We start from the raw sequence: 116,602 nt of genomic DNA on the forward strand, positions 1-116,602 counted from the left end.
AAGACAGACAAGGTCTCTGTCCTTATAGAACTTCATCTTTAGAAGAAGACATAAAAGAATCACCTTATCAGTTAAGAATATTTTGAGCTGCAAGAACTGGAAACCCCACTAGGTGTGGCTTAAACGCTTCTCACATGACAGGAAGTCCAAAGATAGGCAGTTGCTGGCATCAGTTGCCGCTAAGAAACCAAGCTCTTTCTAGTTTTCTGTGCTGGCATCTTTAGCATGTTGACTTTTTGCCACCATGCTTGTCACTCGTAGTCACAAGAGGCCACGGCAGCTCCAGGATTCCACTTTCAAGGTAGAAAGAAGAAAGAAACAACAGAACAACAGCGTCTACCTCTCTTGTGAGGAAAACAAACGCCTTCCCCCAAACACTGCTAGGAAAGAGACGGGAAAATGGGCCTCTGACATTCCCGCATCTGCCTGGAAGCAGCAAGTAAGAAGGAGGCTGAGAGCGGCTGTGGGTCAGCCCAGGAATGGTGTTGCCCAAAACACATAACTGAACAAATAAATACAACTTAAAAAATAACAAGAGCATGACTCCCCACTCCTTAGGTGTGAGCTGTGCGTGCTGACTTCCTTCCATTCCTATCAAAACGAGGGGAAACAAGTAATTTTATAGAGAATCTGACAAGCACTACCTCAGCCTGGTGATCAAGGCCAACATCAATATTCATAAATCAAACCAGATCATAAATCATAATGTGATGAAAATGGCACTTACCTCCGTGGTCTTTCTCCCCAAAATCCAGAACCCCAGAACGGTCATGAGAAAAACATCAGACAAGTCTCAGCTGAGGAACATTCTGCATAATACCTGATGTGTACTCCTCAAAACCATCAAGGTTAAAAAAAAAAAAAGGGACTGTCAAGGTCATCAAAAGCATTATCACAGCCAAGAAGAGAACTACATGTCCTGTGGTATCCTGGATTGGATCCTGGAACAGAAAGAGGATATTAGGTTAAGATGTATCAATACTGGTCCATTTATCATGACAAATGTTCCACACATAAGATGTTAATAATACAGGAAATTGGGAACTGGAGCGGCAGTAGGTGGGAACTCTTTGTACTATCTTTGGAATTTTTCTGTAAATCTACAACTATCCTAAAAAAATGAAGTTTTCTTTTAAAGTAATAAAGGCTATGAAGTAAATAAAATAGGGCAATGGGAGAGAGAAGGGTAGAGAGGATGACTTTTGAAAGATGGTCAGAGAAAATCTCTGAGGAGGAGGTAACATTCATGCCAAAACCCAAATCCTTCAAATAGGCTGGCTGTGTGAAGAGTTGGGGGAAGGGCATTTCAGGCAGAAGGAATGGCAAACCAAAAGCCTGAGAGTTGAAGGAAGAGAGAATACCCATGAAGCCAAAGCAAAGGACGCGAAAGGGCAAGGGCAGGTGATGAGGCTGGGCGGACAGAAAAGACTGATGGAGATTGTAACCTCCTCAGGTCAAGTTTTGGAATGGACAGCATACAAACATTAAATAATAATAATAACTATTGGTCTCCTATTGCTGCTATAACAAATTACCACATAAGTCAAATTAGTGGTTTAAAACAACCCAGATTTATTCTCTTACATTTCTGTAGGTCAGAAATCAGACACGGGTCTCACTGGACTAAAGTCACGTTGTCATGGGGCTACATGGCCTCTGGAGGCTCCAGGGGAGTATCTGCTGCCTGTCCTTTTCCAGCTTCTAGAGGTCGCCTGCATTCCCTGGCTCACGGCCCCTTTCTCTACCTTCAAAGCCAGCAACCCCAGCATCCCAACCTCTGTTTCCATCATCACATCTGCCTCGGCCTCAGCCTCCCCTGTCTCCCTCTTTCACTTATAAGAACTCAAGTGATAACATTGAGCCAAACCAGATAGCCCAGGAAAACCTTCCCATCGCAAGAGCCTTAACTTTACCACAGCTGCAAAATCCCTTTTGCCACGTAGCACTCCCATGTTCCAAGAATTCAGGTGCAACATATTTGGGGGGGAGGGGGGGATTGCTCAACCCATAATAATAATATTGATGATAATAATGGCACAATCAACCCATAACATTGCTTTTACAGCTTAGGAAGGAGCTGTATGGTAACCGTATCATCACACAATTAACTATGGATCTCCATTTGTGGTAAATGCTCTAACAGTAACAAGAACAACAAGAAGAAATTCCAACAGGAGAAGCTGAGCTAAGGTTGAAGGAGGCGGTTAGGAAGCGTGTCTGAGGCACGGACACTTCAACGGAGACCTGAAAATCCTCCAGGCTGGAGCGCTCCCAGGCAGGGGAATGACAGATAGGGAGCTCCTGGCTGAGGAGAAACTCGACAAGAGGCACATAAAAGTCCCTCCGCAAAGGCTGGCTAGAGAAAACCTGAGAAGAAACCGTCTCTCGTGTCCCTTCAGTAATCCGAATCGTGCTGAGTAGGAAATTCGGTTACTCCGTGGAGCCTCTGAAAGAAGGAAGGTCTGCCTTATCATCAGGTTCTGCTATTTAAGTGGTTGTATTGTGTAGTCTTTTCAAGGACCATGTTGAGTGAGTCAAATTTCATTCACACTCTTCTCCCTTTGGGATCTGGCTGAAGCTGCCAGGTGTTGTGTCTGACCAGGCAGATGTGATAGAGTCACTTCCAGTTTGAAACATTTGAGAAAAACATGTTGTATTGACGAGATTTCTGGATTAGTGGAAATCCATGCGCGTGTAGGATGTCAGTCGGTGCTGCTGGACTCGCTGTGAGTTTTCAGCACGACGCTGTTTCGGGAGCAACCCTCTGAAAGTATGCTTTTATGCTTTCCACCTACTCACCCCCCAAAGTCTCCAACACTCAGCTACCCTAAAGGGAGTTAGGACTTCCTGAAGCAGTAGACAAAGCACTGAGTGTGAGTCGCTCGGCCAGGTTCGGATTACCTCCGACGGCAACCGGGCCACCGTCTGTGGCCTGTATTTTCAGAGCTACGTGGAGAGGAGGCACGGCCGTTGGCCCTGGAAAGGCTGTGCTGGGCCTGGGTGTGGTGGGACGTCACCCTCCCTTCTTTGGGGACAAAGTGTCCCCACCCTAAGCCGGATGGTGGCATATCGTAGCTCGGCCTCCCAGTGTCACCCACTGGCCTCCATTTCCCACATCATCTGAGGTCAGAGAGACCCAAGCCAACAGACATGACTGCACAGCCCCGCAGGAAGTGAAAGCTGTGAGAATAAGGCTGGGCCACCCCCGCGCCCGGCTCGGAGGAGCTGTCTGTGCACCGGGCCAGGGCTGCTTCCGGACCCGCGTCCAGGTCTGCCCCTGAGGCCCAGGTGGCGTTGGAGTTGGCCCACCACCCCTCCTCCATCACACTTTCCAGGAAGGGGTGGGTGGGGATGGGTGGTAGGTGGGGGCATGGTCGGCAATCAATGTTGGTGTTTTATTTTTGAGCCGGGGCCAAAGCATGGTGTGTTTCAGGGGGTCTGGCCGACTGCCTCCACCAGGGAGACATCCATGACAAGACCGCAGCCCCAGCCTGGAGCAGATTTGTTTGAACTTCGCAGGGAGAATGGGCATGGGTGTGAGTTCCACCAGGAGAGCCAAGTGTTTCTGTTTTTTTTTTTTTTTTTTTTTTCACTCCTTCAATCTTCAGGCAAATGAAGCACCAGGGCTGAATGGTGGGCTTGATGAAGTGGGAGGGTGCTGTTAATTACCGGTCTTGCCAGCCGTTTGCAGAGGTTAGATGTCGATAGAGATTCCTTCTCTTTCTATCGTCCAGAACCAGGGTCTAGGTCTGAGCCGAAGCAAGTGGGACTTCTAAGGCTGCAGTCAGGAGAGCATCAACCAGGCTGGGCTGAGTTCCTAACTACTTACAAGGACTTTCCACCGTGGTTAGACTTCTTCCTGACATCAGCTAGCCCTTATGGCTTAAGCATAACCTATGAGAACAAAAGCAGGAGGAGACTGTCTAAATTCAGGGTTCCCAACTTGCAGCAACTCTCCGGGAAGTTTTCCACCAGAAATGGGTCGGGCCAGCACAGAGCACGTCTTACGGAGCTGAGTTGCTGCTTCCAAGTGGGTTGCGCACGGCCCTCTTCACATTCCACCTGGTCACAACTTGTTTCCAGGTGGAAGGTTCGATGCTGCAAGCGGCTTCCACCTCATGCATATCATAAGGGTTACTGCTGCCATCAGCAGGGTAGCAACAAACAGAACCAGCCACTGTCCGTTTGTTACAAAGTTGAGGCTCGTAGGACTTGAAGCTGCATAATCATTGCGGAGCCTGAGTCCTCAGAGGGGAGAAAGCTGATGAGGGGAGTATGGGTCCCCGGAGGACACCATCCATTCTCTGAGCTAGCAGCCTGGGTCATCTGTAATCCTATCAGTCGGATTTAGCAGATATAGCAAATAAAAATGCAGACTATCCCATTAAATTTGAAATTCAAATAAATAACGAATACTTTTTTGGGTATAAATATGTCCCAGATACTGCATTGGAGATACTTACACTTAAAAAGTATTTTTTCTTGATCTGAAATTCAGATTTGACAGCTACTCTGTCTTTTCTCTGGCAACTCAAACCCAGGTGCAGGATGCCTCCAGAAGCTTCTACTGAAGACAGAAGTAGAAGGCAACCCTCTACGAATTCTGCCTTCTTTATTCAATAATTAGCCTTTAAACTCTTCTCAGACTCCAGAAGTGTTTGTTTATGGGATGAACAATTTAATATAAGGAACCCGAATGGCCAGTTGTCACCAACCCAGTCAAAGGGACACTTCACATACAAAAAAGAAATGCTGTTGTCATTCTATAATAATTAAACCTTCAGGTAGCTTATCTCAACGGTAAGCTGATGCCTTAGAGATGAAATGCCAAGCCCAGCCCAGCCCTTTCTCCTCCACGGGAACACATATGCCAGGCAGGCAGCCGGCCTTGTTTTCTCTGTTTTCCTTGCCCCCTCAGCCTCTGCCTTAGAGCCTGAGAAGGGCAAGCCCCACTTGCTCCCTCCAGGTAGCTCCCCGTTCCTCCACGTACAGTATTTCCCTGAACACGTTTGCCTGAGAATCTGAGCCAACATTTGGTGGTAAAAGCAATTTAATTTTTTATTGAGATGAAATTCACATAACATAAAAGTAGCCCTTTTAAAGTGTACAACTCAGTGGTATTTAGTATATTCACCATACCCTGCAACCGCCCCCTCTATCCAGTTCCAAAGCGTATTCATTACCACAAAAGAAAAGCCCAAACCTGTTAAACAACCTCAGCAACTTACTTTTGGTCTCTTCAAAAATGGTGCGCTTCCCACGGTGAGGCTGGCGTGAGGGGAAGGAGGGAAACGCAAGAGTCACGCACAGGACCTGCGTACAAGCCTCATCGCACGCCTTTAATTGGCTTGTGCTATGGAAGGCTTCACAATTAAAGGGCTTCAGAGAGACAGGCGTGAGGATGAATGCGTCTCCAGGTGACGGAAGACGGTGCATATTAGGCCAGGGCTCACCAGGGAGGAGGCAGGAGCTGCCAGGCTGTGAATGAATGGGGAAGGGAGTCACTGGGCACCAAAGGCTGTCTTGTGAAAGGTGTAGAGCTGCTTCTTGGGGAGAAGGGGAAGGGAAGGGTTCCCAGGAAGATGCCCAATTGGGCTTGAGCTTCTGGGTTCAGTGGGAGCAAATGAATCTCTCTGGGGAGGTGCCGGGCCTCCCCTCGGCCAGTGACTGCTTTGAGGTTCCCTGATTTACAGAGGGAGTTAGTTCCAACCCTTGACTCTCTCCTCTCTAGAGGGAATAACCCTCCTTATTGTTTAGAAAATCTGGTGCAACTGCATTTTTGGAGACAGCTGCTATTTCCTGCAGTGACTTGCAGCAGTTTTATTATCCACCTGGTTCCCGCTTCCCTTATTCTTTGGCTGCCAACAGGGGTCCCCAGCTCACCGCAAAACTACAAGTTTCCCAGCTTTGAACAGAGGTGGGAGGGTTGGCCCCTTTGTTCAAGATTTGGGGGTCAGGTGTTGAGCGAATGCCCCTTTTTTGTAAAGGGTACAGGAAAAAGAACGAACCAAGAGGCAGAGAGTCCTGAGACCATCGGAGCCACCAGGGTGGCACAGAGTTTAACAGTTACTCATTCAGCAAACGTGCATTGAGTGCATGTTTGCACGAGGCCCTAGACTAGAATGCAGGTGGTAACTGCTGAGCTTTGGGTATTGTATCCTATGTACAGCACTAATTGCCTTTTACTAACCCACTGAAGTACAACAGCCTGCGATTATTTGCGTGAAAATGGGCTTGTCTCAGGGTGGACGCGTCTACGATGTGGTCCACCCTGGGTCCAGGCCTCATCCACCACCCCAACTGAAACTGAGTCCCCCTAAAACCAAGTTCCCTCACTGAGTTTATGATTCATCTCTCTATCCCAAACTTTATTCCCTTTCTTGCCCCAGCCTGGTCCCCTCAGGATTGAGAAGTATCACAGAAAAGGGGGGTTTGGAACTCAACAGGACCCTGTGGGGCCTTCCTGAGTACAAAAGCACCTCCATGTTCCCCATTTCCTCTTTTCAGGAAAAAAAGGCTTTGGTCTCCTAAGCCTTCCCTGAGTTCCAAAGAGCAAGCTCAAGCAGCTAACGATTAGGACAACAGTCGCAGGACTCCTAGTTCCTCCTGAAGGGATATGACAATCTGACACAAATCTTTGAGTTGTTCTCAGAAAATGAAACAACCCCACCCCCACCCAGGTGAAGGATGGTGACTACATGCTGACCACAAGCCCGTAGACCCTGCACTGGTTGGAACCAGAAGGTTGATCACTGAGATTCCGGGAAACAACACCCCGTTACCTCACCACCAACCAGTCAGAAGAAGGTCCATGAGCTGATCATTCATCCTAAAACTGTCTTTAAAAACCTTTGCCTGAAAGCCATCGGGAAGTTCGAGTTTTTTAAGCGTGAACTGCCCATTCTCCCTGCTTGGCACCTTGCAAATAAATCCTTACTTTGCTGCAAGCACCTGTCAGAGTTTGGCTTTCTGCGCCTCAGACGCACAAGCCCCTGCTCAGTAACATAACCATCAAGGGAAAATTCAACTTCCTCCCTTCGCTCTCTCCCATAAGCAGTAATCACAGAACACCAAGAAGTTGTGGTCACAACAGCAGAGAAGTGGAGACATACAAACACATTTACTCCTCTGTCACGGAGCCTGCCCCACAGTAACCTTCCCTCCAAACGCCTCTCCATTACCCCCAGGGGCCACAGAGTTGGAGCATCTGCCCTGTCTGTCCAGCCTGTGGACATTTTGCTTAGGTATCAGAGAAGACACAGCATTCAAATGGACACCCTGAGCAAATGCATCTACTTTAGCCGTCAGGCAGACGTAAAGCTGAAAGACCCCAGCACAAATCACAAGGTTGCGTTTCCACAAATAAAACTGGCCCAGCCTGGAGGGTAACCATTCATCCTGGGTTTCGGGGATGAAGGATCCCACAATATAATTATACTCCTTCCTAATAAAAATAATTCGTTAAATTAACAATTAACCATTTGTAAACTTAATTTGATCTTATGCTCATGCGATTTCTCTCACCCTAACAAATCCGAAAATTAGAAAAAAGAAGTCTTTATTGTGTCCTGCAGTGAGGATCAGGAAATATAGGTACTGTGTTTTTCCTTCCACACTGTACTCAAAAAGAATTGTGTTCTCTTTAAATTGCAATCCACCGGAAATTATGTCTCACTTTTAAATGCATTCTTGAATACGGCATCCTCTCACCTTGTTTACTCTCTCAGATCAGGTTGTAGATGGGGTGCGTGTGTGTGTGTGTGTGTGTGTGTGTGTGTGTGTGTGTGTGTGTGTGTGTGTGTGTGATGGAAGTCTTTCAAGGAAAGGTTAAACAGTCATGTGCAAAGTAGCTTCCCCCCCTGCACCACCCCCAAGGCAGGCACTTAGAATTACAGAGTTTAGAAGTGGGATAAGGAGGGGGTCGCTGGTTGTGATGGTACTTCCCTGAAAAGCTTCAGGAAGGGTGAGGAGGCTAACTGGCTGGTCCGGCAAACAATTCGAGGTGAATCCGAAAGGAGGAGCCGGCAGCTGGCAGGAAGTGAATGGAACTTCACCTCAGCACTTGCCCTTCAGTGGTTGGTGCACAGATGGCGAAAAGCAGAACCCCTGGGGAGAGAACAGAGGCCTTTCTCTAAATCACCTGCCCACAGGGGAGCAAAGGGATTTGCCATTGCCTCCAGGGAACAGCCTTCACTCTCCTTCTAAGATCATCTAAGGAGTTTGCCCACCTCGCAAACCTGTTAGCAGGAGATTAGTGGCTTCAGGGAGTGTCCAGGCAGTGCACCTGAAGGGCTATGGGTGAGGCTTTCGTGCCAGCAAAGTGGAAGTAACTGGTTTTAGACACTGTGTGGGCACTCTCTAATCTGGGATGACCCAAATTCTGGTTATGCCACTTATCCGGTACATAACCCTGGGCAAGTTACTTTCAGCCCTCTGAGTTTCATTTTTCTTATCTATTAAGTGAAGCTATTAATATATCCACCTCTTAGGGTTATTTTGAGGATTAAATGAGGTATACTCCTTAGCTAAGCACCAAACACATAATTATCTCTAAATAAGTGTAAGCTGTGTTATAGCAAAAGAGCCCTGGACTGGGAGTCAGAAGTTTTTCATTCAACAAACATTTGTTGAGCATATACTATGTGCCAAGCTCGGTTCTAGATACCGGGCATTCTGGAGAGTCAGACAACTAAGATGTACACTCTGTCCTTAAAGGGACACATTCAATATCTAGTGGTGTGGTGCTGGGGTGGGGGAGGAGAGTGGGAAGATGCACATAACCTGGGCACAGGTCCTGGCTTAAGTCTACAGTTTTCTTTTCAGCTTTTGGATCGATGCCTGGCACATAGTAGATGCTCAACAAAAGATTTGTTGAATGAATATCTGTATACAGTGAGAATAAAAATTCTGACTCACAAAAATATTTTTTTTTTTTTTTTCTTGGCTTACGGGCTTAGTTACTCCGTGGCATGTGGGATCTTCCTGGAGCAGGGCTTGAACCCGTGTCTCCTGCATCGGGAGGCGGATTCTTAACCACTGCGCCACCTAGGAAGCCCTCACAAAAATATTTTGAACTACAAAATTCCATGTAAATGTCAGTGAAGTCAGGAACATTGATAGTCATTTGTCATTGTCAAAATAATTGATTTATATGCAAATTAACACTATCAAAGTTTCTTCAAGTGCTTGGAAGCCATTTGACCTCTTAAATAGATTGAAATCTTATTTACATTATTTTTAGTAAACTGTTTCTTCCATGGACTGGAAAAGTAACCTTTAAACCAATTCATATCCAAATTATGGCAAGTATAATTAGGATCCAAATGAATGGGATTCTGCTATGTAATTTTTCTATGTTTTAAATTTCTGTAAAGTTATGTTAACTTCAATTTCACCTACAGAAGTAGAGTCAAATTTGTTAGAACTTGTTTTGGCTGAAGAATTGGAAGCGGAGTAATAACAAATGACAATCTAACATTCTAAAAATTATTGGTGACAAAATTGAGTCTGTTCTAATTTGCTTGTAATTATTTTATTCTGAATTTTAGTGTATATATTTTTTAGACAATCAAGCTGTTTCCACTTAACTTACCTCTAAATCTTCAAATGTAGCTGGATTTAATATAAATCAGGGGGCAACTGAAAGTTTGAGAAAAAACAGAGGCCAAAATTAATGTCATGCTGTAGGGGAGAGCTGCAGGAACTATTATCAAGTCTCATTTCTCTAAAATGTTTCATTTAAATCTGGGAAAACAAAAAAGTAAGGTGTTTGTTGAATGCCTGAGGCCAGAAGTAGAAAAGGCAAAGGTAAGCTATACAGAGAACTAAAGTTGGCAGGAAACTGCAAGATGAGATTTGGCTTGAAAATATAAGTTTATTTACCGAGAAGGAAACTATGAAAAGATCAAAGCACTCATTCCCCCTTGCACATTCTCCCAGCTGATTCTGGGTATGATTTGTGAGATTAGGGTAACCACTCCTATATTAAAACTAGAGGAACTTTACATTTTCCCCTTGCTACTTTGCCTGAAATATGGGTCCCTGCCCAGAGGCGTACAGCAGAGCTCAGTTTATAGCTTCTGCCAATTAGACGGGGTTTTGCATGCATGGATAACCGCATTTCTTTTTATACCCTATGCTCCATTTACATGTTTTTTCCATTAAAAAGATCTGTTGAAATAAGCGTAGATTGTATTCACTAAGAGCATTTTTACATATTCAAAACAAAGTAAAAGCTAGATCAAGAGTTAAAGTCACAGAAATAAGCAGGTCTAATGGAGTTCCTTCCTCATTAAGTCAACTGTTCATATTATCTGGTTTGGCCTCAGACGATGAGTTAGGAATTCACTGCGAATCTCTGGGACAGGAGTCTTTTATGAAGATTTCTTCACCGTTGGAGATCACTATACGCACCGGAAAACTGTGGAGGATTTGCCACCCACAGCCCCATCTTTGTGGCCACAGCTTCTGTTCTGCAGCCTTTTTGTGACCTTATCTCTCACGGGCCTCCAATGACACTTAGTCCTCCAGGCCTCACGGTGGTCCCAGCTTCCTGCGACCTGCGATCGTTAATCCCTTACAGCAGCCTCTTAACCCTGCCCATCCCTCCATAAAACATAATCGTCAAACTTTGGTCCCTTAAGCCCTGTATGTACGCCACGTGTTTCCAGCAGGCTCTCTGGCAACCACACTTCTTGTAGTATTTCCTATTGCATTTCTAACAAATTCCCACTCTTTGGGGTTCCTGGACTCAATTTCAATGTGCGTATCCTGGAGGGGTGGAGGTTATTCCCCCACGCCAACAGGCAATGCTCCAGACACCTTCTGGGTATCCTACAGTTCAACTCAATTTTGACCCTGTCTACCCAGAAATAGAATCAGGCCCCACAGGGTAAGGGCTCAGTTCCACAAGACTGACCACCCCTCTTCGGGTGCCAGTGGCACGCCCCGGTTATCACCTGTGCTTCCGACCCGCTGGCTACAAACTGGAGATGCCAAAGACCCCCCTCCTCGGATTTTAATTCGCTAGCAAGGCTCACAGAACTCAGGGAAACATTTTTCTTACTACATCATAGGTTTATTATAAAAAGATATAACTCAGGAACAGCTAGATGGAAGAGAGGCCCTGGGGCCAGGCATGGGAAAAGGGTGAGGAGCGTCCACACCGTCTGCAAGCACCCTCCCCGGTCTCCCACGTGTTCACCAACCTAGGAGCTCCCTGAATCCCACCCTTTGGGCTTTTTATGGAGGGTTCATCACATTGTCATGATTGATTAAGCCATTGGCCCTCGGTGACTGATTCACCCTCCAGCTCCTCTCCGCACCCAGAGGTGGGGATGGGACTGAAAGTTCCCACTCTGATCACAAGATTGGCTCCACTGGCATTTCCTCAGGTACCTTCCAAAAGACACCACTAACATAATAAAAGACATCTTTATCGCAGCACCTGGGAAATTCCTAGGGTTTGGGGAGCTGTGAGCTAGGAACTGGGGAAGAAAACCAAAAAAATATATATGTGAGAAGTATATGTTGCTGATCTGCGTGACCAAATATACATTTTTCTTCTAAATCACAATATCACAACCACAAAGTTAGTGGTGTTTATTATCTTGCAGTTCTGGAGGTCAGAAGTCCAAAATGGGTTTGACTGGGTCAAAATCAAGGTGTCAGCAGGGCTTTATTCCTCTGGAGGATCTAAGGGAAAGTCCATTTCCTTGCCTTTCCCAGCTTCCAGAGACTGCCCACATCCTTACCTCATGCCCCGTTCCTCCATTTTCAAAGTCAGCAGTGTAGCATCTTCAAATCTCTCTCCCTCTCTCCCTTGACCTCTGCTTCTGCTGTCATATTGCCTTCTTTGACTCACGATCTTTTGCTTCCCTCTTTCCCTTATAATGTTAGGTAGCTAGTCAGACAGGAGCGGGTCCCCGCCCTGTCCTGGACGGGGTCCTCTTTCCTTCTGCCACCTGGACGCTGGTGATCAGAATATGCCCAGAGATCCTCCCCCTTGTAGTCAAGGACCACCGCTAGGTTTCCAGCCATATCACGACCAAGCAAGATAAAACCACCAGCACAGGTTGGTGCAGGTGCACCAAGACCTAAGACGCAAAGTGACCCAGGGTTCATTATGCCGTAATTACAATAAATTAGCATTGCGGTTTGCCGTTACCCGCCCCCCCCCCCACTTGGGTGCTTATGGGTGAGTGCCGGTGCACCCGGAGAAAAGTCATATAACCTAAAGCTGTCAATCAGCTTGTCAGTCAAATGACAGGATATAGGGAGGAACCACCACTCTAAAAAACCCAACCCTACCCCATTGCAGGGCTGCTTCTCCTTTCCAGATGGTTCCCTCTCATCCTTTCTCAGGAGTGTACTTTCACTCTGCTTAATAAAACTCTTGCTACTTAAAACTGCTCTACGTCTCAGGCTTCTCTGGTGGCGCAGTGGTTAAGAATCCGCCTGCCAATGCAGGGGACATGGGTTCTCTCCCTGGCCCGGGAAGATCCCACATGCCTCGGAGCATCTAAGCCCGTGAGCCACAACTACTGAAGCCCACTCACCTAGAACCCGTGCTCTGCAACAAGAGAAGCCACCACAATGAGAAGCCTGTTCACCACAAAGAAGAGTAGCCCCCGCTCACAAATAGAGAAAGCCCTCGTGCAGCAACGAAGACCCAATGCAGCCAATAAAAACAAAACAAACAAAAAACTGCTCTATGTCTCTCAATTGAATTTTTTCTCTTTGAGGGGACAAGAACCAAGGAATGGCTGTTCTGCTGGTGACAACAAGGCTCTCTGAGATTAGCTTGATTTTGAGTCTGTCCAAATAATCCAGGATAATCACCCCTTCTCAAGATCCTTAATCTGCAAAGTCCCTTTTGTCATGTAAAGTAACATATTCACAGTCCGGGGATTAGGACAGGGGCATCTTTGGGGCGGGAGGCATATTATTCTATCACACCTTCCTTCAGGGCAAAGGTTCCCTCTGTGTTCTTTCCCGATACTCTTTTCCCCCACACTCTCTTTTACCTGTCTCCCTCACAGCATTCCACCAAATTTTATCTGTCCTTTATCTTACTCTATCTCAACTCGGAGAGGCCAGAAAGCCTGAGGAATTAACTAATAGCAAGGGGTCCAAAGGAGATAACAACTCTCTGTGCTGCTGCTCCCACCTTGCGTTACGTTTTAGCTAGACTGCTAACGCCTCAAAGAAGAGAACAAGAATGGGGCTTTCCGGTAGTCGGTGAGATTATACAAATGGTGCTTTACAGACCACTTGACTGTCCTTCAAAGCCCACAACAGGATTTTGTCTTCCTGAAGTTTTGCAGGAATAAGACGTCATTTTCCAGGTACTGGTTAGGAGTTTGGGTTCTGGAATCAAATCCTGCCTGAGTTTGAATCCTTTTGTTGCCATTTATTAGCTGTATGGTCTTGGGCATGTTACTTAACCTCTCCATGTTAGTTACCGTATAGGCTAAGCTGCTGTAAGGAAGACACCTCAAAATACATTGGTTCAACCAAGAGAGAAGGTTATTTCTTATTCACATAATAATCTCGAGGTAGATTTAGGGTGGGCATGTGGCTTTGTCCCACAAGCTCATCCAGGAATCAGTCTCCTTTTATGTTCTTCCCAGCCTTGCTCCCGTGGTCAAAGCTGGCTCACTACTGCCCCATCCTTGTCCTAGCCTGGGGACAAAGAAAAGAGGACGCAGAGAGCAACCAGCTTCATTTTAAGAACGGAACCCTGAACTCGCATATGTCATTTCTACTCACATCCAATTGGCCAGAATTTAGTCACATGGCCACATCAACCTGCAAGGGAGGCTGAGAAATGTGACTATTCTTGGGCAGCCCTGGATCCGGCCAAAATTCATGGGCTTCCATTATTTAAAGAAAGGAAGAGAAAATGGAAATTAGGTAACAATTAGGAGTCTCTGCCACATTCCATGCAGCTTAGTTTTCTCGTCTACAAAACGAGAGCATGGTTTTAACAATTAAATGTAATACATAGAGAGGGTCTAGAACTGTGTGTAGCACACAGTAGGTGTTTAGTAAATGCTAGTTCATATCATAATACTATATGTCTCCCCTCTTCCCCTCCATTCTTGGGTACTAATGTCTGCTCCAAGGTAAGTGTAGACCATGAATAATCCAAGGATGTTGGAGACTCATTCCATTGGGTACCCGCCTCTTGGATGTAGAAGGACTGGCTGGTTTAAAGGTGTAAGGATAGAGAGCACCATCTGGCACTCACACAGAGCCTGACTCCCCCCAGGCACTGAACAAACGTGTGGTGTGATGAATTACATCATCTCTTTATGAACAGGGAGCAGGTTCAGCCTGAAGAGGACAGTAAGGAAGGAGAGAAGCCAAAGAAAGAGAGTGATGGGGAGGAGGAAAGGAAGACAATGGAGGGAAATGAGGGAGGCCAACACTTTATGTGAATTAGAAAAAGACTCCCCTTTGTCAAGACACTTTACTGCCACCTGTCTCAGCATGGTCATAATACATGAACATATGCTGAGTGCGATATGAATGGTTTCCCCCAGAGTTGTTCAGTTTACAACCTGTACAACCAGTCCTAGAAAAGCCACACAAAGGTTGAGGGATGGGGGTGAGGATGGGAAATAAGAAATAAAAGCCACATTGGTAAAAAGTATAAGAATAGAGATGAGAAATAAACATGATGTTATAGACTGAATTGCGTCATTCCCTCCCCCCACACCCCCACCCCACTGAAAATTCATATGTTGACTGTATGTGGAGATATAGCCCTTAGGGAGGTAATTAAGGTTAAATCAGGTCATAAGGGTGGGGTCCAAATCTGATATGACTGGTGACTTTATGACAAGAGGAAGAGATACCAAAGATTTCTCTCTCTACGTGTGTACACAGAGAAGAGGCTGTCTACAAGCCAAGAGAGAGGCCCCACTGAAAACCAACCCTGTAGACACCTTGATCTTGAACTTCTAGCCTCTAGAACTATGAGAAAATAGATGTCTGTCACTTAAGCCACATGAGTCTTTCTTTATGGTAGCCCGAGTAGAGTAATACAGTGGGAAAAAGAGAAAAGTTCATCACAGTAGAGCGAGAGCAGAGACTGGAGAAAAAGGAGGGGCAGGAGAGAGAAGTCCAGTTCTTTTCTTCATACTGTGCATCAGGGACTCAGGAGGGAGTTTCTGTCCCTGGGTTTTCGTGCAAACCCCATTAGTGAGGCACTACTGCCCCCTGGTGGCAACATAATCCAGTCATTCTTTCATGCCACAAACATCAACTGCGCCTGCTCTGTGCAAGGAAGGGTGATAAGCAAAGGGCATATTAGTAAATACTGATTAACACCTACTATGTGCCAAGCTCTGTCTCATTGCTTTACATAGAAAAATGATTTAAGCTTCACCACAACCCTCTGGGTATCATTATCTCTGTTTCACAGAGGAGGAAACTGAAATACTGAGAAATTCGATAACTTGCCCAAGAGCCTACAGCTAATAAGTGAGAGAGTCATCTTGAACCAGGGAGTCTGGCTCCAGAACTCTTTACAGTCATGTTCTCTGCCCTTACAGTTTCTTCTTATTAAGAGATAAACAACCAGTTTAAAGGAGTTGTGCAAAATACTAATAATTTAAAATGTCAGCATGTTGTTTTATTCTTTATGGATTCTGTGTCTTGATTCACCATCAAGACTCTTCCTCTTCACTAAAAGAGGCCACACTCAACTGACTCACTGTGCACCCACTGGGTTAGGGCACTGGCCCAGACTGGAAGGGTTTTAAAAAATAGAAAGTCCACATTCCACAGGAGCTATTTTAGCAAGAGGGAGAGGGATGGGCCGGAAGATAAGTAGAAGGGAGAGCAGGAGAGGGGGGAGCGAGAGAAAGAAACGTGAGAGCTGAATTATCCACCAGGGCAGCCACTAGTCACTGCTTAAATTTTAACTAATTAAATTAGATTGAATTAAAAATTCAGTTCCTCGAGTGCACTAATCACATCTCACGTGCTCAATAGCCACATGTGGCTGACGCTACCATAGCGGACTGCATTAATATCGAACATTTCCATCATCACAGAGAGTTCCAGTGGACAGCTCTGCTGTAGCTCCCTTATCCTGGAGAGTGGGGTCTCTCTCCGTGGTTGATTCATGCATGGGTCACAAAGAGACCTCACAGCTGGCAATCTGCAGATGGGTGACAAAGTTGGAGAGTGGAGTGCAATAATCCCAAAGCAAAACAGACAGGGCCTCTCCCTCCTGCTGGCCTGTCCCAGGACTGGGCTGAGAGTGAAGATGCCGACTCTCAATAGGATTCGGCTCCTTTTTTAAGACGAGGGGATAGAAGAAAGAGGGGCCTTGTTCCTCCCTTCCACTGGATCCTGGAGCTGCTTGGAGGGTGTTGTTATTCACACCTTCCACAGGTCTCCTTCTTGGCTGGTGGACAGAGAAGGCAAGAGCAACCTCACCTCCCAGTCTCCATGTAGCTCAGGGCCTTTGCTTACAGCCGACGCTCCATGAAACTGTCCAGGAGCTGCCTGTCATTGCAGACTGAGCTGCGCGGGCCTCTGAGAGGCTGGCCCTGCCCTTATGAAGACTTGAAGGCGTTTGTCTAGTAGAAGCTTTTTTTGTGTGTGTGACCATCATGCTTATTTGCTCATCCACGAGCCTCTGATTCTCCAACACTAATTTTTCCACTTGTAATAAACTGGCAGAGATGGGTGATGTAGACAGGCTGGTAAAATTCCGTTTTAATTTAGGCCCGAAAAAGCTTACTAAAACAACACAGACACAAGCACATCGAATGGGGTAGCACCTAAGCTAACTATTGTTCCACTGCCTCGAGAATTCCTCATCTGCTGTCACTTCCCTTTCAACCCCACTCCATCCTGATTGAATCCTTTGATCACACCTCGCACCAAGTTCATTATCCTCCCTAAAGAGGTCCCTACTCTAAAATTACATTCAATATTTTGTAATAGCCTATAATGGAAAAGAATCTGAAAAAGAATATATACATTCGGTTACATGTATATAACTGAATCACTTTGCTGTACACCTGAAACATTGTAAATCAACTACACTTCAATTTAAAAAAAAAAAAAAAAAAAGATATCCCTGCTCTAGGCTCAGTCCCCTTCAAAACACTCCTCAACTAAATTCATTCAACAAATACTCATTGAGCATCTAGTGCCCTCAAAGGCTTATTATGGTCAAGTAGGGAGACATATTGATATAATGAATTAGATATAGACATATAGATATGTGGTGGAATATATGTGTTGGTTAGTATTCCTTTGGTTGCAAATGATAGAAAACTCCAACTGGCATAAGCTGAAAAGGGGAATTCATTGGCTCATAAAGTCCAAGAGAATAGCTTGGATTTAGGTGGGGTGTGATCCGGAGGCTCGGCAACGTCACCAGCAGACTCCTACTCTCTCATTCCTTTCTCACTCTCCTTATTTTGGCTTCATTCTCAAGCACAGAGTGATGACAAGAAGGCTGGCAGCAGCTTCACGCTTATGATGGGAACGTGGAACAGCACAAATTTGGTTTTAAAAAAATCACAGGAGAAGAACGACAAAACTTTCACCCAATCATTTATACAGGTGACATCATATATAATCCCATTCCTTCTCATATATGAATTGGCCTCTATCCAGTCACACTGTTGTCAAAGCTGTTATCCCACGGTTCTGCATTTTATAGGAAATGTAGTTTCTCTTTCCGGCTTTTGTATCCTAACGTCTAATCTTGCAGACTTATTTTAGCAAAATGTGACTCAGTTGAGCCCACCCAGCCTCATGAGACAACAAGCTGACCCAAAAAACCACAATAAAAAGAGTTTAACAAAAATGTACACACAACCTACTCTGCCTGTGCATGTTTTGTAAATGTCAGGCTCTGAAATTGGGTCAATGATCTTGCTATTTGTGGTCTCTGTGTTACATTTTCTTAATTAATAATAAATGTGCACACATTAGGGACTTTGGGCAGATGTTCCCATTATATTTCATTCTTTGGAAACCCTCTGACCTCCACCCTGAAGAAACAATGACTTTCCAAGTGGTCTAAGCAAAAGGAAATACACCTTATTCACAAGGTTTGGTGCAGTGGGGGAAAGAAAGGAAGTTAGAAAAGGGCGCATGGTGAGGCCAGAGTACAGGGTAGTGCTCAGAAAGGATGTGCTCTGGGATAACACCGCCTGGCTTTGACCCCAGCTCTGCCTGTTTTAAACTGAGTGACTTGCATAAGTTATTTATCAGAGCCTCGGTTTCCTCCTCTGTAAAATGAGGGTGATAATAGTGCCAACCCCATGGTAGCAGCCAACACCCCCCCCCCCAAGGGCCCCAACCATCCCCATGTCCTGGTATTTGTGGCTTTGTGTAGTTCCCTCCTATTGTATCAGGGGTTTTCTGTGTGACCAACAGAACACTGCAAAGGGGTGCTATGTCAAGGATGCTAGCTTAAAGCTGGAAAGATAGCTTTCCAGTACCTGCTAATTTCTCCTCTTCAAGGGGACAGGAAGCCTCAACGAATGCCTGCCCTGATCACCAGGCCAGGGTGGGCAGTCCCAGGGCACACAGTCATCTCATGTAAAATGCAGTGGAGTCACTCTTTGGAAATACATCAGGAGGTTCAAGAAGCATGAGTTATTTTTCTGAATTTGCCTTTGGTATCTGACTTTCCTCTTAACCATCAACCTCATTGGGAGTAATTTCCCTTTTAATTACCCATCCAAACTTTGCACATTCATCCAGAAAGGGTCTCCAGAGTGGGATGAACACATACACACAGCAATCATTTGGGTGTGGGCAGAAAATAGTAAATCTCTAATATTATTTATGTCTCTGCTCTGCTTCATAGGCATGACTTCTGAGATGTAATCATATGCAACTATATTCTGTTCTTCTACTGTTCCTTTAACTTCTTTTAGTGAGGAGTGTCTCCCCTGCCCCTGGTGAAAACCTCCTGCAGACTCATGACTCTTCTGGATGCTCGGGTCACTCAAAGTTCTAGGGTCACATTTCACTAATTGCAGACTCAGTGCAGAAGGTAGAATGTAGCATAAATAAGCAACAAGAAAATGACAGTACTAAAGATTCTCCTACTCCAAGATGAAGTGGGCACACTGACTTAAGGAACAAAAGAAAACAATGATGATCAAAATCAGATCTGGCAAGAAGGTATCCCCCGACCACGCCAAATCAATATTATTAAGATGGTTATTTAAAATGAATATTTGGGACTTCCCAGGTGGCGCAGTGGTTAAGAACCTGCCTGCCAATGCAGGGGACATGGGTTCAATCCCTGATCTGGGAAGATTCCATGTGCCTCAGAGCAACTGAGCCCGTGTGCCACAACTACTGAAGCCTGCGTGCCTAGAGCCCGTTGCTCCACAACAAGAGAAGCCACCACACTAAGAAGCCCGGGCACCACAACAAAGAGTAGTCCCTGCTCTCCCAACTAGAGAAAACCCACATGCAACAACAAAGATCCAATGCAGCCAAAGACATAAATAAATAAATGTATAATAAATAAATATTTATATTCACAATCATTGAGAATGAACTTCACCCTCAGTGCATTTTGTGCCTTAGATATTCATTAATTATATTAACACATGTAGAGAAGTTATAAATAAGCAAACATTTATTGAGGGTGTGCCCTGAAGTTTTACTGATATTAGTTAGCAATTAAAAAATTTAGAGACCCCCTGCCTTATGGTTCAAGGCAAGCCTCACTGCTTCCAGGAAGATGCCCACTGATCTCTCTAGTGAATCCCTACAGCACTTGCAGACTGGTCCACCTGAATGCTCTGTAACTATTCAGTCTCCCACACTGATCTATAGCAGTTTCAATTTATGGTCTCCATTTTCCCAACAGGTTCATGAACTTCCCAGGGACAAGCAGGCATCCATGCTGCTTGGTGCCCACAAAAGGTGTCTGATGCTCCTGCCAAGCTGCAGTTATGCCTGCTGTGAGTGCCTAAGTTTGGGAGTTCTGCGGTTCTCTCTCTCCGAGTGAAGACCAAAGGGGTGGGGGACAGGAGGAGGTGAGAAGAAGGAAAATCGAAAAACGCAAAAGAATCTGGAAGATTTGCTCAGTCTGATTCTTAAAGAGCAGAAATAAAGGCCAAATCGATCACAAAATATCACAATTTCCAATTTTACATTATTCTAGTTTAATGATTCTGCTCAGAAATAAAGAGGAAGCGTTTGAGAACTGAGAGATTGAGGAATGCACACCGTCTTAGACAAAGCAGTAACCTCAGCTTCCATGATTAGGGCTTTTCTTTCTGCCCTTCTGCTTCCTTTGTTCCTTCCCTCCTCCCCTCCCTTCTGTTTCTCCTTCCACATCCACTGAGGACCTACCACCTTGTTTGTACTGAGCTGGGTGCTATGAGACAGTTAAGGTAGGCTTGGAAGAAGCTTGCCACCTTAACTCCTTTGGGAAAGATGGAGAGAGGTTGAAAGAAACAAATGCAAACTAACTGAAGGACAAGAAATATATACAGTTGATTCTCCTTACTGGTAGCAATTATGTTTCATAAAGTCACAAACACTGTATTAGTGAATCCTGAACTATGTCTCCAGGGAGAGAAACAGTAGGTCCCTGAGAGCCTCTGATCACAACATTTTCATCAGCCAGTCAATACATAACCTTGTTTTATGTGTGTTTCTGTCTAAAAACACCTTATTAACTATACAGTTGATTCATTCACATTGAACACACAGCCAGCAGCACTTGAACTCACACCTGAACGAAGCGTATCTAACACACGTGTGTTCCCCGTGGGGCACATCTCAGCCCTCTTGCGCTTAGGAACACGAGACAGCACCCCAGCATGGGCGTGGAGGATATTTTAAACAGCGAAATCATCAACAAAAAGCATGAAAATGTGAAAAATGTGACACTAAATAGACCACGAAGATGACACGTGTTCACAGTATAAGAAAGCAGAAACGAGAGGGCTGGGCTCAACCTCAGCCGCGCGAGTCGCAATTTTTACAGCTCTGTGTGTGCACAGGCGACCACGAGGATCGATGTAGGGGCAGAAAATAGATTTTAGTGAGTAGACAAACTCACAAATACGAAATCCGCAACTTAGGGTTGACTCGTGTGTGTGTGTGTGTGTGTGTGTGTGTGTGTGCGAAATTTGCGTTGAGAAAATTTAAGCACCCAAAGGGAAAGGAAAATACATTGGGAAAATATTCATGGAGAAAGGGGGCGGTGACCAGAGGTGAGGTGAGAGAAGGAGGTCTTCTAGAAGGGACCTGGATGAGTGCAGCTGAGCACGGTGAGGAGTGTCTGTGAGAAAGGAAGTGCGGTCTGGCTGGAGAGGTAGCTGCGCTTGTGAGCCAAGAGGAAGCAGCTTGGAAGGGCCGTGGGAACCAGGAGGAAGTAAGTGCCTCAGCTTGAGAAATACCTGACGCGTGTCTGCAGGTGAAGGTGAAGTGTATGTCACCTACGTGAGCTTCTTACACGAGTTGCTCAACTCCAAAAACTAAGTAAGAGAGGCCTTTTGTAAGAAATGACAAACTAATAGTTTCTCAAACACAGATTTGTAGATGAGAAGAATGTTCAGGAGGAAAGCCATCAGGGGAGTCTTTGCTGAAAACATATTTCACCGGCAAGGAGTAATAACCAGTTCTGTTGGCAAAACAAGTGAAACTGGGCTCAAAGCCAACCAATATGAGACAGATACGTTCCTTTTGAAAACACAACCCTGTAGACACTTGTCAAATCCAACTCATGCTTTAGAACAAAAAGTGGAAGTACCTGTTCTGAGGAAATACCACTGGCTACTTTGTAGGAAAAATCCTAGTAGAGCTGGAATCTCTGAGACAGGAAAAAACCCGATAGAGCTAAACCTTGCAATCAGCAACACCTAGAAAAGAAACAGAAGGGACAGAGGGGAAAATAAAGTATGATCTAAACCAGAATTGGCAAAGAATTTTGTTCCTGTCACTTGAAAACAACGTCCCTCCCTGCCTGATCCACCTTCGCTTGATACAAGCTGGAGGGTTGGTGGGTTTGTGTTCGTGACTAGAGATCCTGGGCTGCCCCAATGACTGATTTTTGGCTTGGTGCAGGGGTCCCACAGGAAACTTCCTGGAAAAAAGCTGTCCAAACTTCAAAGCAGCACATCAAAACCTGGCTACAAGATGTTCATCAAAGACATGTTCTGGGATGTCCATAGCAGCGTGATTCCCAGAACTGAAAATCACTGTAATGTCCCTCCACAGTAGAATGGATAAATAAATCGTGGTCTGTCCACACACGTCATACTACGCAGCAATGAGAACACACAACCCGGAACTGCACACCACAACATGGAGTTTCCGTAAACATCTCGAGCTAAAGAAGTCAAGCACGAGAGGACCTCCTGCACGTTTCCATTCACATAAAGGAAATACAAAGAGCAGAACAGGTAGAAGTAGCATTACTTCAAGTCAGGCAGCGGTTACCCCTAGGGAGTGAGATTTATGGAGACTGGAAGGGAATTCGACAGGGCATCTGGGGTGGTGGTCACGTTCTGTGTCTAATCTGGCTGCTACTTGCACTGGTGTGTTCAGTTCATAAAGTTCAGAGAGTTATGATAGGTGCACTTTTATGAACAGATAGTTTGCCTCAAAAAAATGTTCTTGAAGTGTTTACCATTAGCAAGAGGGTCTAAGGGCATTCCCTGTTGCAAGCAGATATATTGCCTGGTGACATCAGAGGACAAGGAAGGGCTCAGAAGGCAGTTTTCTCTTTGCCCCAAAGTCAACACAGAACAGCGCACCAAGTACAAGGATGCCTGGAACCTCATGTGGAATGTAATTCGTTCATTTACACATTTGTTCATTCATACGGCAAACCTGCTCAGAGAACAGATAACATCTGGGACTTACGTAAACTGACGTTATGCACAGTGCAGTAGGTGCTGTGCTGGGGAGGACATCGAGGTGTTAAGGGAGTACTAATTTGAGGGTCCAGGGCTGTGAACTCCAGGAGAAGGAGTCCTGCCAAGTTTGATGAGCTCTGGAACTGAATTTCCTCCCACTCCCAAAGTATCCTTTGAGCCTATAAGGCAGAGGTGCACAGGAATCACCTGGGGAGCTTGTTAAAATGCACATCTGATCCCATAGGTCCGGTGTGGGGGCGGGGCTGAGATCTGCTGGTGCTAGAACCACTCTGTGTGGGTTACCAGAGACTGTCATGTGATCAGCAGTGATCCCTGGGCTCCAACCCAGGACAGCTTGACAACCTCTCTTGTTCAGGCTGGTCTCTCCTGAGGGCACAAGGCAACTGGTGAGGCTCTCCAGACCCTGCGTGCTGTCAACCACGTGAAGGAGGGAGAGAAAGGGGGTGGAAGGAGAGGGGGCAGGTGGAGGGGAGAGTGGCAGCGCTTAAGCTGTTTTACAGAATTGGAAGAACTGTGTCTCGTGTTCCTTTCATGTTTGCCTCCCCAGCTGCTGAACCTTTTCTTGACAGGAAGAACAGACTGGAGATGTGAATATAAATCTAAAATTCTTGCACAGGGCTGCACAAGCAAAACCAGATTTGACCGAAAAAGGCAGAAACGAGTCAGGGCTGCCTCAATCCTTTTAGGAGCTAAATATGAAAAAAGGTGGCTGAAATCATTTCTTCTGTTTTTTCACCCATTGGAAGGAGGATGTGAAGGGCATCGCATACACCACGTTCCATTAGGGAAAGAGATTCTACTAGACTCCCACCCAGACCCAGACTGGAGGGAAGGGAGGCAGAGTCCTGACGGGGCAGAGGAGGGCCCTGCCTTGGAGCAGTGGGGGGTGGGGTGGGGGTGGAGGCTTCCGGATCAAGGGAGAGCAGGAGAAAGCAGAAATCTTGGGTAAGCTGCATTCAGCGCGGCTGAAGCAGGGCAGGTGGAGGTGAGACGGCAGGGATCCAGTGCTAGGGAGCTTCACGTAAATGAGAAGTCACAGAAGGCTGTTTTTGGTTCTTTTGCAGGTTTTGGTTCTGATGACATTATTTTCTTAAATATCCACAAAAAACTTTTTTTGAATAGGTAATATATTCACATACATCAAAATTCAAAAGTTTAACAGGTTACTTGGCTGAAATACTATGTACCTCTCACCTCTGTTCCTTAGTCACCTCACTTCCCCTCCCTACAGGCAAACCCTACCACGAGTTTGTTGAGAATCCTTCCAGAATATTTTACGTAGATATGAGCAAATTTTTATATATATTCTCCTTCCCCCTTTTATATAAAAATAAACAGTCATCCATGATCTTATTCTGTCAGACTCCCCTACCACACACAAGCCCTTATCTTTCCAGTTATGGACTCTGATTCCAACTGTCCTTTGGGCCCCCAGGAACTCCAGTCCGCTGCCTCTTCAGGGTCTCTCACACCTCTGGTGTCTACTCCTGGACCAGTCTTCACACTCTCTTGGCTAAACCACCCCCAGGCAGCCACGTCTACCAAAAAGGTAGAGAACATCTAGTGTAGATATTGATGGGACCTTGAAGGCTTTTAAGCAGGATAGTGAGATGATTAGAAAGAATGCCCTAGCAGAAAACACAAGATACAGGGAAGAAAGCCTATCTGATAACTTTGTTCAGACTTATGCAATAGTCTACAACAAAGTGGTGACAAACAGATGGACAAGGTTAAGTACCTGGGGCAAAACTGATACACGCATCCAACTGAGGCCAGGTGTCTTGGTAAAGGCTGAGTTCCCAGGAGATGACAGAAAACCCAAGATAACTGTCTTAAACCAAGTGGAAGCTTATTTCTCTCTCAAGGAAATGAAATCCTAAAAGTCATAATTGACAATTCTGCTTACCTTCCATTGGCAAGAACTTAGCTACATGGCCATAACTTCAAAGAAGGCTGGGAAATGTAGTCTTCTGGGGGGCCATGTGTCCAGCTAAACAATGAGGGGTTTACTACTTAAAGATGAAAAGAAATATATATATTGGGGAAAAACTAATGGTCTCTACCATGTTAAATGTATAACCTGGAGAGGAAAGAAGGAAGGCAAATTGTTGAGGAGCATGTGAGGCATTGGATCAACGTGTAGGATTCTGTACGCCCAGAATCGTTCTTGCCCAAACACATCTCTGCTTCTGGCTCCATGCCTTGATTCTTGCTTCTCTTTCTATTTGGAAAGCTGCCTACCTCCCATTTCCCATGCTCAATCCTACAGCCCTTACCACTTTTCCCATTAAAGTCCTGCTCATTCTTCAAGCCTCATCTCAAATACTATACATCCTTGATGTTATTCCTGACCTTCCCTAAAGGGAGAGAACCTGTCCCTCTGTAGCTTCATTTATAGTTCTCCTTGGGCCTTGGCCTTTATCTCAACACCGTGCTATCCTCGGTCACTGGTATAGCTTATAACAGAGGGTAAATTATCCAGCAGGTAGGACAGAACCTCCTCTCACTCTACTCTAGGTAGCATAGTGTAGTAGAATGCACTTAATATCTGCAAACTGACTATTTAAAGAAGGGAGGGACCTCCCTGGTGGTGCAGTGGTTACGACCTCGTCCTCCCAATGCAGGGGACCCAGGTTTGATCCCTGGTCAGGGAACTAGATACCACATGCATGCCGCAACTAAGAGTTCACATGCCACAACTAAGGAGCCTGCAAGCTGCAACTAAGGAGCCCACCTGCTGCAATTAAGACCTGCTGTAGCCAAAGAAAGAAAGAAAGAAATTTAAAAAAACAAAGAAGGGAAAGGTCTATGTGAAGTAAGGGGGAAAAGCAATGAGCAGTCTTTACGCCCTTTTAAGGAAAATGTTAATGCAACAATTACAATTTCCTGAATCTCCTAAATGTAAATGCATTTCAAAACATATGATCATTGCTAATGTTGCAAACTCTTTTCAGAGGCCTAATTCAGTGTAATTTGCTTCTCATTTTCCAGGTCTTCCTAAGAACTCATGCTAACAAAACAAGGAAAAATAAGTATTAAAATTATCCAAAAAGACAAAATAAAATCCAGCCGAAATAATCATACTAGCTAACACGTAACAAATGATCACTGTAGGCCAAGCACAGTGCTGAGCACTTTACATACATGATCTCACTTCATCCTTTCAACAACCCCATAAGGCAGAGGTATCTCAATTATCCTGAGGGGACTGAGGTCTAGAGAGATTAAGCAACTTTTCCAGGCCAAGTCAGAGAGCAGCAGAGCTGGAATACCTCCTGTTCATACAGCTCTATAAATATATGTGCATTTCTTTTCATAAAACTTTATGTAAACCATCTTTTTCATCTTTAATAAAATCTCCTTTTGATGGGAGTTTGGGATTAGCAGAGGCAAACTATTATATAGAGAATGGATAACCAATAAGTCCTACTGTATAGCACAGGGAACTATATTCATATCCTGTGACAAACCATAATGGAAAAGAATATGAAAACAAAACCATAATGGAAAAGAAAAAAAATATATATATATATTAAAAAAACTAAGTCACTGTGGTACAGAAGAAATTAACACAATGTTGTAAATTGCCTATAGTTCAATAAAATTTAAAAATATAAAATTAAAATCTTTTGTATATACACCCTCATATTATCCTTACTTTTTAGAAGCAATGGAAAGCTTCATTTTAAAAACTCAATCTACCACTGGATATGAATAACTCTCCTATTGTTTGTGAGTTGCTAATTTTATACTCTACATTTGGGAGTCAGTATTATCTTAGAAAACAATTTCTATTGTATATCTATCTTTTGATTAATCTATTAATTTGAGCAATTCATTTGTGGTTGTCTGTGGATATCTCTCCTTGAACACAGAGGCATAAACTCTGTGGGTTCCTGGTGATCAAGAATGGAAGATGATGACATTGACATTCTTTTATTAAAAGAAACAAAGTTTCCTTTCTCCAGGAGGAAGATAATTTGATTGTGTATTCTTTTACTGAATTGATTCTACTGCATATCTTTGTCACCCTAGATTTGGTGATACCTGGAACACTTTTAGGCCTCAAAAAGTGTTTGCAAACGTCAATCATGTCATGGATTCTTAGGCCTTCGGAATTAGGATTTATGCACATGTAAGGTATTGGATTTCATAGTTTGGAATGTTTTTATTTTGTTTTCTTCTGGCTTGCAGGGGCCAAGAAAAGGATACCCAAATGTATAGCCTCTCTTTCGGTTGCTGGGGCCAAATGTAATTGTTAGATCACTCTGATACAGAATGGAGCTTTGCAGCGCTCTCTAACTGATCCATTCGTCTTCTCTAGAAATCCTTTCACCTCTAAACATGTTAAAGTTTCCCTCTCCCTAAAAACATAAAAAATGCTTTCTCAGCACCATACTCCTCCCTATTCTTGTTTTTTCTTCTCTTCTCACACTCGCCACGCATCTTGAGAGAGCAGCCTCTGCCTTATTTCCTCTCTGCTCTCTTATGGCTCAGTCGCTGCTCACCGGCGCCCACCTTCAACTAAACCACAAAAGTCAACACACTCACCATCTTCTCACCTCCATCCCATCCCCAAATCCAAGGAAGACTTTTTATTTCTTATCGTAATGGCCCTCTAGGCTGTATTTGACATTCTGGTTGTCTTTTTCTAGTTTATGTCATGAGTTCCTCTTACTCGAGCACCACCTCCCCTGTTTTAAAAAAGATTTCAGCTTTATTGAGGTATAACTGACAAATAAAATGTTGAGATACTTAAAGTGTGTGTCATGGTGATTTGGTATCTATATACATTGTGAAAGGATTCCTCCCATCCTCTAGTCCTTTTTCTTAAATTCTGGTGTTCTCCCAGCTTCCCACCTGTTTTCACTGCTCTTTTTATACACTATCCCTGGGCTGAGTTTACCCACTGTCATAGTTTCACTGACCACATTATGTGATACTCTCATATCTACCTGAAAATTTCCCCAGAGCTACTGACTTAAATACCCAAGTATCTCAAGGACATCTTCACTCCGACTTCCATACATTCTCAAATTCCATTTGTCCCAAATTAAACTTAAATCTTTCCCAGCTAAATCTGTCCTCTTCACATGGTCTCTACCTCTTGTTAATGATTACCGAGCCACTGAAGCCAAGAACCTAAGAAATCATCTTATGCTCCTTCTTAATGTGAAACCACTTATCTCTTAAGTATTCCTTCCATTCCTTCCTCTCTATCCATATTTATTACATGCCTATGTCAGACTCCCAGCATCTTCTTCCTGGACTATTTTTAACAGTAGTTTCCCAACTTTCCTGACTCTGGTTTTGATACCATTCTCTGAATACTACCAGTGTTGTTTTGATAACATGAGTCTGACCATGTCGCTCCTCTGCTTAAAATTCTTCAATAAGTCCCCCATTCATGCATTCAAGATTAAAGGTCCAGCTGTTTAAGGTCCTTTGAGACGCGCGCGTCCTTTTCCAATTTCCCAGTTTCGGCTCTGAGGTTCCATTTTTCAGGCAAGTCATCCTTCACCCCTTCCTCAATTCCAGGGTGTCCCAGCTCTGCATTCCCCTTGCGGCCACTGCACACTCATATCATAGAATTCTCTCATTAGGGTATATTGAGGTAATCTTTCTAAGTTTCTAAGATGGAAATGTGGCTTATTTCTGTTTTAGATCTCCAGGGCCTGGAAATGTACAATATGAGCACTGAAGAAATGCTTGTTGAACTGACAGAAGTGAGCTCACTTGTACTGGGTTGCCAAAATGGAAAGCAGCAACAAAACAGCTTTAAAATATAAATCTTGACGATGACTCTTTCACAGCAGCTTTTGAAATATTTGTATGAAGATTTTCGTTCTATTGGCGAGGAAAAGAAAAAAAAACAATCTCGTGCCTCCCCGTCGGGGAATCGAACCCCGGTCTCCCGCGTGACAGGCGGGGATACTCACCACTATACTAACGAGGAACTGCACAGAAGCAGGCCTTCTAACAGGCTTCTTATCCCTTTTTACCCGCCCCTCCCTTACTATCTGCAACCACCAGTAGGCCTGACATTCTTCTACTGCCATTGCAACTTCCATCGAAGTTGAATGGAACTAAAATGAAACGGCTCAGTTCGATCTCCCCGCTGTACTTATTTCCCTCGGCTCACCCTCCCTCTAACTTCCACACGCCTCCTTTTCCTCCTCGTCCCCCTCCCGGAGCCAAATCTATCCACCTCTGCGCCCCTCGACACACTCCCAGAGAGCAAAGCGCACTCCTTGTCGCGCTGCACCACGGGACTTGTAGTTCCACCCGTGCTGTACCCCACTCTTCTCTGACTTTAAGAAACTTCCTTTCCCGGCGGGCGCCGCGAATTCCTCCTCTGCTTTTCCTCCCTCCCTCCTTCTCTCGCTCTCAGTCCAGTAGTCAGGCAGCGGAGTGTTGGGGTGCCAATTGCGTGCATCGGGACTCGCCACAGCCATGCCCGAGGTAGTGGACACTTGCTCCTTGGCCTCCCCGGCGTCCGTCTGCCGGACCAAGCACCTGCACCTGCGCTGCAGCGTCGACTTTGCTCGCCGGGTGCTGACCGGGACCGCCGCGCTCACCGTCCAGTCCCAGGAGGACAATCTGCGCAGCCTGGTACGGTGGGACAGGCTCCCAGTGCCCGCCTCTCCCTGGCCACCCGCCTCCCGTCCCTCGCCCCGCTTCGGCCCCTTCCAGGCCCCACGCCCCCGCCTGCCTCGCGCATCCCTTGGTGCTCCTTCGCAGCCATCAACCCATGGTCTGCCCCTCCTCTTCAGCCCCCACTCATTTCTCAGCGTCCCCTTCTTCAGCCCCCACGCGCCGCATATCGATCCCTCCCAACCTAACTTAAGTCTCCGCATTCCTTCCTCACTCGCCACGTATACCTGCCTTCTCCTCCATCGCTTCCCCCCAAAGCTTCCTTCCCAGTCCCTGGACATATCTAGTGCCCGTTCCACGCCCCGCTCCTCACCCAGCGCTCAAGTTTCTTCTTAGCACGAATCCTTCCCCCGCTAATCCTAGTTCCCAGCGCTAATGCCCCCTGTGGTCTCCCCATTTCCTCGGCCTGCAGCCCAGAACTCCCTCCTCAGGCCTCAGATTTCTTCCAGTCCCCAGTGCACCTTATTCAGTCCACAGTCTCAGCTATGTCCCAGGCCCTACATCCTGCAGATTCTCAGCCCCACCTTTCCCTCCCAGGCCTCTTTATTTCAACCCGCAGGTCTGCAGGTTATGACAGCTCACCCTCTCTCTGCCAGTTCTCAAACCCACTAGAATTCCCAGCCCTGCTTTGATAACTTTCAATCTCCGCTTTCTGACTCCACGTGCAGCTCTCTCCGGGTTCATGGTCCTTCCTACCTTTGATTCTTATCACCCTTCTCTTCTAATTATTTAAGGACGTGTGGGACATTCAAGCTTTCTAAGGATGTCTCAATACAATTTATTAATAGCTGGTTCCCAGAAGCAAGTAACATTGCCGTTCTTAGAAAATAAGGACTTCTACAAGCTCTCTAGCCACTTGAATGATGAAAAACTTGTTTAGATTTGTGGAGTGTTATTAAATTATTTTATCTGTACAACATAACCTGTTTTCAGTGTTCTCTCTCAAGTTGTCTGTTAGTATTTGTATTGTACCTTTCACCTGAAGAATTTCATACATATGCATTTTAGAAATAAGAGGAACAAGAAAAGACCAGCCACAGTGTATTTTGCATAGAGTAGTGTGGCCATAGCTACTGAAGCCCAGCGATAAGGTATGTTGTAGGCTTGATGAAATCAGTGGGGTCATTAATTGGGTATAATAAGTTTAGATAAGAGTTGGTGGTTTTCATGACTTTTTCCTGCTTGAGTAATAGACCTGTATTTTGAGTTCATAAATATGAACTAATATAGCATGTAACTTTCTTACTTTGTCATTTAGCATTTTGCTAGACTAATTCTGATTTAAAAATAGGTAGACTCCTCTATGTATTGATATGTAGTCACCAGAAGTACTATAAGGAAATTAAATAAATAAATAAAAGCATTATATGCAAGATGATAAGTATTTCCTTATAGGCTGTACGTTGGTCTGCTTGAAGTGCCAGGATATCGTTTATTGCAGACAACTTTGCCCAGGCAGGATTGGCGGAAATGAAGTCCTGTTTCAATGCAATCTCTCTTTTTATTAAAAGACAGTGAATTTTGATAGTTTATCACTGCTTAATATGACATTGCACACTCATTTATAAAAACAAAACCTTTACCTCTGATCCATGAGTAAGCAAGAGTCAGGACACTTAAATTTTGAAGAGAATGTCCCCTCAGTGTCCCAATCTAAAAACCTGCCTGTTTTCACATTCCCCAAATCTCAAGAGAAGATTTTTAAATTATTAATTCCAACTTGTCAGCTATCCAGTTTCCTTTGTTTTTCTTTCTTATTACTATTTTTGATCAATTGCTTAATAACATTTACCAGTGAAATTTGAAGGGGAATTTCTTAAGTAATTTGGGAGTGACAGCTGAGGTTAGGACTTGAGATATACAGCTTAAACATTGCATTGTCTATTTTCTCTTGGTCCAGGACTTGCTTCAAACATTAATTGGCGCCTACTATTTTTCCAGCACTGTGTTAAACCCTGGGAATGCAAGCCTAAGTAACTTTTTCTTTTTAAGGATCCTCAGTCTAATGGAGAAATTGTTATCATGTGGTGCAGTAAGTGCTGCTGGAAACAGTTGGGCAACTGCTGTAACAAACACAAAAGATATGAAAATGGTTTCACAAAAAATAGTTACAATAGTCTTCTGATTCTGAACAGATTTGAAAAGTTTAGGCAATACAGAAAATAGAATATGTTCCACTGTGAAATGACCCAAATAATTCACCCTTATGGTTATAAGAGTAATAAAAGACATAAGTAGTTTATATACATAAGATATTCCAATCAAGTTTTTACAACAAATCAGATATTCAGAAATAGGTGCTACAATATGAGCAAAGGAGTAACTTCGTTATTCTTAAGATATAAAATCTAATATTACTGAATATGCAAGTGCAGGAAGATCAATCAGTTTAATTTAGAGAAAAGCAACAGTTGAGGGACCCCAAAAAGACCCCGAAAGAAATAATTGCCCATGGGAGGGACACAGATGATACTCATAACAAATTGGGCTGCTCTTAAAAAGAAGAAAGGGAAAGAATAATGAAACCAGGGTGGAAATTTCTTCCCAACTAAAAATTGTTGACTCTAGAGAGGTAAGAATAAAACTGTTAAATTTTCCTGAGCTTATCACTCACAGTTAACTGATACAAAGGAGAGGTGACTGGAAAGTGGCTGTTTCTTGGCATTCTAACTCCCAATGCTATTCTAGGCCAGATTTCAAGGGAAGGATGCCAGAGGTAGGAAGGTTAGAAAGTGAGCAGTTCTAATAGTGTAGGGCCTGACCTAGGGTGGTGGTAGAAGGAAAGAAAAAGTCTGAGGACAGTGTGAAAGAAAAACTTCTTCATTAGCTGTGCGGGATTGGGAAGTGGGATCCATTGTGGATTATTTTTCTGTTTTAAACCTTAGGAAAGTTGAGGCATTTCATCAACAAAATAGAGAAATCAGCAGAGAGAGCAAACTTAGGGGAGCAAACTTAATGGTGGCTTTGTTTTCAGAATTTCTGGAAGCCTGTTGAATATGAGATATTTCCCATGGAAATACCAAGCAGGCAGTTAGAGATATCTGCTGGAGGGGATGCAGCTGCATCCCCTCTAGCAGATAGATGGACAGTCATCTGCACAGAGGTTCTAGGCGAAGTTGTGGGCATGAGCAAGAACTAGGGAGGGAAGAATACAGTAAGAAAACCAAAAGAGCAAGGCTAGCGCCTAGGGACATATCCATATTTAGGAGTTAGAAAGGAGGGGGAAGAAAAAGCATTAGACAAGGAGGAGAACCACTGATGTGTGAAGTCAAAGCCGCCAAGGAGAGGGCTTCGAACAGACAGTGTGGTCCATTAGGGCCATGAGCAGCAGAGGTCAAGGTTACTGAACAGAAAAAAGACCTGGTGAGGGACTTCCCTGGCTGTACAATGGTTAGGGCTCCACTGTCCCGATGCAGGGGCCTATGGTTCAATCCCTGGTCAGGGAACTAGATCCCACATGCATGCCACAACTAAGGAGGCTGCCTGCTGCAACTAAGACCTGGTGCAAAAAAAAAAAAAAAAAAAAAAAAGACCTGTGATCAAGAGGAGCTAGAAGGCAGCCTGAGGAGGGGGAAGGGAGGAGAGATTGAATAGCCAGTGGAAATAGCAGCCACAGATCTCCCTTGGAGTTTAAGAAAGGAAGGAGAAGAATAGTTCTCAGAGCAGGCAGAGGGATGATACGGGAGGTTGATTTAGGTTGTTTGGAAACAATCTTGTGGCATAGGAAGGCTGAAGATTCTAGACCAAGAGATTAGTTGCGAGAGAATGCAAGGGTATGGTTTCTAGCGCTCAGATAGAGGATTATTGGGGTGGAAAATCCTCAGATACTTGCTGCCACTCGCTTCCTACCCAAAGAAGTTGTCTTTAATCGGCCATGGCAAGTAGGTATGCTCTCCTAATCCTCTCTAGGGTCATTTGGTCAGAGTTGGCATACCAGGTTGGGCTTTTTCTAGATACACAACAGTGGTGATGTACAGTCTGCTTATTTGCCTAACAAGTGCCAAGGTTTGTTTTAATTGAGGATATGTGAAAGTAGTACAGAGCAGTAGGACTATATGAATTCTAGGAAGAAATACATGGTAAGATATGTTGAGGAGTCATGATGAAAGAAACAAGTTATAGGTGAATTTCTTAATAGTAGAGAAATTAAGTTTTAGGAGACAGAAGAAAAGGCATTTTAATTTAGATCTTTTACTTAAAGCAGGAAATCTGTGCGACTGTCCCAGAATTACCTGACAATATATACGCACTCTGTATCTTCCTCTCCCTAAGAAACTAGTTCTACTCTGTAATCATTGTAGTTAGCCTATAGCTAATATTAGTTTTCTCTAGTGCATAAAACTATTTTCTTATCATATAAAATATTAATTTATTTCTAGATTCTGGATACAAAGGACCTTACAATAGAAAAAGTGGTCATCAATGGACAAGAAGTCAAATATGCTCTTGGAGAAAGACAAAGTTACAAAGGCTCACCAATGGAAATCTCTCTTCCTATTGCTCTGTGCAAGTATGAAAATTCTCAACTTTCTCTTTTGTAGCTAAATAAGGGGAATATGTATTTTCACTTAATTTAGATATTTTTTTCATTTCTTATCTTTAGTTGGTGTGTACGTAGTAATTGGTACACTACTCCTACCAATCTGCTGTTGCAATTGAAGCGTATAGTGAAAATTACATGTTCTTAAGATACTAAAGAAATTCATTGCATGAAATACTCAAGAAAGGGCTTTTGATAACTGTCACTTCTTCACTCATCATTTTATTAACACCTGGAGTGGTGGTGCGAGCGCACCACCTTAGGGAGGCATTTCAGGATCACCTGGGAAGCTTTACAAGCTGCACATTTTTCACCTCCTCCCCAGAGGCCAGCCACTTTTATTAATGGAATAGCAATAATGACAAACATAGAAGCATTGCTAGGTACCAGTCTTGAGATAAGTGCTGTAGATGTGTTCTTTTATCTAATCCTTCTACTAACCCTTTGTGGTATGATCTACATTTTACAGTTGAGGAAAGGGAACCTCAGAGAGATAAGACGACTTGTTTAAGAAAGTGGTAGCCAGAACTGTCATATTGGGAATATATCCCACTCCTTGCCATACTGGGGAGGGAAAAAAGGGTGGAAAGCCACTGGCCTAGAACAAGGTCGATCTACTGCAACCTTTCAGTGGCCAGTGTTTTCATGCTTTTTCTTCCCATTTCAGAGAAAGAAGGGAAACACTCACACGTAATTTGTGAGGTGTATTATTAATAATATTCTACAGATGAAGCAACTATGGTGTAGAGAGGTCAAATAATTTGCCCACATTCACAGCACTAGTCAGTGGTGGAGTCAGGATTCAAGCACAGGCATGGCCTCTGGTCTCCAGGGCTTCTGCTGTTTCCTCATTAACAGTGCTGCTCAGTCTGTCTGGGGTGAAGGACCAGTTTTTGTTTTCCAGTCTGCCACAGGCTGATACGCTTGTGAAATGCAATAAAAATTTATTCCTAGGGAGAAGAGGTTAAATATAAACACATATATTTTATTATACATTCAACAGATGTAAAAATTTACTCTCAAGTTCTTGATTTAACTTGTCCGGTAACAGTTTGCAGACTAGCACTGCCCTATGCCATGCTCTGGTACCCACCACCGTGGTAGTCAGAGTTCCAAAATTATTTCTTCTACCTTCCCGCCACTGTAAAAGGTTACATGATATCACAGAAAAAAGGTTGGGGTATTCAACTGATATTAGTTCCTGTTACATCTTTATAAGCAGTTACCATGTAGAGAAAAGGACTCACAGGCTGGCATTCAGGTAAGAATGTGCGAGACCAGCATTCCTAGACCTTACTCTCAATCAGTAATGAGACCTCATAAAATATTACTTGTTATTTGTATTATTTATGTATTATGAATTCAAATTTTAGTTAGATTGAAATGTACTCTACTAATGTATTTGTTCCTTTCATACAGAAATCAAGAAATTGTTATAGAAATTTCTTTTGAGACATCTCCAAAATCTTCTGCTCTTCAGTGGCTCACTCCTGAACAAACTTCTGGAAAGGAATACCCCTATCTCTTTAGTCAGTGCCAGGTAAAAAGAACTTGGAATGATTTATTATTCCCAGTTCATGCAGTTGAATGAAGCAAAATGGACAGTGGTCTTACGGATCTTACCTAAGAGAGCATTGTACTTTATCTTATGGAAACTATGTTTTCATTTTGTATCTGTCACTATTAACACATTCATATATTACTCTTAAAGAGAAACTTCCTTTAATTTGAAAGCATGGCTACCTAGATTGGACTATCTAGATCACATTTATATTCACATCCTCAGCACCTAGCATGGAACTTGGCATAGAATGGGCACTCAATAAATGGTCATTAAGTGAAAGGAAAACACTGTTAAACAAGATACGTACTGGTTGTGAAAACTGCTAACAATAAAGAAAGAGAAAGGGAAAGTTCAGATTTCCCATTCCTCTCCAGACACTGTTGCCCAGAGGTAACCATCGAGTTGGTGTGTAGCCTTTCCAGATTTTTCTTGTACATTGACAAGTGTACATATTATGTAAATATATTGAATGTACCTTTAAAATGATATGGTTTAGACTACATCTGTTTTCTGTTTAAAAACTAAGAATAAAGAACCACATAATTAGAGACAATCTGTCACAAGGATAATAAGAATCAAACTCTCTTCTGAAAGAAAAAAAAACGAATTCTTTTAGTAGTCAAATAGTTTACAATTAAAGGAACTCACTTCATTAAACACTGACTATATTTCCAAGCACTGTGTAAGGTACTTTGTGTATTAAATCCTTTTACTATTCTTCTGTGATAGATACTGTGGTAGGCTCACATTTGAAAACAAGTCTAAAAAGAAGCAATGTTGACACCTGATTTAGACATGTTTACTTTCTATTGCCAAATGAATTTTTTTTTGTCTAAGAAACCCATAGTTCACTGATCTGGCAGAGATATCGTGTTCTAGGCAAGAATGTACCCATTATGCACTCTCTCTTATCTGATTTTCATCAGTAATTCTTATGGAATGCCTGAAAAATAAAGTTGGCAAGAAATGCAAGATTTGTGAGTCCCAAGATTGTGAATTTTGAACACACTATTCCATTTCCTGTTGGAAACAGTTTTTGAAATAGAAGAAAGATTTCACTTCAAATAAGAAATTATTACAGTTGATAGGAAGCAGGTAGACATGATTTGTTTGATGAGTTTGCTTACGACTGTTCTTTATGCATGTTTTCCTGGGTTTGGTCTCATCCGGTGAGATACATATAAACCCCACCCCTGGCATTGCTGAGTCACATAACCAGGGACCTTTAAGGAACTGTAAAAGCATGGTCTTGGAAACTTTTTGGGAGAGAGAACGTAGTGGTTCTTCTAATTCTACTTAATCCATCTAGAGGTCATTGGGGATCCCCTGTCTTTGGAGAATCTGTTAGATCCGAAGTGAAAAGGGCTGGAGTTTGGAGGATAGAAGGAAGTTTGCAGAGGCGTGAAGTACGTCTGGGATTTATAACAAGTTCAGAGAGCGATGTTAGTATCAGTGTTCCTTGAAGCTCAGTAGACCATCTCAGTGAGGCTGGGGTTCCTTTGCTCACCAGCAGTAGATGCAGACTTATCTGTACACAGGCCAGGGTGTGAAACTGTAGGTACTCTGGTCACTCCTCTTGATGCAACTGACCTTTATGACAGATTGATGCGGAAGCAAAGAAACACTCTACATATTATGTGAGTGAGTATGTCTAGATTGTGTTGAAAGAGACTTTTCTTTCTTCCTTGTCTTCCCAGTGTTTACTTTCAAAGTTTGCTGCAAGTTCAAAATGTCACAACTCTAACCACATTTCCCAAGCTGTGTTCCTCAGAACGCTGGTGCCCCATTAGATGTTAATAATTAACCTGAGGAAGATGGGTTTCATGTTGAAATAAGTATGAGAATTCAAACAGGTTTCTTTACGTAGGTCTTTTCAGAGCCCTCAGGAGGCTAAGGTTCCTAGTGACTCCCCCAGACAGGCATGTAATATGCCATGGTTCTCAAATTTATTTCACTGAAGAGCTCTCTTTTTTTGTCAGGGTTCCTAATAGCTTCTCACTGGGCACTGCTGTTACTCAGGAATCACTGCTTAAAGTTGCTTCATGCTTCAGCTGAAATGAGGGTTGACCGTACATTAAAAGGGAAAATCAGATTTTTTATCCACGAATCTACTTTTGCTACTTTAAAAGAGCTGAAGAAATATGAGACATTTTTATTTTTAAAAGGAATGTGTCTAAGAACAATGCTGCAATTGTAATGATTTCTTAATGGCTTAATTTATGAGACAGGGAAATAGCTTCCTTTTTTTCCCTCCCCCTCCCAGGCCATCCACTGTAGAGCCATTCTGCCTTGCCAGGACACTCCTTCCGTGAAATTAACCTACAGCGCAGAGGTAAATATTACTGAAATTATTCGCCGAAATCAATGATCCACACAAGTATTTTGATAGGGATCACATTAAATCTGTAGGTTGCTTTGAGTGATACGGACATTTTAACAATATTAATTCTTCCAGTCCGTGAACACGGATGATCCACGTAAGTAAACATGGTATAAATGATAAGCAGAGATAACTGAATTTTTATAGCTAGAAATATTTTACTTGATTAAATTCCATGAAATATTTTAGAAAAGGCAGTGGATCTCATTTTGAATCTCTGTTTTAAAGGCAGTTTCAAACATACGTGTAAAAAAAGGAAATGAGTGTCATTTTGATTTTACAAGGAATTCAGAATTCTGGACCTAAAACCAAGAATTTGGGAGCAACTCTTTTTAACTTTGAAAAACTGATATTTGTAGGATTAAAGGTCCTAAAAATGCACTTTATAGCCATGTAGATATCTGTCTAGGAATCCTAATGGGCATATATTGCAGACTTACCTGTACACATTTCCAGCTTATTCTTGTCATAGGTACTGCTAATCCTTTCAGGAAAAGGTCGACTATACTTAATAAATAAATAAATACTATCCCAGAGGCTAGACTCACCTAGACCAGGCAAATAGAATTGAGGACCAACCAGCATTTACGGGACCTTCCTGATTCCCACATCATCCCACAAGCAACCACCCCTACATAGTGCTGCAGAAAACTACACTTGGAGACCAAGAATCCCAGGTTCTGGACTCTTCTCCACCAGCTAATCATTGCATGACCTTGGGCAAATCGTATGACCTCACAACCTCAGCTGTCTCATCTGTGTAGCATATCACTGCCTAAATGAAAGGAGGAAGTGGAACCAAAGTACTTCCTAGGTTTTTAGCTCTAGGATCTATGGTTGTTGCAGCACTGGTTCTGGAGCTCCTGATTCCGTGGCTGCCTCATTAATAGCTTTGAGGACTGGGCCGTGCAGGAAGAACATGAAAAGTCTCGCGTTGTCGGCATGGATGTTTGCTAGATCGTTGATACTTAGAGGATGGCCCTTTATTCTGGCGTTCATTAGAAGTGAGACTTTCAGAATCCTGGAGCTAGGGTACACACTTAAGTGACTATATGGTTTGCCCCGTAAGGATCTTTTCCATACAAAGTTCCAGAGAAAATTATTTCACATTTCTCAGCAATAAGTTTAAAAGTTTCTCACACTCATGACCCTTAAAAAGTAGAATTTGTAACTCCAAGTTTATGTTTTAAATATTAAATTTTTAGGAATTGTATTCTCTGATCTAAAGTGAGTATAGCATCCTTTTGAATTTCTTCTGAGAGTGTGGAAGGGAGCAGGGCTGGTGGCTGCCATTACCAGGCGTGGTGCTGAGCTCTTCATTTATGTTATTTATTCCTTGACACAATCTTATGAAGTATTACCCTCATTTGTTGGGAGAAACTAAGGCTTAGGGAAGTTGTTTGCCCACGTCTATGCAGTTAGTAAGTGGTGGTGGAGCTGGGATTTTAATCTAGTTTCTAACAAATGCTTTTAATATGGATGGATGAATCAACAGGTAGCTATTTCACCTTCATTTTTAAAAGAGGCAGTTTTACATATTGCTAATTCTATTTAATAAAACTGACACATACGAATGTATTGGGTTCATAGTCTATTGTATCGATAGTCAACAAGTGGGGGAAAAGGTTATTTTACATAGGACCTTTTATTTATATCTGGCAATAACGTTCCTTCTCGATTAGGTGTCTGTCCCTAAAGAACTGGTGGCACTTATGAGTGCCATTCGTGATGGAGAAGCACCTGACCCAGAAGACCTGAGCAGGAAGATATACAGATTCAGCCAAAAAGTAAGATCTTTTGGGGTCTATATTTTGTGTTTTAGTTGGTGGTGAACTACAAATAGCTTTTACCCATCCAGAGAGCAAAATGGCTTTTGAAATATTTCAGAATTTAGAAAGCAGCTTCTGCTTTTTGTTCTCTTCATTTCTTTTCCTTTTGTGCTTTTAAAATATTTGGTTCTATTTGCAGCGTTGTATTGAAGCAGGAGGGTGCTGGACAGGCATGATAGGGGGCACACCTAATCCCGTTTCTCTACATCCCACTTAGTAGCAGGTTTCCTGTTTCTTTCGTCTTTCTTTTTTTTTTTTTTTTTCATCTTTATTGGAGTATAAGTTTCCTGTTTCTGAGTTACGCTTTGACCTGCCCTGGTACCAGAGTGCGGGCGTGTGGTGGTGTAGTGTTTACAGATGGAAGAGCTGTCTTAGACCAAAAAGCACTCTGTTACAGTCCTTTAAGTTAAAATTCCTAGCTGATAGTTTGACTTGTATCTTTGACCTTTAGTGAATAGTGTGTGTGTGGGATGGGGGGCGGGGGGGGGGGGGGGGGGGCGGTGTTTCTTGATGCTTTCTAAAATCCTCCCTTAGCAGAACAGGTAAGTAAGCTGCAATGGACAATTTTACCCCCAACCCAGCTCCCAAAACCTTCAGCATCTGCTCATTGCTGGGTTATTTTATATGTCTCTCAAATGTACCAGGAGTGGTTTTAAAAAGGAATTTAAAACAAAGTTTTTCTAATTCAAGAGAAAATGACAACTTAAAAGCATAGTTGCCTTCTTATATGTTAATTTTTGTGAAATGCTTAAAACGTACCTTGTGCTTCTATATACAATCATGTTTTTCACATTTCAGAAGCTTTCCTTCGTAATGGGATAAAAGGGAAATAAGACATTTTGAAATGTTTTTACATCTCAAGTTTGAACTATTTGACCTCTCAAAAATGAGAACCATTTGGGCAGTTCAAGAGGAAAGTAGTCCACACGAATGTCTGGAGATTTGAAAGGAAATTTACTTACTTTTGAATACAAATTGTCTTATTCTGTAACATTTTAAAACACTAATTTAAGCATGTGGTGTGCGTGGGTTTTTTTTTTTTTTTTTGCCCCCTTTAGGTTCCGATTCCCTGCTACTTGATTGCTTTGGTTGTTGGAGCTTTAGAAAGCAGGTGAGCTTTTGAACAAATTTTGCAGTTTATGAAAAAATTAAACCTTAAGTGTCTCGAACCTCTGTCATGATTAATTGGTAGATCATTTTTGTATTTCACAAGATACCAAGCTGACAACTCTAGAAGCATTCAAATATAATCATGAAATGTAAGTGGCAAATTAATTTTAAATTAAAAAATCTTTACCAGTCACCCCCTTAGACTTTCCAAGTATTATAGAATGAGCATGCTCTTACCTTTATAGACCTGGAGTCTAAAAAATGTTCAAACAAGTCACATCTCATAACCTCCATTTCCTCCTCCTTGAAATTGTAATATCCCCCTTTCCTTCCTCATCAGGTGATTATGTGCAACAAATGAGATAAACTATTTGAAAGCACTTGGAAGCCTTATAAATATTACAGAAATATAAGATATTTTGTTAAAATTTTACCAGCAGCTAGAGTGCCCTTCTTTCTTAATTTATTGTTTGTTCTTATTTCTAAACAGCTGAAAATTAAGAATGGCTGTAGTAATCACATTCTTTAAATTGCCAGAAATGTGAACACGGTAGACAGATCAGGCAAACACAGATTCTGGTTCCAGCTCTAGCAGTTAACTATCCACATCCTTGGGCAGCTCACCTCTCTGAGTTTTTCTTTGCCTAAAAACTAGAAATAATCATATTGATTTCAAAGGATTTTTGTGAGGATTAACAAATGTAACATATGGAAAGCTCCTGGCCTGTAGGAGGCACTCACTAAGTGATAATTATAATAATTGTCACAGTGGCTGACAGTTATCAGGTCTCATCAGGTACCAACTCCAGTGCAGTATCCCCTTGAATCCTCACAACTCTGTGGAATGGATACAATTACTCCTTCTCATTTTACCAATAAAGAAGCTGATGTTTGGTGAGTTTAAATAACTGGCTCAGAGTCACAGAGCTAGGAAATGTCAGAGCCGGGACCCATCCTAGGCCATCTGGCTTTAGAGCCTGGCATAGAACTCTGCTGCCTGGAGCGGCAGCCACTAACCACATGTGGCTTGAGATGTGCTGAAAGTGTAAAATACGCACTGGATTTCTAAAGACTTAATATGAAAAGAAGGTATGCAAAATATTTCATTAATAATCTTTTATGCTGATTACATGTCCAAATGATAATATTTTGGATATATTGGTTTAAAAAAACAAATTGGTTTAGTAAAATTTAAAATTAATTTCATCTGCTTCATTTTGCCTTTTTTTAAAAAATGTGGCTACTAGACAATTTAAACACATGGCTCACATTTGTAGCTCTTATTTATGTTGGATAGCACTGGTTACCGTTTCTACTCACTGTGCTCTACAAACCAATAGCTTTGGCATCACCTGGGAATTGGTTAGAAATGCAAGCCCTTGGGTTCTATCCCAGACCTACTAAATCAAAATTTGTATTTGAACAAGCTCCCCAGATAATTTGCGTGCACATCGAAGTTTGAGAGGCACTGCACTAGAATCCTCTCTGGGGCAGGATATCAAGGCAAGGACTTATTGTTTGGGGTTTAGCATGGCTTAACAGTTTTAAGATGAAATTTAGATGAAAAAAGTATTTTTGAGTTGTAGTCCTATATAAGTGATATGTAGCTCTATTTCTTCTTTTTTTATTGTGGTAAAAATAAACCCCACAAAATTTATTATCTCCACCAGTTTAAATGTATAATTCAGTAGTCACTAGTGTTAAGTATATTCACATTGTGAAATATCTCCAGAACTTTTTCATCTTGGAAAACAGAACCTCTGTACCCTTTAAACAATAACTCCCATTTACACCTCCCTCCAGTCCCTGGTAATCACTGTTCTATTTTTCTGTTTCTCTGAGTTTGACTCCTTTAGATACCTCATAAGTGGAATCATAGAGTATTTGTCCTTTGGTAACTGCCCTATTTCACTTAGCATAATGTCCTTAAGTGTCTTCCATGTTACAGCATGTGACAGGATTTCCTTCTTTTTCTATTTGTCTTTTCTTATATAAAAGTGTTCAACTTTTAAGTGCATAACAGAGTTTATATCCACCCCCCCGATCTGGAATAATCTCTTTTTGAGTTGTGACTGGGTTTCTATAGTTGTAAGATTGAGGGAAGAAACTAGATGCCTAAAGGTCTTACCAGAACTAGTAAGCTAACCTTTGGGGGCACTTCATGTCTCAGTTTTCACTTGCCCAGACTGCATCCCCTTACAGACATGCAGATTTATTGCCACGTTCACAACAAGAAGTTTGTACCTCAGAGAAGCCATTTAGCCTCACCTCCTCCCCATAAGCACGTGGTAAATCACACTCCTTCTGTAAGGATTTCTGTACAACACTTTAAATCTTTCCTAGAACCAAGTGAGTAATTTGCCTTGAATTTCATTTTTATTAAGCTTTTTCATTTTGCAGGCAAATTGGCCCAAGGACGTTGGTATGGTCTGAGAAAGAGCAGGTGGAAAAGTCTGCTTACGAATTTTCTGAGGTTGGTCAATAAGTTACCCTTTTTAATAACTGTGGTAGATAGTAGATTTAAGATTCTGAGTATGAAATGTGATGCTTTTCAGTAATGTGGTAAAAGAATCAAATAGTATATCTTATTTTATGTGAGTTTGCAGTTTATGCATTTTGGGGTGTCGTTTTCATCTAAAATAAACAATCGTTAATGCATAGCCTTCATAGAAAGCAATGTACACTCTCAGGAAATTTATTCTGGCAACGATTAAGACATACAAATGTATATGCATTAATTTTCCAGACTGAATCTATGCTTAAAATTGCAGAAGATCTGGGAGGTCCATATATTTGGGGGCAGTATGACCTATTGGTCCTGCCGCCATCCTTCCCTTACGGCGGCATGGAAAATCCTTGCCTCACTTTTGTAACTCCTACTCTGCTGGTAAGTGTAAATTTTTCTTCATTTGAAGTTGAGTTTTCCTCAAACATAAACTTAGATGTGCAGAACCTTAGACTCCTAATAATATTTTTTAAAAAGTCTTTTCACTTATTTATGTAACCCTTGTTCCTTATTTTACTGCTTATTGTGTTATTATCATCACCTCAGCTTTCTAAAGAAACTAATTTGGCCACTTGGGAGAAAAGAATATAGTATTCACGGTGCTTGGGGATGCTGAGGGAGGGGGCTGTGTAACAACAGTCTATTGATGAATTATGTGTCCAGACAAAGAAACTATACCATTTACACTTGGCATATAGGTACTGGTTTAAAAAAACAAACAAAGCAAAATTCAGTTTACCATGACTAGGAAAGAACTAGCCCACAGCGTATAGCTATATTTTAGATGCCTTTGTTAGCTATTTAAAATCCTTCCTAGAACCTAGTGAGTAATGGAGTAACAACTAACTAAATAAAACACACCATAGGAGACATAGGATACTCCAGACTTTTCTTAAATATACTGCAGGTAGTAAGGAGAGAATGAAGGTACATAGGGGCAAATAAGAGCAGATATTAAACAAATGGAAGGGGAGAAATGTTTCCTGGGAGTTAGAGACAGGTATACTGGCTCTTGTAGCATTGGAAAAACTCCCAAAATTAGGGAGAGAAAGAATAATGCTATTTTGTAGTCCTGCGTTTTAAAAAAATTTCCTCAATACACATTGCTTTTGAACGCTTTGGAGTGCCACAGCAGAAATACAGTGGACCATAAACGCCAGAATACTACGTCTTGACATACGCAGCCTTTTAAATGTAGTCTGTAATTTGATTTCTGAAATACTAAGGTAACTTTCTTCTTTTTTAGGCAGGTGACAAGTCACTCTCCAATGTAAGTTAAAACTTATTAGCATGGTCTTACCCTCAAGAAATATTAAGTCAACTGATTTTTTTTTTAAGCTTTTTATTGGAAGTCAACTGATTTTAAAATATCCATTGTGTCGTTATATTGAAGACATAGTTATAAAAGATAACTTGGGGATACTTGTTGCAAGACATTACTACATTATCAATAGGATTTAACAGATTTAAGAACATTTTATGGTTTGATCTCTTCATATGTTTATAAATATTTTTTAATGGAGTGGTGTATCATTTTCTAAATAATATTTTGTTTCAAATTTTTTAAACTATGCTATACTTTTTTATCTTTAGCTAAATTGTGGGGTTTTTTTGTTTTTTGGGGGTGGTTTTTTTTTTTTTTTTTGCCAAACTGAATATTGCCTTGAATATCTCAGCTAATGTTAAAAAAAATTGAATGATGTGTAAAAAAATAAATTGAACAATGTGGACTTGGAAGAACTAGAATGCTTACATAATGAGTTATTTTAGGTTAAGATAATCAATTTTACCACTAATCACTTCCACTATTTCCTTTAGGTTATTGCACATGAAATATCTCATAGTTGGACAGGAAATCTAGTAACCAACAAAACTTGGGATCACTTTTGGTAAGATTTACTATTACTATTTCTTAATTGGTTCTTGTTATTGATTAATTTCTTTCCCTGACTTCCACCACCTTGAGTTGTTTTGTGTGTATATCTTTGTTATCATCTCTTGGTAGACAGGGATTTTTAAAAAATTCTCTAACACTTGTCATAATGTCAAGTAGAATAGATGTTTTCAGTTGATGCTATTTAGTTCCTGGTATGGTCACATTTTAATACGTGGACACATAAAACCAGAGCCATGGCTTCATTTCCCCTGCTGCCATCTTCTGGTCTGAGCTTCGCATTGTTCTGAACTGAATGCAAGGAAGCCACGCAGAGCAGTCTGCTTAGACTGGAGTATTCATGCCTTACAATTGCTTTGCTACATGGAAACACCAAAAAGAAAATATCTAGAAAATATCTTATTGATGACAGTGCCTTTTTCTCTCAGCCTTGTCAGTGTTTTTATTTTTCAATTTTTTCCAGGTTAAATGAAGGGCATACTGTGTACTTGGAACGCCACATTTGTGGACGATTGTTTGGTGAAAAGTTCAGACATTTTCATGCTCTGGGAGGATGGGGAGAACTCCAGAATTCGGTAAATGAGTCACACTTTTAAAAGCATTCATCCCAAGTTGTGTAGGTGTTGTAAAGCAGCAAGTAGCAATAAGAAAGTCATTTTTACCCATGTGGGAAATCAAACAGATGCTGGTGTGATGATGTTCTATTGTTACATGTGTCATTATCCCCTGTAAAGTCGTGTTCATGACCGTAGGACCTCACTGGGGCTTTGCGATTAATGGAGTTGGTTACTCTGAATTTCATTTGGTGTATTTTTGTCATTTTTTTAAAAAAAATTTATTTATTTTCTGTTTTATTTATTGGCTGCGTTGGGTCTTCGTTGCTGTGCACAGGCTTTCTGTAGTTGTGGAGAGCTGAGGCTACTCTTCATTGCAGTGCACAGGCTTCCTATTGCTGTGGCTTCTATTGTTGTGGAGCACGGGCTCTGGGCGCACGGGCTCAGTAGTTGTGGCTTGAGGGCTCTAGAGTGCAGGCTCAGTAGTTGTGGCACATGGGCTTAGTTGCTCCGTGGCATGTGGAATCTTCCTGAACTAGGGCTCGAACCCGTGTCCCCTGCATTGGCAGGCGGATTCTTAACCACTGCACCACCGGGGAAGCCCCTATTTTTGTCATTTTTAAATGCTCTCTCCTGAGAGCTGAATTTGCTAACCAGGCATTGAAACATATTTCTAGTCTTTTATTGGGCAAGAAATATCACGGAACCTTACGCTAGTAGCCATTCTATGAACAGACTTCCGGAAATCTGCCCTAACATATCCTACAATTTCCAGTCTCTAAGTTTAAGTTCTAGATTCCCCTAACGTTATGCCACTGAGTGTAATAACACTTCCTTACTAGCTTGTTTACATGTTGGTAACCAGACTTCATATTCGAACAGTCCTCTAATTTTGTGTCTCGCAGATAAATACTTTTGGGGAGACACATCCTTTCACCAAACTTGTGGTTGATCTGACGAATGTAGACCCTGACGTGGCGTATTCTTCAGTTCCCTATGAGAAGGGCTTTGCTTTACTCTTTTACCTTGAACAGCTTCTTGGAGGACCAGGTAAGTGGTTGGCATTTTCTGAATTTTTTGTTTTGAGGGTAACAGAAAGAATTTTTAACTGTTGTTTTTGCCCCATTTTATTCTTTCAGTTCATTTTATGTAGTTGCTGAAGAAATCAGTATCGTTTTCTAATGTTACCTTTCTACTTAAAATCTTGAATAACCTCCGAGTTCTAAATTACGCTGCTTGACTTGAAAAAAAAAAAACTTGTCAGTATTTTAAAAATTAGGAAACTAGTATGTACTCATTGAAAAAAATTTTGTGTGGTGCAGAAGTTTATAAGAGTGACAAGTGAGAGTCCCTCAGTTCGGTGTGCATGGCTCCAGAGCTTTTACTGAGTATAAGTGAATAAACAAACAAATATATGTGTGTGTATATATACGTATGTATATATATATTTACTTTTATTACAGAAAATGAATACTATATATTTGTTCTAGATTTATTTTTTAATTCGACAATATTTCACATACGTCCTTCCATGTCAGAACTTACAAATCTATCTTATGCTTTTTAATGCCATCATAGTACTTCATTATATAGGTGTGCTCTCCTTAGTGAATGGACTTTGAATGCCCTCTCTCATCTGTATCCATTCTGGATGGCCAATCTTATTTTCCTCTTTTTTTTAAAAAAATTAATGTTTTTATGACTTCACTGGGTCTTCGTTGCTGCTCACGGGCTTTTTTCTAGTTGTGTCAGCGGTGGCTACTCTGTTGCAGTGTGTGGGCTTCTCATGGCGGTGGTGTCTCTTGTTGTGGAGCACAGGCTCTAGGCACTCGAGCTTCAGTAATTGCAACACGTGGGCTCAGTGGTTGCGGTGCACGGGCCTAGTTGCTCCTCAGCATGTGGGATCTTCCCGGACCAGGGCTTGAACCCCAGTTCCTGCATTGGCAGGCGGATTCTTAACCACTGCGCCACCAGGGAAGTCCCTCTTTTCTAGTTATACAAAGATCATTGGTTTTGGAACTTGTATTATATATTCCTTTTCTGTGTCTTGTGTCATCCCCTTACCTCTAATTAGGATTTCTCTTCTCCCTTCCACCAAATTACATATGTTCTTCAAGGTACAACTTAAGTCCTACCTCTGTTTTTGAACATTCTTTTAAAGTCCTCACTAGTTTCCCTATTTTCTGACTGTTCTCCATTCTCTGTGGTTTGGTACACTGCAAGGCACCAAAAAAATGTGTTAACTAATTACTTTTCCATTAACTGACTTCTTTTTCTTTTCTTCTTTTTTAAAAACTCTTAGAGGTTTTCCTGGAATTCTTAAAGGCGTATGTTGAGAAATTTTCCTACAAGAGCATAACCACTGATGACTGGAAGGATTTCCTGTATTCCCACTTTAAAGATAAGGTTGCATTTTAAAACCTTTCTTATTTTTCATGCCCATATCTTTATTTAAAGGCTATTTGTTAGGCTGCTTTGAATTATTTAATAGTAGTATTAGTTTAGAATTTAAGGTTCAATCTTTCAGCATTTTCCTCTTTAAAATGTAATCTCAACAGTATGACCTAATGTGTAGAATTTTCCTATTTCAGAGCAATCTGCAATAATATGTTTCAGAAATTTGTGTGTGTACTTAATTTTCCTATTTTTATTATTTAAAAGAACATTACTAGTTAATATAAATTTATTTTAGAAAAGAGATTTATTCAGTGTAGACAGAATTATAGATTTGAGGACCTAAAAGTCTGTTTTAGATTTTTTTTTTTCAATAGAAAAGATTGTTCTCTAGCAAACTGGGTGTTCCTTCTGTTCTCAGGTTGATATTCTCAATCAAGTGGATTGGAACACCTGGCTGTACTCTCCTGGACTGCCCCCCGTGAAGCCCAAGTCAGTATTACCTACTCATGCTTTCCTTCTCATTCTCCTAAATCCTAGAGCTCCTCAAAATATCTGAAAGCATTTTATGCCTTCCTTAAGCTAGTTTGTGATGAGAGTTGAGTTCTTAGGAGTTAGAACCTTAACCCTGAGGTCAAAAAAGTAATTTCCATGATATTATAAATTAGTGTAATTCATTGCAGGTAATTATGGAGTCCATACCTCCTTTCTGCACAAGGATGGTGAGAGATATAGAGAAGAGTTGATATTGCCTGTTCCCTGAAAACCGTCGCAGTAAGAAAAATAACATGGAAGCATCATGTTCATCATTACAACAGTGTCCCCACTTCCAGAGGAGGCTTAGCTAGGGTAAAGTGTCTTGCTGAGAGTTGAGATTCAAACCCTGGTTGTTGTAAGCCCTCCGTTACCCTGTCTTTTAAACTAAACACCTTCCTCAAATCAGGGACCTGAACCTTGGTCTCCCAAGAGTCGTATCAGGAGATGCTAACTTCTCCATGCTGCAGCCAGGACCTTGCTGTTCCCTCCACCTTGAGTACTCTTTACCCAGTTAATTCCAATATCAACTCAAGAACCGCTTCCTCGTGGAAGCATTCCTTAACCTCTCTAGCCAGGTCAAGTCTCCCATTTCGGGTTTCTCGGTGCTGTGTATCGCCTCTTCACAGCCCACAGTCATAATCTTAGATTTATTTGTGATTGTTAAGTCTTTCTCCTTCATGACATTGAAGCACCATGGGAACGGGGCTCATACCTAATTCAATCATTACTTTTCTTAGGACCTTGTCCTAAGTAAGGGTTGCTTCCCCTCACTGGGCGAATCCTTATTTAATTTTTCATTACAACGAGAAGGAAGTTTCAGGTACCAGGAAACAGCAGCCAAAGGTTTTACTGTCCCGTTGTTCCTTATGAAATCAGTGCTAAGTTGTGTTCTAGTTGAAGGTGATTAACTGCTAAACTTTATTGGTATTAACCCCTAATTAATAGTGTCATCACTTTTTTTGGGGGGGGCTGCATTGGGTTTTTGTTGCTGCGTGTGGGCATTCTCTAGTTGCAGCAAGTAGGGGCTACTCTTCATTGTGGTGTGCTGGCTTCTCATCACAGTGGCTTCTCTTGTTGTGGAGCACAGGCTCTAGGCGGGCACGCTTCAATAGTTGTGGCACATGGGCTTCAGTAGTTGTGGCTCACGGGCTTAGTTGCTCCATGGCATGTGGGATCTTCCCGGACCAGGGCTCGAACCCTTGTCGTCTGCATTGGCAGGCGAATTCTTAACCACTGCGCCACCAGGGAAGTCTCTCCACTTGGTCTTGAGGGCAAACAAAAAGGCTTGTCTACTGTCCACAGCCTACTTCATGAAAATAAACTGGCAGCTGATACAAAGAAGGTCACTGCTTTGACCCCTTTATTATCTCTCCCAGGGCACAAACTCTCTGAAAGCAAGTTTAGTGGTCACTTCTAATCAAAACTTACCCCATTTAGGCCCTGCAGGGCAGGTACCCCTCTGTTCTCTAACAGAAACATTTCACAGCAAGCAAGCGTGAATTATGGACAAAGAGGGATGTTTTACAAGGATCTTGCACACATTACTGGTCTCTTCCATTGTTGCAAAATGTATGATTTGTTTTCCAAGTTAAGAATACATAAACCTTAGCATAAGTTGCTTTGCTTAATGGTCAGAGTTCGTCAATCCTATTTTCTTCTGAAAAGAGAGGAACAAAATCACATGATTTTGGAGTCTCCCAAGGGTGTCACCATTATTTCCCCATTGTCTAGAAAAGTGCCTGTCACATAGCAGCCGCCCGCAGTTTAGATGGTTGGAACAACGGAAAGTAAAAGCCATGAGAGCAAGGACTTTGTGGTGTTTACCACGTCGTCCTTTGTGCCTGGAACTGCTCCTGCCATCCAGGAAACGCTGAACACGCTCCGCTCAGCCCCAGCCCCTTCAGCCTACACTACTGAAGCATGTGACGGTCTCTGCTGAGATGTTTTGGCATTCTCTCCAAAGAATAATCCAGTGTTTCATTAATTTGGTATCCACTTGGATTTCCATGTTCTTAGATGATACCCGTGATATTTAAGTCAGGTAGAAGATTTCCTATTTCCATCACTCTGGAGTTATCTTTATTTTCAAAGAACTTTGAGATTTAAGTATGTTCTGTAACTTCAAAATGGCATTGATGCAAAAGCATGTGTCTTTTTATAAAATGTAATCTCTAACATTTTTAATCTTTGCAGTTACGATATGACTCTGACAAATGCTTGTATTGCCTTAAGTCAAAGATGGATTACTGTGAGTAGTAACGTATGATTTTTGACTCCTTTTTGAATTGTACAAATGCATCTCTACTCAATAAAGTGGAGGAGTGCTGCTTTACTTATGAACTCATGTATTTGGAAAGGCTATTCGTTAAGTCAAGTTTGTCCAAAATATCATACCAGCCCTCAATGTGTAAAGTTAAATTTGAGGGGGAAAACAAATGGATGTTGATAGTGTTAGTTCTGATTTTTCTTGCTCTTGAAAGGGAAAAGGGTGGGGGAATATAGGCCTCTTAGGGGAGAGTAAATGATTTTTAGGAAAGATGAATGGGCTCTTAAAAGAATAGATAGGGAGGTATGATAGTTTGCACCAAAGTTTGTCTGGGTGTGGAGAACAAGAGAGAGGAGTAGAAAGCTCCAGGTATTGGGAGAATCCAGTCAGAGCCAGAAGAAGGAAGAGAAACCAAATCAGGAGTAAGGCAAATCAGGAAAGTGGAACAAGAAACAATGGCAAAAGATACTCTTAATTTTAAATAAAATATAAACATCTTTTTGGAGATTCTCATAACATCATAACAAAGTTAGATCATTACTGGCATTTTTCACAGAACTAGAGCAAGAAATCTTACGATTTGTGTGGAAACACAAAAGACCCCGAATAGCCAAAGCAATCTTGAGAAAGAAAAATGGAGTTGGTGGAATCAGGCTTCCTGACTTCAAACTATACTACAAGGCCATAGTGATCAAGACAGTATGGTACTGGCACAAAAATAGAAAGGAAGATCAATGGAATAGAATAGAGAACTCAGAAGTAAGCCCAAACACATATGGGCACCCTATCTTTGACAAAGGAGGCAAGAATATACAATGGAAAAAAGACAGCCTCTTCAATAAGTGGTGCTGGGAAAATTGGACAGCTACATGTAAAAGAATGAAATTAGAACACTTCCTAACACCATACACAAAAATAAACTCCAAATGGATTAAAGACCTACATGTAAGGCCAGACACTGTAAAACTCCGAGAGGAAAACATAGGCAGAACACTCTGTGACATCCATCAAAGCAAGATCCTTTTTGACCCACCTCCTAGAATCATGGAAATAAAATCAAGAATAAACAAATGGGACCTCATGAAACTTAAAAGCTTTTGCACAGCGAAAGAAACCATAAACAAGACTAGAAGGCAACCCTCAGAATGGGAAAAAATAATTGCCTATGAAACAACGGACAAAGGATTAACCTCCAAAATATACAAGCAGCTCATGCAGCTGAATACCAAAAAAGCAAATAACCCAATCCACAAATGGGCAGAAGACCTAAATAGACATTTCTCCAAAGAAGACATACAAATGGCCAACAAACACATGAAAAGATGCTCAACATCACTCATCATCAGAGAAATGCAAATCAAAGCCACAATGAGGTATCACCTCACACCAATCAGAATGGCCATCATCACAAAATCTGGAAACCACAAATGTTGGAGAGGGTGTGGAGAAAAGGGAACTCTCCTGCACTGTTGGTGGGACTGTAAGTTGGTACAGCCACTATGGAAAACAATTTGGAGGTTCCTTAAAAAACTACAAATAGAACTACCATATGATCCAGTAATCCCACTACTGGGCATATACCCAAAGAAAACCATAATCCCAAAAGAAACTTGTACCATGATGTTTATTGCAGCACTATTTACAATAGCCAGGACATGGAAGCAACCTAAATGCCATCAACAAATGAATGGATAAAGAAGATGTGGCATATATATATACAATGGAATATTACTCAGCTATAAAAAGGGATGAGATGGAGCTATATGTCATGAGGTGAAAGACGTAGAGTCTGTCATACAGAGTGAAGTAAGTCAGAAAGAGAAAGACAAATATTGTATGCTAACTCACATATACGGAATCTAAAAATGGTACTGATGAACTCAGTGACAAGAACAAGGACGCAGATGCAGAGAATTGGACTGGAGAACTCGAGGTTTGGGAGGGGGCGGGGGGTGAAGGGGAAGCTGAGACGAAGTGAGAGAGTAGCACAGACATTTATATACTACCAACTGTAAAATAGATAGCCAGTGGGAAGTTGTTGTATAACAAAGGGAGTCCAACTCGAGGATGGAAGATGCCTTAGAGGACTGGGACAGGGAGGGTGGGGGGGACTCCAGGGAGGGTGGGGGGGGGAGTCGAGGGAGGGAGGGAATACGGGGATATGTGTATAAAAACAGATGATTGAACTTGGTGTACCCCCTCCAAATAATAAATAAATAAATAAAATTTTTTAAAAAAAGAAAAAAAAAAAAGATCATTACTAACTTTTTAGATCTAAGTTCAAGATTTCTTTTTGTAAGCAAATATAAACTCTAGCAGCTTCCTATCAGAGGAGCAGACTGGCTGTGGCGCATATGTACCCCCTCTGTCAGTACTTTGCCCTCCCCATCTCATGCTTCTCTACCCACCTCGCCCTCCCACGTCACCGTGACCATGAATTTTGGTTTATCATTCCCCTGCTCTTTATGTTTTTACCGCTAATAAATACCTCTTCAATAGGTAGTTTAAATTTGCATGTTTTTGAGGAGAGAATGAGATCGGTAAGTTCTAATATTTAGGTGAGGTTCTAAAGAGGGAAGAAGTTCTGATAGTAAGGGTGTTTTGAAGGGGCAAGAAGGTGTAAAATAATGTTTCTGTACAAGAATGTATATGCATACATTAAATTTTCTGGCAGGATATGCAAGGAGCTAAGGAGTGGGACTTTGAGACCTAAGGAGTAGGCAAAAGCAAAGGAATTTTTCAGTTGCTCCTATTTGATTTTTTTTTTAACCTTTGCATATATTTCTTTTAAAGTTAAAAGAAACCCTAGTTTAAAAGAATTTAAGACTATTTTAAATGATTTTAAAAATACTTATCTCGATAAGCTTTATTTAATGTTCCTTAATCATTTCCTCAAAGATAATTCACAATGAATCCTAAATTGAAAAGTATAGACCCACTTGTTTTTTCCTTAGATGATTTCCAAGATTAAGTGGGGAAAATTGAATGTGTGGAGACTAAAGGAAAGATCCGTTTGTGGCCTTATGAGTTCAGTAGTGTGATATTTAAAAGAATATGCAATTTGATTATGTACCCAAATTTTTGAATTGGCCTATAAATTAGTTGACATGCTTTTTGTAGTGTTTCTTTACTTTGGAAATCTATATATCATGAACGGTACAGAGGATGTCAAAAGTTTCCTCCAATCTTACTGTTAATAGTCTAATTTTTCTTGAGTAATATAGATTTAGGAGTCATATCAGCTCTTTAAGTTAGAGTGATGCCATCTCAGAATGATTAAAATAGCTAACGCTTAAATTTATTTTTTATAATCTAATGCATCCTTGTATTTCTCTTTCTGAACTTTTACTTTTATGTCAGATAAACCAATGCATGTTATTGAATTGTACAGGAATGGAAATAATCAGGCAACATTTATTTTAGGCCAAAGAAGATGATTTAAATTCATTCAGCTCAGCAGACCTAAAAGACTTCTCTTCTCATCAGATAAATGAATTTTTAGCCCAGATGCTCCAGAGAGTAAGTACTAGCTCAAAACATTAGAAATTAAAATGGGCATAAAGGCACAGAATTCATGGTTGAACCCCACTTGGAAAAAATATTAATGTGGAAACTAATAGAAAAAATGGTTTGTTAAAATCCATTCGTTTACTTACAAATGTGTTGAACACCTGCTATGTTTAGTATTGTGCTGAATATAAAAATATGTGAGAAAAATATGCCGTGTCCTCAAAAAGTTTATAATGTAGTAGGAAAGGTCACACGTGCAAAAGTTAGCAATAAAAAAAGGGATTTTAGGTGTCATTTGAGAAAAAAGGGAGGAAGGACTCCCTTGCAACTCGGGTAGTCAGGAAGGATTTTGGAGGCGTGGGCTCGATTTGAGCGGAGCAGAGCAGCAGGGAGGTAGAAGTTCAAGTCAGAAGGAGCAGGAGGTGCCCGCGGGGCCAGTGTTGCAGAAGGAGGAAGTCGTAGCTCTGGGAAAGAGGTTAATGAAGAGAACACCAGAAAGGCTGCTAGGATCAGACGAGATGAGTCTCGACTGCCAAGCTAAGAATGTTAGATGTGATTCTCGGCAGTCGCGAGGATTTACCATTAACAAGAGAGTCATCTGATAAGATGGTGGATTGTGAAGACTATTCCATTGGTGCTGGGGAGGCTAGACTGACACGAGGAACGCTGGTGGTGAAGTTAGTTGGGAGGCTCGCAGGAGTACAGGACAGGAGGGAGGGAGCTGGCGGGGAGGGAGAACACAGGACATTAGAGGGAGAACGCATAGCGTGGAGCACGAGGTCTAGGGACTGACTGCATTGGGGGTTAACGGGAAGGAGTTCAAGCAGATTTGAAGGTGTCAAAGCCAGGTAGTTAAAAGAATATGCGAAGCTGAGAGGAGACGCTGTATGTTGAGAGGGAGATAGGGACGGGGGCTTTGCTATTACATGACAGGGAGCTCTTAGGTGTAAGGACCTTGAGAGGGACCGAGAAGACTTTGAACAGAACTTCCTATGGAATTGATACAAAATGAGGAAGAGGGATTTAAAGCATTTGTCGTGCATGAAGCCCTCATCATGGTCTCACACGTTTCTGTGGCCCCGCCTGCCGCGTGGCCTGGAACCACGAAGAGAGAAAGCACGATGGGATGACTGGGGAGCGGCACGGCAGACACTGGGAAAGGAAGGGTGCCTAGGAGGTGACCTTAACCAGCTGGCCTACCCGGCCGGACTTGGAGCCTCGTAGAAACAACTTGAGACGGGTCCAGCAGTCATGAGAGCAGCGATGGTTAACGAGTGTGGAGCAGGGTTCTGTGAGATGAGGTGGCTGAAGCAGAGGGTCACCATCTCCCGAGTGGACCCTCTGCCTGCACCCTGCAGGCACCGCAGACGCGCCGCCTGCCCAAACTGAGCTCTTCTTCCTCTCCTTCACCCAAACATTTTTCCCCTTTAGCATGGCTTAATCTGGGCACAGGAGTTTATGAACCCCCTGAAACTGTACATAAAAGTGTGTGTTTATATGGTCAATGTATTTTTCCCTCATCACAAAAGGGTCCGTATTCGTCATCAGATTCTGAAAAAGGTCTGTAATATAAAAGTTTAAAAACTGCTATTTTGTAGGGATATAGATAATTTAAAAGGGATCTCGGAGGAAACATACAAAGATAAAGCTGGGGGGAGTCAGTAAGGGAAAAAATTAACTGTGATTGAATCTGGAGAATAGAATAAATTTGAGATAGTTAGGGTGTAAAGAAGAACTTGAAAGACTCTGGAAAGGATCTGAAAGTTAGTATTTATACCAAAAAGTCTGAAGAGAGTACTTCTCATTTAATTCTCCAAGTGGCTCGCAAATTAAATTATCCCTTGGCTCCTAGTAGAATACCCTTATTCAGGATAAGTTTGCACCAAATTTATTTTAGTGTGCATTTGTTTCTTTTATTTTTATCTAACTTATTTCTATATTATAAAATATTGAGGATTTTAATCTGGCTAAGAATTTCTCTCCAGCTCCTTTCTTCCAAGGAATCCTGTTGAAATGATACGTTATACTTCTTTATTTTGCTCTAGGCACCTCTTCCATTGGGGCACATAAAGCGAATGCAAGAGGTGTACAACTTCAATGCCATTAACAATTCTGAAATACGATTCAGGTACATCATTTTAACTTGTCTCTGTGGAAGAAAGTGGAAAACCAGTTTAAAAGGTGGAGAAAGGGAAAACAGTGTATAAGACATATATGAGTCTTGAGACATCCTTCTCAAATTTACTGCATCTATATATATAATTATGATGATCTTTAAGGAATAGTTGCAATATCTGTAATATAATATTAATTTTTTGTTAGAATTTGTTCTAAGCTCCTCTTGCCTTTAAAAAAATTAGAATTAAGGATTCAGTGGTAAATAGGCATTCTTCCACAACTAGCCAAATGGACTCTGAAATGGAAATAGTTAGAAATCTTTGATTCTGTTCATCTTTCTTAATTCAAACTTCTAGTATGAGCTTAAATCAAAGTTTAATTCCTTCAGAAACTGCATATGTAACGTCCATGAGCACCTACATAATCCAAACCTTTTAAAATGTATCATCTTTTTCAAGAACAAACTCCTCTTATTGAGTTATTGAATGGTGTATATAAGGATTTGAGATTCTTAGGATAAAGACACAATATAAAGTGGTGTACAATGTAACTGTAATGGGATTATTCATCATTACAAAAGTAATTTTCAGATATACCTGTCATATCCTGCTTCTTCCTCCTCATTTTCTACTCCATACCCCCTAAAATCCTCCTTTTAGATGGTTACGACTCTGCATTCAATCGAAATGGGAGGAAGCAATTCCTTTGGCTCTAAAAATGGCTACTGAACAAGGAAGAATGAAGTTTACACGACCCTTATTCAAGTAAGAACCAAGTCTCACTATGCTTTGACTTCATATAAGGAATAGGAAAGAAAAATCTTAAACAGATGTTTTTGATGTTGCTAAAATACTTTGTAAAATGCAATCTAAAAATAATATTTTTAAATTTGTTAAAGATTATGGACATAATTTTGGAATAGGAATTAACACTTCTAAATATTTAAAATTTGAGATGATTTCATTAGTTTTTTTTAGAAGGATTATATATAGGTTACCATATGGGCCAAATAGGTTTAGATGCTTGTAAAAAGGAAATAATTTGAAGACGATCTTATATACACAGAAAAATCTTTAAAAGTAAGTAGAAGATGATTGGTGAGTAGGGGAGGACAAGAAAAAGTATCTGAAGTTAAATGCAAGAAGGATCAAGCGGGTAAACCAAACCTTTCTGATTCAAATGTCGCAATAAGGTAGAAGAATAGGTTGCTTGACATATAATGAAGGAATGCTGGATAAAAGTGAAAAAAGTTGTATCTTGGCTACAAGATACAATTTAAGACTATCTCAGTGAAGTTATTTTGACTATGAATTTGGCAGGAATTCTGAAACAAATATAACCATGACAAATATCTATTATGAATCTGTTTGCTTTGCAAGTATAATAAAATTTGCCAAAATAAATCAACAAGTCATTATCCATCTTTTTTTTGTTTTAATGCAGGGACCTTGCTGCCTTTGACAAATCCCACGATCAAGCCATCCGTGCCTACCAAGAGCACAAGGCGTGTATGCACCCTGTGACTGCCATGCTTGTGGGGAAAGATCTAAAAGTGGATTAAAGACCTGCCCATTGCTGATTTCAGACATTTCTCTTTTTAAAATTGAATTCATAAAGAAATACAAAACTTCAGCTTACATTGTAACTAAAGATGTCTTTTCAGTTTTGGCTTTTTATTGCTTTGTCAGTGATTGTTTTCATAAATAAAGCTGAGCTACCTCCCCTCCCACCCCAAGTGGCATTTTCTTTGTGAAGTGAATTTTAGCAAAGCTTAAACTTTTGATTCATAAATGTCAATTTTTTCATTTGTTTCATATTCATTTTCTCCCACTATGGTCACAAAATATGTCAATATATTATTTACCTCTTATTTTAAGCTAATTTGCACCTGCTGCACACCAAAAATTCAACACAATTAGGATTTTGCTTTTTAAATAACCTGACATGTGAATCCTTGGTTAGATTTGCTCACCACCCAGCTGGTGGACACAGGATGAACTCCTTTACCAAAATGTATAAACTAGTGGGAGTGCTCTGCTCCCCACACCCGGATCCACTTGCTGTCCTGTTCTCCTGTCCCTTAAGGTCAGATGGCCAACCTGAATACCACTGCTTCTCATCAGCCCCTCAGATGTACCTGACAATCTCTTCAACCTGCCTCATCTCCTTAGTGGTCAGCAAACACCCTCCACCCACAAACAGCATACAGCACAGAGAAAGAAAGAATTAAAAGCAATACAACAACTTGATCTAAGGGAGAGAGTAACAAAGTACCCCCATGAGTGTAATGCAGTGCTCCAGGGTGCCTCAGCACACACTTTGGGAACGACTGTTGTATTAGGATTCTCTGATTGTAAGTGACAGCAACCCCAACGACTAGAAGTCAGAAAGGGAAAAGGAGGATTATTTTAAGGATACAGGGTAGGGGAGGTTGTCAGAATCTGAGGACAGACAGAAGGGAACTGACACCAGGACAGCAGAGACATCAATACTCATCTCCCATTTCTGTCTCTCTGGTCCAAATTGTATAGTCTGGCTACCCCCCAGATTTACTTCTACAATAGTTCTTACCACATGGAGGGACTGCCTCAATTCCAAATTCCCAAAGGTGAGACTCTGACCGAGCTTTGGTCCACGCCTGGCCAAATAAACTCTAGCAAAGAGAATAAATAGTGTCATAGAGCATAAATGTGGGTGGGGGTATATCATTGTTAAATACCCTCCAAAAGTGCTAATGTAGTGTAAAAAAAAATCCTTCCTGTAATCCTGAGACTTCTCCCATGTTCTCACTCTCCCAAACAGTTCTCTCCTTCCAGACATGTTTCTACACTGCAGTGCGCTTTTATTTCTTAAGGCTCTGCTGTCACTTGTCTCCACGCCAGGAACATCAGAGGAGAGATTTCAGGTCAAATCCCTGGTATATAATCACAGTCTAAGTGATTAGACTTTAGCAAACCCATGGACCCAGGTGATGCTTTTGGAGGCTTCCCTCGCACTATAAGTGTTCCCCATACTCTAAGCTAAAGTCATTTTTCAGTTATACTGATGAGTGACACTGAAAGTGAATTGTGGCAAGGGACACTTGAGGGTGGTCTTGAAGGATGCTATAAAGGAGATAGAGGGTGCTAAAGACAAATATTTGTAGGGATTTTCCTGGGGTCCACTCAGCGGAGTCTACGCTGACTTCAGTTAATGAGCATATGTTGAATGTCTTTGTGCCAGGCTGCATATACATACAATTTCTGGGTGAACAAAAATAAGTAATTTCTATATAATGATACAGAAGTAAAGAAACCCAGAGAAGGGCCACTTACCCCAACTGAAGCGTTTAGGAAATGCTTCCTGGAGAAGAGAAGGCCTAAACTGAGTCTTGAGGAATAAGAAGTATCTAGCCAAGCAAAGAAAATCAGAAGTTTGTTCCACCTGGGTGAAGGAAGAATAATATAAGTAAAGGCATTGACTTATGGTTTTCTCGTGTCGTGAATTTGGCCAGAACCAGTGGAAATAGCTTGTCTCTGCTCCACTGTGTCTAGGGCCAGAGTTTGGCATCTCAAACAGCTGGGCATGACTCACATTGCTGGGAGCTGGTATGACCGGGTGGCTTTTTCCCTCACATCTCTGATGTCTGGCCTGGGATTCCTCAGAAACTGGGCTCAGCTGGGGTTGGCAACTGGAGTGCCCAAGTTGTTTGGGTTTTCGCATCGCACAGGGGGTAGCTGGACTTCATTTTAATCTTCTTTACACACTAGCCTTCATCACCAGAGAGTAAGCACCATGAAGGTGGAGGATGAATCTTATTTATTTCATTCCCGGCACTGAGCATATTGCTTGGGACATAACAGGCGTTCAAGAATTATGTGTCGGATGAGTGAATGGAGGAGGACAGAAAGTGAAGGTGCTTCACATATAAGGGCCTCAGTGTTCTGAGATGGAGGAGGTAAGGGCTTCCTCTGAGAATTAGAAGAGGTGGCTATTGAGAAGGTCCTTGAGGAGTGGAGTGAATGTTTGGGGAACTCTCTAAGGGGGAGGGGCACGTAGGAGGCAGCGCCATGATCTACCCATCACAAGACTTTCTGTAGCAGAGCCTGCCTCCTGGGTGAACACAGATGGAAGTTTGTTGTGATAACCTGGGAGGGGGAGTGGGTGGCGGGTTTACTAAGATGTAGGAATAGGGTTAGGGTTATAAAGGAATTTCAAAGTGCTGAAGAAAGTTGTCCAGGTGAGTAACTAGGGGACCAGCATCCGAGAAAAGTGAGAAAGCCAGTGGGAAGTGCAATGAAGAAGGAACTGACCAGAAGCCAGTTTCAAGGTCAGAGATGACTGAAGTAAGGAGAGAACTGCAAGACTAGGAGGTTGTGGTCAGAGGTGGGGTACTGGAACTTAAGATTTCTTATGTGGATGAAATTCAGGTGATGACAAATTCCAGAGTGCAGTCAGGATGTGGGTGGCTGAAGTGCAAGTTTCAATGAGGCTCAAGGAGGGGCAGCTCTTTCATTGTACACTTCCCAGCAAGGTGTCAGAGAAGGACTTTCTGGGTGCAGGTGTTTTCTATGATATGAGCAACTGTGTCTCTATTCCCAACAGAAGTCTGTTTTAGTGGAAACAGAATTTTCAGGATTTTTTTCCATTGGAATACTCCAATCTCTAGACACTGGCTTACTATTAAAATGCTGCCTAGTTAAAACAGTGCCTACATTTCTTTAATTCCCTTTTCACGTTCTTCAGAGTTCTTTAATACTAGTGTGATGAATTGGGTGTAGGGAGCAGTTATTTGTGTTGAGGAAGCTTACTTGCATTGGAGATATCCATTAAGGATACCACAATGAAAGAACATTTATAAAGCAAGATAGGTACATATTAAAGTCCAAATGATGGTCATCAAAAAACACTTCTGTAGCATTTCCATTGTACCAGGTGCTGCTCTAAGGGCATATATGAACTCACTTAATCCTCCCAAAGCCCTTTGCAATAGGTACTATTATCATCCCCATTTTGTAGATGAAGAAACTGAAGCCCAGAGAAGTCAAGTAACTTGCACAAGGTCACACAGCAAGGAAATGGCAAGACCAGGATTTGATCCCAAGTAGATCCTGCAAATACTGCAGTGAGGAAATTAGCCCCTCGGCCTTTCGATGAGGAAACAGAGGCTAGTCAATAACTTACTGTTCCAGGCTAATAAGTGGTGGAGCCAGAGCCCCACCCATGGCTGGCTGAGCTGTTAACCTCCAACCCGTGGGGGCTCTGTCACCCAGATGATGACCTTTAGTTTTGAAAATGATCTCCGGCCTTCCCGTCTCCCTTTGTGGAGGGACAGCTTCGGAAAACCTTCGTGGTGGTAAGGGCGGAGTTGCGCAACACATATTTGGGGAATAAACAAATAGATGAAGATTGCCACACTCCCTGGTGTCATAGTTGGCCGGTGGAGAGCATTTTAGAGTTGAGTAATTCCAGATAAAGACAGGAACATGGTGTTTATAAGCTGCCCTTAATGGAGGAGAACGCACACAGAAAACAAGGGCGGGAGGAATCAGGGCGCCTGCGCAGAGGGGGCCGCAGCAGAGGCTGCAGGCGTTAGGACCCTAGGGTGGGAGAACCCAGGCCTCGCTGGCAGCAGACCTGGACCAGGTGGACAGGCGGCCTGCATCCCCCTCTCCTGCCCCTCGCTCAGCTGCAAAAACTCAAAGGGACGCCGCGGGGCCCTCAATAAATATTTGTCCAATGCGTGAATGAGTAAAGGCAAGGGAGGGGCGTGTTTTGAAAGTCCATCCTAGTTCTCCCTGTCAACCACACCTCAGTAGTCCCCCCTGGATAAAACTCTCCCCTCCCGGTGACTGTCGCCAGCGGACGAGCCATGCCCAGGTACACAGTGCACGTGCGCGGAGAGTGGCTGGCCGTGCCCTGCCAGGATGCGCAGCTCACCGTGGGCTGGCTGGGCCGGGAGGCTGTGCGGAGGTACATCAAGAACAAGCCAGACAATGGTGGCTTCGCCTCGGTGGACGATGTGCGCTTCCTCGTGCGCCGCTGCAAGGGCCTGGGCCTGCTGGACAATGAGGACCTGCTGGAGGTGGCCCTGGAGGACAACGAGTTCGTGGAAGTGGGTGAGTGGCCAGAGGGGTGGGGCGTGAATCACTCGTCCGGGCATCCCTGGTAGGGACCGGCCCTTGTCCTCCACACTCTGGAAAAATAAGACAGGATTCTTACCCACCTTTTACAGTGAGGCAGCAGGCTCAGAAAGGAGGAGACTGACTTACTCGTAGCAAAGACTAGATTTGAAGCAAGACTGCAGGGCTGAAGCCCTTTGCAGTTACTGAATCATTCTGAAAATCCCTTTGCCCTTCTAAAGAACCTACCAGACTGGGGGCCAGGAGCATAGATTTAAAACAAAGTTGAATCCATTTCGTTTAACAAAACTATCAAACAAATAGTAAAATAGATTTAAATGTTAAGTATATTTAAACTATTAAGTATTTTAAACATATTAAATATTAAGACAATGGATTTAAAACAAAATAAAGCTGGTGATGGGGACGGAGGTGGGGTTGGATCTTGAGCTTTTATTTGGACCCTTTCATGCATGCCTGGCTCCTGCATCTCTAGCTTTTGCTCTCCTCCTTTGTAAATTTGAAAGCATCTGAAGTCATTTTAAAGCAGCCATTTCTATAGAATTCAAAGGCCTGAAGAGCCCTTTTCTTGGTTTAGCAGTAACGGCAAAAGTGGCTCTCCATTGTGATCTGTAAGGAGTCTCTTTGCACTCTTGTTTCAGTTATAGAGGGGGATGCCATGTCTCCTGACTTCATTCCATCACAACCCGAAGGAGTTTACCTGTATCCTTTCCTGCAGGCTCATTGGTCTGCTCTGGGGGCTACTGCTGCCAGTGATGGGGCTGGGGCTTTTCCATACTACCCAGTATGCTCCTTTACCTGGCTACAGATACAGCAAATACCGGGAACCTGAAAAGGTAAGTTTCAAACCACATCCTTTTTGTTAAGAAACTTAAGTGCCTCCCCTCTACCCCCACCCCCAATTAAAGGAGCAAACTTCATGAGCAAACGTCATCAGTGAGGACAGGGCTTTATCCAGCTCTGTGCAACAGGGAAAAGCATTATGCTTTTCCATTTCTAAATTTCCTTCCTCAGCCTCCTCTTCAGCAAGCTGTCTTTGTAACCGGCACATTTATGTTTCATAGTAGTGATAAAATCTCTGAAGTGTCAGAGCTTAATTCTGCTCAAGGCTTCCCTACTCCTTTGTTTGAGTCACTAAGCTGTTCACATTTCATGGAGATTCCCTTCTTTGATGCAGTACATCGCCTTAGATGGGGACAACTTGACCACAGAGGATCTGGTCAACTTGGGCAAGGGACGCTACAAAATCAAGGTATGCTGGAGGGAGGGGAAAGATGCCTTCTGAAAAATCTTCAACATGCTCAGCTCTGACCAATGTTTTCCTAGCTCACCCCCACTGCTGAAAAGAAGGTGCAAAAATCCAGGGAGGTCATAGACAGCATTGTGAAAGAAAAAACTGGTATCTTTTTCTTTTTGTGTTACGCAGTTCTTTTCATAGACTTAAAAAATGCGGCCTGCATCTAACTGTATAACATCTGGTTTTTATTCTAGTTGTTTACGGCATTACTACAGGTTTTGGGAAATTCGCCAGAACTGTAATTCCTGTCAATAAACTAGAGTAAGTTTGATTCTTCCGCTGCAAACACACACACACACAGTCACATGCCACCTATTCTCATTTTGGAGATTTCTCTCAACAACGGAAATAATTAACATTTGCCCCAATCTACAGATAAGGAGGGTAAGGCTTGGATTAACTCACACATGAATTGATATAGAAAACACAGAGTTGCTGGTTTCTTCCATTGCCCCATCATGCCTTATTCTGTCCCTCCAAAGATTTAACTGTTTTCCCTTCATTTTCTGAGCTGAGGGAACATTTTCAAGGTGAGGTATCTAAGAGGGTTTTTTCTATCTCTTCCAGGGAGCTCCAGGTCAACCTCGTACGTTCACATTCTTCAGGTAACTCACTTCAAACATTCAGTGCCTCCTAGATCTTGTTTATTTTGATGAATGAAGTGCAGTCAGCATCTCTGGGTTCTGCATTTGCAGATTCAACCAGCCTTGGATGTTGGTTGAATTCACAGACAGGGAACCCGAGGATGCTGAGGGCGGACTGTACTACGTCACTTTACATAAAGGACTTCAGCATCCAGGGATTTTTGTATCTGCAGGGGGCGGAGGGCCCTGGAACGAGTACCCCACAGGGATACCTAGGGATGACCATGAGGCAGTGTCAGACATCCTGTAAAAGCTGTGAACAGCTAGCACATTCCAAGGAGTAGGTGCCAATTATACTGCCGGGAAGGGACACAGAAAGCATCAGACAAGATGAGCTTTCAACTGAATCTCACAAAAAGGAATGGGCCAGGTGGAAGGAAGAAGTTGGGATGGGAGCATGAATACCTTCATGCCAAGAGAGTGGTGCAGTCAAGGGATGAAATTAAGACTGGAACTCAGGGATGAATTGATCGGGACAAGGTGGGATGGGGAAGTCTGTCAAGAATCGCCTCCTATCTGACTGCAAGAGAGCTTGTGCTGAGGAGTCCAGAAGCTATTCTAAGGGTATTGGGGAGGGCAGGGGGCTCCATGAAGCTTCCAAGGAGGGAAACTGAGAAGGCAAAACTGGAGTCTCACATTTGTCTGGAAGGTGAGACTGGAAGAAGCGAGACAATCAGGAGGGAAAGCGATGCAACTCTCTGAGCCAAGACATGGAGAGAAATTTGAGAAATTCTGTCTTGTAGGTGTTGGGAAACCACTAATCCCTGAGAGATGTCGGATGCTCTTGGCCTTAAGGATCAACGTCTTAGCCAAAGGATACAGTGGCATTTCCCTGGAGACTCTCAAACAAGTTATCGAAGTATTTAATGGTAATGCAACGGATCCCCATGGGGGCTGGGCGTGTACCACAGGTAGACTTGATTGACGGGGTGGTGAGGAATTGGTGAGACAAGAAGACATAAAATAATGGAGATGAGTGGAAAATGGGCTTGGCAAAAAGGAGGATGGCTAGATGGGGGTGGAAGGTAGGAGTGGGGCCGAGACTCTTACTTCTGTAGACTTTTACCCGCTCTCTATCAGCTTTCATTTAGCATTTGGCATCTTTAAGACTAGAACAAGCCCCTGAAGTCTGGCCTGAAGTTCAGGGCTGGAGAGAACCTTGGATTCAGTGGTGTTCGAATGTGGCTAGAGAAGCTGCATCAAACCATCCGGGATACATAAAGATTTCTGGCTGTCCATCCCAAAGGCTGGGACAGCCGTTCTGATTGGTGCCTGGGAATCTGATTTCTTCGTGCTCCCCGGGTGGTGGGAGAGCCAGACCTGAGCCTGGCTCTTACGAAGATAGAACGGAAACATAGAGATGCAAGACTTGCTTGTGATCATAAAGCTGTCTAGGGCCAAGATGTGAGGCAGTTCAGCTCTTTGGAGCTTGCTTCTTGGGATAATTCCAGTGTGGAGATGAGATCTGATGTGCTTGGGAGGCCACTGTCCCTCCCCACTGATAAGGATAAACATTCTAGGTCCGTGGAAGCTCAGGAACTTTGGGGTGAAGGGGTGGGAGGAGAAGCAGGGCTGGGCAGTCACATAGAGCAAAACGCATGCTAGATCCCCTGTGCTGTGGGCACACGTGACCTATCAGTGTGATATGCCCATCAGCGACTAGCAGCTGAGTGAACAATACATGGTCTACAAGGCTGTGCTGAGTAGACCAGCAGTGAGTCACCCCCTATTTCTACTCCCACCTGGTCTGCCTAAGATCCCAGTTCGTACAACTTCAGCCATGAATCTACCTATGCTTTCTGGGTGAGCCCAAGGCACCTCTGGGTGCTAGAGTTCTGAGGATTCCCCAGGGTGAACTGGGACCTGGAAGCTGACCGAAGGGTGGCACTGCTTTATCCTTCTAACATTACTTAGCAGCTGGAAAAAATGCTGCTGTCAGTAGTCTTTTACCTTGAAAATCTAGCCTCTTTTTTTGAGTAATTTAATGGAAGTTTCTTCCAAAATAGTACAACGTCCACTTACAAGTAGTAGTGAGCTGGTGGACTGGGTCACCAGGAATCAGGCAAAAAAGTAGAAACTAAGTTGCCTATGACTTTACCTCCGCAGAGAACTCCTGTTAAAACCCTGGGGCACCTTATCTTTCTAGAACAATTTGTATTACTTTTCTAATGTAAACATTTACATATTTTCAAACATTCCCCAAAAAAGTTCTTAATGGCTACCTATACCATGTGGTCCTATGAAAGTCTCTTAATTTCCTCTTTAGATCATTTTTACCTTTTTCTTAGAAATAAGGCGGCAATGAACAACAGCTAGTTCCTGATCACATCTTTAAGATGCATTGCTAGAATTTCTAGAAATTTCTAGGTCAGATTAGAACAGGCACATAACAGTAAACAAAGGGGCAGAAGACCAAGGAGAAGGAAGAAGTTAAGGGAAGAGATAGTCATTATGGAGATATGGGTTCCAGACCACCTTTCTTCCATGAACTCTGGTCTTAATTCTTTATGTACAGCATTCTCCCAGCTCCTTCACACAGCCTATCTGAGTGTGTCCTGGCTGAAACCTACAATGCTTCCCGTTGTGTTTAGGAGAAAGTCCAAACTAAAAATGGTTACGGAGAAAGCTTTGCTCCCAGGAGGGTCCTCTTTCCTTCCCTCCTTTCTTTCTCTCTTTGCTGCCTTTCTTTCTCTTTCTCCCCTTCTCCTCTTTCTTTCTATAGTAACTCAGCCAGGTTCCTTAAGCGTTAGTTATGCTTGAGGAATTGTCTTTCCCTGGGTGTTTGTATCATACGTGATACTAGATCCTTTGGGGGTAGGTTGGTCTCAGTGTCAAAGTGAGGATGGCCAGAATGAAGTACTCTTGAAGTAACTCGTGCCCCTTTCTCTCCCAGCCTCCTGCCTGCCCTATGTTCCCGAGAAAGGAACTGTTGGTGCCAGTGGAGACCTTGCCCCACTCTCTCATCTTGCTCTTGGGCTAATTGGGGAAGGGAAGATGTGGTCTCCGAAGAGTGGCTGGGCTGACGCTAAATATGTAAGACTTTAATACAGCTTCCACCTGTAGTAATTCCCCGACGCTGGACACCAGGTGTGCTTGCATGCTTTCCAGCATTTCATCCTTATAGCAGCTCGATGAGGGAGCCACTGTTATCCCTATTCTATGGCTGTGACAACTGAAGCTTAGAAGTGTTGACAGAGCATCAGGAGCCCAGCCTTAGTGCAGTACGGATGTCAAACTAGGCAAGGTTCAGGACTTGGTGATCAGCAGCCAGCGTTACTCGCCGGAATTTATTCTGCACCTAAAACATTTCCAGTGCCTATCCAGGAGGTCACACATTGTAGCAGGTTATTTAGTTGTTTGGTCTATAGGTACAGAGCTGTGGATCATCATAGCACTGACTTCTAGCCTCTGGAAAGGAGGCTGCACTCCCCTCTCCCCTCCAAGCTCTCATCCTGGTGGCCAATCAGAAAGGCTTGTTTCTGATAAAGCTTTAATGTTTTCTTCATTCATCTCCAAATCCATCAGAGCATCCCAAAGAATTGTTTGAAGTGATGTCTCTGATCTCTTGCTGGGAGGTCCCCTAACAGTAAGTGAAGGGGCAGGGGACCAAGGAGGAAGACGTTAAGGGAACAGATTGTCCTTTTGGGGGTTTGGGTTCCAGATCACCTTCCTTCTATGCAGAATGATCTTGATTATTTCTTTGCATACAGTGTTCTCCCAACCACCTTCACACAGCAAGTCTGAGCATGTGCTGGTCAAGACCTGTAATGCTTTCATTGTGCTTAGGATAATAGCTAAAATGAAAATGGCTTACAGGAGTCTTGCTTGTCATGTTACCCCCTAATCCCTCCCTGCCAAGGTTGTACATCACGGAAGCTAGAGTTTCCCTGCAGCTGGAGTGCCCTGTGTCATAGGCAGAGGGACCAGCTATGTCTGTTCTCTTCCCTGCTCACTCCTGTTCTTGCTTCTGATAAGTCCTCTAAGAAACTTCCCTCTCTGCTCTTCTGGTTCTTTTCCCTACCCGCCCCCCCCCCCCCCCCAAGTCCCTTTAGCCCCTCCTTTTTGCTTTCCCAACATCTTGTGATTATTTTCCACCAAACCTTACCCGCTTCCCACCTTCTGGAGCACTCAACATACTATGACCGTATTTGCCCTTGAGCTTGTCTGTCTCCATTTTTCCTACCCTCAGCCCCACACTCGGGACAGAATTAGGCATGTAATAGGTATTCTAATAAGCTTGTGAAACTGACAGAGTCAGTGGTGCTGCCTCTGTGTCTTCCTTCTTCTCTAGAGGGACATTAACCTAGTGACTGCTTTCACTTCTTTAATTTCAAGGGAAGGTCATTCTGCCCATTTCCCCTCAAGATTCTGTGTCCGTCTCTTGGGCCCATAAGCCCCTCTTCACTGGTGCTCACACATTTGCTACACAAATGAGAAACTCCACTCTGAGGTTCTGTTGATGTTTTGACAAGTAGGATGAGGGTGGAAGACTTTTGAGGACAAGCTCTGGAGGCCAGGGAGTGTGGACAGAGTAAAGAGCCCAGCCTTAGTGTATGTGTATCTGGATGTGCATCTGCTCAGGAGGCAGCCGTGTAAAACAAAACAAAACACAACAGTGAATCACTAAAGGGGAAACTGAATACAAAAGACCTAGAAACCAACATTCAGGGTTGATTTTGTAGACACTAGCCCCTGATTTAGGCACAAAAATTATTTGAAAGCTAAGTCTACTTGCAGACTAAAGAACAGAACTAGAGAATAGACTGGTAAATATGAACCAAGCCAATTCACGTAGGTCTAATCTTTTATAAGACAGAACTTCGGGCTTAAAAAATCTTTTATTGAATTCCACATGAAATTAGAAATACTCTGGTATTTCATTTGATTCCCATTTTTACCTTTCGAATCATTCTACAGGTCCTGGCAGCTCATGGTTTGAAACCGATTGTTTTGAAACCGAAAGAGGTAAGGAGACTCAAAGAAAATTTGTTCATTTTTAACAAATCTTTATGCACTACTTTCAGTCTTAATGTCAGCCTCACTGGTTTCTTAAATATAGTTTCCATGTTTGCTTAAGGTGGTCGCTGAAGAAAGGACTCTGCCGTAAGCATCGAAAGGCCTCTTCAGGCCACAGATGCCTAGGGGTTTTCTCACAGAAGAACTTAAACTTCAAATCAGGATCTCTGAGGACCCCTAAGAGATGCTGTCCGCCACCATCCCTTAGGATGCTCTAAGCCAAGAGTCTTAGAACAGAAATTTTCCAAGGTGTCTTGCCCATAATGATGAGAAGTTAAAGAAGAAATGCAGCATAATTAAGAGCTAAAGATTTTATAGGCCATCTACATTGGAGCACCACTGCTGCCTTAACAAGGGGGATACTTAACAGCTATTCCATTTGCTAGATTTATACTAATAATTTCACATATGACAGCACTTCATCCTTGAGCACTTAAATAAGCACTCCTGCCCTGCACTTTAGAAACCATGAATCAACATCATTCAGCTGACAGGCTGACATTTCTCTTAAGAAAGCAAAAGATATGAAATCATCTTGCATGTACACTTGTTACAACAAAAAGCGTTAGGAATCTTCTCTCCCCTCCTCCAAAGGGTCTGGCACTCATCAACGGGACACAGATGATCACCTCCCTGGGCTGTGAAGCTGTGGAGAGAGCCAGTGCCATTGCTCGGCAGGCTGACGTAGTGGCAGCCTTGACCCTTGAAGTGTTGAAGGGCACCACCAAAGCCTCTGATACTGGTCAGCATGGTTCTTCCGTTTGTTTGCTATTCATTCAGCCAGAGCTGGGAGTGGGGGGGGGGGGGGGGGGGCGTGGGGGTGTTCAAGGTCTTTAGACACGGGAGTGGTGGAGGTAGATGGTGGGGAAGGAGAAATTCCAAGTGCCCGTGCATTTGCAGGACTGCTGCAGCTTCATCAAAGTTACGCCACACTTGACCCTTGAAACAATCATGTTTCGCAGACAAATGTTGACCCAGAGAGTTAAGTGACCTGCCCCAGATCACCAGCTCTGACTCCCATCACACTACATGTTGTCTTAGCGATCTGTTGGCAGGATTTGAGGACTAGAGCAGGATTAGGGCTGGTCCCCATTAGAAAATCCGGAGAGAAAAATTATAGAAGTGATAGCTTTTCTAGAAAGTAGTGACTTTGAATGACTCCCTACTCTTATATGTAGTAGGACCAAAGAAAACTGTCTAGAAATGACTTGGTTAAATGAGGCCACTATTGCACTCCCTTCCATCATGAGTCTAAGTCTTTTTAGGGCAGGCCCAGTGTCTTGAGTTGAATTCCCAGTGGTCTCAACACACAGTTTGCACTCAGATATTTAAAGTAGAAAGAATAAAGTCCATAAGGAAAATCTTGCTTTGGAAGTTAAGTTTCTAATCCTGAGTAATGGCTAAGGACCCCTGGGACTTTTGAGAGACGTGTCAGCGTAGTGGACAGTCCTGCACCAGTAATGGTAGTAGTTCATTCAGTATAAGAAACGCTCAGACGTTTCCTCCTTCATCAATTCTAGACATTCACGCTCTTCGCCCTCATCGTGGGCAAGTTGAAGTTGCTTTTCGGTTTCGGTCCCTCTTGGACTCGGATCACCACCCATCTGAAATAGCAGGTCTGGGCATGCCTATGTGAGTGAGCTTATTTGCTTTTGGAAAGAATTGGAAAGAATTGCTAGCATGCCCTCTGCTGTCCCCTCTGCCTTTTCCACAGAAAGTCACAGGTTCTGTGATCGTGTTCAGGATGCTTATACCTTGCGCTGCTGTCCACAGGTAAACAAAAAACCCACAAGTTTCTATTCTTTCCCCAAGTTTGCAGGGTCAGGGAATAGAAAGAGAGGAAGGTGTTGGAAAATCATGTAATGGTCAATGGTAATCTAAATTTCTTTATTGTCTCCATTAAAAATGATGTATCTAATACTTCCGTTTGTCCATGGAATTTCTGTTCTATATGGTAAGCTGCTTGTTCCCCTTTGAATTGCTTTGCTCAACCCCCTTGTAGAGAAGTCCAACAGATAGCTTGTTGTTTTGGTTTAGTGCCCTAACTTTAAAAAATTCTTAATAATAGCATTATCCTAACCAGTTAATGGAGTTTTACTGTTTCTCCCTGTTAGAACTAGAACCAGCCTACCAGGGATGTTCACTGGAAATCTCACCACAGTTCAGGGGCGTATCCATGGTTAGATTGCATCTGCACTTCATAGGCAGACATAAACCATTATAAATGAATCTGTGAGGCTTAACTTTAAATATAAAATGCAAATGTCCTGGGTTGGCCTGAGGCACCCAGTAGTGCAGATGTTATAACTCATTTGCAAATGGCAATTAGTCGAATGAGGGACTAACATGCATCTCAAGAGTGAAACAATATTTCAAGTTGTATCAAGTTCCAATCTATAGTGTACTAAAGAGTCCTCCCTAGAGTAATCGAAAATGTCTATGGGGAAGAATTGCCAAATTAGCTCTACAGTAAGAATAAATCCCAGTATAAATGTCCTTGCTATTCTGATAAGAATATCAGACTATGTGACAGGCAACATTATCCGTGTCTTCCATGTATTACCTCATTTGATCTTATCTTTTAGGTCCACGGCGTGGTGAATGATACAATAACGTTTGTGAAGAACATCATTACCATAGAAATTAACAGTGCAACAGACAATCCTGTATCTTTTGCTGGTTTTACCAAACTGTGATTATAGAATTCCAGCTGGTAATTTTTAGATCTAAGTGATCGTTGTGTGTAGCCTCTCTGTCTCCATTTCACAGAGTACGTACCTGGGCTCTGAGGTTAAATGCCTTGCTCTAGATCCGAGCTGGTAATTTGCAGAGGCAGGTCTGTGAACCTAGTCTCGGGTACGGTTCTAACATGCTGTGCTTCCAAGGCTAATGGATGAAAGATTAAAGGGGGGTATCTCCAGCATCAGCTGAAGGGTTTCACGAAGTCATTTGCCCTAAAACCCACTGCGGAGGTTGTTGGTAGAAGGATGAAGACCTATGTCACAAGTGTGATTGTGGAGACCCTGTGTAGGATGGCATTTATGTGAGCCTTCTTGGTGCTAAGAGACACCATGGCGCACTAAACAGAGGCAACCTTTCAGTTTAACATTTACCTAAGTATTGATCAAAGACGTATGGCTTTCCCCATCCTGAGTTTATTTCTGACATGGACTTTACTTTACTCACATCCGTGTTCCCATATTTGTACAAAGAAGAATAAGAATACCTCCACCTCTCAAGGATGGAGCCCTTCTTTCCTTCACAGTGCAGGTATCTCAGCATCATCTCGTTTTTGCTATGGAATGTTCTGTGATGAGATCAGTCCAAAGTCACACTGGCAACGTCTTCACAGAGACAATACTGCCTTTGAAGACCATCCAACCCCTTGGGCATCTATTTCTCCTTCCTCACGTCTGCCTCATTTGTTAACATGGGGGAAAGAGCTGAATTAGCGGCCCTGAGAGCCGTGCACAGTCTGGGTTAGCAGGCAGCAGCTGTGTAAGGGTTCCCACAAGACCTGTTCAGTGTGGCTTCTCTGACAAGCTTACTTCAGGATGTACGTTTTTTATCCTCTCAGATTGTTTTACAGTTAAGTCAAACCCCTGCTAAATAATCCTTAACTCACTAACCCTCCTCAACACCATCCCACCCTCCCAAATGGAGTAGTTCTCATGACCTCTGTGTATTCTTGTCTCATCTGTTATTTCTTGCACTGTAGAGCAGAGGTATCTGTTCTACACTTACATAATGTAGACTTGAAAGGGTATCTTATGGAGTAATAAAAAGCAGAACAAACAAACAAAAATATCATTGAATTCTTGGCCATGGGAGAGGGGATGATTCCCTGCTAACTTCTTCCCCCACCACTTGCCTCAGCAAAAATTTTGACCAAAAGTCCTTTACTTTCTCAGTGAAAGATTCTTAATTGTTGATGAATTTCCAGTAGGCTAATATTTGGGAGTTCTGCAATACTGGTGTTACCTGAAAAAATATTTTTTCTCAATTTCCTATTGCAGATATAGAACATCTGTTACATAGTTGCTGGATATTATGGGAATTAACTTCTAATTGCTGTAATCTAGTAGCCAACAAATTTGGAACACTTAGAGAACAATAGATGATGCTTAAGTTGTAAACTGGTGCAGGGATCACTTGCTATAAGGATACAGAGAATGGAGAGAAGACCAAGGCCTGTGGTTGCAGGCAGGTCCCTGGAAAAGGTCAGGAGCCAGGCCTAAGAGGCTCATAGTTATACACACAGAGAAAGGTAACTCCAGACCTGACTAAGTTAATGTAACACACGCACCTCTACTTCTTTGGAAGTCAGAACTTTTCCCAAAGTTGCCACTGACTTTGCAGCAACCTCTTGGCCTCCATTTGCTGTGAAGGCTGGCACAGGATCAGTGAGTAGAGAGTTTGAAAGTTTTCCCAGAATAGATTGTTCCAACAGGTTGGTAGTTGCTCATCAGCAAAATCTTCCATTCAGCAGGTTCTTCGATGGAGCACAAGCTCACAGTGCCCACTGAAGAAACAGAATTTACTTTCAAACGGATGTCCTGGTCTCTGTTCTTAGTTTCAGGTTATAAACTTTTTGAGGGCAAGTACTGACCACCAGGTTCATAATGTTATGGTGCTTGAGAATCTCTCAAGCCCAAGAGAAAACATTTCATGCTGCATGTTTCTTTGACCCCCGATTGGGTGGACACCATCATCTTTAAGGTTTTTGTTTCATTTCGTTTACCTTTGTATCCCTTTATGTCAACACCTGCTTGTGGAAAGACTCTCCTCTCCACCCTCCCTTTGTACAAGGGCTGTCACCTCAGTGTTAGAAATGAGCAGCTGGGGAAAGAGTTATACTTCAGGTGGTGATCAAGTGTTATGTAAAAGCCTTAACCTGTTCTGAAAGATGGTCTTTGCCAGCAGGGGAGAGACTATTTCTGGAGGAAACTTCCATGGTGAATACCCAGCCAAAGTAAGCTTTTAAGAATTGCTTCTGACCCTGAAAGCATATCCTTAGATAGTCCAACTGAATCGAGACACTCTTTCAGGCCCTGGACTATCTGGCTATTGGCGTCCACGAACTTGCTGCGATTAGTGAAAGAAGAATTGAAAGGCTCTGCAACCCTTCCCTCAGCGAGCTGCCTGCCTTCCTGGTGGCTGAAGGTGGACTGAACTCTGGATTCATGATAGCCCACTGCACAGCTGCAGCCCTGGGTAAGGACACTGCCCTTAGCCCAGAATGCAAGCCTGTCCACCTAAGGGCCTTTCCATTTTACCTGAAAGTATCACATTTTGTCTTTGAATGAGATCTTTTTCACCACCTCCATGTGCATCCTACCTCTCTCAATTCAAATGCAAAAGGTTTAGAGAAAAAAATACAAAGTAAAACCTAAGCTACATTACACCAAAACATAATAACACACAAATAAAGTTGTAAATAAGGTTTCCACAATTTCTCTGTAGAAAGCAGTGTGACATCACATGCAAACTTCATCTTTGTAGGTTTTCCTGTAATCTCGATTTGAAGACTATCAGAAGGAAAAAGACAGAGATGTTTATAGCTACTGGTGAAACTTGAACTGACCCAAATGATTAAAGTTTGTTTACATTCCATTAGATATACCAACCACTAAAGGTATAAGGATGTGATTACAGCATGCAAAAATGCTTATGAGAAGCAAAATGCCCTCCATGAAAACTGAGCTTTAAAAAAGCAGCTTTCTGACTCAAGACTGTAAGGGACAGAGAAGTAGCATTAGAACAGGGTCTGGCACAAAGGAAGAGCAAAGGGCTTCACTTATATCTACTCAGTTAATCATCAGACAATACCAAGAGGCAGGTACTATTATTTCAAAGATGAATACTTGAAGCTCCGACAAGTGACCTCCTCAATATTACACAGCTAGTAAGAAGTAAAGCACAATTCAGACCCAGGCATTTTGGCTCCCAAATCTGTGCTCTCACTTCAATTAATGAGGACCTTTTTAAAATCAATACTGAATCCTAAAATATGGTTGCCAATTTAACAAACAGAAATGCGGGATGCCCAGTCAAATGTGAATTACTCAGCATATTATTTGATACTAAAAATTATTTGATTATTTGATTTTTTAATCTGAAATTCGAATTTACCTGGGCACCTGGTATTTCTTCCGGCAAACCTATCCAAGAGGCAGGATAGTATAGTGGTCACTAAGAGCATAGACTCTGGGTCTGAATCCCAGCCCAGCCCATTTACCAGCAGCCTGGTAGGCAGCAAGCCTCTTAATCCTGTTAACCCTCAGTTTATGCCTGTGTAAAATGAGGGTGATAAATTTACCAGGTGGGGCTGGTTTGAGGAGTAAATGAATTAATGCCTGGAACGCCTTAGAACGGTGCCTGGCGTGGAGGGAGCACTAAATTAAGATTCGTCGTTGCTACTATTCCTCCTCACCCCTTCCGAAGTGCCACACCAAGGCTCAACACGGCCAACAAAGAGCCACTGAGTTCATTTGCTGTCCAGTATTTGCTATTTGCTCACTCACCTCCTTACTGAAATACCCCTCTCAAGGGCAGCGACTTCTCACATTAACATGGGGGGTGGTGACTGATTTTTAGAGAACTGTTATGAACTTGGGAAGCCCCATTTGAAAGTGATTAGCTGCCCTAGCTGTCCTTAGAAGTTCCTCAGCTTGCTTCATTATAATAAAACTGGTGGTGTTCTTTTTTTGGCCACGTGTAAGTTACCTTTCCAAACAAGCCCCACCAAACCAGGTGATCTGTATAGCAGGTTTAGGGGCCCAGGACTTGCAGTGCTGAAACCTGAAAGTTCTGGGCAAACCAGGATGAGTGGATCCCCGTAGTTTATACTGCATTATCTCATGATCCTCTCTAGCAGAGGAAAGAACTGCAGCTTCACTCAGAGCTGCTCTCAAAAGCTGGGAAAAAACTCTGAGTTTGACCTTTCCTGGCTTCTGAAGCTGCGGAGCAGGAACTCTGTAATCTAGGTCCTTGCTACTTAAGGTGTGGTTCTCTAGCCAAAAATACAGTCATCACCTGGGAATCTGTTAAAACAGCAGAATCTCAGGCCCCACCTGAAGCTCAACATTTGCACTTAAACAAGACCACGTGATTCATTTGCACAATAAAGGTTGAGGGACAGCAACCCAGGCCAACTCTGGGGTTCCCCCCACCTCCCCAAGACGTCCCCCCAGTCATCAAGGCCTTGCTTAAACACAGTACACCCACTGATGTCCTCATCGAACAGTCTCAATTGTAAATCTTCTTGCTTAAGATCTGTGGGTCCAGCCTCAACCCCCAAATGCCGCGCCTGAATTCTGATCGCACCTCCTCTGGTGACGTAACCGGTTTGTTCTACAGTACCTGATATGAGCATCACTTCTTTTTGTTCCTAGTCTCCCTGACATGCTAAATGCTTCCAGTGTTTTCAACTTGGCTTTGTAATATGAGGGTTCCCATCCCAGTCTTATCTCAGAACTCACTAGAGTTTGAGAGTCTTTCTCACGTTGGGAAAAAAGAAAAAAAAACAACCTTCTTCCTTTCCCCAAAGTAACTTTGGACCATCTGGTGCTTTGATAGTGACCAAGAGCTCCTGAAGAGGGCATCCCATGCTGAGAAGCTCTTTGGGAAGCCATGTGTCAATTGGCAACTAACTTCTCCTGCCTCTTTCAGTTTCTGAGAACAAGGCCCTGTGCCACCCCTCGTCCGTGGACTCTCTCTCCACCAGCGCTGCCACGGAGGACCACGTCTCCATGGGAGGATGGGCAGCAAGGAAGGCCCTCAGGGTCATTGAGCACGTGGAGCAAGGTAACCCCCGCCAGCCCAGGATGCAGGCCTCACTGATAAACTAGACGCTTAGTGGTCCTCAGAGTAGCATCCCCGCCGGCGGCATCAGCATCACCTGGGAGCTCAGGGCCTGTCCCAGACCTGCTGGCTCAGAGACTCTAGGAAAGCGTGAACAATCTGGATTTAACAAGCCCTCCAGATGATTCTGATGGCTCGCTGGAGAATAAGAACTGGCTAATCCAGTTCATCGGGTGGCTCTTTTTTTGTAATGAAAATTTTAAAACATATTCAGAAGTGGAGAGATTAGTACCTTCATGTTACACCTCACTCTGATTCAACAGTTAATACATTTGCTTCATTTTTTGTTAACTTTTTTTCAAATTATTTTCAAGCAAATCCCCGTTGTCGTGCTTTCTTCCTGCATACTTTCTCCCTCAGATACACTTTCTTATCCGCCACAATGCCGTTATCACGTCCGACAAAAATCAATGTCTTGATATCATCGGGCACATAACCAAATTTTGCCAATTATCTCACTGTCTTTACAGTATTTGTTCAAATCAGGATTCAAGACCCACCTTTTAAATTTGATGGTCAAAGTTTTAAGCCTCTTTTCATTTAGAACAGTCCCCTGCCCATTTTTTTTTTTTTTAATTCATGCCATCGTTAAAAAACCAGCTCAGTTTTCTGACAGAGACCGACATTCTGCATTTACCTGTGAGCTTCCCCGTGGTGGTACTTTTGTTCCCTGTCCCATCATTTCCATGAGTCGCAGTTGGTCCTAAAGGCTTGACAAAATTTAGCTCCAGCTTTTTCGGGCAAAGGTAGTTCATAGGCGGAGCTATGTTGGGTCAACCTCTTCTACCATCTTAATCACAGCTCGTTTGTTTCTTAAAGAGAAATTGCCTTCCTTTAGGCATTGTTCTCTAAATTCCTAAAATTTTGCAACTGTATTGGAAACAACTGGCTGACAAAAGAATATCACTCTTTTAAGAGAACTGTGAGAGAGTTAAGTATTCTTTATTTTTTGATAACAGCTCTACTGAGATATAATGCAGATACCATACAGTTCACCCATCCACATTGTACCATTCAGTGGGTTTTAATAGAGTTGTGAATATACTCAGAGTTGTGAGCGGACACCACAATCAACTCTAGAACATTTTCATCATCCCAGAAAGAAACCTTATACCCTTTACCTATCACTCCCTCATCCTCCCTGTCCGGCCTGGTTGGGGTGGAAAGGCATGTATCGCTGAGCACAGTGGATGAAATGGTGAATGAGATATTCCCTCTCTCTGCCCTCTTGGAAATTAGAGTCTAACTAAAGAAGAGGACACTGAACAAGAACTTGGCAAATCTTTGCAGCACTTAACGAAATTCTAACGAAAGAATTGAGTTTTAGGAGGCTATAAGTGAACCTGACCTAGTCTGAAGGGATAAGAAAAGGCATTTCTGAGGGAGTATTTAAGAGCTGATATGAGGGGGCTTCCCTGGTGGCACAGTGATTAAGAATCTGCCTGCCCACTATTTACAATAGCCAGGACATGGAAGCAACATAAATGTCCATCAACAGATGAATGGATAAAGAAGATGTGGTACATACATACAATGGAACATTACTCAGCTGTAAAAAGTAATGAAACTGGGACATTTGTAGAGACATGGATGGACCTAGAGACTGTCATACAGAGTGAAGTGAGGCAAAAAGAGAAAAACAAATATTGTATATTAACACATATATGCGGACTATAGAAAAATGGTACAGATCAACCGGTTTGCAAGGCAGAAATAGAGACCCAGATGTAGAGAACAAACATATGGACAGCAAGTGGGGAAAGCAGGGAGGGTTGGGGGGGAATGAATTGGGAGATTGGGATACCAAATTGTAAACTCTAAATATATGTAGTTTATTGTAAAAAAAATAAAATAAAATAAAAAGTTAAAAAAAATTCAATAAATTCATATACCAGCTTTTTCATACAAAGAGGTTTAAAATGGTTTAAATGTCCGTTGAAGCCCATCCTCTCTGGTCAATTAACAGTATTGGTTTAGTACCGCTTTGCTCCTCTATGTTTGGGTGTTCTAGCTTCTTTTTTCTGTGAATTCCTCTGATGGCCATCTGGACTGGCCCTGTCTGAATGCAGTAACATCAAGTTCCAATTTAATGGAATTCCACATAGTACATGAAGGCTCACTGGGAACATTTAACAAAATGAAGTGCCTTGATGAGCTCTTCAGATTCATCAGTTCAATGACTGAAGATGTTCAGGGATGGAGAACTGAATGTGGCTTAGAAACACAAGGTAGATGGAGCACAGAATTTTCTGGCAGATCCTTGGAAGCATCTGATGAAACGCTATTAAAAGATACAAAACCATTAAGGTGACTACGAAAATTAGCATAAGCCCACATACCTAGGACAGAAAGAAATTAAGCTGGGCCTAAAACATAGCTGGTCACCTTATGAGAAAGCAAAGTGTTGAATAAAAAATGGAAAATGGGACCAACCTTTAAAAGGTAATATTTCCAGTGGTTAAAATGTGGCTTATCTATGTATTCAACAAATATTAGCTGTTACGACGATTTCTCCTCTGAGCATTTCAACTTACTGCTTATTACTGTGATTTAAAATATTATACAATGCCTCTAAAAAAAAAAGAATCTGCCTGCCCATGCAGGGGACGCCGGTTCAATTCCTGGTCTGGGAAGATCCCACATGCCACGGAGCAGCTACTGAGCTTGTGCTCTATAGTCCACAAGCCACAACTACTGAAGTGTGCTCCGCAACAAGAGAAGCCACCACAATGAGAAGCTGGCACACTGCAACGAAGAGTAGTGCCCCCCCCCCCCACCCCGCAACTAGAGGACGCCTACGGGCAGTCACAAAGACCAACGAAGCCAAAAAACAAATTAAAAAAGAGAGAGAGTGCTGAAACGAATAGGGCCAGCTAATTGAGGGGAAGGGAGCCATATTTAATAAGGAAAGGGGGTGTGTGCTCAGAATAAATTGTTCTGGGATGCGCTCACAGATGCCCATACAGGGAAGTACTGGGATGGGTGATGAAGGACAGCGCTGTCTGCACGGAGGCAGCGGACCGCTGCAGGAGGTCAGGCAAGAAAAAGACCAGGAAGAGAGAGGCGGTTGCATTCAGGGGAAAAGAAGACATGGAACGTAGTCAGCCCACTGGAGGAAGGAGGGAAACCTTTTCAAAGGGAGCAGCTTAAAAAACTCAGTGTGGGGAGTTCCCTGGCAGTCCAGTGGTTAAGACTCCATGCTTCCAAGGTGGGGCATGGATTTGATCCCCCTGGTTGGGGAACTAAGATCCTGCATGCCCCGCGGGGCAGTCACACAAAAAAATATCTGGAGTGAAAGAGAGTTTGAAGGCCAAGAAATAAGCACAGACATCTCTCGAGACCTTGGGTGGTGGAGAGATGGGAAGGAGGGAGATGTAAGGTCAGGAGAAGCAGTCTTTTCTTAGTGAAAGGAACACAGGTATAAATTAACCTCAGATGTTGATAAAATGAATAGAATCAATTTTGAAAACTTTAAGAAGGTTCTTGCAATATATCTAAGGAGAACTATTAGTTATTTGCTCAGGATGGTTTTAGTTCATATGAATCATACTCTGTTAAGGTGAAGAAAATATTCATGTGAAACTAGAAGGTGTTCCCATGATTCTTAGGATATTTTAAGTGTGTTTAAATTTTTGGAAGGAAAGGGTGAAGGTGGTTATTAGGCCACAGAATATCAGGTTATTTCAAAATAAATGAGAATTGTATTTTTTAAAATCCAGGTAAATCAAGATACACTGAGACCTTCGCATTTCTAACAATGAAGTGTGTGGTTTGTAAATCCCAGCTGATGGCATCAGGGAAACTGCTGGTTGTGAATAGCAACAAAGAGCAGTTAAAATGCTGAGAGGTGGTGACTTAAGGTTCTCCTGACATGTTTCGAGTTTATCTTGTAAACCCACCTAAGATGCTGCCTGTGATATGCGCTAGCAAAATCTGCATTTCCGTATTCACATTTCCTCAGCCAGGTTTGTGTCATGTGGGTGAGGGGCCAATCGGAAAGATTAGCCAGCTCTGATCTTGAGCTCCAGCTCTATGAAATAAGTATAAGCACTTATTGAATAAAATGCTTTACTTCTCGAAGTTTCCAATTCCTTATGTGTAAAGTGAGGGGACTGGACTAGAAGGTGTGACGTTTCTTCCAGGTCCAAAGGGATTCCGTAACTTCTTCCTCTCCCATTGGGACCTGTCTGTACTCACCAGAGTTTGTAGTGTGCTTCATAAATTTTAAAACAAGAAGTCAAATGTTTTTAAGACTTCATTTTGGTTAAGCGCTTAAGTGGCCTGATCAACTCTAAGCTTCTAAATTATCTTCTTGACAAATAATGCAACCCAAAGTGGTTTAATTTTGAAGTACATTTCTATTAAAAGATCCTGCATTAGACTATATCAAATGCAGGGAGATTTAGGTTTCAATATTCAGAGTGGATCGCAAGGTATGATGCATTCCATAATCATCTATAGCTAGGAAAATACAGTGTAAAGATTGTTTTATGAAAAAACTTAAAGTTAGCGAGATATAAATTTTTAGAATTTCAGTTTTAGTGGAATTGGGAGCCTTTGGGTTGGAGGGTTTGAAACAGACATTAAAGAATTAGTTTCAGGGCAACCAAAGACTCATGTGCTCATTCACTGGCTCTTTCAGTCCTTTGATGAAGGTCTTTTATGTGCCAGGTATTTCAGGCCATAGGGAATAGCAAGACTGAAAACAAACTGAAATGTACAGGTGGAAATAGGAAACAGAGGTCATCCACCTTGATCAGCTGAGGGGAGAAGGGGAAAGCTGATGTACCTGGATGGTCCTCCAGTCCTTCTCACTGTTACAGATGCAGCCAAGAGGTTAGAAAAGCAGATTTAAGATGGTAAACAAATACCAAGGCAGCTTCATGCTACCCACAGACTGAGAACCAACAACCATCTGTTAGTTGGCTGGCAATGGCCATCAGCTTGCATGGGATTTATATTCCTCAAGCATGAAGTCGGACTCTAATCAGCCTTCCCTCCTCCTTCCTTGTTTCAGTGCTGGCCATCGAGCTTCTTGCAGCCTGCCAGGGCATAGAGTTTCTACGCCCCTTGAAAACCACCACTCCGCTGGAGAAGGTTTATGACCTGGTGCGCTCTGTTGTAAGGTAAAGTCAAACAGATCCCTGGAAAGCAACACTGGTTTGGAACTGTGAACCCTGGCAGCACTTAACGGTGGCTGATGGTTTGATGTGCTTTCTCTGCAGGCCCTGGATAAAAGATCGCTTCATGGCCCCAGACATTGAGGCAGCACACAGGCTGCTCATAGAGCAGAAGGTAAGTTGGCTACTTGGCTTGTTTCTTAGTTTGAGGTTGTTGTGGGGAAGCAAAGGGAGAGTGGAGAGTGGAGAAACATTCTCTTATTCTTTTGTTTCCTGGCTGTTCCTTGGAAGTGAACCAAAAGGTACTCATGAGACTTTCAAGGTCACTAAGAAACTATTCGATAAACTCTTCCGTGTTCCATGTTGCACCCAAACATTGACTATCTAAGGATTAGAAGTGGAAATGAATTTTAAATGGAATTGGGGGACGAGTATTTGTGGGGAGAAAATGAGATGTAAGTGTCATGACTCTTCCCCATCAAGAAGGTTCTCTTTTATTCCAAAGTACATTCTCCTTCTGTAATGCTATCACCACCACGACTTCCTGGTCCAATGACTGCATAGACCTGAAGAGAAAACACATTTCCTGAGTTTTTATTCAAAGGGCTCTGGGTGTGTCTAGTGCGCTGGCGTGAACTGCCCCATGCTGGCTGAGATGCAGTTTCTCTTGAGTGCTTCTTCCCTCTGGCTACCTTGACTGCAGACGGGTCTAATAGGGACAGATGCCTAGAATGCTGACTCATTTTAAAAATATATTTTTAAAGTTCTTTAAGCCTTTAATTGGTAGGTATCATGTTTCCTAGAATTGCTTAATTTCCTCTGGAACCATTGCTCTACTCTGGGGGAATGATTTTTTCCTTTGACCTTCACTCCTGTCGTTTCTAAGTATTCCCTGTACCCTTTGAGGGGAATTCCCTTGCTTGCTGCCAACTCTGGTGCTAGAAGGGAGGTGTGTGAGAGCTCAGCCTTTTTTTTTAAATGAAATGTGATTGACATATATTAGTTTACAGTATAATGATTTGATATTTGTATATATTGCAAAATAGTTACCACAGTAAGTCTAGTTAGCTGTTCACTACCACATAGTTACAATTATTTTCTCGAGATAACAACTTTTAAGATCTATTCTCTTGGCAACTTTCAAATATACAATGCAGTATTATCAACTGTAGTTACCAAACTGTACATTACATCTCCAGGATTTACTTATTTCATAAGTGGAAGTTTGTACCACCTTCATTGGTTTCTTCACCCACTCCCTCCAACCTCTGCCTCTGGCAACCACCAATCTGTTCTCTGTATCTATGAGCTCTTTTTTTTTTTTTTTTAGATTCCACATATAAGTAAGATCATATGATATTTGTCTTTCTCTGTCTGACTTATTTCACTTAACATGGTGCCCTCAAGTTCCATCCATGATGTTGCAAATGGCAAGACTTCCTTTTTTGTGGCTGAATAATATTCCACTGTGTGTGTGTGTGTGTGTGTGTGTGTGTGTGTGTGTGTGAATCTCCCAATTTATCATTCACCCATTGATGGACACTTAGGTTGCCTCCGTGCCTTGGCTATTGTTAATAATAGTGCAGTGAGCCTGGGGGTGCAGATATCTTTTCAAGGAGGTTAGCTTTTGAAAGAATATATTTTCTAAGGTAATACAAAAGAATAGGAAATTCTCCTTCCCTGCTAGCAGCAACCAGATAAAAAGCAGCTATAATATAGACCAACAACTGGACCTTAACTTGAGAAGATGTTATGCTTGAAAGGGAATAGTTTGGTGGATGGAGGTAAACACAAAACAAGGCTGTGAAGCACTGCTTCTCAAACTGTAAAGTGCATGTGAATGTCTGGGGGATCTTGTTAAAATGCAGATTTGGATTCAGTAGGTCCGCGGTGGGGCTGACATTCTGAGTTGTCCCAGTTGATGCTAAAGCTGCTGGTCTGGGCCCCCTCCCCCCCACCCCACCCAAGTAACAAGGGTCCAAAGAACAGAGCGCACAGGGCATGGAAATAGAGCAAAGAGGAAATCCACTGCCTCTTATCATTTAAGGCTTGCCTTAGAAAACACAGTCCCCTCCTTGAGCAACTTTCCTTAATTCCATGCACACTGAATTGTCTAGGTTTTGTTTTCTGGCTCCTTTTGCTTTAGAAGGGTAAGCAGCTAAAAACCTCCCTGGTAACTTGAGAAACATTTTGGACTTTGTATTTTAAAAGCTGTTAAAGCAACCAAAGACGAATTGACAGATCATGTGTCAGATGGCTTATAGTAAAAGCAAGCGAACAGCTGCTATGTATCTAGCCAGGTAGAGATAATGTTTTGACTCCAGACAAGTTGATGTTTAATGGCCTGTGAAAACAATGTTGTCAACGCTTGGACTTTGTTTTGTCCTTGCATTTCAGGTTTGGGAAGTAGCTGCACCATACATCGAAAAATACAGAATGGAGCACATTCCAGAATCAAGACCTGTTTCCCCAACAGCATTTTCACTGGAACTTCTGCACAAGAAATCTACCAAAATCATAGAGTCTGAGGATCTTTAATGCTTTTTGTCACGAATTAGCAGATCAGATGGTACATAGTTTAACAGCAAACAGTATTATGCTGTAGGAAAAACCTGAGAACTTTCTGAGATGGATCAATCTATTATACAGCTCAGTTCTTTTAATACCTGCTCTGGTTAGGCTGGTGACAGTATTACATTTACTAAATCTAGCACTGTGTTCTTATTGAGCTGGTTAGAGACACAGCCAGTGTTTCCAGATTATAGGAGTTTTCTTGTTTCTTAACAATACTACAGGCCACTCACTCTTAAGGCTGAGAAGAGTAACTACAATTTCATGGACCTTTGACTCTTGACATTAGATGAACTCAAATCTTGAAACAGGTTGATGGCATTCTTTTCCAAGAAATTAGACTTTTGTGAATCTGTTTGTTTTGGTTTATTTTTGTCTGTTTTTTGTTTTTGTTTTTTGCTTTGACAAGCTCTCCACTAGTTAACTCTGGCTGATTGTACTATGCCTTGATATGACCACTGTTCCTTAATATGTCTTTGTAAACAACACTGTTTAAGTCATAATTTGTTCTCAAGCTGCTTTTTCTTTTATTAATTGAATCGTAGTAAAGAATAGTCAATAGGTCAATAAGAGATTCTGTGTGAAAGAGTTAAGGAATGAAAATAAAATTTGCTTTTGCAGTGGTTCTCAAAGAACTGTGCATTTCATATTTATCAAATGTCACTACACATATCAAAAAAAGGATTCAGATGCTTAAACTGGAGGAGGAGGTTAGTGCTACTGCTGCCTTACCATGTGTTAGTACTCTAGTCACATTCTTGTAATAACCCAGCATAAGAAGGCTCCTTATTTCACAGGTAAGGAATCTGATGTTCAGAAGTAAACCAACCCCCCCTCCATAATGGTAATCACTAAAACAAGGCCCCATTGACAAAAGTCCGATGGACCCTAGGATGTTACCCAATGTGTTCCCTTCCCGCAAAAGAAGATAAAGAATCTCCTGGAAAGGCTTAGTGTAATTGTCCGGACAAAGGATGAGTCACATGACTTCTTGGCTTCCTGAAGCTGTGACTTTGCACCCTTCTGTGCAAACATGAGCAAAGCACTTTCCAAGTGCAGGAGTCTGAAACCGTGGCTCTACAACTGCAGTTGGTCAAGGAACGGATAGGCACACGTGCCAGCTTGCCTACCTGATCACAGCCTAAAATGGGTCCAACGTACATTTCACAATAGAGTCTTCTCTTAGGTTGCAACCTGTGCAAGGAAAGGTGGAGACAGGAGTAGTGAAAACCAAAATTCAGTGAACCAAAATGTGCTGAGGAACCTGTTTACCAAAAGGTGGTCCCTGATGCTGTTTTTTCTGAAATGTAAACACACGAATGAAGTTTATTCATTCTTACTCATGAGCTGCGGTGGAGCCAGTGAACCCGCAGGTTGGATGGCTCTTTCTCACTTTGGTATGGGGCGTGCTGGTTTCCCACAAGCCCCTGCGGTTCTCTGGGGCCCTTTGTCATTGTTTCCTGTACAGCTGGGTGAGTAACTGTGCCATCAAGGGAATTTCAAGGTAAATGTGGACTAACCTAAGTCTCATTTGTCTTGTGTCGTTTCTGTATCCCTAGATTTTTTTTTTTAAGCTCTTTATTGGAACATAGTTGCTTTAGACTGTCATGCCAGTTTTTGCTGTACAACAAAGTGAATCAGCTGTATTTATAAATATATCCCCATATCCCCTCCCTCCCACGATTCCCTCCCACCCGCCCTATCCCGGCCCTCTAAATCATCACCCATCATCAGTTTGATCTCCTTGTGTTATGCAGCAACTTCCCACTACCTATCTGTTTTACATTTGGTAGTCTATATATGTCAGTGCTACTTTCTCACTTCATTCCAGCTTCCCCTTCACCCACCCCCCACCCCGTGTCCTCAAGTCCGTTCTCTCTTTATTCTTGCCCTGTCACTGGGTTCATCTGTACCATTTTTTTAGATTCCATATATATGTGTTAGCATATGGTATTTGTTTTTCTCTTTCTGGCTTACTTTGCTCTGTATGACAGACTCTAGGTCCATCCACCACACTACAAATAACTCAATTTCAATCATTTTTATGGCTGAGTAATATTCCATTGTATACATGTGCCACATCTTCTTTATCCATTCATCAGTTGATGGGCATTTAGGTTGCTTCCGTGTCCTGGCTATTGTAAATAGTGCTGCAATGTGAATAGTATGGTACATGTTTCTTTTTGGACTATGATTTTCTCAGTGTATATGCCCAGTAGTGGGATTACTGGATCATATTGTGGTTCTATTTTTAGTTTTTTAAGGAACCTCCATACTGATTTCCATAGTGGCTGTACCCATTTACTTTCCCACCAACAGTGCAGGAGAGTTCCCTTTTCTCCACACCCTCTCCAACATTTATTGTTTCTAATGTTTTGATTATGGCTATTCTGACTGGTGTGAGGTGATACTTCATTGTAGCTTTGACTTGTATTTCTCTAATGATTAGTGATGTTGAGCATCTTTTCATGTGTTTGTTGGCCATCTGCATGTCTTCTTTAGTGAAATGTTTATTTAGGTCTTCCGCCCACTTGTGGATTGAGTTATTTACTTTTTTGGTATTAAGCTGCATGAGCTGCTTTCATATTTTGGAGATTAATCCTTTGTCAGTTGCTTCGTTAGCAAATATTTCCTCCCATTCTGAGGGTTGTCTTCTTGTCTTGTTTATGGTTTCTTTCACTGTGCAAAAGCTTTTAAGTTTCTTTAGGTCCCATTTGTTTATTCTTGATTTTATTTCCATTATTCTAGAAGGTGGGTCAAAAAAGGATCTTGCTTTATGTCATAGAGTGTTCTGCCTATGTTTTCCTCTAAGAGTTGTATAGTGTCCAGCCTTATATTTAGGTCTTTAATCCATTTTGAGTTTATTTTTGTGTGTGGTGTTAGGAAGTGTTCTAATTTCATTCTTTTACATGTAGCTGTCCAGTTTTCCCAGGACCACTTATTGAAGAGGCTGTCTTTTTTCCATTGTATATTCTTGCCTCCTTTGTCAAAGATAAGGTGCCCGTATGTGCTTGGGTTTATCTCTGGGCTCTCTATTCTGTTCCACTGATCTACATTTCTGTTTTTGTGCCAGTACCATACTGTCTTGATCACTGTAGCCTTGTAGTGTGGTTTGAAGTCAGGGAGCCTGATTCCACCAACTCCGTCTTTCCTTCTCAAGATTGCTTTGCTATTCAGGGTCTTTTGCATTTCCATACAAATTGTAAAATTTCTTGTTCTAGTTCTGTGAAAAATGCCATTGGTAATTTGATAGGTATTGCATTGAATCTGTAAATTGCTTTGGGTAGTATAGTCATTTTCACAATGTTGATTCTCCCAATCCAAGAACATGGTATGTCCCTTCATCTGTTTGTATCATCTTTGATTTCTTTCATCAGTGTCTTATAGTTTTCTGCATACAGGTCTTTTGCATCTTTAGGCAGGTTTATTCCTAGGTATTTTATTCTTTTTGTTGCAATGGTAAATGGGAGTGTTTCCTTAATTTCTGTTTCTGCTCTTTCATTGTTAAGTGTATAGGAATGCATTAATTTTGTATCCTGCTACTTTACTAAATTCATCAATTAGTGCTAGCAGTTTTCTGGTAGCATCTTTAGGGTTTTCTATGTATAATATCATGTCATCTGCAAAGCATGACAATTTTACTTCTTCTTTTCCAATTTGGATTCCTTTTATTTTGTTTTCTTCTCTGATTGCTGTGGCTAACACTTCCAAAACTGTGTTGAATACTAGTGGTGAGAGTGGACACCCTTGTCTTATTCCTGTTCTTAGAGGGAATGCTTTCAGTTTTTCACCATTTAGAATGATGTTGGCTGATGGTTTCTCATATATGGCTTTTATTATGTTGAGGTAATTTCCTTCTATGCCCATTTTCTGGAGAGTTTTTATCATAAATGGATGTTGACTTTTGTCAAAAGCTTTTACTGTGTCTATTGAGATGATCATATGGTTTTTATTCTTCAGTTTGTTAATATGATGTATCACATTGATTGCTTTGCATATATTGAAGAATCCTTGCATTCCAGGGATAAACCCCACTTGATCATGGTGTATGATCTTTTAAATGTGCTGTTGGATTGTTTGCTGGTATTTTGTTGAGGATTTTTGCATCTATATTCATCAGTGATATTGGCCTGTAATTTTCTTTTTTTGTGACATCTTTACCTGGTTTTGGTATCAGGGTGATGGTGGCCTTGTAGAATGAGTTTGGGAGTGTTCTTCCTTCTGCTATATTTTGGAAGAGTTTGAGAGGGATAGGTGTTAGCTCTTCTCTAAATGTTTGATAGAATTCGCCTGTGAAGCCTGTATCCTTAGATTTTTATAACAGTTTAACACCTCATCAGGGAAAGAGTATTCTAACTGCAGTTAATTACATTTCTGAAAGATTTCATCCATGAATGTTCACATGGTACAAAGTATCTTTAGAAATGTGATTGATTAGGTAGACATTTTCTCTTTTCCCTATTGAGGAGCCCAGTGAGCTATAGGCATCACGATTTCGACCCCAGTGAGCCCACCCAGGCTTCTTCACCTGCTGTCTTGGGGCAGCCAGAGAGCACGCCCCAAAGCACAAGGGCTTCTCAAGCTTCTTTTGTGCCACATTTGCTAATGTCCTGTTGGCCAAAGCAAGTCACATGTCAAGCCCAAGTCAGTTTGGGAGAGTAACACATGGGGTGGGCATGTGGTTTGGGGGCTGTTATTGTAACAATCTGCCACATATGTAAAATCCCACACATAATCTGAAAAGTTCCAGAGAAGCTACTTTTCATTACTACTTTAAACATGTGTCTCATTTCTGAATCTGGTCACTGAATTATTATCTTTTTTATTAAACCTTCTAATTATCTCATGAAGAGCATGATCATTTTGCATTTGGGGGTTTACTTCATTTGAAAATATTAACTTATTAAATGTAAACATTGACATTACCAAAACACAACACCACAAAAAAGTTGGAGGAAATTTGTTTCAGCTCAGGACACAGCCCTGGTCCATCTCAAGAGGGCCCTTTTCCCTTTACTAGGTGATCAAGAAAGAGTGGAGGGGACTTCCCTGGTGGTCCAGTGGTAACGAATCTGCCTTACAATGCAGGGGACGCGGGTTCAGTCCCTGGTCAGAGAACTACCATCCCACACGCCTCGGGGCAATTAAGCCTGTGTACTGCAACTACTGAGGTCATGCACCTCAACCAGAGAGCCTTTGTACCACAACTACAGAGCCCACATGCCCAGAAGCCCGTGTGCCACAAATAAGAGAAAAACCCTCACGCCACAACTAGAGAGAAGCCTGCACGCCGCAATGAAAGATCCTGCATGCCTCAACGAAGATCCCGTGTGCCACAACTAAGACCCGACACAGCCAAAAATACTAAATTAAATAAATAAATAATAACAATTAAATCAAAAAAAGAGAGAGAGAGAGGGAAAGACAGCAGAGGTTGTAATTTGGGCCAGTGAGACAGAAGAATTTTACTGGAGGCTTTGAGAAAACGCTTTCTGTCTTGACCATGACAGCCAGGCTTTCTCCCTGTCCTGCTTGACCTGAATGAGGAGGCACAGGGCCCTTCATTGCCAGTAGGCCACACCTGGGGGAACCTGGCCTTAGGGCGCCGCCAACACTGGAGGACTGAGCAGGGGGAGGGAAGGAATCAGGGTCTTCAGGATTACTGAGTTCCTGGATAAACCAGTCCTGAAGCCTGTCCTTCCTGTGGAATTCCAAGGGGGAGCCAATGAACTTCCTTATTTTTCAACCCAATTTTAGTCAGGGGTTTTTACATCTCATCGTGCCATTTCAAGAGCTTTTCACCCAGACTTCTAGCACCTGATACCTCCTACTCTCTCCACTAAGGGCTTGGTTAAGGTGTCTTACCAGAGTCCACTTACACAGCACATACCTGAGTGCTGTGTTCACTAAAACCAGATTAATCTTTCTACAACACTCTTGTCCTCGTCCTAACCTGTTCACACACTTGCAGTGGCTTCTCCTGACTTTAAGAATGAAGTTCCAACTCGTGAGCCTGACAGTCCAAGTCCTGCGAAACCTGAGTCGATCTGACCTTGTAGTCCCCACCCCGCCCTGAACCCTCCACTCTAGGAGGACTCGGGATCCCCCCTTCTGAACACCCCATGGTGCTCCATCTCAGAGCCTTTCCCTCACATCAAAATCCTTCCAAACTCCCAAGCTGAAGATGGCCACATCCCTTTCCGCCCAACCATGGAATTGTTTCTTGCTGGGTTTTACTTTTCCACTTTATTCCCCCATAAGCATGGGTTGGCCTGCTGAGTGTATTTTATTTTATTTTATTTTATTTTTTAAGAACATTTATTGAGATACAGTTAACAGACAATAAACAGCATATATTTAGAGTGTACAATTTGGTATCCCAATCTCCCAATTCATTCCCCCCCAACCCTCCCCACTTTCCCCACTTGGTGTCCATGTGTTTGTTCTCTACACATGTGTATCTGTTTCTGCCTTGCATTTCCTCTTTCATAGTTGTTAGCATTTGCCTTATGTATTGAGGTGCTCCTATACTGGGTGCATGTATATTTATAATTGTTATCTCCTCCTCTTGGATGGATCCCTTGATCTTTATGTAATGTCCTTTCTGGTCTCTTGTAACATTTTTTATTTTAAAGTCTATTTTATCTGATATGACTATTGCTACTCCAGCTTTCTTTTGATTTTCATTTGCATGGAATATCTTTTTCCATCCCCTCACTTTCAGTCTGTATGTGTCCCTAGGTCTGAAGTGGGTCTCTTGTAGGCAGCATATAAGCTGAGTGTATTTTAATAAGCTGTCTTCATTAGAACCATCTGTATGCTTGTACAGCTACTCACTCATTCATTCATTGATCATCTACTATGAACTAGTCAGTATACTAGGTCCTGGGGACATGACCAGGCCCCTGGCCTCTACTAACGCACAATCTAAAGGGAAAGACAGTTTGATTGCAATCCTATAGAGGCGATCGTAGAGGAATGGGACCATGGTGGGGGTGGGGAGTGACTAGCTCTGATTTCCCACTTAGAGAAGAGAGGGCGAGCACTCCAGGCAGAAGGAATGGTGCTGCAAGGCCTGGAGCAGTGAAAGTAAATGGAGATTTTGAAGCACAATGTGGAAGTCTGCATGGCTAGGGTCTAGACCGCAGCCCTTCTCAGACTCCACCAGGCATACAAATCACCTGGGGGCTGGTTAAGACCAGATTCTGATTCAGCGGGCCTGGAGCGGGGCTGAGGTTCTGTGTTTCTAGCCAGCTCCCATGAGTTGCAAGGGCTTCCAGAACACTGGCCTGGGAGGACTAGGGCAGTTCCGGGTGGGTATCCTCTTTTGCTTACATTCAAAAAAGACACGAATGCTACTTGTTTACAGTGAATGTCTCCTAGAAGGAAAAGAGGATGTGCTTCACCTTCTCACGCCACAGAAGAATATACGAGGGTGAATAAAAATTATGCGCACTCTGGCTGTGGAATTTACGGGAGTTTTAACATAACCGGAGTGTGGAATTTTTGACTCACCCTCGTACTTCTGCATGGCTTGGGTTCCAGGGCAGATCTAATCTTTAGTTTTGGCCTCTATATCCATCTCCTGCATTTCAAACTCCCACCATCGGCCAGGAGACCGGTCGTAGCGGAGGCGCCGCCCACAGCAAACACGTGCTTCCCACACCCCCTCATGGCTTCTTTGCCAAGCCTGTGAGGAACAGAGCTCCAGAGACCCCATGCCACTAGGCAGTGACAGCAGTGTGCACTGTTACCTTTAACCTTCTGACAAGGGGTGTCCTGATTTGATCTACATTAAATACAGTAAGGCCTCACTGGTTCAGGCTTTATTAACGTGAATGGGTGATCATTTGGGCAGTTAACGTTTACTTCTCTAGTCATTTCTTCATAAATAGGACAATGTTTGATCATGCAGTTGTGATTATTAAGATGATCAAAGCATTTAAAAAGACTTCAAGTAAACTCACATGGTTTTAAAGATGCCAATTTACATAATCATCCACTTTTTTTTTTTTTGTAATCCACTTTCTTCTGTAATTTGTTCATTTTCTAAAAAGTTCTGATAGACAGCACCACTGATCAGCTTCCAGGGTTGTAAACAACAACAGCAATAACAGTGACAGCAAATATTTATTGAGAGCTATAAAAATTTTTTATACTTTTGTAATGTGAAGAATCAAAAACTTAAAATCAATTTTTTAAAAATTACATTATTGGATTTGGTCAAAATGCATCCATTATAGGAAGGTCCCTGTGCTTATGAATAAAATGACATCTTGAACTCTGCTGGGAAGCTCTATTGCAAGCGTTGAGAAGAAATCAGGAACAGAAGAACAGCCTCCCTCAGGAGACACTGATGCATCTGAAGAGCATCTAGAAAGACAAACCAAGTGGGGAAAAGAAAAACTATTTGCTTATTATAAAAGGCTACATATTAGTTTGTGGCATATGACTTGGATTTCCCACTACCCCACAATTTTCACTAAATATAGTTTAAGAATTGAAATTTGAAAAGTCGAAACAAAATGGGAATTTTAAGCCATGTCTACCTAGTTGCCAATCTGCTTTCCCCCACAAAGGCATTTCTGTGGTACTCCAGCATATTAATCTGCAGAATATTTACAACAAATCTTTGTGAAGTAACAATGTTTTGAGATTATCATCACAAATGGTTTACCTGCTCAAATGTCCAGGTGCACATGTTAAAATAAGTGAATCCCTTGGGTTTTTCAAGTGGCTAAACAAAATACTGAAATATATTTAAGTGACATCATTCTGGTAAACTACTAAGGTATTTTAACTTTTAATAAACTGTATTGACTTATACAGTCGAAGAGTCTGCTCTTTCCTTACAGATCTATCATTTTTTATAGATGACTTTTCCTTTAGCTATAACATATTCAATTAATTCGTGATGTCCTCCAAACTGGTAAATCAAATGCTCCCATCTAGAAAGAAATCAAACATTAACACATACAAGTCAAAATTATCATTGTCAATAAATGCTAATTTCAAAAGACATTCTCTAAAAATTTCTTTACATTTAGTAGTTAATATTTGGGCTTTTTAAAAAATGGTAGAGTACCATGATAATTAGTCTATGATAAATCAAATATTGTTCAATGATATTAAGTATTTGATCTTAAAATATTTGATTCAGTTAAATTGATGCATGAATGGTAACATCAGCTTCACTTTTGATAGACAATGGCTTATGACCCTTGAGAGCAGAATTACGGTGCCGTTCTCTTCTATTGAACACAAGGTCCAAGGGCTGGGAGAGGCTTGCTAGGGTCCAGACACCATAAGATTCACAACTTTAAGATTTAGAACTATAAGACTCAACTTGTTACATTGGAGGCCCAGGAGGCAGCAGACTGTGGGTGAGTAATACAAAACCAGAGGCAGGAAAACTGAAGCAAGGCTTTTGGGATCCAGTAGGAATGAGAAGTCAGAGAGGTAATGAATCAGAACCAGGGTGACAAGCCAGAGTTGGGACCTGCGTGGCCCAGCACAAGCAGAAAAGGTCAGAACCCAAGAAAAAAGACAAAAACACAGTCCAGAGGGCACAAGTCCAAAGTCCAGGTAAACAGAGCAGAAACCTGGAGATTTATGAACGATATAAGATGGATGAAGAGGCCAGAAAAGTTGGTCTACTCTGCAGTTTGAGACCTGGAGGGAGATCTTTTGCTTAGAAAGGGGTGACATTGAGAAGACTGGGTAGCTTCTGAGCTTACACAGAGCCTGACACTAATAATAAGTGGGAAAGGGATTTAAACCAAGGGCATACAATAAAATGGCTCAGCTGGGAGGACACTCACCTGGATGAATTGATGATAATGAGATCTCCCTGTTTGCCAACTTCCAAAGATCCATGTGTGTGAGATTTGCCCAGGGCATAAGCAGCATTGATGGTGGCAGCGGCCAAGGCCTCGGGCATGGACATTCTCATGTTCACACAGGCCAGATGCATGACCATCGGCTAAGATGGGAAGAGAAAAAAAGCATTGAGGAAAAGTAACAGAATGGCAGCTGCCACCTAGGACATTTCTCAACACAGCACAACAAATAGTGATAGTTAAATGTATAAGTGGACCTGACTAAATTAGTATGAGAAAATATAAATTTATATTTACACTTAAAGATTCTCATGCTTTGAAGAAGATTCCTTTATTACAGAGCTTACTTACCCACCCATCCATGTACTTAATATTTACTCACAACTTTTCAAGACCACTTACTGTGTAAGATGAAGCTCACCTCCATGCTTACTTACTAATATTTCTTTGAGCTTATGCAGTTCTGAGAAGGGAAATAGCTTATTGTAAAACCACGATGCCCAAGGCTGCATCAGAGTATAAAAGAACCTTCTCTCCTCTCTCTAAGCCTGGAGGTATTCAAGTGGTGCAGAAATGCCCAATTATACTGCTGTGTCGATAGTTCTTTTCTTGTTTCACAAGAAAATATTGTGAGATCTTTGGTACATTTTAACAGTTAGTGAAATAGTTTTAACTTATTTGTGTGCTTGGTAGAAGTTTCACAGTCTGCTAAGGAAGGCACATTAAAAATAATTACCATTGAAAAACAATACGCGTTAGGGTTGAAATCGCTGCCCAGGGCAACTATCACCCCTTCGTCTAACATGTTCCTGGCTCGAGGTTGCTTCAGTCTAAGGAGAGGGGGAAAAAAGGGATGTCAGTCTCTAGAAGTGAAACTTTGGAAGAACAGATGTTCAGAGTTGAAGCAGACGTAAGATATCCAACCCCTTCGTGTTCTAGAAGAAGAAGCAGACACTGAAGATTAAGTGGTTAGTGGTGGAGTCCAGCAGACCCCCAGGAGCCCTGATTTTCATCATCTGTGTTTTGAAACCACTGGGCTATGAGTAGCTTCTTTAATTTGGGATTATGATGACAATCGTTATGGTACATTCAGAGATTCCTGGGAAGGAAGAAAAGTATAACTGAAAATTGTTTTCAAACGTAATAATTTTTTTTGACTCCCAAATAGAAACAAGGTTTAAATAATGCTTTTCAAATTAACTTTCATTTTTCAATTTTTTATTCATAGCTCTCCCTCTCCTTTTTTTTGGGGGGGGGGTCTCAAACATTTTTATAGGTTCTTTAAAATTTTGAAGGCCTAAGAATCTAATATGTAAAATGTTTGTGCTTCTTCCTGGACTAGGTATCTCCCTGACCTCCTTGGCCAAATATTCATTCTTTAGGATGTGTCTCAAAAGTTGTGTCAAAGATAAACAAAGCTGGACACTAGTTAAAGTGGTGAGGACAGATTTTATTCAGTGATAACTCTTGCCAAAGGGAAGAGTCCAGTGTAAACTGAACTCTGCTTTGTGCAGGGGTGACTGGATATTTGAAAGGAAGAATGAAGGAGTCAGGAAGGGCAAGGGAGGAGATTTGAACAGAGTTAGGGAAGCAGAATTTTTTTTTTTAATTTTTAAAATTTTTAAAATTCAAGGAGAGAGTTATCTCCTTGTATGTTTGCTTTTCAAAGAGGTGGCTCTCAGGAACTTCCCTGGTGGCACAATGGTTAAGAATCCACCTGCCAATGCAGGGGACATGGGTTCGACCCGTGGTCCGGGAAGATCCCACATGCCCTGGAGCAACTAAGCCTGTGCGCCACAACTACTGAGTCTGTGCTCTAGAGCCCGTGAGCCACAACTGCTGAAGCCTGTGTGTCACAAGTACTAAAACCCGAACTCCTAGAGCCCATGCTTCACAACAAGAGAAGCCACTACAATGAGATGCCCACGCACCTCAACAAAGAGTAGCCCCTGCTCACCACAACTAGAGAAAAGACTGCACGCAGCAATGAAGACCCAATGCAGCTTAATTAATTAAAAAAGAGAGATGGCTCTCAGGTCCTTGAGAAGATTCTGAGTGGTAGAAGATTTACATCTCAAAGGAGAGAAAGGATTTATAATTGCAAGCTTTTTAAAGTAACTGAAGTTCAAGGGCCTATCTGCCTATCACCAGGTTTTACTGGAACAAACAGTAAATTCTGCTGGCAGGTTGGGCTTTCTCAGACAGGCACCCTAAGGGGGCCTGGGCTCATCCTAGGGGTGCAGACTTGAGCTGTTAGAAACTATGCCAGTGTTTGTTTGAGTCTTACAATGTTGGGGAAGGTCGGTGAATAAAAACCATTTGTGCTGAGAGTCTGCAGGTTTATAGGCAAGATTGAGGCTGAGTGGAGACAGGGGCTCAGAGGAGCCTGAAAAAAGTTTGGTCAAGGAGAGACCTCCTCTGGGAAGCCTTCCCAGTCATCCCTGTTGGCCTCATTTCCTCTGGCTCCCCCATGACACCCTAAATTCCTCTGTTTTAGAAACAATAGCTATTGTTTCATGACAACGATGGTGGACTGGTACTTAGCCATTATGAAGCCGTACTGCCCAGGAGTGGTCTTAAAAAAAGCTTCTGAGGGTAACCCTGGCCCCTCCTTTGAGACCCTACTCTCTCTCTAGCCTTAAATTCAATTTGATTGATCAGTAGTCGGTTGTCAAGTATTGAGACTATTGCACCTGCCCCTCTGCTGGAAAGTCCAGCAGGGGCTAAGGATCATGGAAAGGATTATTTCTTCTTCTTATCATCTGTCCTAGTACCCAGCTTTGTCTCTGGCTAATTAATATTTTTTCTTGAATGAATGAATGATACTGTTACATTCTAGGAGTGTGCTGAATATGGCAAAGAATAGGATAGCTTTTTAGCTGTGTTCAAACTAGGTTTTATTTATGTTTCATACAAAGTCCACCAAAGTTTGGCATTCAAGGCCCCACACAAAGTAAGCCCAACCTTCTTTCAGGACCTCCTTTCTCATCTCCACCTTATCCAATACTATACTCGAACAACTGGGGTTTTCTATTTGTACATTTCTGAGTCTGCTGTTCTTCTTGTCCAGAATATCCACCCCTCCCTGAAATGCATTCTTACTCCCAGGCCCAGCTCACATCTCACCCACCCATGCTCAATCTCCTTGGTCACTCAGCCAGAAGTGATAGTCTTTTTCAGAACCTCTATAGGTCTTTATGTCTATTCATTTATCATGTTTCATATGCTTAGACTGCAAGTTCCATGAAGGACCACATGTGTCTTATTCACCACTGTGTCTCTAGTACCAACACAGTGCCTGGTATTAATAGCTAATCAATTAAGTTTTGTTAAAGGAATTCTTTAATTTTTTTATTATGTTTTCATTGCACTCCTGTTTTCTCTCCAAACTATAGGGACTTCTTTACAGCCTCAATGAAAAGCATATGGTGTCTTTCATATGGAGATCAATAAAACTTCCATGGTCATTAATTCAGCCAGTCATTCTAAAACTATCCCATTGGTGAAAACTTTGTGCCAGGCACTAAAACCACAGAGTCATCTCTGAGTCATCTCTCACAGTCCACAGCCAACCCATCAGAAAATCCTGTTGGCTCCCCCTTAAAACTATATCCAGAATCCAACTCATTGTTATACCCCTCTGCTACCACCTTGGATCCAAGTCACCATCACTTCTTGCCAGGATATTTGTTAGGACCATCCTAACTGGCTTTCTGCTTCTATCCTCTAGCCCCCTAAAATATATTCTCTACCTAGCAGCCAGAGAGATCTTTTAGAAAAATAAGTTAGATCATGCCTCTGTGCTTTCCAAAACTCTCAGCGGTTTCCCATGGGCTTCCTGTCTGCATCACGAACACAGCACTTCACGAGTTGCCCCTCCTTCTGGCCTCGTCTCCTACCTCCTGCCTGGCTTGTGCCTCTCTGGCCTCATTCTTCTTGTTCCTCAGATACACTCAGTGCATTTCTACCACTGCACTCACTGTCCATCCACCCAGAACACTCTTCTGTATATCCCGGCTCCTTTCCCCAGATACGGCTTGCTCCCTCACTTCCTCTAGGTCTCTGCTCAAATGTCCCCTCCTTGGAAAGGCTTCGCTGACCACCCTAAAAGCACAGCACGCTCCCCTCAAACACCCTCTCTCCTCTTGCCTCACTTGGATTTTTTTCACAGTGCCAAGCATCATCCGACATTTTCTATGTTCATTGGTTGGTTTGCACAGTCTGTCTCTCCCCATTAGAATGTAAGCTCCTTGCGGACAAGACTCTGTTTTACTTGTGGTTGGATCCACAGTGCCTAGAACAGCGCCTGACGAGTAGTGGGCCCTCAACACGTGTGTCGAATACAGAAATTAATCAATGATTGTGGGTGCAGAGTTGACTCTTGTCCTCGAAGCATTCCCACTCTATGACAGGCAGTTTCCAGGACCACTTAAAATAGTGTTTCTCCGCTAGAACAATGCATGAGAGGAGGTGGGTGAAGCAGAGATACAGAGAAGGGGGAGACCTTACAATTTCCCTGCCAGTCATTCTGATGGCCTCCCCGCCCTTTCCCAAACTACTTAAGGAGGAAAACATGTATATATACAAGGCAGTAAAAGTATAAAGGGGGCTCCAGATAAACTAAGGTGAATGTGTCCTGTATAAATTTAAATATTGTAGACAAAGATACATAAAACAAGGACTCAAGGAAGCCCTCGAGTGGCATAAGGCAATGGTTTTTCTGGAAATGAGAGTCAAGAGACCAGAGAAGTACGGGAACAGAGAAGCCAGAGACAAGAGCGTAGCCTTCTCTTTGGTTGCCCCTGTCGTCCAAACAGGATGTTAAACTTACTTGTGGTGACGGCAGATGGCAGCCGCCCCTGGCAGAGGGACAGAGTTCAGACTTTTAATGCTGAACTGCCCTCCAGCACAGCAAGCCTCAGATTTTTGCTCTGTCTTAAGAGATTCACGGTAAATTAAAGGAATCCTTTTTTTGGTAAAAACTTATTCCTTGGGTGGTGGAAAATTAACCAGCTTAAGTCTTGATTGATGACTATTGAGATTTGCAAGAAAAGCAGCTGATCATACTGAGAACAGTTGTTGATGGATATTTCCTGATTGTAACCTACATTATGTCTACTCTTTAAGAGAAGAGTAATAGGAGAAGTGTGTATTTTATATACACAAGTATGAAATCATAATAAATTTGAGAAAAGCACTGCAATGTTCCTTTCCTCTCCCTTATAAAAGTTACTTGAACCTGGTTTTTCAATCCCTAAGGCAGAGTTTCTCAGTCTCAGCACAAGTCATGTCTTGGACTGGATAATTCTTTGCTATAGGGGTTTGTTCTGTGCACTACAGGATGTTTAGCATCATCTCTGGCCTCTACCCACTAGATGCCGGTGGCATCCCCTAGTTGTGACAACTAAAAATGTCTCCAGATATTGTCAAACATCCCCTGAGGAGCAAAATCACCCCAAGTTTGAGAACCACTGTCCTTCGGCCATAACTGTGAAATCATGCCCCTCCCCCCCCAAAACCATGTATCCCAACCACAGAGAAAGCACCCAGTCCAGAGAAAATCAACTGCCTCTTGAATAGTGGGCCTTCTGACCACAAATTCGGTGGCTGTCACGCAGGTAGTACAATGAGTCAGGAGACCTCAGGTCTCGTGTTTGAACTGGAGCGACGGCAGTGATAAAAGATGGACTACATGGACTCAACCCATGGAGGACACACAGCCAAATCCACGGGGAGATGCCACAAGATATACTTAGACATCTCCTCGTTCCTCCCACTCCCAGGATTTATGAGGATTATGGTCCCTACTTGCATCCTCTTAGAAAGCAGCTCATTCGGATTCAGAATACTGTGAAATATCCCTAACATCTTATGCATGTTTTTTTAAAGTATAAAGCCTATATCACTATTTTATAATTATAAAAGTAATGCATATTGATTTTTTAACTGGAAAAATCCAAAAATGAGGAAGAAAGAAAAAGAAAGTTCCACTCTCCCCAGTAATGCCACCACTCAAATGCAATTTGGGCCCTTCCTCAGGGTAATTCATTATGAATATCATACCAGAATTGGCATCTTCTATGAGCTAAGTTCTCCTCATCTGCATTTTTAAGGAATTTGTAAGCGCAATGAAGTAATATTTGGGCATCTTGGAAGTCTGTGCCTTCACGGCTCGTACTTGGAGCTCTTGGGTGGGGGTGTAAAACAATCTCACCTCAACATGTAGGCTGTGGTGGGCAGGAGGACCGCAGAGCACCTGGCTTTTGCCATGGCAGCAATGCCTTCATCACTCACTTCTTCCAGGTGACTGATTGCCTGGGCTCCCAGTTCCGCCCCAAGCTACGCAGAATGAGCAGAGAGAGAGAGAGAGAGGTTTCACCAACAGCAACAACAAATCAATAAAGTGCCATCAAATGGTTTTTCCTGCAAAAATAAACAGCACTCTATTATTAAGATTTCTTGCCGACTACCTCTCGTGAGCACAAGCCCCCGAATGGGTAAAGTATTTGTAGTGGACATTCATCTGAAAATTAGCTAGCATGCTACTTCAAAGACTATTCTTACATACAAATGCTTACTGGGATCTTCAAATATTTGCTAAAAAAGGAAAATTTTATGAATCTTATGAGTCAGAATAAAACATTGAGTAATACTGGTAGTAAAATCTGATTATTATAGCATCATAAAAAACACAAGAAAGGTATCTGGAATGCCACTGCACTCAGTGAAAACAGATCAGTTAAGAAAACAAACTTTAGGAATGTGGAATCACTTGTATAATTTGAGATTATCTTCTTGAACTTGGTTTTTCTCCAGATGCAAAGTTTGGGCTAGATTGTTTAAAAAAAAACCAAGAAGAGGTAATGTTCTGACAGGAATGCATTAAAGTGGATTTCTTTTCTTTTTTTTTTTAATTAATTAATTAATTTATCTATTTATTGGCTGTGTTGGGTCTTCGTTGCTGCACACGGGCTTTCTCTAGTTGCGGCCGGCAGGTGCTTCTCTTCATTGTGGTGCGTGGGTTCCTCATTGCTGTGGCTTCTCTTGTTGCAGAGCATGGGTTCTAGGTGTGTGGGCTTCAGTAGTTGCAGCACACAGGCTCAATAGTTGTGGCTCACGGGCTTAGTTGCTCCAAAGCATGTGGGAATCTTCCTGGAGTAGGGCTTGAACCCATGTCCCCTGCATTGGCAGGCAGATTCTTAATCACTGCACCACCTAGGAAGTCCCTGGATTTCTTTTCAACTTGACAAATTTACACACACACACACACACACACACACACACACACACACACGCATGCATACACACAGAGTACCCCAGGCTGAAAGGTGCTATGGTGAGCATTCCAAGGAAAGAAGACTGAGAGTTGACCTTACCCTGTGGTCCAGGGAGGCTGCGATGCCCCCACCAGGGCAGGGAAGAGGGCCCCCCCATCAGCACCTGGCTCAGGGGGAGAGGCATTTGGATGGGGCTCTGGGGGCTCCTGAGGACAGGGCAGACGATGCTCCCTGGAGGGAGTTCCTTTTTGATCTTGGAATCATCCTCAACTTTTCCAAACTTGATCTGCTCATCCTGGATACCAATCTCTACTGATTTAATTCACCAGTCACTCCCTACGGTCCAAAGCATCTTGTTGACCACCCAGTTCACAGTCATTTAAAAAACTTTCAACAAATATTCACTTTCTAATGACTATCTATGCAAAAGGCACTGTGCTAACCTCCAGGGAATAAGGCTGGGTAAGAAGACATGGGTGTAGTCCTCAGTGTGTTTACAGTCCAGTAGGGATCACAGTGGGACAAGGACAGGGAGAGGCTATAACCGGCTCTTGGAGAGGTTTGGGAAGGATCCCAGAGAGGTGGTTGCTAAGATGAAACGTGGAGAGGAGTTAGAATTAGCCAAAGAGGAGTGTTCGTATTAGAGAAACAGCAGATACAGAGGCATGTGGGATTAGCTTACTAAAAGTAGTTTCCTGTGGCTGGTTCATGGTAAAGAGGGTGAAGGAGGTGAAAAGGGGAGCAGGATGAAAGAGAGAAAGGAAGATAGAGAGGCCAGCAAGGACTAGATCCTGGTAAGCCTTTGTGTACAGAGTTTAGAATTTATCCTAAGAGCAATGGTAAGCCTTTCAGTGGTTTTAAGAAATGGACAGAAAGGAGAAGATGCACTGAGAGCATGGAATAAAGGAACAGATGACAGTGACGACAAGCTCAGAGGCAAGAAGAGTTGTTGCAGGAATCCAGGTCAGAGCTGATGGTGGTTTGAACCAGGCAGCTTGGTGAAGTGGACCCAAAGATATTTAGGAGGAGAACTGGGAGGACTTGCTTGTTGGCTGAAATGTGGCAGGTGAGGGGGGAGGGAGGAGTCAAAATGATGTCCAGGGTTTTGACTTAGGCAATAGATGGATAATGGCATTGTTCACTGGAGAGGGGAACACAGGACAAGATTTGAACCTGATATTAAGAGGTCACATTAGACATGTGGTGGAGACACATGTGGAGTATCTACATCTGTATATATGCCCCAAGGGCAGTTGTTTATTTAGCTCCAGGGCTTATTAGAAGAAAGACAGCTAGACTCACAACTGCAGGGATTTTGTGCGTCTTACCCACTACTGAATTCTCAGCACCTAGAACAGTGCCTGGCACACAGTAGACAGACAAATATTTATATAAAGCATGAATAAATGAATCTGGGAAAGACACATAGATTTGAAAATCACCCTGTGGCTGTTAACAGTGTGCTCCACTGAAAGTCATCTGGATGCTGCCCTAGAAAGACCCTAGAAGCTACCTGTGAAATTAACAGACTGAGCTAGGGGTGGCTTTGTGTGCCAATCAACATAGGTTGTGAATTTAGGAAAGGAGATCACAAAGGCACTTCTTTTTCTACTCATATCACGAGGAGGAGATAATAAAAGTAAATGATCAGAAAAAAAAGTCAGGGATTCCAAGGCTCAACCTGACCAACCTGCACATATTTCAAACAAATTTCCCAATTCTCTATCTTTTCAGAAGGCTACTCCTTCCTTTGAACAAACTCATTAAGTTTTCCACAGCACAACTGTTGACAAAGGAAAAGCAAAATGTCACCCATACCTCAGCAGCCTTCATCGGGTGGAGTTCATCCCCATGGAAGTTAATCTGTAACCCTATATCTTTCCCACTTTGAAGAATCCTTCTGGTGGAATTGAGATCAAAGACGCCCTTCTCACAGAACACATCTATATTGTCAACGTGTATTTCCCCATTTCTGCCAAGTTCCTTCAGCTTTGGGAGGTGGTTGTTGATGATGTCATCAGCGGCTTCAGTAGCAGTTTTTCCTCTGAGGGAAGAAGAAAATGAGATTATCGTGGGCAAGTTTTGCTTGTTTGTTTGTTTACATTAGAGAAAGGGGTTTTTGGCACTTTGAGAACCTGAGAACTTGTAGGTAAATGACCTCGAGCCCCAGAGAGGTAAAGAGAAAATCAAAGCTGTAACTCAGGACTCTTAACAATCGAGATGAGCCTACTTTGCAGAGGTATTGATAAGACTTCTGTGTACGCTGACCTACAGGCAGAGACTGAGTCGGCTCACCCATTCTGCCACGTCAGGATTCCTTTGGGAATGCCAGCAAGGCCACCTGGCTGAAAAACTGAATCTTCTCATCAAGGACACTTAGCGGACATCCTGAATGCTTCCCTGACAACCCAACCATGAGCCCCTTACCTGGCCCCAGCTATCACCCCGACTTTTTCTTCCTTCACACTGTTTCTAGAATCGTCTGCCCAAGACTTTTTGTCTCACCACACACAAGGGGAAGAAGATAGTAGGAGGCCCTGAAATTCTTTCAAGGTTCTGGGGCAGTTATATATGAGAAAAGGGCTGGGCTTCTGAAGTCAGACACAGAGCTGCACCACTTGCTGACTGTATAATTTTGGACACGTGATATAGACGTCACTGGCATCCTCTGGGCTTCAGGCTTTATCTTCGGGGATCAAGACCAGACCTCACAGGCTCACTGGCAGATGGAGACATTTTCTGTAAAACTTCACTCTTGTATTTGGTACACAGAAGGCTCTCACTCAGCAAAAACCATCTAGGTGGGTAGATACAGATGGGCTCTGAGGAGACAGGTACTTACATATGTTGTTTCTAACATATTCTCGAGACAACCATATAGGATAAGGGTGTTATTTAGCTGATTTACAGATGAACAATTCATGTTCAGAAGAGTTAAGTGATCAAAACTTAACTCAAAATCACCTAGCTGGAAGTAGCTAAGCTAGATTCAAACCCACGTCTGGTGTCCCTCCAAAGCCTCAGACTTTTCTACCATGTCACTTTGTCTTTCCTACTGAAAAAAAAAAAACAGACTATCATAGACAGGATATTCCAAAAGTCTTAGTGCAGTTTGAAGTCTTACTAATTTCAGAAGTATAAATGCTAAAAACACACAATAAACATCACTGTCAATATTAAGTATTTATGTTTCTTTTCTGCTTGATTAGTTTTGTAAATTTTTCATAATAATTTTCAATGTTAATTTTTTGGTTCCTCTGATTAAATACAGTAAACAAAATATTAACATTAAGATTTTAGTTTTCAAAGTTCACAAAATTAAATAAATGTAAACAATTTTTAAATGATTCAACCTTAAATGATTTATTAATGTATTAATGATTTAATTAAATGGGTTAATTATTTAAATGATTAAGTCGTTTCTGTAAGCCTGCAGCATTTATTATCTGAATTATCACAACTTAAAACTGCACTAAGACTTTGGAGACGCCCTGTGAATTTTCAAGTCCTGGGTTTCTTTTGCATCTTTTGGTTCTGAAACTGTGGGCCCTCTGATCTAGTAATTCCGGGACAGATAAAATGCAGAAGCAGAAGGTGAGAGAATTCTCTATAGCGAATCCATACAGGAGGAAATTTTTAGATAAAGAGGAAAGCTGAAAAAAAAAAAATTTACAATAATAAAACAAAAATGTTTACTGCTCAACAAGCAGATAAACAAAAATAAAAATTACCATGAGTTATGCTGACTTCAAGATTTCATCTACCTCTCACAGGGTGTTAATCTCTGAAGTGCCTTTGTGCTCATGGTTATGGGAAACTATTTAAATTAATATCTTTCATTTTAAACCACCTATCGGGAATTTCTTTTTGTTAACCAAGAGTTTTGAACATCTCTTCTCCACTATTCAGGGACTTGCAAAAGGATGGGTCTGGTGGGGACAGCCTTCCTAAACCCACGCGTGTGAGATGACTGACCGTTAGAATCAGAACAGCAGTGGCTGCACCGGTCGCTCTGCAAGAGCTAAAGTACGGGTGCCCCTTCACCCCCTGGAGAACGCAGCCCGCACTTAGGTGCCACATGACCCCTTCTGCGTTCTCAATACCGCGCGTTAAACCCCGGTCCCTTCGGCCGCGGTTACTTTGGCACCGAGTGAGCCCCGCAGTAAGTGGCCGAGATGCCGATGTCCAGCTCCCGCCGGGCGCGCTCAATCACGCGCAGCATCTTGAGCTCCGTGTCCAGGCTGAGGCCGTATCCGCTCTTGCACTCCACCAGCGTGGTCCCCGCCCTCAGCATGCACCCAAGCCGCTGCTGGAAGGAGCTGAACAGCTCCTCCTCCGAGGCCTGGCGCGTGCGCTCCACCGTGAAGTTGATCCCTCCTCCAGCCTGGTGGATGTCCATGTACGTGGCTCCTGCCAACTGAACACACGGCTCCCTCTTAGGTCTGGAAAATGCGGGGAGGTTGCAGGCGGGTCTACAGAACCCACACCCCGGGGGTGACATTCGACATGACTGACAATCGACACGGCACAGGCACCCATGGACGAGAAGGGATGCTGGGACACACAGCTCTGGAAGGCCCTGCTCTGCCAGGTGGTGGGGAGTTGCTGGGCTCAGAGGTCTGCCAGGAAGGGACCCCGGTGGCAGAAATGGGAGATGTGGTGGGAGCTTGGGGTCTCAGGGTAGCGACAGGTTACCAACAGGTACAAAAGTATTTCGGTATTTTAACAACCCAGTCAGTCCCAGTGTGTACCAGCTAGCCTCAGCCTACCCCTCAGTACCCATGAGAAAGCAAAGCTTCGGCGACTAGGGAACCCCACTGCGGTTATTCAAGTCTCCACTAAGAGACCCAGAGCGTTTCCACCCCTCAGTATCTGGTCACCTAGGGTTGCAGGCCTGACCTCTGTCACTCAAGCAAATAAAGAGGCTCTTTCTGGGATCCCGTTGGGATCCTGTTACTCTGCATAGCAGGGAGCCTGGTGCAAAGTGTGCCCACCTGGGGGGCTCCCTTAGTCACACCCTTCCCTCTGTTCTTAATTCTGTCATGTTCAAGTTATTGCAAACTCGAGCTTTTACGGAAAGTCTCAGTGGTTTTATAATGAATGATCTTCATCTGGTTTCATGTTAAAAAAAAAAAACAACAACAAAAACCCTGATGGGTTTGGCCTTTTTGGCATCAGTGTCTGCATCACAGAATGAGAGAATTGGACTGCAAATCTCTAAGGTTGATTTTGGCTCTGAAGTTCAATGATTTAATAAAGTCTTAAAAGCAGTTCTAGATTGTTGAGAAAGACAATATCTGAAGAAATTTTTCTTTTTCTGAAATAATCCAATTTAGCTGTTAGGATGTACAGTTTTTAAAAAAAACAGTGTGAAGAAAAAACATGGAGGAAACAATCTGAAAAGGCTACAAACCATGTAAATAAGAACAGTGGTTACCAGGGACTGGAGGGAGAGAGGGATGAAGAGGCAGAGCACAGAGGATCTTTAGGGCAGTAAAATTGCCCTGTATGACACTACAATGGTGGGTGCATGTCATTGTACATTTGCCCAGACCCAGAGAAAGCACGGCACCAAGAGTGAACAGTAATGAAAACTATGGACTCTGGGTGACAATAGTGTGCCAATGAAGGTTCATTCATGGTAACAAATGTACCGCTCTGGTCAGAGATGTTGAAAATGAAGAAGGCTGTGTTGGGGGGGGGGGGGGGCAGGGAGTGGTATATGGGAAATCTCTCTACCTTTCACTCAATTGTACTGTGAACCTAAAACAGCTCTAAAAAAATAAAGTCTGCTAGAAACAAACAAATAGACAAACAATGTGAAAATGGCTCTAGCCAGGGATTTAAGGGTTGACTGTGGCTAATTAATGACCAACAGAGACTGCAATTTATATTTCTTAATCAGTGTCATTTTGCTGGAAAAAAAAGTGGGAATAATTAAGACATTTTATTTTTATGACTAGCAATATATTTTTCCAACTTTGACCCCAATGAATGGTGATTTTCAAACTTGTTTCCTGGGGATGGCTACCAGGGGATGGAAAGGGGAAAAGAAAAGAGAGGAGAAATTAATGAGCAAAGCAGGTCAACCCTAGTTTAAAAGGAGGATTCAGCAGCTAAAACATCTTGAAAATGACTATACTTAAAAGGATTGCTAGCCCTGGGCATAGTATAAAGATTTGGAACCAAGTTATAAATTAGTTAATTTTGTTGTAATTTATTTCCATAGTCCAAGCCAGTAAAAATATCCATTAAAAAGACATGTAGACCTAAGTGTTGTAAAGCCTAACAGCCTACAAACTCGAGAAAAACCCTTGTCTGTACTTGTGCTCTATTTTGATTTGCCATTGTTTATTGCCGTTACCTTCATTGCAAATTCGTGAACTCTTTCACCAGCCCATACTGGATGTGTGTGTGCATCCACCAAACCTGTAATCAATAAATCAAATCGTGTCTAAAGTTAAGAAACAAAGTACTTAGACAGCAGGCAGACTCTACTATATGGTTCTCGGGAAAGCAGCGTGGTAGTTGGCCGTCTTGGAGGAGAGTGGAGGAGGAAGAATTTGTCTGTGTGGTTCCAAGAAGACCCTCTGCACGGTTGGTCTAGAAGGCTCTAAGAGAGGAGGGTGACTCAACATGACGAAAATCTCCCCTTAAGAAATACAGCTCCTTTTGCGCAATAAATCCATGCTCACCAAGCAAGCTTTTACAACAGGGTGTCAAATCTATTAGTTGAGTAAAACCAAGGACTATATGACCAAGGAATAATCTGGGTGGAAAAGAATAATACAATCCCTACCCTGAACTTTGAGAAGGAAAAATATGAAATCAGAAAGATGAATCTTTCTTCAAGAAAGAAATATATTTTAATTAAAGAGACACTATAAAGCGATCACTTGGAACTTTTGTTTATCCAGGTATAATTCGGTAAAGGGAGTCCAGAACACTCAGAATACCTTGTGGCTTAAATGGCTCATTAGTGGTTCTGACTGGAGTAAAATCAAAAGTCCCTACTCACACTGCTGTCTCTACCATACTCTGCTCTTTCTCATGAGGTTTCACCCTGACTTTCTCTCCTGACCCCCAAGAGCCAGATAGTAGAAGCTCTGTCAGATGTACACAGCACACATTATAAAAGTATAAATCCTAACCTCTGTGTTCGCACAGAACTCAAAATTTGTAAAATTTGTTTCAGATGATTACATAAAGCCATAAAACATAGATAACATAGTAGATGATGGTTAATAAACTGATTCTGTTATCAATCAGTAAAGATACAAACGAACTTCAGTGACATCTCTAGGGCTTTTTGGTTTATGTTTTTTTCTGCCTGGAGATGGGTCCTTTGTTTCATACTCTCTACAAATTTAGAGTATATTCTGGAATTACAGACAGCAGTTTGCCCTCTTTGCCTCCCCTATGCAATGGATTAATAAAATTCTTTCAACAGGTTTGGAACCCAAACCCAACACAGCTGGTTTCCCTTCACCATGTGAGGGGGAAGAAGTGGAGTGAATGAAAATGCGTTTGATTCCCAGCTAGCCCTTTACCTGTTTAGAGATCCTGGGTAAGATATTTCACCCCTAAACATCCGTATTCTAGTCTGTACCATGTAGATAACCTTACAGGGCAGTTCAGTTTCATTCAGCATGAAAATGTGTTTGTAAAGCAGCTAGACATTTATTAGCAGAAATTCAATAAATGGTAGCTATTATATTTTTCATATTATTGTGAGACCTAATTTAAAACAACCTGCTACTTTTCCCCTTTACACTACTAAAACTGCTTTCAGGGCTTTACTGAAAAAGAGGTTAATACCTGGCAAGATGCATTTCCCAGAACAGTCAATTCTTTCTTCAAATGTTTCTTCTGAAAACTGTTTTTGGATAGCATCAGCAGGACCAATGGCTTTTATGAACCCATCTCTGAAGAAAAATCAAGAAATTATTACTAACTTTGGGGGAAATATGGTGAAAATTTTGACCAATGATTTAAAATATGTTATGGATGCCTTTTGGTGTCCATCATTATTTATTGTATCTCCTTCTTGAGCTTGTGTATTTGGAAATGGACTCAAGCCACATGCAAGGCAAAAAGTCAAATCACGTGTCATGGAGATCGCTAGTTGTTCTCCAAGATCAATGTTCCCTTTTCCCACATTGCAAGATTCCTAAATTTTAGCTGGAGGCATGACCACCCAGAATAAAGGCTACACTTCTGAGTCTCCCATCAGCCAGGTGTGGCCATGTGACTAAGTTCTAGCCAATAGGATTGTTTTCTCTTCCTACTTCCTGCTGGCTGGAATGTAGATGCCATAATGAGAGGCGGTACAGCCAGCCTGGATGATGGAGTGACTGTGAGGAAGAGAGGGTTGCTCCACTGAGCAAGACCATAGGGATCTAGATCCTCAGAACTCCATGGAGTATGGCCATCCACTCCCTAGGTTCCTATATCCATGCAATCTGTTAACTGATTTTAACAAATTTTTGACAGTAACACTGGGAATGTTTTTATTCCTTTGTTAATTAAAAACAAACACACACACACACACACACACGAGTCCCCAAAAGCTGGGCTCTTACACAACTCTAAGCAGCCTCAGATAAGGGATGAGACTTGTGTAATCGCAGCACCATGGGTTCTCCAATTCAGATGGGTGCCCAACCCCCATTCCCACTCCAAGTCCGCCCTCCCAAACTTTGGCTGTTCTTTTATTCTCAGAAGTTTAAATGAAAATAACTGAAAATGTCCTTTCTGGTGGCTGAATCTTAATTTCCTATCACCCCAAGCCATTGCCATCTAACTGTTTTCTATGGTTCTCCAGCTCTGGGGTACAGATTAAGTGGGTGGGAGAGGGGCTTTGTAAAAATTCAGATCTCAGAACTCCACCCATAGAGATCCTGCTTCAAAGGACCTGGGGTTAGGTGGGGAGGGGTGGCAGGGATTGGAGGAAGGTAGTCAAAAGGTACAAACTTCCAGTTACAAGATAAATAAGTACTGGGGATGTAACGTAGAGCATGATAAATATAACGTACACTGTTATATGTCATATATGACTGTTGTTAAGAGAGTAAGTCCTAAGAGTTCTGGTCACAAGGAAAAAAAATTTTTTCTACTTCTTTGAATCTGAATCTGTATGAGAGGCTGGATGTACACTATACTCACTGGTAATCATTTCATGATGTATGTAAGTCAAATCTTTGTGCTGTCCACCTTAAATATATGCAGTGCTGTATGCCAATTATATTGCAATAAAACTTGAAAGAAAAAAGATCTGGGGATGGGAAGGGAGGGATAAGAAGTGTGTCAAAACAAAAACAAAAACCCAACTCAGGTCATCTGTCCGCACTTTCAGAAGCACTGGAGAGAACCCCCGCCCCTTCTGACTGCGGCAATCATCGTCTATTTTATCAGCAGAGGCGGGATCCTGTTCCGTCCCAGAGGCATGTGCAGCTTAAGAGCGTTTTCTCAACTGGAGGACAACCCGAAGTGGTCCGACACGCCTGCAACCGGCGCCTAAAAGGCAGGCGTGCCACTGTCTCCCCGGTGCGGGAAGGGCGTTACCGCGTTTCCCTGCACAGCGCACCGGTTACAGAAACAGCACCAGGCCGGGGCCTCGGCTGACAGGTCCCCCCAGCACACGACCCGGGGCGCCCGCAGCCCCAGAGCGCGCGGCCACTTACGTGCCCACCACCAGGCTGGCGCCCTCCAGCACCGCCAGGCTGCGCAGCGCGCCCCGCGCCAGGAAGCGCTCGCCGCGCGCGCACACCAGCACCGCTTGCCGCGCGTTCTCCAGCAGCAGGCGGTGGTGGCCGCCCGCCATGGCGCCGCGCCCCGCGGGTCTGGCGGTGGCTGCGGGGCTCCCACCGCGGAAGGCGGGCTCGGCTGGGGGGCAGGTCCCGCAGGGCGGGGCGGGGCGGGGCAGGGGCGGGCGCTCGAAGCCGCTGCCCTTCCCCACCTGCTGAGATGCGCGCCTCCCGCCACCATCCAGACGGCAATAAGAGTACCCACAATGAGAATGATGATTCGTAATGAATAGTATAATTAAATCTTCTCTTTCCTGGTCGCTTTGTCACGTTCCGGGTAAATGTGGTGGAGATTCCTGCCCCTACTTTACAGATAAGGAAACTCTAGGTCGGCGGTGGGGAGAGAGAGAGAGATGGGCTGCGACGATTACGTGACCTGGAGGAAGGGAGTCACCCCGAGGGCGAGGGCGCCCGCAGAGGGCAGAATTGCGGGTGGGGAGAGGGAACCTGGTAGGGGCAGGGCCGGGAACCTGAGACAGGGCCCCGCGAGGGGCAGGGTGGGGAGAAACCTCTGCCCGGGGCGGCTGGAGCGGCAGCCTGGAGCGCGAGGGGCCGCCCGCACCGGGAGCCTGGAGATGCGGAGGAGAGGGATGCGGTATGGGAGTCCCTCCAGGGTCCGCGTGGCCGCGAGCACGGTGGCGGGTGCCGCGCACTTTTCAGTTGGCCAGCTCCGCTCCTGGATCCCCTACCGCAAGGTCTCCGAGATGAAGGGGGACCGGGGCGGGGGAGGATAGAGCGGAGACTAGAGAATCCATTGGCGCCTTCGCCCATCTTTCCCTAACGCCTTCCTGAAGGATAGGTTGGAACGACTCCTGGATCCAAACTCGTTGAGGTAAAATTGGTTTCAACTCGGTGTCCCCCACCCCAGCTGTATCCGGTGGGGCCTGCCCTCAATTAGCCACCAAGATTGGAGACCGAATTATGTTTGTTTAAGGAAGATGGGCTGTAATTCTTAGCCACATCTCTTCCTGCCTGTCAGTTGCTGTGAATACACTGTCAGGCACTGGGTTTTGAGTTTATCCAATGTTTTATTTTGTTTATACACTTTTATTAGAAGCTCTGTGTTAGGCCTTGTAGGACATTCAAAGATAGGAAGGCCCTTTCCCTGCCCAACAAAGACTTTACAATCAAAAGGAAGACACTTTATGAATAACATACTATCAAAGAAAATTGCCACCGGCAGAACCACAAAATCTAGAAGTCAGTTTTGTGTCATTATAAAGCCATTTAAAAATGAAGAACAGAGAGCCAAAACTCCTTTAAGTGAACACAATAAATAAGAATATACTGAAACTTCATATTATGGCCATAAAAGAGACAGCTCCATCAGGTAGAAAAGAGAGAAGAAAAAAAATTGGGAAAGAATTAAATAGACAATGTGAATAAAAGAAACCCTAAAGGGGAATAGAATCCACAGGTTACTCACAGCTCAGACACACACAAACAGATGTGTCTTGCACAATTTTAAAAAGAAAGGTAAAATATATAGAGAAATAATCCTATAAGTATTGGATTGGCCAAAAAGTTTGTTCAAGAAACCTGGAACAAACTTTTGGGCCAACCCATAGAAACAGAAAATAGAAATGCGTAAAGTCGCTAATTCATAGAGAAATATTAACATTTTGTTTATAAACTTTCTGCTAAAGACTTGAATCTGCTACATTTTGCAACTGTAGGCATATTTGCAGGTTTATACAATTATAGGTATCAAGGATGGGGTGAAATTATAGGAACATAGACAGCTTTGGGGTTCAATAAACTTGTCTTAATCCCACTTCTGTTACTTATGAGCTATTTGACCTTGGGCAATTTACTTAATGTCCCTAAACCTCAGTTTTCTCATCTTTATCATGGGGGAAATTGTTTCTACTTTATGGACTTGTTTAAGCTTTCAATAAGATGAAATGTAAATCATTTAGCCCAGTGCCTAGCTCTGAGAAAGTATTATTATTATTATTATTATTATTATTATTACTATTAGTTTACTTTAATCCTTCTATTTGTCTTGCTGGTCAAGTTAAAGATTTGATTTCAACCCATAGTCCTTCAAAGAATATACCATATACTTAAAGCTTACAAGCTCTTGATAAGTCTAAAAGAAATTGTACTTTTTCTTCATGGGGATTTATATCTGTGGGTGAACTGAGTGTATCTGATTATAGTCCAGATAGACAACGTTGCCCAAAAAGCCCCCGCAAACAAGAAGTTTGCAGAAGTGCCGAGACCAGCTCGGCGACTCGAGGTGAGTGACGGGTGCCGCAAGCTTGAAGAAGACACAGACACAGACTGAAGAGAAAAGTGGGACCGGGGGGCTCAAGACCTCTCGGATCAAGAGCCCCGCTGACTCATCCCAGGTTGCTTTTATTGAGTTCGTGGGCTAACATTCTCAGGTTACACCCATAAACAATCAAAGGCCTCACATGACTGAGGCAATTATCTTTGTTTACTTCCTGGGTCCGAGTTGAGCAGGTGTGGATTTGAGCTGGGGGTGGAGAGCAAAACAGCCCTGGGGGCAGGAGACCTCTCTCAGATATTGGGGGTCTGTGCCCCACCCGTGTTGGCCCCTCTGCGACTGCCTGTCTTAGGTTGTTCCTCCCTTGAGGAATCTTACCTGTCTCTGGCTAACCAGTCATCCTCCAGGGCCAAACACAGTGATATAAGGAAGGCTCATGCATCACCCCTGTTGGCCCCTCTGCGGCTGTGCCTGTCTTAGGTTGTTCCTCCTCTGAGGAATCTTACCCGTCTTTGGCTAACCAGCCGTCCTCCAGGACCAAACAGGGTGATATTAGTCTCCACGCCCCGCACCCTCAGTTCCTCCACTGCTCAAGCAGGACATTCTGAATCCCATCGCTCGGCCCACATACTTCAACATTTTCAAGGTTACAAAAAGGTTCCCGAATGTCTTCCCACACAGAAGCAAGAAGGTTAAGTGGACTTCTCTCCTCTGGTCATTGTTAAATAATTATAGATGGGTGAGGATAACATATTTTCCTTGGAAATAACCAGCATCTCTGTAGTACTTTTTAGTTTACAAAGTACTTTTCACACTGTGGGACTCACATTGGCTGATTTCTTTCCCCTACTCTTCCTTCCTCTTGACCTCCAGTAATTTTTTCAGCTTGCAAAAGGTGCAGTCAGAAACGTCAACAGGAAAGCCCATACCAAATAGCTAGCTTGACGCCAGCAGGTCGTTAAAGGTTAAGCTGAAGGTAATTTCCTCATCCTGAAGCTCTGCCTCTGACCTGATCAAAAGAGGCAGGTCACGAATCAGGCCACGGACCTAGTAGCTCTGAGCTTTCTGGTAAATAAAAAATTGCTAGCTCTGGTCTCTACGCACCATCCAAGGACACAGTTCACAGCCCTTTCTCCCACTATTTGTCCAAGTGGGCGGGAAGGAGGTGGGAAAAAGTCGAAAGGCATTGGGTCTGAGGGAATCTGTCTAAATCTTCATTTGCACGTGGGGGACAAAGCTTTCTATCTCCTAATGACAGAACCTGCAAATCCATTTTCATTGAATTGTAGAGAGAGTTGTCAAGAAAATCAAACACAAACTGCTTCAGATAACATCTGCTAGGTGTTGTTGTGAATTTATATAGAGTTGGTCTAGGACCTCAGATTTGGATATTATAAAACCCATTCCTCTTTCTCCTCTTCCATGAAGACTGGAATTTTTAGACTCTGCCCTAAGGTGGGTCAGGTTCCCCACATTTGCATCGATATTGGTGGTCATTTCCTCTCAAATGAGGTGGTTTCAAGAACTTTAATTCAGGGTTTCTTATGAAAGCTAGTTGTCACTTAGCCCTCCTATTCTTTTCAAGTGCTGTGGTTATTCGAATATAAGACAGAGTGGACCAGAAAGAGGACAGATCTGGATATCTACTTTGAAGAAAGTATAAGCAATTATTTCCCTACCAGCCTGTCAGTCGTAGGCACTTTGCATACATTATCTGTGCTTGGAAATTGGAACAAGGCTATAAGAAAGATACTAGTATCCATACTTGGTAGAAGCAGCAGCTAAAGTGTGCTGAGTTTACTCAGGTAGGCCTAAGAAAAAGAGCTGAGGAGAGTCAGAGGCAGGATTCAAACCTGCCTGTCCCCAAAGGCCAAGGTCTTTCCACAGTGCCATTCACGCTGCCCCTACGATGACGTGCAGCCAAGGACCTTAGTCTTTTATATCATATAGTGACCTCATGTGATTACATAATGTTAGAGGAATGCAAGAATTAATTAAAGCAACCAGCATGGTGTTCACTTGGAAGAACACTATATTTTATACCCACAGCCCCTTAGATGTCT

The 116,602-nt window shown here is 42.6% G+C and overlaps 3 protein-coding genes, 1 long non-coding RNA gene and 1 other non-coding gene across 6 annotated transcripts; 2 read left to right on the forward strand and 3 right to left on the reverse strand.

The window, feature by feature from the left end:
• Positions 1-28,779: 28,779 nt before the first annotated feature.
• On the reverse strand, positions 28,780-28,851 carry TRNAD-GUC (transfer RNA aspartic acid (anticodon GUC)). The gene has a single exon. It is a non-coding gene; the product is annotated as a tRNA-Asp (tRNA).
• Positions 28,852-29,193: 342 nt separating this feature from the next.
• On the forward strand, positions 29,194-58,480 carry LTA4H (leukotriene A4 hydrolase). The gene is made up of 19 exons (XM_057741348.1): positions 29,194-29,507; positions 33,929-34,059; positions 35,509-35,629; positions 37,917-37,985; positions 39,716-39,820; positions 40,921-40,973; positions 43,373-43,445; positions 43,719-43,859; positions 44,725-44,748; positions 45,297-45,367; positions 45,836-45,947; positions 46,832-46,976; positions 48,229-48,332; positions 48,742-48,812; positions 51,051-51,105; positions 54,547-54,642; positions 56,679-56,761; positions 57,411-57,515; positions 58,195-58,480. The coding sequence occupies exons 1-19, from the start codon at positions 29,349-29,351 to the stop codon at positions 58,310-58,312; spliced, it is 1,836 nt and encodes a 611-aa protein (XP_057597331.1). The 5' UTR covers positions 29,194-29,348; the 3' UTR covers positions 58,313-58,480.
• A 1,597-nt stretch (positions 58,481-60,077) lies between these two features.
• On the reverse strand, positions 60,078-78,424 carry LOC130856663 (uncharacterized). The gene is made up of 4 exons (XR_009054644.1): positions 78,331-78,424; positions 74,137-74,352; positions 62,671-62,926; positions 60,078-60,174 (listed from the first exon to the last, which is right to left on the reverse strand). It is a non-coding gene; the product is annotated as an uncharacterized LOC130856663 (long non-coding RNA).
• Positions 62,598-86,922, forward strand: HAL (histidine ammonia-lyase). Its single transcript, XM_057741347.1, has 20 exons — positions 62,598-62,849; positions 63,515-63,575; positions 63,682-63,709; positions 64,051-64,125; positions 64,200-64,272; positions 64,365-64,431; positions 64,738-64,775; positions 65,558-65,683; positions 67,708-67,847; positions 69,732-69,779; positions 70,425-70,572; positions 71,351-71,446; positions 71,545-71,603; positions 72,416-72,496; positions 74,737-74,802; positions 74,879-75,044; positions 77,502-77,636; positions 82,711-82,819; positions 82,919-82,988; positions 85,211-86,922. Exons 1-20 carry the CDS (start codon positions 62,603-62,605, stop codon positions 85,349-85,351), a joined length of 1,974 nt encoding a protein of 657 aa, XP_057597330.1. The 5' UTR covers positions 62,598-62,602; the 3' UTR covers positions 85,352-86,922.
• Positions 86,923-93,506: 6,584 nt separating this feature from the next.
• AMDHD1 (amidohydrolase domain containing 1) lies at positions 93,507-112,366 on the reverse strand. 2 transcript variants are annotated; one of them, XR_009054781.1, is made up of 10 exons: positions 112,184-112,323; positions 110,319-110,425; positions 108,865-108,929; positions 106,640-106,917; positions 104,319-104,544; positions 101,438-101,562; positions 95,960-96,053; positions 95,206-95,366; positions 94,062-94,332; positions 93,507-93,757 (listed from the first exon to the last, which is right to left on the reverse strand). XR_009054781.1 is itself a non-coding variant. In XM_057742704.1 (9 exons), the coding sequence occupies exons 1-9, from the start codon at positions 112,321-112,323 to the stop codon at positions 94,245-94,247; spliced, it is 1,284 nt and encodes a 427-aa protein (XP_057598687.1). In that variant the 5' UTR covers positions 112,324-112,366; the 3' UTR covers positions 93,507-94,244. The 2 variants fall into 2 exon arrangements, 1 of the variants encoding a protein (XP_057598687.1); XM_057742704.1 differs by having other exon boundaries at positions 93,507-94,332; positions 112,184-112,366.
• Between the last annotated feature and the right edge of the window lie 4,236 nt (positions 112,367-116,602).

This window comes from Hippopotamus amphibius, chromosome 7 (assembly GCF_030028045.1).
Source record: "Hippopotamus amphibius kiboko isolate mHipAmp2 chromosome 7, mHipAmp2.hap2, whole genome shotgun sequence".
In the NCBI taxonomy this organism is placed as follows: Eukaryota; Metazoa; Chordata; class Mammalia; order Artiodactyla; family Hippopotamidae; genus Hippopotamus; species Hippopotamus amphibius.

Bases quoted from the DNA above. Each gene is read 5' to 3' on its own strand.
- AMDHD1 (XM_057742704.1), bottom strand. From the start codon at position 112,323: ATGGCGGGCGGCCACCACCGCCTGCTGCTGGAGAACGCGCGGCAAGCG. The intron at 110,426-112,183 runs GTAAGTGGCCGC...ATTTTTCTTCAG, and splicing joins GCCAGCCTGGTGGTGGGCAC to AGATGGGTTCATAAAAGCCA. The intron at 108,930-110,318 runs GTATTAACCTCT...TATTGATTACAG, and splicing joins TGGGAAATGCATCTTGCCAG to GTTTGGTGGATGCACACACA.
- HAL (XM_057741347.1), top strand. From the start codon at position 62,603: ATGCCCAGGTACACAGTGCACGTGCGCGGAGAGTGGCTGGCCGTGCCC. The intron at 71,447-71,544 runs GTCTGGGCATGC...CCTTTTCCACAG, and splicing joins CCACCCATCTGAAATAGCAG to AAAGTCACAGGTTCTGTGAT. The intron at 74,803-74,878 runs GTAAGCTTTTAA...ACACTCTTTCAG, and splicing joins ATGGTGAATACCCAGCCAAA to GCCCTGGACTATCTGGCTAT.
- LTA4H (XM_057741348.1), top strand. From the start codon at position 29,349: ATGCCCGAGGTAGTGGACACTTGCTCCTTGGCCTCCCCGGCGTCCGTC. The intron at 34,060-35,508 runs GTATGAAAATTC...CCTTTCATACAG, and splicing joins CTTCCTATTGCTCTGTGCAA to AAATCAAGAAATTGTTATAG. The intron at 57,516-58,194 runs GTAAGAACCAAG...GTTTTAATGCAG, and splicing joins TTTACACGACCCTTATTCAA to GGACCTTGCTGCCTTTGACA.